Here is a 144,179-nt window from a genome sequence, read left to right on the forward strand (position 1 = left end):
AAAGAATTTACTATAGAATCTAGTGCAATAGACACAGTGTTCACCCCTCCTGAGCTGTGGCCTGGCTCTGGCCTTAAGTCTGCATTAAGACAGGCTGTCAAAGATAAGACAGGAAGTCAAAGAGACCCTGTTACAGGGCACCTCAGGTAAGGTTTTAATAGCAATCTGTGCCTGAATAAGAATCCTCCTGACGCCTAGTTTTTCCTCCTAGTACAATGAAATAATATCTTCATATTTCTTAAAAGACATTTCCATCCAGGAGAAAGAACAGTTCAGTGCATTAATTGATGCCAATTTCACATGGAACGATTTTATGAAAAGCACTTGGTTCTGATTTTCTAGGTATATAAGAATGACATAACTGCTGCTGTTTCACCAGGTAAAGAGTTGTCTACTTGTATAGTTATGACAGGAAGAAGAAAATGACCTTGGCTTCTATATAAGTGTAGGATGTATGTTATCAGTTACAGTTGGCATTCAGTTTGCCCTCCTATTTACAAATATATCCAATTGGTGCCACAGAAATAAAATATATGCCACTGCTTTAAACTAATGCAATGTTTGGTGGTGGGAAAACAGATGATGGGTAAAGTGAGATGGATTAGGAAGGTAACAGATGGATGATAAATTATAAGATAAATAGACTGAAAGGATGGATCTTTCCGCTTTTCATTTTTTTTCTTTCACAAATGTTCTCATATGTTTTTCTATAAAGCACAATAACATTCCTTGCAATATAATGTTGAGTATTTATATCTCTGCTCTGAACCAATTTTTCTTATACATTCCTCAGTCATGACACAGAGCAATATCTCAGTGGTGTCCCAAGGATTATCAGTCAATCACAAATATTCACTGAACACACACTGTGTGTGTTGAGAACCATACCATCCATTTTGAAGTGGTTCTGAGAAAGCAGGAAATCAGCTATAGCCCTTGATCTAAAGATAAAAAGGACAGATGAAGTAAAATACAATAGAGGACATAATTTGTGGGAATTTCCAAAGGCTTATTCCAGGTTTCTCTCCTCTCTTTCTCTCTCTCTCCTCACTTCATAGGGGTTTCATCGATTCACAGAGGCATTTTATTTCGTTCTTTACACAAACATGTGCTGAGTGTTCTTAATGAGTCATGTACTTGGTAAGGGGCCAAGAATTCAAAGAATAAGATCCTCTGTCCTCAAAGAGCTTGCAGTATAGTGGTGAAAATGAGCACACAGATGATATAGTAAGTGTCATTATAAAGGAAATACATTACAAGCATATGAGGCACAGAATAAAGGCATCCAACCCTGCCTTTTAGGGAGTAGAGAGCATTCTTGGAGGAGGTGATATTTGTGCAGTTTTAAAGTATGAAAAAGAATCAGACATGAATAGGAGAAAAGATATATTCCAAGCAGTTAGGACATCAGGAGCAAAGTCATAAAAAGAGAAATGGCATGACATGTGTTCAGTGTTGCTGAAGCAGAGTAGAGGCGAAGCCAGAGGCGTGGAGAGTCTGTAGGCAGAGCTTTGATCTCTGTGTTAAGAAACTTATCCTCTGGGCAACAGGAGCCACTCAAGAGTTTTAAACAAAGGAATGACAGGGTCGGATTTCTATTTTAGGTCTGTCTGATGGATTTGAAGGGAAAAGGCTGAAGTTGGGAAAACTGGTTTATAGACTGTTTCAGGGTCAGCTTGCAAGATGATGCGGGTGTCACCCAAGATAGCATTTGCAGATGGATAAGGGGACATAATTGAAAAATGTTTAAAGACAAAATTGGCAAGGCTTTGTATTACAGGCACACTTTGGAGATATTGCATGTTTGGTTCCAGACCACCACAATAAAGGGGATATTGCAATAGGGTGAGTTACACAAATTTTTTGGTTTTCCAGTACAAGTAAAAGTTATGTTTACACTATACTGTACTCTATGCAATAACATCATGTCTTTTAAAAGTCTTTAAGTCTTAAAAGTTTTAATTAAAAAATACTTTATTGTTTAAGAAAATGCTAACCATCATTTGAGCCTTCAGTGAATTTTTGCTGGTGGAGGATATTGCCTTGATGTTGATGGCTGCTGACTGATCAGGATGGTGGCTATTGAAGGTTGGGGTGGCTTGGAAATTTCTTAAAGTAAGACAACAATGAAGTTGGCTACATCGGCTGACTCTCCCTTTCAGGAATGAGTTCTCTGTTGATATTTTGACTTCTTCCCATGAATCATGAATGTTCTTAATGACATCTAGAATGCTGTATGTTTTCCAGAAGGTTTTCAATTTACCTTGTCCAGATCCATCAAAGGATTTACTATTTATGGAAGCTATAGCTTTATGAAATGTATTTCTTAGGTAATAAAACTTGAAAATCTAAATGACTGCTTGATCCATGGGCTGTAGAACAGATGTTGTGTTAGCGGGCATAAAAACAACATTAATCTCATTGTACATCTCCATCAGAGCTCTTGGGTGAGCAGATACATTACCGATGAGCAGTAATATTTTGAAAGGATTCTTTTCTTCTGAGCAGTAGGTCTCAACAGTGAGCTTAAAATATTCTGTAAATCATGTTGTAAACAGATGTGCTATCACCCAAGCTTTGTTGTTTCATTTATAGAGCACAGGCAGAGTAGATTGAGCATAATTCACAAAGGCCTTAAATTTTTCAGAATGGTAAATGAGCACTGGCTTTAACTTAAAGTCCACAGCTGCATTAGACCCTAACAAGAGAGGTAGCCTGTCCTTTGAAGCCTTGAAGCCAGGCATTGACTTCTCCTCTCTAGCTATGAAGTCCTATTTGGCATCTTCTTCCAATATAAGTCTGTTTCATCTACATTGAAAATCTGTTGTTTAGTGTAGCCACCTTCATTAATTGTCTTAGCTAGGTCTTCTGGATAAATTCTGGAAGCAACACCTTCTACATCAGCACTTACTACTTCACCTTGTACTTTTTTGCTATGGAGACAGCTTCTTTCCTTAAAATCCACACACCAATTTCTGGTACCTTCAAACTTTTCTTTGGCAGCTTCCTCACCACCCTAAGCCTGGAATTGAAGAGAGGTAGGATGGCTCTGGATTAGACTTTGGTTTAAGGGAATGTTGTGACGTATTTGCTCTTCTATCCAGACCACTAAAACTTTTCCATATCAGCAATTAGGCTGTTTCACTTTCTTATCATTTGTGTGCTCACTAGAGTAGCACTTTTAATTTTCTTCAAGAATGTTTTCTTTGCATTCTGTTTAACACAGGAGGCCTTGCATTCAGCCTGACTAGGCTTTTGAAATGCCTTCCTCACTAAGCTTATTATTTCTCGCTTTTGATTTAAAGTGAGAGACCTGCAACTCTACTTTCTACTTGAACATTTAGAGGCCTGTGTAGTGTTATTAATTGGCCTAACTTCAATATTGTTATGTCTCAGGGAATAGGGAGGCTGAGGAGAGAGAGAGACATGGAGAAAGGGCTGGTTGGTGGAACAGTCGGAACACACACAACATCTATCAGTTAAATTTGCCATCTTATATGGGCACGGTTCTTGGTGCCCCAAAACAATTACAATAGTAACATCAGCGATCACTGATCACCATAACAATATAATAATAACAAAAGTTCTAAAATCTTGTAAGAATTACCAAGATGTGACACAGAGACACAAAGTAAGAAATGCTGCTGGAAAAATGGTGCTGATAGACTTGCTGGATGCAGGGTTGCCACAAGCCTTCAGCTTGTAAAAAATGCAGTATCTCTAAAGGGCAATAAAGTGAAGTGCAATAAAACAAAGGTATGCCTATACTTAGATCTGGGATAAGGGAGAGAGCAGAGTTAAAGAAAACCTAAACTTCCTGATATGCTCCACAAAAGAGTCACAATATTTAAGGACCCAGGTATCTGCCCCAAGTGAATGTAATTTTCTTTGGTGAACAATTTAGAGGTAAGTGGATTTGCATGACTGTCATTTACCCATGTTTCCAACTTGTAAGACATTTCATTGACATGGAATCTGAGACACAGCAATTGAATATACCTGGTCCAAAGTTTCTTGTCTTTACCCTCATGTTCTGAAGAAGAACCTTGGCCAGTTGCCTTCTACCATGCACAGTCTCGGTGAGCCTCTGTGTCTGTTTCTCAAGAGTGTGTTATAGGTAAGAAGGCAGATGGTGCACAAGCAAATGTCAGAGTCCACTTGTATCCTCTGGATGGCAGGATGTTTCTTTCTCTGTCTCTTACCACTGCTGCCATCATTTATGCCACATCAAAAAGTGTACACAAAAAGGAAGGAAAAAGTGAATCTACTGCCAATAGAACAAAATACAACTCTTGGAGCCAGCTACTTCATTATGCTCCAGGATGTATGGCACCTGGCCCACTCACACCGTAGATATTTGAAGAAATAATAACTATGCATGAAATGTCAGAGCATCTTCTCCATCCACCCCAAAAGTTTCATTTTCTCAACTCAACAGGAGACAAGAATATAATGTTTTCTACAAATTTTGAGCTGGCTGTGGAGGGAGAATATTTCCCTCCGTGTGCTCTAGGTTATTCAGTGTATTGGCACTTCTTTGATATGCTTTTAGTAATATTAATGATACTAACAATATTAAATGCTTAGAAAATATACTTGCAAATTTTAAAATGATGAATTAAGGAAGAGTTCTTTCAAGAGGAAATGTCTGTAACCTTTAAAAAACATCATTAATGAAGTATAGACTAAAAGCCTGAGACAAAAAGCCATCACATATCCTTAATACAGAGAGATGACACAAATTGGGTCAAGTAATTAGACCTAAGTCAATAAAGCTGTAAGAAATGGTTACCTGAACACGGAGAGGAGCTTCAAAAACTCATTTAGGAAAACAGAAAATTCCCTTTAAGATACATTCTCAAAGTTAGTGCATAATTGGAAGTAATTCATAAAAGGAAAGTAAGGCTAGCAATGCAGAACTGAAACAACAACTGCTACAATGTTAAAACAGCAAAAGCCACAACCAAGAAACAGTTTCTATTATAGATTCACAGACAGAAATTTAAGTGGAAAATTACTGTGCTATCTTCCAAATTAAGTAAACATGGCTACTTGCATGGTGCTAAAACTCATCCCATGCACAGCCTGCCTCTTGCTGGTATCTTGATGATTGCTGAACTATTTATTGTAAACAAGTGTGACAGGAGGAGCATGTCAAGAGTGACATATTCATTTTATAGAGCTAACCCGAAAAACGTGCTACTAATGAAAATAACATAGCAAAGAGACAAATTCATTTCCCTGTTGATATGTTCATAAACTATTCACTGTATTTTGGTTTTCTATTCAGAATTGCCACATAAGCACATAACCCTTCTTAACTAGTCCTATCCCTCACCTTTACAGAACTCTGTCATAGTCACCTCCTTCAACCAACAGCCTTCCCTTATTATCCGAGTGTACTGTACAAATTCTAAAATTTTCTATGTGTGCCATGATGTGAAAAATTCAGGAGGAATTGTTTTAAGAAAGAGGCTTTATGTTTCGGGGTGTGTGTGTGTGTGTGTGTCTATATTTGACTTTAATATTTTGGTTTATCTCTTTGTTCCTAACTAGTGTTTTGGTCTTGTGCAGGCATGGCTTGCAAGAATGTTCTTTAGTCAGTCAGTGCCTAACAGCTGCCTCTGAGAGAGATACAGCAAGTTCCATACAATTTAATAGTATTCTGTCTAGAAGAATTTCATTATCTGGATCTCTAGTGGGTGAAAACATCAGGTGAAAACTTGATAGTCTTTATAGCTTCCAGTGATTCTATGTTTAGGAACTTAATCACAAATTTTTCTCACAACGAATGTACTCATTCATATCCCTCTTAGTTATTTGCCACAGGAACAAATATGGAGGTAGAATGAAGTGCTACATATGGTGATTAAAATACATTCCCCCTTTCCTCTGGAGTTCAGGTCTTACCTCTCCCATGTTGACCCTGTGGACAATTTGGGTTTATTGAGGTAACGTGAGGCCACTGAACTGAAAGCAGTATTTGCCAGGCAAAGTGCCTGTTGACGGTACTCTTAGCAGCCAAGATTGCAATTGATAGAGAAAACTACAAGTAACTTAAAGAAGAACACTCATGAGCATTTCCAGCCATAAAGTCATTTGAGGACATCAGTGTTGCTGAAGCCACAAAGTGGAATTTAACCTAGAACAGATCTCTTTCCTGATTAAAAGCCTCCAATATTTAGAATATAATACCAACTCAGCTTTGTCCTTCATGGCTGAGTATAATCTGAGCCCCCTCAAGTACCCATCTCACCTGCTTTTCCCACCCCTGGAACACTGCACTGTAGCCACATTGGCTTTCTTTTAACTATGTGCAAATATTCAAGCTCATTCTAACCCAAAACTCTTATACAAGTGTTCCTCTGCCTGGATGCTCATTCTCCAAGTATTTTTGTTTTCATTTTACTTATTATAATGTAAGATTACTTTGTCTATTTGTTTATTTCCCTGCTGTTTCCTTGCTTTTATGTGTGCATAAACATTGTCAATCTTCCCCTCACTAGAAAGTAAACTCCTTCTATCAGGAACCATGGTAGATAGTAAAAATGGCCACGATTACCTCTGTCACACCCATTCTCCTTTTCAATGTGACTTTGCAGAAGCTCCCATCAAGAAGCGGGGTCTATCTCTTCACCCCTCATATCCAAGCTCTTCTTGAGTCTGTAGAATAAAGATGAAATAAGGTTGTACATGTCCCAATTCTAGGCCTCAAAAGGCCTCGCACAATTCCATATACCTCTCAGACTCCTGCACAGTGGCCCAGTGAAGAAGTCCTTATGGGTCAGAGCTGGTTCATCTCATTTTTGCCAGCAAAGGCCATAGACATGTGAAATGCTCAACCAAAATCACAAATCTGTCTATCTCCTCTGCATGTAGCTGATCACAGATGCAAAAGGAAGCTCAGCCACGATCAGCCAAATCTGGCCCAGACCAGCAAAAATGTTCAGCTGATCTATAAACTTGTGATTGTAACCTATTAACAGTAAATAGCACTGAATGTTCAATCTGACATAGTATCCTCATCAACCACAGGACACAGAAGCCTAGAGCTAGCCTTGGAGCCCCCAGGAACATTCCAAGGCCCTAGTTTCCCATTTTGCTTTAGGATTATTCAGTATATTCTATTGCCTTCATCATGGATTTTCTCATTCTTCTCAGTCCATTAAGTTGATTATTCTACTCAATTGCTTGTTTGATTCCCACTTCCTTCTTCAATCCAAGATGCTGTGTTTTGGTTTCTTTGTGTTTGCATGTACAATAGCCTGGAAAACCTTCTGCCATACTCATAGGGCTAGTTTCAATTGCCAGGAATACCTCTCAAATGAGTACTTTATGCACATTGGCTCAAACTTCTCAAGGACCAGTTGTATGGTTTAACAGGCTCTGATAATACTTTATGGGACCCACATACTCCTTTCCAGGGAAAACATAAACCTATAATATCAACTTCTATTAAGTTGTAGATTTGAGTTTCTCTATTTTCTTCTAAATATTTTTCTTACTTTACACACTATGACCAGAATACTAGGAAATTATCATCTCATTCGAATCCCTTAACTTCAGTAGGACGGATTTTTAAGGGGAAAAGAAACATCTAATCTTTTTTCAACCAAAAAGTCTCCAGTGAACATAAAGGTCTATTTTCTTTGTGCATAAAGATTGATTCCATTTTTAGCTATTTATTCATTGATGCCTCGTTTAAGCAGGGATAATCACGTTTATTCTGTCTTATATTTTTAAATATGTTTAGGGTTCACAGGGTGTTGCTGATTGTATTATTCAAAGATGGCATGATGCTATTTCTCATCCTGTATATTCTTTTTACAAGATGAGCTTGCTGCTCCTTCATCAAAGATGGAGTCTCTAGCCCTTCCCCTTGAACCTGGGCAGAATTCTGTGGCTGTGACCAATAGAATGCATCAAAATTGACACTATGTGGCTTCCAAAGACAGGTATAGGATAAAACTGGAAAACATTAAAATGATATGAACCCAACAGATCAACAAAAGGAAGGGCAAAAGTTACAAAAACATCCTAAGATAGTGATTCCCACACTTTTGTGTGCACCATCAGAATCACCTGGATAGATTGGTTAAACCAATATCTGGGCTCTGCCTCCATAGTTTCTGATTCCATAAATCTGGGTCGGGGTCTGAAGCATTGCATTTCCAACAAGTTTTCAGAGGATGCTGGCTGCTGCTCCAGGAACCACACTTTGAGAAATACTAGTGAAAGGAAATACAAACTGAGACAACAGGACTCTGTTTGTAAAAAATTAAACTAAAAATGAAAAAAGTTCAATGCTATATGTCTTTAATAGTACATGAAACTCAGAAAAAAAAAAAAAAAACCAACACAGTAGTTAAGGAAATTTTGGAACCAGGCCCTTACTCCTTAAGCTTTCCTCAACAAACTCAGTAAATATAATTAATAATTGATTAATCACTTACAATGGATCGAATGTTTATGTCCCTCCAAAATTTATATGTTGAAATCCTAAACCCCAATGTGATGGTATTAGGTGGGGCCTTTGCCAGGTGATTAGGTCATGAGGGTGGAGCCTTCATGAATGAGATTAGTGCCCTTATAAAAGAGACCCTGGAATGTTCCCTCACCCCTTTCCCCATGTGAGGACATAGTGAGAAGATGGCCATCTATAAACCAGGCAGTGGCTCCTCATCAGACATCAAATCTGCTAGTACTTTGATCTTGAACTTTCCTGCCTCCAGAACTATGGAGAATAAATGTTTGTAGTTTAAGCCATCCAGTCTATGGCATTTTTGTATAGCAGCCCACATGGACCAATGCACCACTATAATATATTTTCACTTGGTCAAACACCTAAAAATAACTTTTAGATCATCAGTACTACAAAAGAATATAGAAATTCAGCAAAGTAGGACAGTTTCAGAGGCCTATACAGACATGAAAAAACCAAAACACTCTTTTACACTTACAGTATTCAAAAGACCCTAGATCTTTGAGCAACACCTCACACTAAAATACCTTGGCCTCTGTCCCTAAATTATAATTTGGGGGGATTGGCCATTTTTCTGAGCAAGTTAAAGAATTATTAACTCAAATCTGTGACTAATTCAGTTAAGGTTACCATGAAAGAGCTAGAATTAAGCCCAAATTATTCCTGCAACCACAATTACAAGCCAAAATAGCAGAGCACATTGTTGATGTACAGGAGTAGCCTTCCAAGTGTTTAATCAGGACAGTATGATTATGTGTTACCTAAAGCGTTACAAAGTCAAAAGAATATGTTCTATTTTATTGGCTCTTAAGAGGAAAAGTGTTGGGGGAGGGGTGAGACAATCACTACTGTCTGCTAATAAAATACAATATTTTTAAATCATCAAGCATTCTTTCATACTAGAAAGAATCCCATTACACAATTTTTCAGTTGTTATTTTACATATTTAATACTAACAAGAAAAAAATGTTAACAGTTTCTATCATTTTATAGGTTCACATTCCTTATATATGCTGGTTGTCAAAAATAGCTAGACTTTTTTTCTTCTTCCTATGAGAAAATGCTGAATCGAAACAAACATGATGAGTTGTATACGCAAAGCAATGTAGGAGCATTGATTTTGTTTGCCATTATTCTCAAACATCTAGATAAAAGTCCAAGTGCCAGTTGTCCTACACAGTGTCAATTACTCAAGGAACTGATAAGCAGATGACAAAAATCTTTCAACTGTTTTCCAAATATTTAATACTAGCAACAACTTTAAACCCAGCAATCAATACTTGTGCTATGATTTTACAAGTATAGAAGAAGGAAACATTGCTTGGATAAAAATTCAGATCTAAACATTATACTTTCTTAAGGGATTTTATTTTTTCTTGTCCAAAACATTGTTTTCTTGGCACTGACACACTAATTCTCTGAAATTTTAACAAATATTATTATTTTTATATTCAACAAGAATAGTTTGACCTCCCTATAAGTGCCAGATAACCTGGTAGGAAATGGGTACATACTAAAAAAATAAGATTGATGTTTTTTCTTGGGATTGACACGTATACACTGATGTGTATAAAATTGATGACTAATAAGAACTTGCTGTATAAAAAAAAAGATGTTTTTTCTCTCAATAGTCCATATTATCTAGTGGGATGTTAAACATGAACTTAAATCATTGTAATACATTTTGATGAGTGTTATTTTGGAGATAAGTATTGAAGAGTTGAGACACAAAGAAAGGTTAATAAATCACTGTGCTTAATTTGGTATAGAAACTCTTCACAGAAGCATGCAATTTAAATTTTTTGGTGTCCACCTAATAGAAAATATGGAGATGGGATTACAAGGAGAAATAATGTAACAGTCTGTATGGAATAGCCTGGGAAGTGTAGGGAGTTAAACAATAACGGACAGTAAAACATCCTTACTTTAGTGGCAAAAGATGAAGTTTAAGAGGCAAGCGTAACCATAACCATAACCATAACCGTAACAATAACTGTAACCATAACAGTGGATCATGGGGGACTCCAGTAACACCAGTAGCCAAAAGGAGTGGCATTATCCATTTAGCTTCAGATTAATTTGCTACCATTGCTCCACTGAAGTATAGGCTCCTGAAAGAACACTCTACTCATGGGAAATTGATTAATTTTCATGAAGGGGAAGGAGATATTTCCTGCATTGTCTATGTGCCTTGCATCACTAGAAAGGATGAGGTTCTTCCATGTAGCTAGCGATGAATTCATATGGAAGTTCTTCCTGGGGTCCCTGGCTGAGTTGGAGAATTAAAGCTGTGCAAGGCAAACCACCCACTTGAACAATTTAACCCTTGAGCCTGCGGCAATCCTTTTGAACAGAAGGCAGACACGGTCAAAGATTTCTTGAGTGCTATCAATATATAGAGGAAGAAACTGTTTGACTGCTCTATGAATTAGTACCAACATTTATTTAGATTAGATAAGACATTTACGGTACACTGAAAACAAAGTGATTAAAAACACATTTAGGCAAATCTCATTTGTGGCAGATAAGGCTCTCAGATTTGGCAGTTGTGTGATCTAAGCAGATATGGTTTTAATAATGAATTAAGGTTTAATTTATAGATTTTCCACACTGGATTGTTTAGAAACTAGTGCCTGTTTGGGAAAGATCCTGTTGCACTGAAATTAGTGTATAGGGCCTGGTATAAGGTTTAATGAATTTGGGTGTTTAGAATACATTTGTTCACTCAGTTCATTAGAAAGACAGCCTGAGGCATTAAAAATAAAACTATCACCATCTGAACAGCAACAGTTAGTATTTATCAAACTATATAGTCAAAACAGCCAGTTAGGGCCTATCAAATCTACAAAAGGAAACTGTGAGACTCTTAGCCCAATTTCAAGCACTGAACTATGAGACCCGAAGAGGTTAAACGGTTTGTCTAATGTCATACTTCTGGCATAAGCAAAGCCACAGCTTATACCAGGTTGCTGACTTTAAATCAAATACTTTTTTAGCCATACCATAGGGTCTTCGATACCATGGCTACTTATTTGCATAAAATGGAACTTTTTTTTTTCTCTGTCAAATGTAGACATCAGTCATCATCCCAGATTGAATATGAGCCTATCAGTTCCCTAAGCATTGTGGTTGGTTAGCATGTAAATCTTACAAAGTATCTGTCTGGCCTGTAACCTCCCCGTTTTTATTTCTGGGAATTTCCCTGACATTTCAAAGGGTTGGACCTCTTGTAGCCATGTTTGTACTACATGACCCAACCCTCCAGTTTACCAGCTGTAGACGGACATTGGAGCTAGACCGAGTTAGACCAATAAGATTCTCACTCTAGGATTTTAGCATTGTAACAGAGAGGTTCTCTGAGCTATTCACTTGAATTGAAGTAATGGAAACTCTGGGACTGCAGGGCAGCCAGAAGAACTGTAGGAAGAGTGTCAGCAGAAGACAGGAGTAAAGCTGACATGCAGAGAGCAGCAGAGGCAAAGACCAGGCAAAGATCAGAGAGACTGCCTTGCTTCCGCATCATTTTCCAGTTCCTGATGACTTTCTATCAATAGTTTCAAGGCTTAGCTATATTTTATACTTTTGCCTTCTGTAAACTACCTCTGAATCCTCACCATACACTCATACCAGGAAATAGCATCTCTTGTAACAGGTTCTAAGAGAAAGTGTGGTACTGGCTGAGCCACAACGGCTTAGCTATGAGGACTCCCTCTGAGCCAAGCCTGAAGTTAGCACTCTTGGGAAATATACTGAAAGAATATGAAAATGTGCTTGGTAATTCTCAGAGATTTTGAGTATACCAAACCAGAAAGAGATCAACTCTAATCCAGGCTTTTTATACTGAATGTGGAGAAGATTATGGCATATACATAGAGACAGCTGAGGTCTAGATCAAGAAATTTATGATAAGAAAATTCTATGCTTTGCCCCTGTAATCAGTAGAGATAGGTTAACTACTGTGACAAGCATCAAAATTCCTGAAGCTTAGCACAGTAAAGGATTATTTCTCACTCCAGCAAAAGCTCTCTTTAAGGCAGCAATTTTGGACAGATATCGTACAGGTAATATCTCAGGGACACAAACTCCATCCATCTGCGGCTCTACTATGCCCTAACTCTGATTCCACTGTTGAATTCTCTGTATCCAGGCAGTAGATGGGGGAAGAGAGAGAATCCAGAAGTTTGGAGCCTTGACAGTTAAAGCACTGCCTACTTCAGACTCCAAACAAGAGTTAAGACTGGAAAAAAAAATTGAGCCACAAAAGTCCCTTAATACTCAGCCCCACAAAAATGATCAGATTCAGACTGTAGCCATCCCACCTATTCTTTCAGAAGGCATTAAAGTGGACAGATACAAACTGAGATGGAGGCATGAGGGCAAAAAAGAATAGATGTAAATCAAGCTTGAGCATTATATGTAGGAAAGAATCTGGCTGGTGGTCACTGATACATGAAACCTACTACAAGCAAGGACATCAGCAGCCTAAGTTTACAAGGGAATTGTATTACCAAAAGCAAATTCCAGACTTAATACACCTTTGTTTGTATCAGGCTTAATATAAATTTGGGGTACTCAAATTTGCACCAGCAGGAAATGGGCTCAGAAAACCATGTAGCCACTAAGGAGAGAACAGTCTTCAGTGTAGATTTTAGATAATTTAAAAGAAAGCATCTTCAGAAGATGGAGCCTGAGGTCGCAGAGAACAACAAACAAGGCAGTTCCTCCAAAAGAGCAGAATCATGTTCTAATCAAGGAAATTTCCTTACTCTTTGGGTAAGATTTTATAACTTTTATGAACCAATTATTGCCATATCTCTACCATTCTTCCTATTTCTGCATAGGAGTTTTATTGCTATTATCTTCTGCTTGTTCACAATTATGTGGGGGAAAAGATGGAGGAGATAACATGTCTTTAGTCCTAGGTCACTGAGTGAAGATGCCTCACTTTAGTCTGATGGAGATTATGAGCAATACCTAGAAATACTGGACTTTGAGCACATATGGTGGCCAGATGGGACTCTGGGTTATCTCTATGTGTAGGCAAAAGAGTGAAACAGATATTTGGTCACCAAAAGAGAAGACTGTTGAAGTTGCAGAGAGTGGCTTGCTGTTGACCAAATTAAGGTGATTTTCCTCTAGGGCGCACAGCCAAATTTTCCTCCCTTGCAGTTAAGTGCAGTCATGTGACTGAGTTCTATTCAATTGGAAGAGGCCTTTCCAGTTCTGAACCTCCACAATACAAAACACTTAGAACCAACTCTCTCTCTCTTCCCACATCTACTAGTTGGAGGCACAATCCCACGAAGTCCTTGCAAGCAAATTTTTTAAGATGGCAGAATTAGGTTAACTTCTTGAATGACTGTCTTCTCCATTGGTAGCTAACTAGACTTGTGAGTTAGAAACTTCTGCTGTGTTAAACTGAGATTTGGGGGTTTATCTGTCAACTCCCAAAAGTATCTTTGCTAATAAATCACCCCCACACATACACACTGTAAAAAAGTTTAATGAGCTGATTGAAAGAAGGTAACTTCTTGGCCATTAGAATAGAAATAACAGAAAGGATCCAACTTTGAGACCATTACTAAGGTCCTCCAAGGACCCAGCTCCAATGGAATGAAAATAACCTAAATAAATAAAAACAAACAGAAAGTAAAAATAAAACAAAACACCTTCATCTCTAAAGATGGAATGTAAATAATCTCCACTATCTCCACATTTTTATTATCAATAATGCCCTAAGGTTAAGGTCACTGAGAAGGTGAATAATAGAGTAACAACCCAATTTGCTGCTAAGAAACTGAAGTTTTATACTACCCCGGTCCAAATCTGGCTTTTAATTCAAATCAGCAAGGATATTCCCAGAGTATGACTATTTAAGAATTCTTAAGAGGTATTATAGTAAACTAAAGGCTCACATATAAAACTGAAGTTGTTGTTATAGGATGTGTAGTATCAAAAAATACCAGCTATACAAAAGAGGCACCTTAGGGCAGTCGGTTATAGGCCCTCTGCAGGCCCTAGGACTGATTACAAAGATACAAAGAAGTGGCCTAGGAAGGCCACCTATCACCCCCAAAAGGTATCCTATCCCAGATCTTCCCAGTGGTTCCTAGATCCTACATGAGAAAAAGCCACTCAGAGGAGGAAAAAATAGTGTTCATATTTATGAACCAATTAATACACATTGCTACAATAAACATTTGGTCCTTTCATTTACTTTCCTATGTGTCTCTTTCAGGATGCTGTTTAACCTTTGGACACATGACTGCATGAGCTATTTTGGAGATGTTGGTTTTGCCCTCTGTGCTGATGGGATTTCTTTTTTTTTTAAATGACAGTTTTCTCTTCCACTCCTCTTCTCCCATAGGTTACAGGGAGTAGTAGTCTTTGAGCATTTCCTCTGCGCACTATAGCTGCCTAGCCCTGTGAGTTGTCACGCATTAGAAAATTGTGGAACGAGATACTCAAGAACATCTGTGAATATGTGGGAAGCATGAACATCATTCTTCTGTTGATTAGCCGAGGAATAACACGAGGGAGACACCTCAGACAATGTCTCCCACCCCATGACAACTTCCTTCCTATGGCATTTGACCCTTTCCACCCACAGAGGAGAGCAACGTCTCTAGCAGTCTGTCTATACAACATGACTATGAAGATACCCTGTTCTGGGCATAATTGATAGAACAGAAGTGGGCACATCACTGAAACTAAACCAGTGAAGTTATATTTCCTAGAATTTTGCAGTTTGAGATTCTAGGTCAGCCTGACAGTCTACTTAAATTGAGATCATGCAACAACAGCAGAAATGAGGTTAGCATCCTCTGCTAAGATCACAGAGGAGCAGGTAAAGCTAGACTTTGAAGAATGGAAAATGACAAAAACAGGCAGAGAGAATCAGAGGCAAGAGGCCATGAGACCCGGGAACAGTGAGGCTCAGTGTGAGTGCATCGACTCCCAGTGAGTCCTGCTGAAGACCAAACTGTCCTCCATGATCTTCAGTTTTGTAAAAGATAAGTCTGCATCTTCTCCACAAATGTGTTTCTGTTGTTGTTGTTCAGGTCAGCTAGCTCCTGCTGGTTTTGTTTCCTAATGCCCAAAGCACAGGGCAGTAGCTAGCCACTCCCTTTGAGTCCAGCCCCTTTGTGCAGTTAATTCCCTAACCTCAGCCTCACCCGGTTAACTTCGTCCATTTTACCCACTGTCAGTCTGTTGAGGTGTCAGCATTCCCCCGGCCAAGTCTTAATGATGATTATTGAAGGATTCCTGGTAGACACAGTAGACTGTTTTCGGGGGGGGGGGTTGTTTGTTTTCTTTTTTTAGTTTTGCTGACTGCCAAATTCCTTTCCCTTTGCTTTATTGAAGTCAGATTTCAATTATGTAAGAATTATCCTTTATATGTGTTTATAGCTGCTATTCTGCTACTAATTCTATTTATCCCATATCTATTTTACACTCGACATTACTTAAATAGGAGATATTTTATTCTGTCTGATGAGAAAACTTGTGATTTTTTAAATCATTTTCTTTTATGTATTGAACTCTCTGTGCTTAGTTCAGGTCTTACCATGTGGTTATTTGAGCTGACCTAGCCAGGGTCTCCTACACTGCTTTACACTGACTTCTGAGGCCTCCTCCAAGGCCAGGTTAAAGGTCACCTGAAAATACTTAGCTTCTAATGGATTAAACGTGCATCAAAGCTGATTTTGGGTTTTTTTTACATATTTTGCTTTGGGCCTTATACTGTTGTATACTTTCATAAAAGTCCATTCTCCATTTAATGGAGAAACACTAGATTTCACTGAGCGCTTCTGATCCCATGGCCTATATTATACCAACACCAGACTCTCTCCAAATAACTTATTTTACTAGACATTCAAAAAGTAATAAGTTAACACTGACAAGAAGACATTGCTTCTGCAGGTTGCCTCGGGATCTGCTATTCTAGAGTTGACTTAGATGGGACATCTCAACTGGGGCAACTTTGCTCACCTCTCTCATTCACTTCCTCGGACCAGCAAGTTAACTAGGGAATGTTCTCTTTGTGGTGTTAACAGAAACACAACAGAGCCACTCTGAATTCACTCAAGGCCTGGCACTGGCACCCTGTCACTTCTGCCTTATTTTGTTACCCAAAGTAAGTCACATAACTAAATGCAAAAGCCAATGGTCAGGGAATACACTTCACTTTCACATGAGAAACTAAAAAAAACACATGTCAAAAGGCCCAGATAGAGAGAAAGATAAAGAATCATGGACCATAAGGCAACCCACCACCACACCCCCAGCCAGCCTGTTATCACTATATTTGAAATAAGGAAATCGGACTTGATATTTTTAGGCCCTTTCTATCTCTAAAATTATGCTTCTGTGTAAACTTCTCAATATATTGCTTTACAATTCCAAATTATTTTTGTTACTCTACTAATCATAGGTATCTGTGCAGATTGAATTTCTAACATACTATAGATGCTTTAAGCTATGTAATACATTTATTGTTCTATTTCCAGGGAGGACTACAGTTAAATTACATAGAAAATCTGTTAACTACCATTCTTTAAACTTAAGAGATAAAAAGCAGATTCTGTATACCCTTGAATGTAATTCATATATCTTCAGACATTACCAGCCTGCAGAAATGAATGAGGTCACATCAGATTTTTTACCACATCACATTTTACTGGTTCTGTAATCCACCTGTCAATTGCTACAGCTCCAACCTCCAAACGCCACACAGCTACTGAATCATTTTTAGGAGTCCCCAGTCTGCACTGTACATGCTTATAAATAAGTCCACTTATATTCTCCAGCTCCAGAATATTTATTGATACTTTGTCCCTGCAAATACTCTTAAGGACAGCATCTTAAGTTTTCTTGGCATAAAATAAAGTGCACACATTTTAGGTGTACATGTCAATGAGTTTTGACAAATTTATACACCTGTGTAACCTTAACCATAATCTAGATATTGAGCATTTCCATCACCCCCAAAATGTTCCATGTACCCCTTTCCATCAATCCTTCTCCTTCTGCCCCCAGCCACAGGCAAACATTGACCAGCTTCCTTTCACTTTGGATTAAACTTGCCTATAGAGGTTCACATAAATGAAGTTTTACATCAGGCTTTGTATCTGATTTCTATAGCTCAGCAAGATTTCAGTGTGATTTATTCATATGGTTGCTTGTATCAGTGTGTTTATTCCTTTACACTGCTGAGTAGTATTCCACTGTCTATACATAGTCATCTGTTTATCCATCCAACTGCTGAAGAACATGTGAGATTTTTCCAGTCAACGGTATCATGAAAAATGCTGATATAACATTCTTGCCCTAGTTTTTACACAGGTACTTGTCATACCTCTTAATTTAATCATTATAGTATGTATGTAATGGTATTTTTTTGTGACTTTAATTTGCATTTTTCAGAAGGCTAATGATGTTGAGCAAATTTCCATGTGATTATTAGCCATTTGCTTATATTATGTCATGTATTTTCAAACTTTTGCCTGTTTTTAATTGGCTCAACTTATTATTGAGTAGTAAGACTTTTTACATATTCTGGACACAGATCCTTCATCAGACATATGCATTGAAAAGATTTCCCCCCTGTCACTTTATTAAATTTCTTCTGTGAGAAGTATTTTTTTTCCTGAGTACCTTTATCAGTTTATTTTTTTATGGTTTGTGCATTTATGTCCTTTCTGAAAAATTGGTGTCCATCTCAATAGATTTTATCTCCAATTGTTTACTGCTAGTAAATAAAAATTAATCTTTGTACATTAACCTATTGTTCTCTAATGTTGGTAAATTTCTTTATTAAATATAATAGTTTTGGTGTATATTTCTTAGCATTTTTAAAATAACAATTATGAAATCTACAAATAAAGACACCTTTGCTTCTTCCTGTCCAATCTGAATGTCTTAATTCTTTTTTTTTTTTTTTTGCGGTATGTGGGCCTCTCACTGTTGTGGCCTCTCCCGTTGCGGAGCACAGGCTCCGGACACGCAGGCTCAGCGGCCATGGCTCACGGGCGCAGCCGCTCCGCGGCATGTGGGATCTTCCCGGATCGAGGCACGAACCCGTGTCCCCTGCATCGGCAGGCGGACTCTCAACCACTGTGCCACCAGGGAAGCCCCTTTTAATTCCTTTTTACACATTATTGCTGAAATGTTGAATAAGAGTGATGACAGAGGAGAATCTTGCCGTGTGCCCAATTTTAGAGCAAAAACATTCAGTGTGATAACTAAGCATGGTGTCAGTGCTATATTTTTTTTGTAGAAGCTCTTTATCAGATTGAGGAAGTTCTCTTCTGTTCCTAATTTGGTGATAGTTGCCTCACAAATTTGTTGTTAAATTTTTGTTATATGTTCTTTCCTTCCTCTATTTAGACGATCATGTGGATTTTCTCCTTTATTCTGTTAATATGGTGAAATGTATTTCCAAATGTAAAACCAAATTTTACATTCCTGATATAAACATTACTTGGTTAATTACTTGATATATTAACCTTTATTTTTTTACCTGGATTTTATTTGTTAATATTTAAAAGTTTTTTTTAGATGATCATATGGTTTTTATTCTTCAATTTGTTAATATGGTATATCACATTGATTGATTTGCATATACTGAAGAATCCTTGCATCCCTGGGATAAATCCCACTTGATCTTGGTGTATGATCCTTCTAATGTGCTGTGCGATTCTGCTTGCTAGTATTTTGTTAAGGATTTTTGCATCTATATTCATAAGTGATTGGTCTGTAATTTTTTTTGTAGTATCTTTGTCTGGTTTTGGTATCAGGGTGATGGTGGTATCATAGAACAAGTTTGGGAGTGTTCCTTCCTCTGCAATTCTTTGGAAGAATTTGAGAAGGATGGGTGTTAGCTCTTCTCTAAATGTTTGATAGAATTCACCTGTGAAGCCATCTGGTCCTGGACTTTTGTTTGTTTGAAGATTTTTAATCACAGTTTCAATTTCATTACTTATGATTGGTCTGTTCATATTTTCTATTTCTTCCTGATTCAGTCTTGGAAGATTATACCTTTCTAAGAATTTGTCCATTTCTTCTAGGTTGTCCATTTTATTGGCATAGAGCTGCTTGTAGTAGTCTCGTAGGATACTTTGTATTTCTGTGGGGTCTGTTGTAAATTCTCCTTTTTCATTTCTAATTTTATTGATTTGAGTCCTCTCCCTCTTTTTCTTGATGAGTCAGGCTAAGGGTTTATCAATTTTGTTTACCTTCTCAAAAAACCAGTTTTGAGAAGTTTTATTGATCTTTGCTATTGTTTTCTTTGTTTCTATTTCATTTATTTCTGCTCTGATCTTTATGATTTCTTTCCTTCTACTAGCTTTGGGTTTGGTTTGTTCTTCTTTCTCTAGTTTCTTTAGGTGTAAGGTTGGATTGTTTGAAGTTTTTCTTGTTTCTTCACATAGGCTTGTATTGCTATAAACTTCCCTGTTAGAACTGCATCCCATAGGTTTTGGATCGTCGTGTTTTCATTGTCATTTGTCTCTAGGTATTTTTTGATTTCCTCTTTGATTTCTTCAGTGATCTCTTGGCTATTTAGTAACGTATTGTTTGGCCTCGATGTGTTTGTGTTTTTTCCATTTTTTCTGTGTAATTTTTTTCTAATCTCATAGCATTGTGGTCAGAAAAGATGCTTGATATGATTTCAGTTTTCTTAAATTTACTGAAGCTTGATTTGTGACCCAAGATGTGATCTATCCTGGAGAATGTTCCATGTGCACTTGAGAAGAAAGTGTAATCTGCTGTTTTTGGATGGAATGTCCTATAAATATCAATTATCTATCTGATCTATCATGTCATTTAAAGCTTGTGTTTCCTTAGTAATTTTCTGTTTGGATGATCTATTGGTGTAAGTGAGGTGTTAAAGTCCCCCACTATTGTTGTGTTACTGTCGATTTCCTCTTTTATACCTGTTAGCAGTTGCCTTATGTATTGAGGTGCTCCTATGTTATGAGCATATATATTTATAATTGTTATGTCTTCTTCTTGGATTGATCCCTTGATCATTATGTAGTGTCCTTCCTTGTCTCCTGTAACATTCTTTATTTTAAAGTCTATTTTATCTGATATGAGTATTACTACTCCAGCTTTCTTTTGATTTCCATTTGCATGGAATATCTTTTTCCATCCCCTCACTTTCAGTCTGTATGTATCCCTAGGTCTGAGGTGGGTCTCTTGTAGACAGCATATATACAGGTCTGTTTTAGTATCCATAAAGTGAGCCTGTGTCTTTTGGTTGGAGCATTTAATCCATTCAGGTTTAAGACAATTATTGATATGTATGTTCCTATTACCATTTTCTTAATTGTTTTGGGTTTGTTTTTGTAGGTCCTTTTTTTTCTCTTGTGTTTCCCATTTAGAGAAGTTCCTTTAGCATTTGTTGTAGCGCTGGGTTGGTGGTGTTGAATTCTCTTAGCTTTTGCTTGTCCGTAAAGCTTTTGATTTCTCCATCAAATCTGAATGAGATCTTTGCTGGGTAGAGTAATTTTGGTTGTAGGTTCTTCCCTTTCATCACTTTAAGTATGTCATGCCATTTCCTTCTGGCTTGTAGAGTTTCTGCTGAGAAATCAGCTGTTAACCTTATGGGAGTTCCCTTGTATGTTATTTGTTGTTTTTCCCTTGCTGCTTTCAATAATTTTTTTGTCTTTAATTTTTGCCAATTTGATTACTATGTGTCTTGGCACGTTTCTCCTTGGATTTATCCTGTATGGGACTCTCTGCGCTTCCTGGACTTGGGTGACTATTTCCTTTCCCATGTTAGGGAAGTTTTCGACTATAATCTCTTCAAATATTTTCTTGGGTACTTTCTCTCTCTCTTCTCCTTCTGGGACCCCTGTAATGCAAATGTTGTTGTGTTTAATGTTGTCCCAGAGGTCTCTTAGGCTGTTTTCATTCTTTTTTCTTTATTCTGTTCCACAGCAGTGAATTCCACCATTTAGTCTTCCAGGTCACTTATCTGTTTTTCTGCCTCAGTTATTCTGCTATTGATTCCTTCTAGTGTATTTTTCATTTCAGTTATTGTATTGTTCATCCCTGTTTGTTTGTTCTTTAATTCTTCTAGGTCTTTGTTAAACATTTCTTGCATCCTCTCGATCTTTGCCTCCACTCTTTTTCCGAGGTCCTGTATCATCTTCATTATCATTATTCTGAATTCTTTTTCTGGAAGGTTGCCTATCTCTACTTCATTTAATTTTTTTTCTAGGGTTTTATCTTGTTCCTTCATCTGGTACATAGCCCTCTGCCTTTTCATCTTGTCTATCTTTCTGTGAATGTGGTTTTTGTTCCACAGGCTTCAGGATGGTAGTTCTTCTTACTTCTGCTGTCTGCCCTGTGGTGGATGAGGCTATCTAAGAGGCTTGTGCAAGTTTCCTGATGGGAGGGACTGGTGGTGGGTAGAGCTGGCTGTTGCTCTGGTGGGCAGAGCTCAGTAAAACTTCAATTCACTTGTCTGCTGATGGATGGGGCTGGGTTCCCTCCCTGTTGGTTGTTTGGCCTGAGGCGACCCAACACTAGAGCCTACCCAGCTCTTTGGTGGGGCTAATGGTGGACTCTGGGAGGGCTCACACCAAGGAGTACTGCCCAGAATTTCTGCTGCTGTTGTCTTTGTCCTCTCGGTGAGACACAGCCACCCCCTGCCTCTGCAGGAGACCCTCCAACACTAGCAGGTAGGTCTGGTTCAGTCTCCTATAGGGTCACTGCTTCTTCCCCTGGGTCCCAATGTGCACACTACTTTGTGTGTGCCCTTCAAGAGTGGAGTCTCAATTTCCCTCAGTCCTGTCGAAGTCCTGCAATCAAATCCCACTAGCCATCAAAGTCTGATTCTCTAGGAATTCCTGCTCCCGTTGCTGGACCCTCAGGTTGGGAAGCCTGATGTGGAGCTCAGAACCTTCACTCGAGTGGGCGGACTTCTGTGGTATAAGTGTTCTCCAGTTTGTGAGTCCCCCACCCAGCAGTTATGGGATTTGATTTTATTGTGATTGTGCCACTCCTACCATCTCATTGTGGCTTCTCCTTTGTCTCTGGATGTGGGGTATCTTTTTTGGTGAGTTCCAGTGTCTCTATTTAAAAGTTTTTACACCAATTTTTTTGAGGGATTTTGGTGTATAGTTGTTTTTTATTATTAATTAATTAATTAAATAATAATTAATAATAATAATTATTATTATATATAATTATATATATATAATTATATAATTATTATATATATAATTATATAATTATATAATTATATATAATTATATATAATTATATAATTATATATATTATAATTATATATAATATATATATAATTATATTTAAATTATATATGTAATTTATATATATAAATATATATATTTATATATATATTTATATATATATAAATTTATATATATAAATTTATATATTTATAATATATAATAAATTTTTTATAAATTTATATAAATTTTATATATATAAAATTTATATATTATATATATATTTTTATATATATATTTATATATATAAATTTATATATATAAATTTATATATTTATAATATGTAATAAATTTTTATAAATTTTATATATATAAAATTTATATATTTTATATATATAAAATATATATATTTTATATATATATTTTTATATATATATTTATATATATAAATTTATATATATAAATTTATATATTTATAATATATAAATTTTTTATAAATTTATATAAATTTTATATATATAAATTTTATATATTTTATATATATATTTATATATATAAAATATATATGTTTAAATTATATATATATAATTTATATATATATTTAAATTTAAATTATATATAAAATATATAATATATATAATTATATATATAATTATATAATTATATATAATTATATATATTATAATTATATATAATTATAATAATTAATAATAAATTAATTAATTTATTATTAATATCTTTGGCAGATTTTCCGAGTAGTGTTGCCCTCATAAAATGATCTAAAAGAATTCCTTTCCTGCTCTATTTTCTAAAAGAGTTGGTAGAGTTAGTGTTATTATTTTTTCAATTGTTTGATAGAATTTACCAGCAAATGCATTGTAGCTCAGTGTTGCCTTTGTGGGAAGATTTCAGTTATTAATTCAAGGTCCTCAATAGATATAAAGCTATGTAAATTTTTTATTTCTTCTTGAGTCAATTTTGGTAATTTGTGTCTGTCAAAGAATTTGCTCATTTCATGAAGGTGGTACAAATTGCTAATATGAATTTGCTCATAGTATTTCCTTATTATCCTATAATGTTGAATCTGTGTTGATGTCCTTTCATCCATGATATTGGTGTCTTTCCTCTTTTCTCTTGATTAATCTAATTAGAAGTTCCTCAATTTTATCACTCTCTTCAAAGAACAAGCTTTTGTTTTCACTGAGTCTTTTCATTTTCTCTTTCACTGCTTTCTTATTATATCCCTACTTCTATTTAGTTTGAATTTAATTTGCCCTTTCTTTTCTTGTTTCATAAGGTGGAAACATAGATAATTGATTTTGGACCTTGCTTCTGTTAATTATAAATACTTAAAGCTGTAAAATTTCTCTTGGTGTCGTATTAGCCGCATCCTAAAATTTCAGATTTTTATATTTTTGCTTTTGTTCATTTCTAAATATTTTCTGATTTCCCTTGTGATTTCTTTTTTGACCCATTAGTTAGAGGTATGTTTGCTTGTTTTTTTTAATTTTCAGGTATTTGAATCTTTCCTAGATATCTTATTATGTCTATTCCTAATTTAATTATATCATTGGCAAAGAACATACTTTGTATGGGTTTAGTCCTTTAAGTTTATTGAGGCTTTTTAATAGCAGCATATAGTCTAGCTTTAAGAATGTGCACTTGAAATGAATGTGTATTCTGCAATTGCTAGGTGGAATGTTCTATATTGTCAATCAGGTCAAGTTGGTGACAATATTGTCCTAGTCTTCAATATCCTTACTAATTTTCTGACAGAAGACTGTTGTAGTCCAAATATAATTGTGGATTTAGCTATTTTTCCATTCAGTCTGTCAGTATTTGATTCATGCATTTTAAAGCTCTATTATTAATTATATATACATTTAGAATTACTAAGTCTAGTTAATAAATTGACCTTCTATCATTTGAAGTTCATCTCTTCATCCCTTGTTGTGAAGTTAATGTTTTTAAGATTATTGTTTACCTAGTATATATTGTTTCATCCCTCCAATTTTCATCTAGCTGTTTCTACATATATTAAGAGAGTTTCTTGAAGACAGTTCAGTTGGGATTTTTTCATCCAATTTAACAATCTCTGATTTTTAATGAAGTGTTTAGATTATTTATGTCTAATGAAAGTATTGGTATTGTTGGGTTTAAGTATAGATTATGCTATATGACACTTTTGCAGGATAGAAAATTCTAGGTTTACCAGTTGTTTTTATGTACTTTACATAAATTTTCCTTCCATTGTCTTCTCTCTTGCATAGTTTCTGATGAAAATTTATAGTCTTTTAATCTTTTTTCCACCATATATAGTGTGCATTTTTTTTCTCTAGCTACTATTATGAAATTCTATTTATCACTGGTTCTCTGAAATTTCATTATGAGGTGCCTTTTGTATTTTTCCTGCTTGGAGATTTTTGAACTTCTTAGATCTGTATTCATTCTTCATCCAATTTGAAATAAATTTGCCATTATTTCTTTAAATCTTTTTTCTGACACTCTCCCTTTGTGGAATTTTACAATATATATGTTAGGATACGTTACTGTCACACAATTCACTAAAGATCTGTTCATTACTTTTCAGAATGTTTTTCTAACTGCGCATAGTCTTTATTATTAGGATTTAAGTTTATTGATTTTCTTCTGAAGTTTCTAATCTTCTGCTAATACCATCAGTGACTATTTCATCTTAGATACTGGTATTTTCCTAGAAGTTTTCTTTTGTTCTTTTGTATATCTTCCATTTCTCACCTATCTTCATATTTTCTTTTATGTAGTTGAGCATATTTGTAATAACATATTGGTAATCCCATCACTTTTCACTTGTGGACATTTTTCTATACACTTATCTCTCTTCTGATTTTGTGTTAAAATGTCTCGCCTATCAGCCTATCTAGTAACTTTTGATTGAAAGCCAGACATTGTGAACTTTATGTTGTTGAATGTCTGGTCTTTGCTCACTACCTTGAAAGGGTGTTGCTTATTGTTCTGCTTATCAGTTATGTTTTTTAAAGTTAAGTTTGATCCTTTCAATATTTACTTTAACTCTTTTGGGGTACTTCTATAGTAGCTTATACTGTAGGAAATATTTAGCCACATTTCTAAGGAATAACTTTTTGGATGTCTAGTGAATGCCTTGAGTGATCAATGAGGACTTGCAACTCTGACTACTGGGAAATTAAACATCTTTCAATCCCATTGTGCAAGGTCTAGAAACAATTCAGCTCACAGCTCACTCATACTTCTTTGTCCAACCATATGGAGTTTCATCCTATACTTGGTCAATTTAATATTCAGAATAGAATCAATAGGGCACTTAGGCAGATTAATGGAGCACTTGTTCTGTGTAAATCCCTTATTTTCAAAATCTACTGCCACAACTTTCAACCACGGTCTAGTTGTGATCCTCTCCCTGCTCTAAGGTCTAGATCATGTCTCCAAGGAGAAAGCTGAGGTAACTGTAGGGATAACCTTGTTTCCTTACCCACTCTCAAGAATCACAGTATTGCACTGGATGTTTTCCAACATATGAAACCTGTTCATATATTTTTTTTCTTATTTTCTAGTTGTTTTTGATGCAAGGTTAAATATTATCCCTGTTGTTCCATTGTTTACCAAAAGCCAAAATTTTATCTGAGAAGTGGGTAAAGCAGTATAGATTGGAAACAGTTTTAAGGGGGACATTGTTGCTTATTAACACCAAGCATGGGAAACAGTAATAGTTTTGAAATTACTACAAAACAAAAGCCAATGGATTGTAATATTTTTTGCAAACCTGACTTATAATAATCAAATAACAATCTTACCAATAAGATCAATGTGGTTGAATAGAGAGATTTTAAGGAAAACTTTAAGAGCCTTTCTCTGATTCAAAATTGTATGCCAACAATTTGGAAAGGCAACCTTTAATGCAGATAGTTCTAGAGAAGCACAGAGATAATGATCCCCAAATAATCATTCACTGCTCAAAGTACTGTTCCAACATCTTACACAGGTGAGTTGCTGAACAAATGATATAAACTGTCAATATCCAGCTCTGTTCAAGTTTAAGAGAGGGAGTTAGGTAACAGGGAAGTGGGATGTATAACATTTCAAGGGAAAATGTCTCCTATTGTAAGACTAGTTAAACAAACAAAACAAATACAAAACTGTGCAACAATTAAAGGGTATTGTGGTATGGATTGTAGTTGTGTACTGGGTGTGGGGAAGGAAAATAAGAAGTTCATGAAGAAAGATATATTAAGATCATATTTTAAGAAATTTAATTCACTATTCCAGAAAACAAAAAAATTTTAATATAACTGATTCATGTTATCAAGGATATAAAAGAAGATGTAGACATTGAAACAAAATATTCAGAATGGGTTATTCAGTAAGGAAACAAGATGAAGCAGTTGCTGACTAATCAGATAGTTACTGCCTGAGCAAAGAAATTCAATGGATAATAATGCAATTGAAGACTTAACTTGGAAGGAATAGAAACTTTATAGAGAAGCAGAGAATATACATTATTTCAATGGGGAAGATATTCTGAGAAAAATCACAGAAGTAAAAATAAAAGAGCAGAATAATGAGGAAGAAGGGTTGAGGATATTGAGGGCAAACAAATATGAGTTAACATATAGGTATTTGATGTATCTAAAGAAGAGGTGTATACAAATGAAGCAAAACGCATTTTTAAATAAGAAGAAAACAGAAGAAATTAAGGAATCTACAGTTGAACAGGCCACCCTATCCCCACCCCCCCCAAAAAAAAGAGTTACAAAACAAGGTATACCTTAATGATGATATTCTTTAGCTTCAGGGGGCAAGAAGGAAACCTTACCTAATAGGGAAAAAAAGGAAGAGATTATCTACCAATCAGAGAAGAAATACGTGACTGGCCTGAACATTCTCAGCAACCTCAGATAACAAAGTTTTGATGGGAAAAGTCTTTGACAAAATTATATATTCAATCAGTCTGTTATTAATCATGATTGAAGGGATTAAACAGGCAGTCTTAAATATTCAGGGACTGTGGAATTGATAGATAGAAAGATAGATAGGCAGACAGACATTTCCTGGGGAGAAAAATGTTTAACCCAATCCTGGCAACCAACATATTCAAATAAAAAACTCACAAATGAAGAACTTAGAGCATGAACTGGCTAATAGGAATCAGAGAATAAATATAAGCAGACTTATCTTAAATTTTGGTAGTATTTATATTCCCAACAGCTGAACTATTGTAAAAGTTAAAAGAATGATATAAAGAAAGAATTTAAATTATAATAGTAATAAAACTGAATAATAGATTGGCACCAAAACCCAAGATTGTATTACCAAAAAAAAGAAAAAAGAAGTGGAGAATTTCATCATCTTTGGGGATAAAGAAATTCAGTGTCTGCTGTTTAATTTCAGAAGTTTACAAGTTAGGAAATACATTACGTATACATTTAACTTTATTATTTGAAGTCATAAAAGTAATAATTAGTTGAACTGAAAACATGCAGCCTACCTAACAAATTACTGGTAATGGTGGCTAGGGATTGGGTAACAGACGATATAGCAAAATTTAGAAAATACTGAAACCAACAAAGAAGTCTAGAGCAAACATAAACAAGATGGAAAACCACAAACTTATCTAAATATTATGACACTGATGTATTATGACAATAAGTGTAAATAGGATTGATTTCCATAACAGTAATTGATTTAACAACGATCTGAGATCCTTGTATGTGCCAGGCACTAGAAATAAGATAGACAATATAGACCCAATTTACACCTTTATTTAGTTTGCCAGATAACAGACGACTGGAGCAATAATGAAAGTCTTACGAGCACTATGAAAGAGAAATACAGAATGCTAAGAACTGTATAACAGAGAGAACTAAATTGGTCTCAGTAATCAGGGAAGGCTTCTGAAGAAGTGACATTTATCCTCGGACCTGCGAGTGAGTAGGATTACCTAGGCCAGATGAAGGGAGAGGGTTAGAGGGCATTCCAGACAGACAATAGAATGAATAAAAAATCACTCTCCAGAAAGAATATAGTGAGGTGAAAGAATGTTGAAAAGTAGAGTATGGGGCTTCCTGGTGGCGCAGTGGTTGAGAGTCCTCCTGCCGATGCAGGGGACACGGGTTCGTGCCCCAGTCCGGGAAGATCCCACATGCCGCAGAGCGGCTGGGCCCGTGAGCCACAACTACTGAACCTGCACGTCCGGAGCCTGTGCTCCGCAACAAGAGAGGCCACAACAGTGAGAGGTCCGCGTACCACACACACACACACAAAAAGTAGAGTATGTCCCAACATTGGCAAATGAGAAGGAAAGTTTCACATCACAGATCTGGCAGGGAGGGCAACGTTAAACTTTTGAATGTGAATTTATAAACAATGAGAAGACCTGAAAGTTCTCACACAGGAGTCGGGTCTAATCAAATTTGCTTTCCTACTGATTCTGGAGGCAGTGATGAGAATGAATTAGAGCAGTGTTTCTTAACCTCAGCACTACTGACATTTGGGGCCAGATAGTTCTTCGTTGTGGAGGAGCGTCCCGGGCACTGCAGAATGAGTAGCCGTATCCCTGACTTCCACCTACCAGATGCCATTAGCATCTGTTGGAGAGGATGTGGAGAAAAGGGAACCCTCCTAGACTGTTGGTGGGAATGTAAATTGGTGCAGCTACTGTGGAGAACAGTATGGAGCTTTCTCAAAAAACTTAAAATAGAATTACTATATGACCCAGGAATTCTACTCCTGGGTATATATCCAAAAAAATAAAAACACTAATTCAAAACGATACATATTCCTATTTAATAGATATTAATATACGTTTTACATTTCAGATGTTACATGCAATATGTATCAAATATATATATATATCTGTTAATTTTTTCTGGAAACCTAATGCCTAGCATATCTAATTAACGCTAATATTAATGGCTACATAGTAAGGAAATATCATTCAAACTAATTATCTTGTTGATATAGATGCCCTAGAAGTTTGGGTTGACTTTAGCCTTTTATATTTTTAGTTAATTTATCCAAATTAGGTTTAAATTTCCATCCTTTGATCTGTTTGACAATATGGATAGAAAATCTAATCCATTCATCTCTATGATGAACTGCAGAAATGCTCATTTTTCATGTTTTTTTTTAAAGAAAAGTAGAAAATAAGATTTACTTCTGATTCATGGCAGTCTACAGTGCTACAATACCCTGTTTCCAATTTTGCATAAGCTAAGTGGATTCCAGGAATCGGAAAGAAAAGAACTTGTATGTGAGCAACTCAAATACTTTCAAATTTTCTGCATTGTGAGCACAAGGATCTCCAGTTAGAAAAAACATCCTTATTTTTTTTCTTGACTTCCTTTATTTTCACACTAATTTAAGTAGAAAGTAAATATTTCTGACAAGTACTTGGTTGGCAAATACTTTGTAGATGTTTCCATTACATTTTCCTCCGAGGAGTAGACTGGCTGTTTCAGGTGTCCAGGGTCTGCTGCACTGACAACATAATTAATGAAAAGTCACTGAAGTGTGCAAAGGTCCAAAGAGGCCAAAACGCCAACAGTCCCCACCACCACAATTCAACATTTTTCCTGAGACGTCCCCAGTTCTAATTGTGATCTAATTCAGGTTGGCAACTGGTTGTTCTACTAATGGTACTTTCCTAGTAACAGACATTTTGTTTCCTCAGGTGATTGTCATTGCATCGTAGCAGCTTCTTGGAAGTACTTTGATGGTAACTAGAAAAATCATAACTCTTCTGAGATAACATTGAAGACATCTTCATTCCTTGGGCCTGCTCTAAATATGAATACAAACAATGTAAAAATGTGTTTTACTAGGTGGGTCCATTGGTCAAACCTCAGTCCAGATATATTTTCAACATGTCTATGACAAAATATTAAGCTTTAGGAATTGCCCAGAGAGTACTTGGGAGATGGCTTACTCTGCCAAATTTATACACATCTGAACTGAAATAAGGGCCAGGGCAACCTCTGTGACAGATTTACCTTTAACTGTTTGATGGAATATGTAAATTTTACCAACACTCTAATATCAGTAGATAAATGCAGACATGACAATCAAATAAAACCTTTTAAGAAATGATGGTCTCCAAATTCTCACAGAACCTTCAGATATACTCTAAAAGTCAAGTATTAATTCAGAAATATATCCAGTTATTCCAGTTTAATGGTGACTGTAGGGGAAAGGAAGGAAGGGAGGGAGGGAGGGAGGGAAAGGCTCTTAGCACATAAAAGTATTTTATTTATATTAACTTAATGAAAAGAGCAAAAGAAGGTGTTAAAATAAGTCAGAGACGTAAAGCATTCTTAGGCTAATGAAGAGGACATGGAAAATATAATATTGGCTTATGGTAAAGAGATGGAAAAATTTAGTTTTAAGAAATTAGGTTCTTCTTTAGGAGAAATAACATTAAATTTCCCCTTTAATCACTCAGATGACAAGATCGAATTTACTATAATCTCCTAAATAGGCATTCAGATATCATATGCAAAGGCAGTGTGCTATTTGATCTTATTTCCCCATCACCAAGCACAGGACCTGGCATATTCATTCACTGACTCAATAAATCTTTATTAAGTTACCATATGCAAAATGCTATGCTATGCACAGGCATGTAACACTGGAAACTCCTCCATAAAACTATATTCTGATGGGAAAGACAAACACTGAATTAGAGACTGACACATAAAAGACATTCAATAATGGGTAACTAGATGGATGGATGGACAGACGGATGGACAGATGGATGGATGGAATGCATACTAAAATAGATGACCTGAGAAGTTGCATGAGGCTCTGCAACCTTAGCCTTTAGTACAGTAGTGTCTGGTATACAGTTGATGATGAAGAAATTTTGTTCAATGTATAAATGATTTGCTAAATGACAACATGAAAGTTCTAAATTACTTCAAATACTTCCTCTATTGGCCTATTACGTTCTAAATGTCACAAACAAGTCTTCTATTAGTCTGATATAACTCTTCAAAATTTCACTATTAGGTCACCCATTTCTTTTTTTTTTTTAACATCTTTATTGGAGTATAATTGCTTTACAATGGTGTGTTAGTTTCTGCTTTTACAACAAAGTGAATCAGTTATACATATACATATGTTCCCATATCTCTTCCCTCTTGCATCTCCCTCTCTCCCACCCTCCCTATCCCACCCCTCTAGGTGGTCACAAACCACCTAGCTGATCTCCCTGTGCCATGTGGCTGCTTCCCACTAGCTATCCACCCTATGTTTGGTAGTGTATATATGTCCATGCCACTCTCTCACTTCGTCACAGCTTACATTTCCCCCTCCCCATATCCTCAAGTCCATGCTCTAGTAGGTCTGTATCTTTATTCCTGTCCTACCCCTAGGCTCTTCATGACACTTTTTTTTCATAGATTCCATATATATGTGTTAGCATACGGTATTTGTTTCTCTCTTTCTGACTTACTTCACTCTGTATGATAGACTCCAGGTCCATCCACCTCACTACAAATAACTCAATTTTGTTTCTTTTTATGGCTGAGTAATATTCCATTGTATATATGTGCCACATCTTCTTTATCCATTCATCTGTTGATGGACACTTAGGTTGCTTCCATGTCCTGGCTATTGTAAATAGAGCTGCAATGAACATTTTGGTACATGACTCTTTTTGAATTATGGTTTTCTCAGGGTATATGGCCAGTAGTGGGATTGCTGGGTTGCATGGTAGTTCTATTTTTAGTTTTTTAAGGAACCTCCATACTGTTCTCCATAGTGGTTGCATCAAATTACATTCCCACCAACAGTGCAAGAGGGTTCCCTTTTCTCCACTCTCTCTTCAGCATTTATTGTTTCTAGACTTTTTGATGATAGCCATTCTGACCAGTGTGAGATGATATCTCATTGTAGTTTTGATTTGCATTTCTCTAATGATTAATGATGTTGAGCATTCTTTCATGCATTTGTTGGCAATCTGTATATCTTCTTTGGAGAAATGTCTATTTAGATCTTCTGCCCATTTTTGGATTGGGTTGTTTGTTTTTTTTTGTTACTGAGCTGCATGAGCTGCTTGTAAAGTTTGGAGATTAATCCTTTGTCAGTTGCTTCATTTGCAAATATTTTCTCCCATTCTGAGGGTTGTCTTTTCATCTTGTTTATGGTTTCCTTTGCTGTGCAAAAGCTTTTAAGTTTCATTAGGTCCCATTTGTTTATTTTTGTTTTTATTTCCATTTCTGTAGGAGGTGGGTCAAAAAGGCTCTTGCTGTGATTTATTTCATGGAGTGTTTTGCCTATGTTTTCCTCTAAGAGTTTTGTAGTATCTGGCCTTACATTTAGGTCTTTAATCCATTTTGAGTTTATTTTTGTGTATGGAGGATCACCCATTTCTAAAGAATATGCCAGAGACAGTTCATTCTCCACTGCTAACTTATTAGGGCTAATCATAGTTAATGAATAATCATAGTTGGTCTCACAAATGAGATAGACATTTTCATAAAAGTAAGAATCTCATTACCAAGAAAATAAGAAAATGAATGTTGAAGGATTTGAGCAGTCAGGGGTGTAGGATGGTAATGGAAAAAGGTCTTTAGTTCAAAATTTACTTCTTGGATGGCCAACATGGTTAAAGAATTAGGATTTTTAAATTGTTATTAAATAATAACTGAACAAATTATCGATTCATTTCGATGATGTCATCCTAAGTGGAAAGTTTCAATAAATAAATAAATAAGATGTGGAAAGTACATGCACAAAACCACTTATTGCATACTCATTATTTTCCCATTACATTTATAGACCAAGCGACACAATATTATTAAAATCTGAGAAACCTAAGAAATTTACACACGGTCTACATACGTATAGGCAAAGTCTGAAATTACAGCCATACTCAATTGCTAATCACTTTATAAAAATTTTGATTGTCTTTAAGTCAATGTTAATTATTATTGGGAAAAACCAATTCAACTTCCTCCTACCTGCATTGACTTTGTTCTCTACATTTGGACTGTCTATAAGCCCAGTAAAAATGCATTAAAATTAGATTCTTATTATTATTTTCATTCAAACTGTTCATTTCCTAATTAGTACCAAAAAAGACCAAATAACACTGGGGACTTCTGTTGAAAATTCTGTCTTGAGGTCATAGCTTATCAACACTGGGGAAGATTATATCCATTTAGTTCTGAAATTGTTCTGCAGTCATATTCATAAGATCTAGAATGAACAAGTCAAAATTTTTTTATTTTCCACTTTCAGTATTATTGAAAATATCCAAAAGGCAAAGACTATTCTGACCAGTACCATTGTAGGAAAATTTGTGTTTGATGCAAGAACTGGAAGGGAAAAAGAAATGATTGGGTTTAAGGCTATAAATGTGTATGTCTGAGTCATATTCAAAAATATTTGTGAAATAAGTGAGACTACCTCTTAGTTGGAAATTTTTAAAGTAACACCCAAAAAGAATTTAACTGTATTAGACACTAAAACTATGACAACAAAATGGATGGTAGATTTAGTTGACCTCAATTTAGAAATTCAATTAAGTAATAAAAAACAATACAGTCATCCTTATTTGGCAATGTGTTGAAAAGTTGATTAATTTCTTTTCTTTTTTTTTTTTGCTTTGAACTTTTCAGCCAGTTGCTTTTGTTCCATGTGAGCCACAGCTTTAAATTCCAGAAACTAAAGAGCTTGTCAAACCGATAGTTAATATTTTAGAAGAAACCCAATTAATTGTTGTTTTTCCACACCCAAAGGGTGTACCAATTAAAAAATAAGACAAAAAGTTAGACAGAGTGAAGATTTTAAAAACCATCTGTATTACTGATAAAACTAACACTGATTAATGTGACTTTAAAAGGGGACTACAACTGCTCCCTCAAGGCTGCCCAGAGTGGGACAATTCACCCACCCACTCAGAGGCTGAACGAGGCAAAACTCCCTACATGGAGACTTTCTCTGTCAAACTTCATTCCAGGCAGAGGCCAGAAGGCCTGTTTTCTACAGGCAGGTTGACCCCGGAGAGAAGGGTGGGGAAAGGCTGAGGTTGGATCCCCAGTGCTTCTGCCAAAGTCAACAGTGAAGGAACTCTCTCCACCTCCTTGGGGAGAAATAAATGTTAGGATTCAAGGTTGAGAGTATTTAGACAAAAACATATCCTCCTACACAGAAACTGTCATGAAAGTTTCCCTTCCACCCAAAAGTATTATCAGGAAACTAAATTTCATAATGGAACTAAAAAACCCAAACCCTAGAGTTCAACACTGACACAGGACAAAAGCATCAAATGTTTAGAAAGAATTCACCTCTTTCCTAAAGAAAATCAATTATGGGAGCTCAGAAGCCAAGCAGTTTCTTAAATGACTAAACTTTCATTAAAATATTGTGTGCACACTCACTGATTAGTCCAGGTTTTAAAGTCATGTGCTTGTTAATATCTGATATGATAACCATATTTTCAGAGGCAATGGCCTGATGTTGAAATATCCTAAAACTTATGCCCCTACATATGCTTTTCTTTCCCTCCTAATCCTATACCCTATTCCTGCGTCTATAGTGCGGAAAAGAGGTTTACTGTAAGGTTAAAAACATTGACAGGTAATACTGCGATTTTGAGATTTGTGATTTATTTACAATTTTTTCCCTGCTGTATTTTCCCTTTTCCCCTCACCATACATATTTCATCTGCCTTCTTTCCTGTTCCAAACAGGGAGCCAGCTCAGAGGAAAGAAGGTATGTAAAAGAACTCAAAAAATGAGTAGCCTGCAACATTTTCGAAAAATTAGTAAGTTTGTTGAAAAAGAAAAGAAGCAGATTGAAAGTAGAGGCAGGTTGATTTGAAGAGCTCAGGGAGACATCCTTTAGCCATGTTTTCAACCCCTACACAAACTATGTATATCACTTTGTGCTGGGAAGGGAAGGAGGAAGGGGTCTATTGTGGTGGATCACCTGACTTGGTGCAGACACGACCCCAGGAAGAAATGTATTTCTGGGTCTCTGGCACAAAGCTGCAGACCTGAAGGTACTATTTGGTCAGGAATATTGGTTGTCTTAGGGTAACTTGTGGAAATGTATGACTTGGTGAACCTTCCCCAACAAATCTAACACTGCGAAGTCCCAGACCCTTACATAACCTTGAAAAAGAAGGGAAGCCCAAGATTAACTGAGATTAATTTCTGTGCCCTCTGGGTAGGATATTGGGCTTAATGTGGGAATCAACTGATCGATGGAAAATAGAGAAGTGTATTGTTCCTTGCTTGCCAAATTTGTAGCGTGACATTCATGCCCATAGAAAATTCTAAGTGCTCGTTTTTTATTATGATACCAGGTAATACTCAATTGGTAGAAATTTAGTTGAGAATTTATATGGGAAATCAACAAATTTTATTTATTTAACAAGATAATAGAGAGATCAGTATACAAAGAATCAGAAAAGTTGTGTTCAAGTCCTATCACCACTGTTGACAGTATTACTTTGAGTAAAACACACTTTCTTGTCTGTAATAATTCTTCAACAACTATCCTAATGGCTTGTTTTGAAGAAAAAGACCAGGGAATTTCTGAGTAGTTTGTAAATCATACTAGTTCCATGTATTATTGTAATGATTATGACTAGGAATATAAACAATATCATCAGATGATATTTAGGAATAATTGGAGGTAGATAAGAAAAGAGTAATTCTCACATTAGGAATATGTAATTTTACTGGAATTTAATTCAAGGTTGGCCTTTTCCCTTTAAAAATAAATTCAGCTATCACTGTATTTTTACAGCCAGGCATACATTTTATCCCATTCAGACAGAAAAAGACTGAGTATCAAATACTCTATAATAGAAAGGATAGACAATTAAACCTCTTGAATAAGGTCAATCAGTGATTACGGTTTGGAAAAAACAATATTCAGGGCAGGTGCCTTTTTGCTGTAATTTCTGAGCTTCAATTTCCAGTATTATCAATAGCAGCAGGGATGAGATAAACAAAGAGATTTGTGCAAGATGTTATGGGTACTGTGAGAAGAGGACTTAGCTCCACTGGATGGTCAAGGAAGACTTCAAAGAGGAGGGATACTTGATTGGTAGGTAGTCTTACAAGTGGACAAGAGGAAGGGTGAGGTGTTGTAAGCAGAAGAGACAGAATGTACAACATCTTAGGCAAGAGAGAACGTGGCACAGTAAAAAAAATTCTAATGCTGTGGAGTAGTAGATGTGGTGGAATGCTGGGAGCTGAGTCAAGAATGATGGTTGGGGATGAAAATGATGGCCTTTCTTTGACATATTCAAGAGTTTATAATTGATCCTGTAGGTAGTAGAATTCTGAAGCATCATTTTTAAGCAGAACTTATAATATTGATATAATAGAAGTTTTCTAAGACTGAGCAAATATGGTACCTAAAGCTTTTGAGACTCCTTCACTACCTTGTGCTCCTGCTTCAGTTCAACTATAGAATCCAGAAGAGCCAAACTTGGAACTTAGTTCTTACTCTGATAGAAACCCAAATATACCAAGGATGAGATAGTTCATTAGTCAATGTATGGATCCACTGTATTAAAGTTTTGACCTACACAAATCGCCTTGGTTTCCTTAATCATGGTTTTCAGTTTTTAGTGGATCTATAATTGATAATCCACACGTGTCATGCTCATTTTCAACTTCAATGCCTTCTGGGTCCTCCAAGACCTATCTGTTCTGACTCATTGCCTAATTCTGATATTTCATTCTCTTTCTGGTTCTGATTTGATTATTTTCTTCCCACAGATAGCTCATAAATTTATCACCTACTTAAATCTACTTTCTATATTTTGCTTTGGGCTTCTTATCTAAAGAACATTTCTTGAGTTTCAAACCTCTTATGTCCCCAGATCCTTGTATAGTGAGCAGTCTTATCAAGCTCTCTCTTCCCACGATGGAGAGTCAAATTTCCCCACTCTTTCAGTCATATAGGTGAAAAAAAGGAAAAGTCAACATTCAGGTCAAATATCATTAGCAAAACCAGCTTGGGTTTATGTTGACAACAGTAGAGTGCCTTGAACAAAAGAAATGCCAAAATATACTCTTTTTCTCACAGTTATAAGGAACCTTACAATCCTGAGTAGGCCAGCTATGTATGCAAGGTCATTCTATATCTCCTTCCACATTTTTATTTGACAGGAAGAATATGCATATCTCCTTCCCTAGACAGTCATGGAATTCTTGTTACCATTATCCAGTACCAACAAGTCTGCTGCCAAAAGAAGCATGGTGAGATGGGAGCTGCCTGTAGCAGCCTGGCTGTGTGACTGCCTTTGAACCTTGTCATCGCTTATTAATCATCATGTTCTGCTTGAAACACATTGGACTTTTACCAAGTCCCAGTAACCAGTATGAAATGAGGCAAAACACACCATCTTTTTTTTTTTTTAACTTACTTTTGTCTCATAGTATCAAAATCAATTCAAAAATAAGATAAAATAAAATAAGCTACAAGGATATATTGTACAACACAGGGAATATAGCCAATATTTTATAATAACTATAAATGGAGTATAACCTTTAAAAATTGTGAATCATTATACACCTGTAACTTTACATAATATTGTACATCAACTATACTTCTATTTTTAAAAAGACCATTGTTTTGACCTCAAAAACAAGAATATTGCTTTTTTCCTACAGGATAGAACTCAATTCAAGTTTTAGATTTTCCACTTAAAAATATGATATTCCTTCTTAAAGGAATGCTATACTTCTGTTAATAAAAGATGACATGTTTGCTCACAGAGAGCAATATTTTAGTGGAGTCGCTTTATGATTTAAAAGTAACAAAAGAGCAAAGGAAAATATCAAAAAGGAAAATTTACATATACTTTGATCTGGCAATCCAATTTCTAGAAAAATATACTACAGTTATACTTACAAATGTGCAAAATCACTTTACAAGTATATTTCTTGTAGCATTGTTTGCAACAGCAACAAAAAATAGTAATCTAAATCTTCATTAACAAGAGGTTGGTTAAATCTATTGTGTTGTATTTCGAAATGGAATAAAATGTAACTATTTAAAAGAATCAGGCAGCATTTTGTGTACTATTAAGAAAGACTGCCAAGGTATATTATTAAGGAGATCGATCCTCATTAGTCATTTTTCTGCATCTGCAGATTCACCTACTTGGTAAAATTTCTTTGTAACTTCAAAATCAATACTCGAACTTTGCATTCATTTGTGGATATGCACAGGGCAGCAAAAAATTTGAGTCCACCAGTGCACATGTCACTATCTGAAGTCAAAGGTGACTCTCTGCCTTCTTATTTCATTCTTATACTGTAAAGAAGTATTCTTCAGGGGCTCTGTTTAGTGCCTCATTTTTTATATTTTGGGGTGTTTTTTTGAGATTTTGCTGTTTAAAATGCCCCCAAGCATAGTGTCCAAAAGCCTTTTTTACTCAGCACAAAAAGGCTTTGATGTGCCTGATGGAGAAAAATATATGATGGAGAAAAAAATATGGCTACAGTAGAAACTCTGTGGAAGGCAACTAGGTGACTAGAGAATAGGTTTTTGCACTTTGGGGAATTTTATATCACTTGCATGTATTACTGAATCAAAAAAGAAATAATTTAAAAAAAAAAAAAAGCATTTTTTTCTCCCTGTTTACAGTGATTTGAAGAGTGGCTTCTGTCTTGTGGTCAGTACAAGAAGCAGATTACTTAAAGATTATAATTCCCAACATCTACCTCCGAATCTGTTTTACCCAGGAAGAAAAACTCCTGCCTGGGATAGACTGTCATCCTTGTTGCTGTCCATACTTAGTGCTGAAAAGGGTGACCAAATTACATGCTTTGTATATTTCACATAGAAGCAAAAGTACACTCTTCCAAAATTTCAGTTGGGAAATAGAAAGGGCAGAAGAGAGGATTAGAGTTTGCTTTTTTAGTGAGAACATGTGGTTCTTTATTACTGCAGTTTCACAAAAGAGTATCCTGTGCATAGTACTAACGTAAGCACTATCACTGAAAATAGTTTCAGGTGTCTTCATAGGAATTTAAAGTAAACCAAAACTTTGTTCAAGAAATACACACACACACACACACACACACACACACACACACACACACACACTCATGATACCACACTTATTTACTTATTTGCTCAGAAAGCTTTTGCTTGAGGTAGAAAAGAAGACAAGAAGTGACTAGGAGATGAAAATAAATATTTGGTACAACTTTGGAATCTCTAAATCTGTCTTCATAAATACAAGTCAGGGATAAGGGGACATGCCAATAGCATATATAAATATGGAGTAGGATCTATGGTAAGGTTTCTCTTTTCCTAGCTTTTTTAGGATATAACTGAAATCAGGGATGTTTGAGTGAAGAGAGAGTTTGTTATAGATAGTTGTAGGCAATTATAGTAATGAGAGCAGAGGTGATAGGAAGCAGTCTCACAGAACCTTTAGTACACTGGCAACTAAGGTCTTTAGACTAATTAGCACGTCTGCTACTGTATCAGTGTGAGTGTACAAGGATATAACATTGTGAAAACCACATATACTCATTTCTAATTTTGGTTTATCATGTGACCTTCCCCTGCCTGAAGTAATGTCAAAAACCTTTCTGTTAACCAGGAGGACCTAAAACAGAAAGTGAAAACATGATAAAGATATTTTTCCATTGATAATACCACCTTTGAACTGAAGCACATTAAATTTAGTAAGAGCTTTCCTGAAATGAACAGAGATGCAAATCAATTAAAGATAGGGACACTTTTCAAAAGAAAATATTTCTGAAGTGTTGGATGTTGTAGGTAGTGCCTGCCCTGTTTGGACATTTTTTTATTTGAACTTCCCAGTTACACACTTTGAACAGAGTGTAATAAAACCAATGTTTATTTGAGCATTTAAAAAATAAAGCTGCTCCCTCACTTCACAGCTTCCCCTCACCACCATCACCATCACACACACACACAGCACAAACACCCACACTTTTTTTTTTTTTTTGCGGTACACGGGCCTCTCACTGTTTTGGCCTCTCCCGTTGCGGAGCACAGGCTCTGGACGCGCAGGCTCAGCGGCCATGGCTCACGGGCCCAGCCACTCCACGGCATGTGGGATCTTCCCAGGCCGGGGCATGAACCCGTGTCCCCTGCATCGGCAGGCAGACTCTCAACCACTGTGCCACCAGGGAAGCCCACACACACATTTTTTAAATCGGATTTTACTCTTTGTTCCTCGTTCCTTACCTTGGCTTCCATTTTGTTTTCAGCCCCCTTTGGGTTTGTGAGGTTTTCTTGTTTGGTTCTTTTCTTTTGGGGGAGCTATCTGGGCTGGTTGAAAATATGTGTTTTACTGTCAGACCAGACAAGTACCTGCTTCAACATTTACTAGCTGTGTTATTTCTTTATTGCTACTGTAACAAATCACCACAAACTTTGTGGCTTGAAACAACACAATTTTCATCCACACTTCTTGAGGTCAGACCTCAAAATGTGCTCCATTGGGCTAACATGAAGGTGTCAGCAGGCCTGCATTTTTTCTGGATGCTCTAGGGAAGAATGAGTTCCCTTGCCTTTTTCAGTTTCTCAAAGCCACCCACATTCCTGGGCTCATGACCCTGCCTCTATTCTCAAAGCCAGCAGTGTAGCATCTTCAAACCTCTCTCTGACTTTGACCCTCCTACCCCCCTCTTTCACTTATAAGGACCCCTTTGATTAAATTGGGCCCACCTAGATCATCCAGAATAATATCACCATCTCAAAATTCTTAATCACATCTGCAAAGTCTCTCTTGACATATAAGGTAACATATCCACAGATTCTGGAGACTAGGACATGAACATCTTTGGGAGTGAAGTGAGGTCATTATTATGCCTACCACACTATCTGTCACTGGACAAGTTATTTGTTCCTTAAGCCTGTTTCCTCCTCTGCCAATTTAATATAATAGTAATGTTTTTCTCATTAGGTGCAGGTCCTGATTTGGGGAGATTAAAAGAAATCTAGTTTCAGATTTTCCACATTTTTTATTTGTCTTTGACAAACACTCTACTAAGAAAGGAATTTTGGAATCTAAATTTATTTTGAAAGTTTCTTTATACCAATGAAAAAATTAATGGCTATTGAATGTTTGGAATTTTAGTCCCTTTTCAGAGTATGACACTTCTCAAATGAATTTTGTTCATATTAAAGATCCACAGATCTGCTCTTATTGTACTGCGTCCCACCTCATCTCATCTCTGATCTCTGTCTCTGTCTCTCTGTCTCTTTGTCCCCTCCCTCCCAACTCCACACACACACACACACACGAGCACACAGACACACAGTGTGAAAGATGTGAACCATAGCATCTAATGACTTAAAGGTCATCCAGCCCCATCCTCCCACTGCTATTTGAACAATAAGCTTAACACATAGTGCCACAGTCACTGCTTGGTGGAATGGGAGGACCTTCAAGATGGTGGAGGAGTAAGACGTGGAGATCACCTTCCTACCCACAAATACAGCAAAAATACATCTACATGTGGAACAACTCCAACAGAACACCTACAGAGTGCTGGCAGAAGACCTCAGATTTCTGAAAAGGAAAGAAACTCCTCAGGTACCTGGCTGTGTGGCTGATAGGGTCTTGGTGCTCTGGCCGGGTATCAGGCCTGAGCTTCTGAGGTGGGAGAGCCGAGCTCAGGACACTGGACCACCAGAGACCTCCCAGCACCACGAAATATCAATCAGCAAGAGCTCTCCCAAAGATCTCTGTCTCAACGGTAAGACCCAGCTCCACTCAATGACCAGCAAGCTCCAGGGCTGGACACCCCATGCCAAACAATTAGGAAGAAAGGAACACAACCCCACCTATTAGCAGAGAGGCTGCCTAAAATCATAATAAGGTCAAAGACACCCCAAAACACAACACCAGACATGGTCCTACCCACCAGAAAGACAAGATACAGCCTCATCCACCAGAACAGAGGCACCATTCCCCTCCATCAGGAAAACTACACAAACCACTGAACGAACCTTACCCACTGGGGGCAAAAACAACCAAAAACAATGGGAACTATGAACATGCAGCCTATGAAAAGGAGACCTCAAATACAGTAAGTTGAGCAAAATGAGAAGACAGAGAAATATGCACCAGATGAAGGAGCAAGATAAAAACGTTCCAGACCAAACAAATGAAGAGGAAATAGGCAGTCTACCTGAAAAAGAATTCAGAGTAATAATAGTAAAGATGATGCAATATCTTGGAAATGGAATGGAGAAAATACAAGAAACGTTTAAAAAGGACCTAGAAGAACTAAAGAGCAAACAAACAATGATGAACAACACAGTGAATGAAATTAAAAATTCTCTAGAAGGAATTAATAGCAGCATAACAGAGGCAGAAGAACAGAAAAGTGACCGGGAAGATAAAATAGTGTAAATAACCACCACAGAAAAGAATAAACAAAAAAGAATGAAAAGAATTGAGGACAGTCTCAGAGACCTCTGGGATAACATTAAATGCACCAACATTCAAATTATAGGGGTCCCAGAAGAAGAAGAGAAAAAGAAAGGGACTGAGAAAATATTTGAAGAGATTATAGTTGAAAACTTCCCTAAAGTGGGAAAGGAAATAGTCAATCAAGTCCAGGAAGCACAGAGAGTCCCATACAGAATAAATCAAAGGAGAAACATGCCAAGACACATATTAATCAAACTATCAAAAATTAAATACAAAGGAAAAATATTAGAAGCAGCAAGGGAAAAACAACAAATAACATACAAGGGAATCTCCATAAGGTTAACAGCTGATCTTTCAGCAGAAGCTCTGAAAGCCATAAGGGAGTGGCAGGACATATTTAAAGTGATGAAAGGGAAAAACCTACAACCAAGATTACTCTGTCCAGCAAGGGTGTCGTTCAGATTCAACAGAGAAATTAAAACCTTTACAGACAAGCAAAATCTAAGAGAATTCAGCACCACAAAATCAGCTTTACAACAAATGCTAAAGGAACTTCTCTAGACGGGAAACACAAGAGAAGGAAAATCCGACAAAAACAAACCCAAAACAATAAAGAAAATGGTAATAGGAACATACATATCATTATTTACCTTAAATGTAAATGCTCCAACCGAAAGACATAGACTGGCTGAATGGATACAAAAACATGACCAATATATATGCTGTCTACAAGATACCCATTTCAGACCTAGGGAAACATACAGACTGAAATGAGAGGTTGGAAAAAGATATTCCATGCAAATGGAAATCAAAAGAAATATGGAGTAGCAATTCTCATATCAGACAAAATCAACTTTTAAAGACTATTACAAGAGACAAAGAAGGACATTACATAATGATCAGGGGATCGATCCAACAAGATAAAACAACTGTAAATATTTATGCACCCAACACAGGAGCACCTCAATACATAAGGCAAATGCTACCAACCATAAAAGGGGAAATCAACAGTAATAAAATCATAGTAGGGGACTTTAACACCCCACTTTCACCAATGGACAGATCACCCAAAATGAAAATAAATAAGGAAACACAAGTTTTAAATGATACATTAAACAAGATTGACTTAATTGATATTTATATCCAAAACTACAGAACACACTTTCTTCTCAAGTGCTCATGGAACATTCTGTAGGATAGGTCAAATCCACAAAACAAGCCTTGGTAAACTTAAGAAGATTAAATCATATAAGTATCTTTTGTGACCACAACACTATGACTACATATCAACTAGAGGAAAAATACTGTAAAAAATACAAACACATGGAGGCTAAACAATATGCTACTAATAACCAAGAGATCATAAAGAAATCAAAGAGGAAATCAAAAAATACCTAGAAGCAAATCACAATGAAAACACAATGACCCAAAACCTATGGGATGCAGCAAAAGCAGTTTTAAGAGGGAAGTTTATAGCAATAAAATCCTACCTCAGGAAATAAGAAACATCTCAAATAAACAACCTAACTTTACCCCTAAAGCAGTTAGAGAAAGAGGAACAAAAACACCCCAAAGTTAGCAGAAGGAAAGAAATCATAAAGATCAGAGCAGAAATAAATGACATACAAACAAAGAAAACAATAGCAAAGATCAATAAAACTAAAAGTTGGTTCTTTGAGAAGATAAACAAAATTGATAAACCATTAGTCAGACTCATCAAGAAAAAGAGGGAGAGGACTCAAATCAATAAAATTAGAAATGAAAAAGGAGAAGTAACAACTGACACTGCAGAAATAGAAAGGATCAGGAGAGATTACTACAAGCAACTCTATGCCAATAAAATGGACAACCTGAAAGAAATGGACACCTTCTTAGAAATCCACAACCTGCCGAGACTGAACCAGGAAGAAATAGAAAATATAAACAGACAAATCACAAGCACTGAAATTGAAACTGTAATTAAAAATCTTCCAACACAGCTTCCCTGATGGTGCAGTGGTTGAGAGTCTGCCTGCTGATGCAGGGGACATGGGTTAGTGCCCCGGTCCAGGAAGATCCCACATGCTGTGGAGTGGCTGGGCCCGTGAGCCATGGCCACTGAGCCTGCGCATCCAGAGCCTGTGCTCTGCTACGGGAGAGGCCACAACAGTGAGAGGCCCGTGTACTGCAAAAAAAAAAAAAAAAAAAAAAAGTCTTCCAACAAACAAAAGCCAGATGGCTTCACAGGCGACTTCTATCAAACATTTAGAGAAGAGCTAACACCTATCCTTCTCAAACTCTTCCAAAATATAGAAGAGAGAGGAACACTCCCAAACTCATTCTACGAGGCCAACATCACCCTGATACCAAAACCAGACAAAGGTGTCACACAAAAAGAAAATTACTGGCCAATATCACTGATGAACATAGATGCAAAAATCCTCAATAAAATACTAGCAAACAAAATCCAACAAATCATTAAAAGGATCATACAACATGATCAAGTGGGATTTATCACAGGAATGCAAGGATTCTTCAATATACTAAATCAATCAATGTGATACACCACATTAACAAACTGAAGGGTAAAAACCATATAATGTCAATAGATGCAGACAAAGCTTTCAACAAAATTGAACACCGATTTATGATAAAAACTCTCCAGAAAGTAGGCATAGAGGGAACTTACTTCAATATACTAAAGGCCATATATGACAAACCCACAGGCAACATTGTTCTCGATGGTGAAAAACTGAAACCGTTTCCACTAAAATCAGGAACAAGACAAGGCTGCCCACTCTCACCACTATCATTCAACATACTTTTGGAAGGTTTAGCCACAGCAATCAGAGAAGAAAGAGGAATGAAAGGAATCCAAATCGGAAAAGAAGTAAGACTGTCACTGTTTGCAGATGACATGATACTATACATAGAGAATCCTAAAGATGCTACCAGAAAACTACTAGAGCTAATCAATGAATTTGCTAAAGTAGCAGGATAGAAAATTAATGCATAGAAATCTCTTGCATTCCTATACACTAATGATGAAATATCTGCAAGAGAATTTAATGAAACACTCCCATTTACCATTGCAACAAAAAGAATAGAATACCTAGGAATAAACCTATCTAGGGAGACAAGAGACTTGTATGCAGAAAACTATAAGACATTGATGAAAGAAATTAAAGAGGATACAAACTGATGTAGAGATATACCATGTTCTTGGACTGGAAGAATCAACATTGTGAAAATGACTATATTACCTAAAGCAATCTAGAGATTCAATGCAATCCCTATCAAACTACTAATGGCATTTTTCACAGAACTAGAACAAAAAATTGCACAATTTGTATGGAAACACAAAAGACCCCGAAGAGCCAAAGCAATCTTGAGAAAGAAAAATGGAGCTGGAGGAATCAGGCTCCCTGACTTCAGACTATACTACAGAGTTACAGTAATCAAGACAGTATGGTACTGGCACAAAAACAGAAATATAGGTCATTGGAACAGGATAGAGAGCCCAGAAATAAACCCACACACATATGGTCACCTTATCTTTGCTAAAGGAGACAAAAATTTACAGTGAAGAGGGGCTTCCCTGGTGGCGCAGTGGTTAGGAGTCTGCCTGCCGATGCAGGGGACATGGGTTCATACCCCGGTCTGGGAGGATCCCACATGCCGCGGAGCAACTGGGCCCGTGAGCCATGGCCACTGAGCCTGCGCATCCGGAGCCTGTGCTCCGTGGCAGGAGAGGCCGCAGCAGTGAGTGGCCCGCGTACCGCAAAAAAATACATATATACAGTGGAGAAAAGACAGCTTCTTCAAAAGTGGTGCTGGGAAAACTGGACAGCTACATGTTAAAGAATGAAATTAGAACACTCTCTAACACCATACACAAAAATAAACTCAAAATGGATTTAAGACCTAAATGTAAGGCCAGACACTATAAAACTCTAGGAGGAAAACATAGGCAGAACACTCTATGGAATAAATCACAGCAAGATCCTTTTTGACCCACCTCCTACAGAAATGGAAATAAAAACAAAAATAAACAAATGGGACCTAATGAAACTTAAAAACTTTGGCACAGCAAAGGAAACCATAAACAAGATGAAAAGACAACCCTCAGAATGGGAGAAAATAATTGCAAATGAAGCAACTGACAAAGGATTAATCTCCAAACTTTACAAGCAGCTCATGCAGCTCAATATCTGAAAAACAAAACAACCCAATCCAAAAATGGGCAGGAGACCTAAACAGACATTTCTCCAAAGAAGATATTCAGATATCCAACAAACATGTGAAAGGATGTTCAACATCACTAATCATTAGAGAAATACAAATCAAAACTACAATGAGGTATCACCTCACATCGGTCAGAATGGCCATCATCAAAAAACCTACGAACAATAAATGCTGGAGAGTGGAGGAAAGGGAACCCTCTTGCACTGTTGGTGGGAATATAAATTGATACAGCCACTATGGAGAACAGTATGGAGGTTCCTTAAAAACCTAAAAATAGAACTACCATACGACCCAGCAATCTCACAACTGGGCATATACTTTGAGAAAACCATAATTCAAAAAGACTCATGTACCACAATATTCATTGCAGCACTATTTACAATAGCCAAGACGTGGAAACAACTAAGTGTCCATTGAGAGATGAATGGATAAAGAAGATGTGGCACATATATACAATGGAATATTACTCAGCCATAAAAAGAAATGAAATTGAGTTATTTGTAGTGAGGTGGATAGACCTAGAGTCTGTCATACAGAGTGAAGTAATTCAGAAAGAGAAAAACAAATACCATATGTTAACACATATATATGGAATCTAAAAAAAAAAAAAAAGCTTCTGAAGAACCTAGGGGCAGGACAGGAATAAAGATGCAGACATAGAGAATGGACTTGAGGACACAGGGAGGGGGAAGGGTAAGCTGGGATGCAGGGAGAGAGTGGCATGGACATATATACACTACCAAATGTAAAATAGATAACTTCCTAGTGGGAAGCAACCGCATAGTACAGGGAGATCAGCTCGGTGCCATGTGACCACCTAGAGAGGTGGGATATGGAGGTTGGGAGGGAGATGCAAAAGGGAGGGGATATGGGGCTATATCTGTACATATAGCTGATTCACTTTATTATACAGCAGAAACTAACACACTATTGTAAAGCAGTTATACTACAATAAAAATGTTAAAAAATAATTTTTAAAAAATAATTCTAAATGATGCTTGTGAGATTGTGCCATTCAGTAAGATAGACACATGGAGTAGAGTTACAGTATAAATACATGTTAAGGGGTATAGCCCAGGGGAGAAACAATCTTTAGGTTTAGACTAAGACAATCCCAAGAGCACTGCCATGATCAGTCAGAGTGCTGAGTGTGCAACTTCATGTCTCCAGAATGTAACCAACTGACTAATCACCCTGATTGAGAATCTGACAAAACTCCAGACTCCATGGAGCTGGGACTAAGCCAAATCATTCTAGGGGATATAAAAATAAGACTGAGGAAATTCTTATAATGTCTAGATAAGATGACCCAAGGAATAAAGCTTACAGGATGTCCACAAGACTTTCTGAACTTGTTTTCATAGATGAGCTTATCAAATGTAAACCCATCCTCTTCCTACATGTTCACTCTAGTAAATTTAAAACACACAGAGACAAGAATAGACAGGGACAAGACAAACAGTGGTTTTATTAGCCACAAGGCAAGTTCCAATCAAGGATGAGAGTTCATCAATCCAATTAGTTACCAAAAAATTCTCAAAGGAGACATACTTTCCTAGGGAGAAATATAAACTTACCATTTATGGCTCAATGTGAAATAACTGGAGCTCTGATCCAATTAAAGACTTGCCCCCCCCACCCCCATTCTAGCCAGGAGAGGCTCCAGGGTCTTATGCTGTAGCATTGAGAGGCATCTTAGTTGGACTAAGTGAACTTCATGACAGTTGAAATTTCCAAAATAACTAGTTTTAATAAAGTGAAAACTAAGGTTATTTAAACTCACTTCAGTAAGAGAGAAAGAACACCATCTTGACAAAGTTTTAAGGTGTCAGTAGGGGGATTTTAGAAGTGAGATATTTATAGGGTTTGGATTCTGGCCTCATTTGGTTTAAAGCAGGCTTTTCAAAGAAGGGAACTGATTGGGATCAAAGTTCAAGACATAGTAGCTCAGGATTGGTGGGGATAGTAAGGGAAGGGTCTTGAATTAAGTGTTGCAAAGTAGACTTTGTTTGATAAGCAACCTGTTTGAACAGATGAGAGCAACAGACAAACTGACTGATAAGAATTTCCTGAAGCATATAGCGAAGTTATTTATTAATTTGCAGTCTTATCTTTTCTGGGCTGAAACAAGCAACTACATCATGTTGACACAGATGCTCTTGGTTCTTAGTACTAACAGTTATGTCATATTGATGTAGGTGGTCAGAGTTCTCAGTCATGTCACCACTCACATTTTCCTACCCCTGACCCCTGCTTGCAGGTATGTGGGACCATATATCTTAATTTTGGACAATGGGATAAAGGTGGAAGTGATAAATGTAACTTTAGAGTTGTATTCTTAAGAAGAAAAAAATGCACACTCTTTCTTCCCATTCTCCCTTTCCAGTGCTTGGAAAGTGATAAAAGGATCCAAAGCAGTTATCATAAACCATAGGGAGAAAATTCAATGTTGAAGATAACAGAAGAACAAAATAATAGGACTCTAGGTTCCCATCATTCCCTAGGACCTCAGTCATGAACTGCTTATATTCAGACTGTTACAAAGAAATAGTCTTTTTTTTTTTTCTTGGATGCATTGGGTCTTCATTGCTGCACATGGGCTTTCTCTAGTTGTGGCGAGTGGGGGCTACTCTTCGTTGTGGGGCGCGGGCTTTTCATTGCGGTGGTTTCTCTTGTTGTGGAGCACAGGCTCTAGGTGTGCGGGCTTCAGTAGTTGTGGCACACGGGCTCAGTAGTTGTGGCTCACAGGCTCTAGAATGCAGGCTCAGTAGTTGTGGCACATGGGCTTAGTTGCTCCGCGGCATGTGGGATCTTCCCGGACCAGGGCTAGTCTATCTTATTTAAGCCACTTTTATTTTCAGATGTTTTTCAACAGTTCATCCAGTATCCTAACTAAGTATGCATCTCAAAATTAGTATGTCTACTTCTCTGGTTACTAGATTGTTTTTCTTTTTCACTTAAAAATCACACTCAATCCTTTAGCACATCTTATGCAATCCTTCAAACCTCATCTCCAAACCTTCCACTTCTCTCTCCCTCCATGCCCACCACTCTAATTCCAGCCACCAGCATCTCTTGCCTAGAGTACTGTAGTAGCCTCCCATTCAGTCCTGGGTTTCACACTTCATCCTTCTGCAATCCATACTCTATCTAAGTAAAGAATGGTCACTTTAAAACATGAAACAGGTCATGCCATTGCCCTGTACAAACCTTTCCTTTACACCTAAAATAAAATCCAAACTCTCTCCCACGGCATACAAACTGCAGTATGGTCTAACCTTTGCCCACCTCCACAGTGTCAACTCTCATTCCTCTCTTCTCCACTCACTGTGCTCCAGTCACACTAGCCTTCTTTGAATTCCTTGATAATCCAAAGGGATTCCCTCTTCAGTTGGCCCTCTGCACCTGATCTTTCCTCTACCTAGATTGTGCCTCCCTCTGATCTTTATGATGTCTGACTTCTTTTTTTTTTTTTTTTTTTTTTGATGTCTGACTTCTTATCATTCAGCTCTCATTTCAGATGTTGCCTTGCACTCAGCCCTTTCCTGAGCACCCAATCTATTATTATGTTCCCTTCCCCTTCTTTAACTCTCTACTACATTACCTGTATTGCTTTCTTCCTAGCACAGCACTTTCTGAAATAATCTTATGTTTTGGTCTGTTCATTTCTTATTTATTGTCAGTCTTTCCTACTAAAATTAAGCTCCATGAAAGCAGGGACTCGTGTGCCTTGCTCATCATTACAATCTCAATGCTCACAACAGCACCTGGAACACAGCACACACTTAGAAACTTGCGTGAAGGAATGAAGGAAACCGAAGAATGTTTGCTAATTGCTCTCCAAAGTGTCTAGAACATAACTGAAGATAACTAAATCATAGGTCATGTGCCGTTGTTGAGTTGTTGATGAGTTGAATTCTCCCCTGACTCTTAGCTCTACAGTCCTAGTTTAGTATTGTCCACGTCCTGAGGGGAGAGAGCCCTCCATACTCCATGAGCCTGAGACCCTCTGAATCTCATCAGCAGAGCTTCCTTTTCTTCTCTCACCCACACCAAAACCACAAGGGAGGGATACAATGCCAACTCATTTGGGAGTAGTGTGTCACAAAATACTTGATTGCATTTCATGCACTAACAATGACCACAAATATCTAAACCAGCAACTTCATAGCCCTACCTAATTTGAATCGTTTCCTAGTTTGTAACAAAATTTTTGTGTGATTCACATTACTTCCTCTAAAGAGCTTAAGGGACAAAAGTTTATAGACCGCTGAGCTGGAAGTGTCACAAAGCATTGTGTGTTTCCTGAGTCAGAAAGATGTGAATTAAAACTACTGTGTTACTGGCAGTAGAGCCAATTGCTATTTATGTTATGCCAGGGACCTTTATTTGTCTCTATTTCAAGGATTTAACTGTTAAGAGAGAGAGCTATTGACCAATTAGAAAAGAAATGAGAAAAAGGATTAACAAGGTAGAGTGTCCAAAGTAGCAAGAAAACATGATACTACAGAAAGAGTATGGCCTCCAATCATCACCTCTGCTCTTTCTAAGCTGGCTTTCCTCAGACAAGCTGCTTAATCTCTCTAAATTTCTCCTCTGCATCTATGACCAAGAAACTGTCACACAATCTGTACCTAATATGTGTTCCAAAATAATGTATAGTTCCCTAGTAGATCACCCCAATCATAGCCTTCCTGACCTTTTGCAAGTTTCACACTTTAAATCAGTTGCTATGTACAAAGTCCCTGGAACAGCCTAGAGTAATGTTAATAAATAGTGGTATGTTATATTATCTTCAACAGGTATTTCTCAATTCTACCTCCCCCTTTTTAATTGCCTTATCTCTTTTTAATTCATTTAAAATTATTTTGGTCCCTTATTTATATATCATCTAGACAAATCTGGCTTAACCTCTTTTATATGGATAAAATATAATAAAGTTGTTGGGTTATGAAACACTAGAACCATGAAAATCCAGACTATGTTCCTTGGATTATCTGGACTTGAGGTTAATTACAGTCTTTTTACACATACACACACACACACACACACACACACACACACACACACACACACACATATTTTATTAGTTTTGTTTCTTTGGAAAACCGTGACTAATAAAAATACACACCAAACATGTACCACTGGATTTCTTGGAGCCAACAATACAGGTATTTGATACAAGTCAAAGATTGAATAAAGCACAGTTACTCAGAAGCCATTTTCTTCATTCTGAAAGGAAATGCTAGCCTATTGAGTATGATTTCCTGAAATGATACTTTTGCTGAGGCAGTTTCGACTGGGGCTCTTTCAATTCAGAGAAACAATTTCTCAGACTACCTTACTGTTAGATCTACATTGACCAGTATTCAATCTACAGTCATTACACACTGATACCTACTATGTGCCTGGCCCTTTTCACAACCCTGCAAGAAACATATTGTTATACTCATTTTAGAAGAAATTGCCCAGGTAGGCCCTTTATCCAAAGAGATGCCTCAATCAACATTGAAAGGTAAAGAATATCAGTATGATAAACTACTAATTAACCACTTAATCAGTAAGCATTCATTGGACATGTTATGTGCATTGAATACATTCCATGTTGCATTATGAAGGTCTAAGACAGGTCAGCAGAGACATATTTTGGAAAGATTTTCTAAAAGCCAAAAAGATGTCTCGTCAACTCTCAAATGTTCAGGAAAGAAACAGTTCATCAGAGCTCCCCCTTCCCTAATCATTTAAGTTATAATTATTTTCCAAGCTCCTGCTTCACCAAAGACCTCCATTCTCTTATATCCAGCTGCCTAGTCGAAATCTCCACTTGACTGCATAACACATTAAATCTCAGAATTAACTTGTCCCTGGTTTCCTTCCTTTCATTACACACCAATTCCAACTGATCAACCACTGCTCCAAGGTTGTATCCTGAACCAGACGACAACTAAGTATTGCTCCTGGTAGAATCTTGAGCCAAGGCACCATCATCATTCACCAGGACTGCCGTTAGAGCCTCCTAATTTGTCTTCTTGCTTCTATTCTCATTCCCCTTCCCCAGAAGCCAGAATGATCTTTCAAAGTTTAAATTAGGTTCTGTTAACCCTGTCCCCACTTACAATACTCTGCACTAGTAATAAAAATCTAAACTCCTTCTCATAGCCTATAAAATTTTACATAATTTAACCCTTGTTTTCCTTTTTGTTATCACCTTTTATCACACCCCAACTTGTTGACTGTACTTCAACCACACTGGCTTTATTTATATCCCTGTATATGCTATTCTCTTTCCTGATTCACTTGTTTTCATCTCTCTAGAAGACTCTTTGCTATCTATCATCCCATTCTATCACCATTCAGTACCACCTAAAATGCCAATTCCTCAGATAGGCCTCCTGTAGATGCAAAAATCCTCAACAAAATATTAGCAAATCAAATCCAATGATACCATTATTAAGTAGGACTTATCCCAGGGATGCAAGGATTTTTCAGTATCCACAAATCAATCAATGTGATACACCACATTAACAAATTGAAGAATAAAAATCATATGATCATCTCAATAAATACAGAAAAAGCTTTCAATAAAATTCAACATCCATTTATGATAACAACTCTCCAGAAAGCAGGCATAGAGGAAAAATACCTCAACATAATAAAGGCCATATATGACAAACCCACAGCCAACACTGTTCTCGATGGTGAAAAACTGAAACCATTTCCACTAAGATCAGGAACAAGACAAGGCTGCCCACTCTCACCACTATCATTCAACATAGTTTTGGAAGTTTTAGCCACAGCAATCAGAGAAGAAAAAGGAATAAAAGGAATCCAAATCGGAAAAGAAGAAGTAAAGCTGTCACTATTTGCAGATGACATGATACTATACATAGAGAATCCTAAAGATGTTACCAGAAAACTACTAGAGCTAATCAATGAATGTGGTAAAGTAGCAGGATACAAAATTAATGTATAGAAATCGTTTGCGTTTCTATACACTAGTAATGCAATATCAGGTAGAGAAATTAAGGAAACAATCCTATATGCCATCTCATCAAAAAGAATAAAATACCTATGAACAAGACTATCTAAGGAGGCAAAAGACCTGTACTCTGAAAACTATAAGACACTGATGAAAGGAACTGCAGATGACACAGACAGATGGAAAGATATACCATGTTCTTGGATTGGAAGAATCAATATTGTTAAAATGACCATACTACCCAAGGAAATCTACATGTTCAATGCAATCTATATCAAAATATCAGTGGCATTTTTCACAGAACTAGAACAAATAGTTTTAAAATTTGTATGGAAACACAAAATACCCTGAATAGCCAAAACAATACTGAGCAAGAAAAACGGAGCTGGAGGAATCATGCTCCCTAACTTCAGACTATAATTACAAAATCTAAACCCAAGAACAGAACTAAAATTTTGTCTTAGTCAGCTTGGGCTGCCAAACAAAAGACCATTTACTGTGTGACTTAAACCACTGACATTTATTTCTTACAGCTCTGGAGGCTGGGAAGTCCAAGATCAAGGTGTCTGCAGAATTGATATCTGATAAGAGCGCTCCTTCTTACAGAAGGCTTTCTTCCTTCTGCGTCCTCACAAGGTAGGGGAAAGGGACACTAATCCCGTCATGCGCCCCTACCCTCATGACCACATCTAAAACTTATTACCTCCCAAAGGCCTCACCTCCTAACACCATCACTTTAGGGATTCCAACTTCAACATATGAATTCTGGGAGGGGATGCAAACAAAAGTCCATAACAAATGGCTTTGCCAAAAAGAGGAGAGAGAAGTAAATATGCATGTTAATGTCTAACTGTATTTTTAAAAGGGCAAAGTAACTGCAAAATATAAAATGAAATAAGACATCTTACTTTATATCACTCAAAATCATGTAAATAAGTACTGCTAAAATAATAGCGTTTAGATTAATCCCTGGAGTAAATGAATCATTGCAACATTGATCAAAGAACAAATACAAAGCTACCTTTTGGCATTATAAGATTAATGAATAAAAGTAGTATTCCTTAGATCATATTTTAATTGGGTAATCACAGAATTAGAATACTTTCAGAAAGATTGAACAAATTTTATATAGATGTCTTGAATTAATGGAAGTTTAAAGTTGTATTTTTTTTAACTTTTAAAATACTCTTTTTAAAAACTTTAAAAATACTCTATTTCTAAACTGAATATGTAGTTAAAGGATCTGGATAACAGCAAAACAGCAAGGTAAAAGTTAAAACTTTCAATAACTCTGGCATTTACTGTCAAAAATCCTCCAGGGTATTTTGGGAGAAACAAATGCATAAATAGCTCAAAAGCGTACATTTTCTCATGCATGTAAAGCAGCTAAATATTTCCTTCTTCAGAAAGGGTTATGGTTTTTGTTTATGTTTTTGTTTTATTGGAAAATGTTTGAGCTCCTATGTAAATATCATTAATTGTGCAATAATAATTGTTTTCTGATACTACCTTTAATCTTTTCCTCCTAAATCATCTATAAAATTACACTTCTACAGAACAGTACAGTTTCTAAAGGCTGTTTCATAAGAAAAAAATAGTTTCAGTGTTAAAAAGGATAAAGAATTGTACAATTTTTCATTATTACAAAATTCAAAGAAACACAAGAGAGAAAAAAATGAAACCCAGAGCCTGTTAAAAAAACTCTCTTCTTTGATCCTATGCTAACACCCACGGTTTGTCCTACCCTATAGTTTTTATATCAGTTATGAAAATCTAAATTGTTCAACCAACCCTAGATATGTGTACATTTTTTTCTGTACAATCTGTAAACATGATTTGCAAGAAGTGTCAAAGAGAAGGAGAGATTAAGAAACTTCACTCAAGGCTATAGGAGATAATAGTGAGAGCCAGGAACTGACACTAAGCAAAGCTGAACTCTAAGCCAGTCATTCTATTGCCTTCCAATAGCCATGGATTAACTGGCATGAAGAATAAAAGATTAGGTCAAGGGAAACAGAATTACTGGAAAATGTAAAGGAAGTGAGGAGATAGAGATTATTTCATTGCCAAAAAGACTTAGCACCCTAACACTAAATCTGGTAGTAAAAGAGAAGCCTATTGAGTAGAAAAAATCCTATTTTCCATTGTGATACTTCAGCTATGATGAAAGAAGCTACCTAAACATAAAAATCATGTTTTAAAACAGGTATTTTCTTAATACAATGTGAAGGTGGCAAAAGCAATAAATTGTGGGTTGTACCATCAATGAGCATAAACTCTAGTATGGAAGGCAAAATGTAAGTGACTATAAAAGGGTCTTAATAAAAAACATCAAGGAAGCAAGAAGATCAGGTAAGATAACTGGGTCAAGATGATAATATTCATTTGTTTAAACATATTATTGTTTATTATTATTAAAACAAACATAATATATACTTATATCATAATGATGTGGTTATAAATTGATAGTTTATAATATATTTTAAATTAAATTATATATTGATATAATAAATATAACATATAATAAAATAATACTATTATTTTATGATGAGAATAGAAGAATCCACCTTATTCTACTAAAATGAAAGAAGTCATTTTACTTAAGAGAATAAAAATCATTAAATTAGGTGTAATTTTTAACATATCAGTAATAATGATTTAGGATCCAAACTTCATTGTATTTCAGAATTATATTATACAAGGCAATATAATTAGACCAAAATTATTACATAGTCAGAGATTTCTTATTCCTGCATACTATTTTTAAAATCACAATAGCATTGCATTGCTCGTACATGTAGATACCTTTTAGAGAATACTTAATATACTGTGTTCTTTATATATAAACATATGCTAATGTCATCCATATAGGAGTATCAGATTTTCATGTTCATAGAAACATAGTTTGTAGTTTTTCTGTGCTTTTGTTTTTATCTTTCCATTCCTCTGAGAATAATAGTGGTCTTTTGCAAACCAGAATTAGCACCACTTCCAATATTTATGGTTTTCTCCAAAAGACAAAGGGTATATGACTCAGTACAGATAGGAGGTTAGCACTAAATGAAACTGCTGCACTTGTTCTCTGTGCTTTTTCTAATAATAATTGTGCCACCCCATTCTTCCCCGCCTAGAATTTTTAAGTAGATTTAGTGGGTGTTTTTGTACGGCATGTAAAATATAATCATTTATATTTTACCTTTAGAATCTAATTTCTCCTTCAACTAATAGTCTTTAGAGTGGATCATTCAAGATTTTCCCCCTTAGCTCCTGTACTCCTGTTTAAATCATTATTTAACACTTCTTAGAGTTCTTTATCTGATCATCATTTCTCAAAATCCTTGAGCATGACAGCCTCCTATAATACCCACTAAAAAGCCATATACCTAGTTTCTGTAAAGGGACTAGACATGGTATTATTCTCCTATAAATTGTCAGTCTCATCTCCCAGGCTTGTAGAGAGCACACACAATGATGCCATTCATTTACCAAGCCCACATTTATTAGAGCGCACTACTTAACATTATTCAGGAGGTGAGGCTCTCCTGTCAAAAGACCGAAGTGTCAAATGAAGTCTGCACATTCAGGAGATTTAAAGCAAAGACAGCTTTGGTCCAATAGGTATCCCTTTGTACTTAGAAACCTAACCCCAGATGTGTTAATCTGTAAAGCTGTAGAAGAGGTGTGATGGGGTTTCATAGATCAACCCAGTGAACATGTGGCAGACACATGGATATACTAGATCATATCGCTTTGCAACATATCCACTCCTCAGAGAAATGATTTAAGGACAGCAATATCCTGAGGACTAGCCACTTAGCAATCATTTATTGAGTGCCTACTACAGTCTTCATCACAAATCAGGCAGAAATTGTCTTTGCAGCACATATTACTTTGAGGTCACTATTTTTTCTTCATACCTAGGGCTTGATCTGAGGAATAAAGAATACCCATGTGGGTCTCCGCCCATATTTAGTTTCACGTGAAACAACTTTGAGAAGGGCTCATGTGCAATTGTTTAAAGCTGACAATAAAATGGAAGGAGTGAACTCAGTAGTTCCACTCTGCTCTGTCTTGAGCCAAACTCCTTTCAAGATTTTTTTCTGTGTAACTACTGTTTTTCTGTGTAACTACTGTCTTGGAAAGATAATTCTCTAAAATTCAGACTGTTATTAAAGTTATTTAAGCAGACATGATTGGTTTTGTGTGTGTTACTAAAAGTTAGGAAAACTTAGCAATTAGAAGAGAAGGAAAAGGTCAAGGATTCTGTTAACAGGTTGTTGTTTTTTTTAAAGGATAAAGTTTAAATACATTTTTTGCCATTAACACCCTACTTCAAAAATTAAACCCAACCACAACTACCCCAAAAAAGAAAAGAAGTGTATTGTTCTGAGTACTTGATATATAACAACTTCTATACTTTATGCCAATTTTGGAAAGAAGTGAAAAAATACACGTAAAACGAGATTTTAACCTAGTTGGAGTTGATGAGACAGAGAGGTACACAGAGACTACAGGAAGAGAGGCTTTGGATTTTTCTAAATTATCTCATCTTTTGCTTTGACCTGCACTGTCTTTTCACACCTAGAAATCTCCTGAAAGTAAATACACTATCTTACAGTATTCTGCATATGGTGAAAGATAGGTGGAAAAGTGCCTTTTGAACCCCTAGAATAAGCATTAAGGGAGAATAGTTGTGCAACTTCCACATATACCCTTTGCTGATGACATCATTAGATCGTCCTACCTATTGTTTAGCCAAGGCTGACCTCTGATCAAGAAACAGAGTTAGGAGAGAGGAAGAGGATAGGAGGAATAGGGGGGAGGGGAGGGGCAAAGACAATGAATTATAATTAAAGAGAAGGAAAACATGTATTTCTTAGCCTGGCTTTCAATGCCACTAAACAGCAAAACCACAGAATATAATTCCAATTTTGTTTGTTTCTTTCTTTCTTTAGTCCACCGCTCTAGTCAAAGAAGTCCTCAATGTGCACACTGCATTTTCTCACATCTCCTCTTGTATCCAGTCATTTCTTTTCCTGGAATGCTTTTCTTCGCTCCCATATCAAAAGTGACCTTTTTCCAAGGTGCAATTTAGATCCCATGTTCATGAAACAGTTCCAGGTGGGGCCCCCTCCACATATTCTCTACCTTGTAGTTCAGTTCATTTGTTTTCAGGTATTACTCTTTAAATCTGGTCTTAGCACATCAGATTTCAGAGGAATATGACGGTAGCTTGAACTCCAAAGGGTTTATCTCAACAGATAAATGAAATCTGGTGGTAGGCAGTGCAGAGGATGTAGAGCAGGGATCAGTAAACTACTGCTCTTTCTATGGGAATACAGTCCTAGCCATTCATGTACATATTGTCTGTGGCTCCTTTTCACTGCAATAGCAGAGACGAGTGGTTGCAAACCTTTACAGAAAATGTTTGCCCACCCTCAGTTTAGATACTCCATTTCGTATTTGACATCACTGAGGATCCAAGCGTCCTCTACAATGTACTCCAATGTCCTCGGTAACAAACTTTTATCCCCATGGCTCGCCCAAAAAAGCAACCTGGGCACATTTAGGTAAGGATATCTCCATGAATAAGAATTGCACAGTTTTTTCCTCCCAGCTGGATTATAACTTGCCTGAGGATAAGAACCATACTTTATATTTACTTATATTCTTTATACTTTGCATTTAGAAAAGTGAGAAATAGTTTTATTAGGTCTACAAACAAATCAGAAGAACAAACTCAGGGACACTTTTGATACTCTGTCTTCTTTTCTCAGAAATAAATTGCCGATATTATTTTTTTTACATGTTCCTTTGTTATCCAAAATCTACAAATTCCACTTGGAAATAAAAAGGAACAGTGCTCTTCTAGCATGTCAAATAAAATGTAATCATGTCTTCTTGTCCTTCCTTCAGCATCATTATCATCATCATTATTATTATTTTAAATAAAACCAAGGATATTTCAAATGCCATTTTATTCTCCCTGCTCTGTATTTTTCTAGTGTTCTTTTCTCTACATACAAAAAAGGTATTCCAGTGATTTCAAGAAAAGCTAGTTTTACATGATGGGTTCAGGGTTGGGGTGGGGGAGGGGTAAGAGGCATTAGATCCTAGTTGAAACAAACTATGTGTTTAATTATTTCACAGTTATCTCATAGACTGTAGTAAGATTAAAAAGTTGAAGCTGGTATAGAATTTGATTAATATGTGACCTCTTTCCCTTTTTTTTTTAAAGTGAAGAAAGGGGCACTCTCTGTGAGGTTAGCGGGGGCCAGGTGGGCCCACAGGTCCACATGGTATGGGCAGCCCACCAGCCCTTGCTTTCCATGCACCCAACTCCAAGTCTGCACCCCTCGCCCTGGCCTTATTTCACTTTTTAAGGACAGGATACTCATAAGGCTATAATGAATCTGACTAGGTTAATTATTTTTTAAGTTTTTGGTTTGGCTTTGCTTGGACGTTTGTTTGTTTTTAAAAATAAGAATATTCACATGGAAGCAACCCGAGTGTCCATCAACAGACAATTAGATAGAGAAGATGTGATATATATATATATACACAATGGAATATTAGCCACAAAAAAGAATGAAATACTGCCACTTACAGCAACATGGATGGATCTAGAGAATATTATGCTTAGTGAAGTAAGTCAAAGACAAATATTATATGATTTCTCCTGTATGTAGAATCTAAAAAATAATACAAATGAATGTATTTGCAAAACAGAAACAGACTCACAGATATAGAAAACAAACTTGTGGTTACCAAAGGGGAAAGGGGATGGGGGAAGGACAGGTTAAGCGTATGGGATTAACAGATACAAACTAATATATATAAAATAGATAGGCAACAAGGATATACTGTGTAGCACAGGGAATTATAGGCATTATCTTATATAACTTGTAATGGAGTATAACCTGCAAAAACACTGAAACACTATGCTGTACCTGAAACTAACATAATAATATAAATCAACTATACTTCAATTAAAAAGAATACATTAATGTGTAAAAAGTTTTTCAGTTGAATAACTGTTCTCACTGTGGTTGTGCTATGTGTAACATGTAAATTACACAACGATTGTTTTGGTTTGTCCATTTGTGGAAAGAATTAGGCTCAATAAAATGTAAAATATACATTAAAAAAAGAATATTCATAGAAAAGAACCACTGCAGAAATGGACTCATGTTTCTTCATCAGTTATGTGTAATGACAACCATCAGAGAATCTTAGGTAGAGACTTCTGAACTTTTTAATTTCAAAACTGTAACAATATCTGACTAAGAGATATAATATTATATATCTGTTTCTAACTAGGTAGTACATTTGATATTTCGTTCATATTGTTCTTATTCTTTGCGGGAAAAAACAAACAGCATAACTTCGTTAGTTATCACAGGCTCTACAAGGTTATTAGGAAAGGCAAGAATATACAACTTCTGTAAAAACCAGTTTATCAGCATATACCGTGTGTTTTGATTTTGGAAAGGCGTTCACACTCCTTTGATATGAATTATATGGTGGAAATACTAACTTAAACAGGTATTACAAGTGCGAAAACAAAAGTGTTCTCCATCCTACATCATGTCTCTGCTTCACTCTGATAACTGGTGACAATGGCCTTGCCTTGAGGATGTCATTTAGTTTACTTTGATCCTTACAATGCACACGAAATACTTTCATCATTGACAATGATTTGTTATGCATTTGACTTTTTGATGAAGTAGAGGGATAAATCCCTCCTTGTTCTACTAGCATGATGGCACAGGTTTTCAAATTACATGTTTGTTTTCTAGTACAATACAAGTGACACCAGAGAAGGCAATTTATTCTAAAACCATAGTATAAACGCCTATATTTTCAAGGAACTGATGTAATCAAGTTGATAAACCATGAACCAGGCTTATTTAAATGAGTTGTCTTTTGGCATATGGAGAGAAGTATTTTCTGTTATGGAGATCAAACAAGCTGTTAGTGAATCACAGAAGACAAATATAGAAAATTGCCTTGAGAAACCACATTTCAGGAGAATCCGTTGCCCATAGCCATGATAAAAGAACAACTGGAATAATCAGAAAGAAATGTGTCTTAGTAATAGGTTCTAAATATTGTTCTAAACAAATTAAATATTAATCATGCCAATAGCATAAATGTTTGAATAACTGAAGTATTTTTAGTACTGCCAAAGCCCTACAATATTAAAACTGTGTTTCTAGGAGTAATGGTGGATTAGATTCTCTCACTGCTCCCATCATTGAAAAATAACTGAAAGTGCTGAATAAAATATTTTTCTAATCGTTTAAAACACATTAATGAACTGACAAAAGCACTGAGGAACACAAAGAGGTTAAAAAGAAAGTAGAAGCTGTATCTCAGAGAATTAAGCAGAGCACTGAGTCTCACGAATGGAGAGAAAGATTTTGTTGACCAAGAGAAATTCAGCTTTAGTTTTCATAGGCTTTAGGAAATGGATACCTAAAGAAAAGCCCAAGCAACATCCAAGGTAGAGAGGCTACTAGAAAACTTCCAGATAGCCCTGGGAACTCAAAGTTCTTCACCTTTGATTTAAAGGTGAATTAGAAATAATCCTGGACCCCAAATGTCTACTATGGACGATTTTCAGAAAACTGGCGAAGCAAAAACTTAGTGGTGAGTTTGAGGTGGTATCTGCTGGGAATTTATAACCATAAGTGTGTCTTCCCTCAGTTTACAACCAGTTCAAAAAGCTTCAAGTTAAGAGTTTGATTGAAAGAGGTCATGGATTGGAAATGCCTCAGACCTCTGGAAGGAACAAATGTAAATCATTACTGGAGGAAAAACTTCCATATAAATTCTTAATATTCAACACAAAAAAGTTTTCAGTAAATAGGAAGATTCAGTCAAAAAAACAAACACACAAGGAAACAAAACATCATGAGGGACAACAATAGCAGTCCTTCAAAAGACATGAGGTGTTGGGATTGTCAGATATAAAATACCATGTAATTGTACTTTACACAATTTAAAGAAATAATATAATTTAAAAGTCTAAAGCCAAAATATAATAGAATGACAAAGGAACAAAAGGCAAAAAATTAATTACCAAATATATTTGAAATGTAAACAAATAGTTCTAGAAATAAAAAAAAAGACATTAAAAAGTCAATGAATGAGATTAATAGACTAGAATAGTTGAAGACAGAAATAGTAAATTCCCATTAAATCCAAAGGGCAGCACAGAAATACAAAGATGTAGTTATAAAAAAACAGTGTTTGAAAGATGCAGACCAAGTGACAGTTCAACTTATATTCCATTGCAGCTGCATAAAGGGAAAAAGAAAATAGTGCAGAAGCAATTTTAAGAGTAATGATAGAAATTTTGACAAAAGTTGAAGAGCACCAATACAGATTCAAGAAGGCCAATGTATTACAAACAGGATAAATAAGAAGAAATCCATACCACAGTGGCAGTAGAGAACACAGACAAAAAGAGAAAATCATAAAATAGCCAAACAGAAAAACACAGATTGCTTAAAAGGAGGGGTATTTAGAATGACAGCTAACTTACTGACAGCAACAGGAAGAATACAGTGAAATAACATCATCAGTGTACTGAAAGAAAACATCCAACAACTTAAAATTAGATAGTTTGCAAAAAATATTATGAAGGCTATACTTCAGGAAGAGGGAAAGTGACCCAATATAAAATGTTTAAGTCATGAAAAGGAATGACAATTTTAAAATGGTAAATATGTAAGACTAAACAAAAAAATAACTCTTTACAACATTGATAATTACAACTTGATGATTTTTTTTAAATACAAGAGATAGGGCTTCCCTGGTGGCGCAGTGGTTGAGAGTCCGCCTGCTGATGCAGGGGACATGGGTTTGTGCCCTGGTCCAGGAGGATCCCACATGCCGCAGAGCGGCTGGGCCCGTGATCCATGGCCGCTGGGCCTGTGCATCCAGAGCCTGTGCTCTGCAACAGGAGAGGCCACAACAGTGAGAGGCCCGTGTACCGCAAAAAAAAAAAAAAAAAAAAAAAAAGGTAGATTAACGTATGAGACAAAAAATAGTACATAAATCCAGAGGATTCATGACAAGGAAAAAGTTTTTTAGTTGTTGTATCATTTGTGAGGCTTATGGTACTGATTAGCTTTAGATTCTGATCAATTAAAAAATCAATAATAGCAAGAGTAAAAGAATGTCAATTTTCTTACAATTCCATAAAGGTTAAAACGAGCCAAGATCCCAGCATTTTAGAATAATTTGAAGGGAGTTACTAAAAAGACAATTAAAAGGGGATGAGTATAATGCAGGGGAACCTAAAGGGAGAGTTCAGTATATTGGGCTCCTACCACCTCCAGACCCAATGGGATGAGGGAAGAATCCTCAAGGAGAAAAGCCTATGGAGATGGCTTCCTTGAGAGGAACTGTAAACATGAATAAGGTGACAAAATCAACCTGAGATGACCACACAAAGTAATAAATACCCTGAATCCTTCTGCTATCTATCATCATTGCACTGCCAGTGTTTGTTGTTAACTGAATCCAACCAGGAAATAGATGGCAAAGAAATATATTGATGTAGTTCTTACATGTCAGTCTCCTGAGGCAGAGACTATGATGGAGAAGGCAAGACAATGGATGTTGAGAGTAAATAGGAATAAGCTTCACTGCTGCTTTTTTTTTTTTTTGTGGCAGCAGACAATAGGAAGAACAGATAGTTAAAATGTGGTGGATGCACACCATGAAATTCTAGGCAACAATTAGAAGGCAGACAAGACACACAGTGACTAAAAACACAAATTTTAAAGTGAAAAAAAAAAAAGTAAAGAAGATGGAGAGATCTAACACAAAAACATTTATCTAAATGAAAACTACATGCATAACAGCAAAGGAAACCATAAACAAGATGAAAAGACAACCCTCAGAATGGGAGAAAATATTTGCAAATGAAGTAACTGACAAAGGATTAATCTCCAAAATATACAAGCAGCTCATGCAGCTCAATATCAAAACAACAAACAACCCAAACAACCCCCAAATGGGCAGAAGACCTAAATAGATATTTCTCCAAAGAAGATATACAGACTGCCAGCAAACACATGAAAGGATGCTCAACATCTCTAATCATTAGAGAAATGCAAGTCAAAACTACAGTGAGGTATCACCTCACACCAGTCAGAATGGCCATCATCAAAAAATCTAAAAACAATAAATGCTGGAGAGGGTGTGGAGAAAAGGGAACCTTCTTGCACTGGTGGTGGAAATGTAAACTGATATAGCCACTATGGAGGACAGTATGGAGGTTCCTTAAAAAACTAAAAATACAACTACCATACGACCCAGCAATCCCACTACTGGGCATATACCCTGAGAAAACCATAATTCACAAAGTCATGTACTGCAATATTCATTGCAGCTCTATTTACAACAGCCAGGACATGGAAGCAACCTAAGTGTCCATCGACAGGTGAATGGATAAAGAAGATGTGGCACATATATAAAATGGAATATTTCTCAGCCATAAAGAGAAACAAAATTGAGTTATTTGTAGTGAGGTGGATGGACCTAGAGACTGTCATGCAGAGTGAAGTAAGTCAGACAGAGAAAAACAAATACCGTATGCTAACACATACATATGGAATCTAAAAAAAACAAAGGTTCTGAAGAACCCAGGGGCAGGACAGGAATAAAGACACAGACGTAGAGAATGGACTTGAGGACACGGGGAGGGGGAAGGGTAAGCTGAGACGAAGTGAGAGAGTGGCATGGACATATATACACTACCATATATATACACTACCAAATGTAAAAAATAGGTAGCTAATGGGAAGCAGCCTCATAGCACAGGGAGATCAGCTCAGTGCTTTGTGACCACCTAGAGGGGTGGGATAGGGAGGGTGGGAGGGAGACGCAAGAGAGAGGGGATATGGGGATCTATGTATACATATAGCTGATTCACTTTGTGATACAGCAGAAACTAACACAACATTGTAAAGCAATTATACTCCAATAAATATGTTAAAAAAATACATGCATACAGAAACCATCCACATTTTGTAAAACCACGTAAAATCAAAAAAATTCATGAGGTAAATTATGAGGAAAAATAAGGAAAAAGGAATATATACAAAAATATGTACATAGTACAAGAGAGGATTTTGCACACAACCACTGGTAATAATGATAATGTGCCATGAACTGAGGAATATAATTAATTCAGTGAGAAAACATACTTGATAAATCCAAAAGAAAACAAGAGGAAAACATTATGTTGGAAATAAATCTATCTTTGATTCCAACAATTATAAGATTACATAAAATATTATTAACTCTAAGAGAGGGATACTGATAATGAGAAAAATTTCAATTCTCCAGAAAAATGTAAAGATTCGGGCTTCCCTGGTAGCGCAGTGGTTGAGAGTCCGCCTGCCGATGCAGGGGACGCGGGTTTGTGCCCCGGTCCGGGAAGATCCCACATGACGCTCAGTGGCTGGGCCCGTGAGCCATGGCCACTGAGCCTGCGCATCCGGAGCCTGTGCTCCACAACGGGAGAAGCCACAACAGTGAGAGGCCCGCGTACCGCAAAAAAAAAAAAAAAAAAAAGTAAAGTTTCTGACAGAGTATAGACTAATAACTTCTGAGCATACAAAGTAAAAATTAATAAAACAAGAGAAACTGACAAATTCGTAATTGTACTGGTAGATTCTGACACATGTAATTATTGATCAAGCAAACATAATAAATCATTAGTCATATGGAAGAGGTAAACAGAAACATTTATAGATGATCAACACACACAGATATAACAATGCACCCTAAAATTTCAGAACACATATTAGATTCAAGCTTACATAAAGGATTATTTCTCATTCTGGTAATAATGGTTGTCTTATTATAGACCAACCCTGACAAAATATAAAAACTATCAGTCCAAAGACATTTAAGACACAGTAACGCAATGAAGATTTAATGGACAAATATCTTGGAGGAAGTGAAAAACAGCCCACTTCAGCTTCATTCATTCCCACTTTTATTCTCAACATGTTTGCTGATTTGCTAAAAGCACAACTTTCAGCAATCTTAAGGGGCTATGGAGCCAACAATTAGTGTAACTGATCCTTCCATAGAGGAAAAATCCCTAATAAACGCCTCATGCTTTCAGCTGGAACTAATGAAAGGCTACATGCTAGGAATAGAATTGAACCAGAAATAGAGCAGATCTCGTAAGACTGAGGCTCAGCCTCTAATTATATCCCTTCTAGGGGACAAGAAAACATCCAGAGAATCGTATTACCACTAAAACTTTTCTTACACCATGTTCAGCATCACTAAAAAATTACCCAAAATACTAGGTCACAAGACCATATGATCAAGCAAGATGAGAAACATGGTAGAAAAACACTTGGAGGTCACCCAGATGTTGGAGTTATCACAAACAAAATATATTGATTTTGTCTAGTAAACAAAATAATAATTTGGAAAGTGTCATTTGATAACTGAAAACTATAAAAAAAAGAATCAAATATGTATTCTTAAATGAATACATATAAAGTTGAAATAAAGTTTAAGGAACGTAGGAGGCAGGATTAAGACGTCAGAGTACGGAGACTCTGAGCTCATCTCCCCCAGTGGAACACAGCAAAACTACAACGAGATATAGAACAACTCAACTGATCTGAAGACTAACAGAACAGCCCTTCTACAACCAAGACTATCAAGATAGAACAATACACAGTATAGTAGGAAGGGAGGAGAAGCAATCTAGTTAGGACCCACACGTCTAGCAGGAGACCCAGAAGAGGAGGGGGGATTATAGGCTCAGGAATCATCTCTAAAGAGCAAGGGGTTCAAGTCCCACATTAGGCATGCCAGCCTCGGGGTCCAGCACAAGGAAGAAAAACCCCATTAGCTGGTTTGAAAACAGAGTGGGGCTTACCAGAGAGCTGTGAGAAACTGAGACTCCACTCTTGAATAGTGCATGGATGAACTTCCCAGCTCCCTGCCCCAGCACAGAGGCAGCAGATTGAAAACTGTCTGGTGCTCTGGCCAGCCTGCCAGGACTGCCACTGCACACCACACGCAGCCGGGACCAAGCTCCTGCCCCAGCCCCTCCTCTCTGGCACCATCACCATCGCATGCGCACACACGAGAGGAAAAGTGGAACAAGCTCAGAAGTGCAGCTGTAACCCATCAGGCCCCAAACAAGCCTCAAACCAAGGCAGAAACAACCATCCCCATCACACATGTGCATGCACTGGGACAAGAAGAGCCAGCTCAAAAGTGCAGCCCAAGGGGCTTCCCTGGTGACGCAGTGGTAGAGAGTCCGCCTGCCGATGCAGGGGACACGGGTTCGGGAAGATCCCACATGCCGCAGAGCGGTTGGACCCGTGAGCCATGGCCGCTGAGCCTGCGCATCCGGAGCCTGTGCTCCGCAACGGGAGAGGCCAAACAGTGAGAGGCCCGCGTACCGCAAAAAAATAAAATAAAATAAAAATAAAAAGATATATGTGTTATCATATATACATAACATTCATCAAGGTGCAGATTTAAAAATTATGAACATATATATCATACTCAATAGCATCAAAATATGATGCCCTCAGAAATATATCTAATAAAAGATGTGTATGGCATTTATAAAGAAACTTATAAAGCATTACTATAAGGCATTAGAGAATTAAATAATCTAGAAAATGTACTATAATCATGGATTGGATGACAATATTATAAAGGTGGCACTTTTCCCCAAATTAATCTATACAGTCAAAGTTATTTCCAATCAAGACATTTCAAATCAAAATCACAACTTTGGAGGAAACAGAATGAATGTCACAAGCTAATTTTATAATGTATATCAAAGAACAGAAAACTATAAACAGACATTCTGAAGAATTAGAGAAAGGTGAGAAGATTTGATTCACAAGGCAACAAAATGAGACCTTTAAATAATAGCATTTTTGTATTAGTGCAAAGATGGACACATTTGACCATGAAGATCCCCAAAATAAGACACATGTCTATGGCAGAGCAGGTATTACAGATACCTGGGAAAAGAAAGAGACAATTTGATAAAAGATACTTGCACATTTGGGTAGCCATGTGTGGAATAAATATGAAATTAGACCGCTACCTGACACCATCCACAAATACTGTTTTCAGGTAAATTAAAGCAAATGTAAAAGGCAAAATTTTGAAAGACGGTAAAATCTATTCATCAGTTCAAGGAAGGGAGGGTTTTCTCAATCCAGGCACAAAAATAGACAGCAAAAGAGAAATAATGAGAAATTTGATGACTAAAGAATTTCTCTTCATCAAGACATCATATAATAAAAAGAAGAACCACAAACTAGGAGTATTTGTGGCATATTAGTACTCAGATATATAAAAACATCTACACACAAATAAAGAAAAAATAATGTAATAAGAAGAGCACTTAATACTCACCACCCCAAGTGTTGTAAAGGATGAAAAACAACTAGAACAATTTATTTAGTGTTGGTGGGAGAACATATTCTTGAACGAAAAAATAAGCAAATTGCGAACAAACATAAATTCATGTATATGAAATCCAAAAACTTAGAAAATGAAGCCAAACATCATTTAGGGAAATAAACATATGTAGTAAAACTATAAAGAAAACCAAAGTATAAGGTAATGATTAAGGCATAGGCCAGGTAGTGATTACCTCTGATGGATACACTGGGGAATTCAAAGATAACGGTTATGCTCTTTTTTGTTAAACTTCGTTCAATATCTCATAATTCTTGATATCTGACATCTGTCTTATAAATAATCCTTTGTAACTATTCAAATTGTAAGCACAATTTTCAAGAAGAGTTTAGGTGTTCTCCTAGACCGACTCTAAGTGGCCACAATAGTTTGCCAATAATTTCCCAGAAATGGTACACTGGCTCCACAGCCTAGACAGAATCTTTCACAATATTTGGAACTTAGCAACTTCTGGCAACCAAAGCCTTTCTTTTTTAAATACAGGTTTTCATTAGTTATCTATTTTATACATATTAGTGATACATGTCAATCCCAACCTCCCAATTCATCCCACCACCACCATCCACCCCCCCACCCCGCTTTCCCCCCTTGGTGTCCATACATTTGTTCTCTACACCAAAGCCCTTTTGTAAACTTATGCAGTGTATTATTGGCAGAAGTTTATAACGGCTAATCAAGAGGAAATCCTTCCAATGGGTCTCGGAATGTCCAATAATTAGTCATGAATTATTACGGTTTTAAAGAAATGTATTCACAAAGGAAGACAAGCCTCTCAGCATGGAGTAAATTCTAACAGGGCGCCCACGAACCCAAACCCATGGGATATTATAGCCCTGCCTTACGGAGATGGATATGTGAATTGAATTTTATGAACTAAAGGTGGCTTCCTTTTAGCTAGCTTCTTAACAATGATCATAACTTAATTTTTCAATATTAAAACTCAGATGAGAAGCAATACTTTCTATATTAAAGTCAGTGCACTAGAAGCTGGCTGAAGGCTTCCAGTGGAGGGCAGGCAGAAGGAGTTCCTGACAAAGTGATATGACTTCACACCTCTCCTGACCCCCCAAATATATTCTTTATAGCCTGCTGCTACCTCAAATTCTCCTCTCATGTTTAATATCTCTAGAAAGGTGACAATCATCCCTTAGAGAAAGAAGTTTATAACGTCCTTTCCTGAGAGAAATAAATCACAGAGTGAGTCAAATGATGACAAGAAAGAGGAAGGACTCAAGTCCAAAGTCATCTGGCTTCATAACTAAGGGCAGCAGAGAAACATACGGCATTTAAGTGGTGAAACATACAGAAGGGAGAGACAGGCGAAGAGAAGTTTATTCCAGCTTGCAAGGCAAATTTCACCTATTTTATCACATTCCAACATTTCATAAAAATTCTTATAAACTCTACATTCACTGAGCTGAAAAGAGTGCAGTAGTGCAGAGGGAGAAGCAAACTATGTTTACCTTCAACAAAAATGTATGAGCTAACTGCTAACAACCAGGATTTTGATTGAGTGGTAAAGGAAGTGAGTTGTATTTTCTTAAATATTGTTTATTTACTTGACCTACAAAGGAAGGTTTTGGTTTTTATTTTTTTCTTTTAGGTCTACGTGTTTCTATGTAAAGCTCAACCTGTAAAAATTTATCTGGAAACCAAGAAAGAAAATCAGCCCATCTGAATATGTAATTGCCCCCCTTTAACATGTTATCTCTTTCTTCATAATTGATGTAGGTAAAAGATGAAATAAACAGTATGAAACTGACTTTAAACTCTACTGCTAATCCAGACACTATAAGGCCTCTGTCTATATGGCAGTCCCATGTGACGACTGAGCACTTCACACATGGCTGCTATGACTGAGGAACTAAATTTTAAAATTAAATTTAAATTTGAAAACTAACACTGAATTTCATTGTTGGAAAAAAGTTTGAAGTATGCTTAGAATAATTCGAGTATGTGAATCTGCTTTTTCGACTTTAAATTTGATGTCATATACAAGTTAAGTATTTCTCATGAAAATTTAGCATCCAAGGTGAGATGTACTTTAAGTACACACTGGATTTCATAAATTTTGTACAAAAAAAGCATGAAATAAATCATTACCAATTTTTAAATTGAATACATGTTGAAATGATGGTATTTTTGATCAAGTAAAATATATATATTACTAAAATTAATTCCACTGATTACTTGTTACCTTTTGTAATGTGGCTCCAGGAAAAATGTGTCATGTGTGCCCCCTGCTATGTTTCTCTTGGACAGTACGGCTGCGAAGGACAAATTTGGTAGTGTAGAATACATAGAATACATTTAACCCTGGGCTCCTTCAGTTTATACTTATGTGAACAATTCACTTAACCTTTCTGAACTTTATTTTTTATGTAAATCAAGGTAATAATGTTGAGCAAACAAGCCTGTTATAAGGCTTAAATACAATACCTTATGTAAAGGCCTTTAGAAAACCCCAAAGTACTGGGCAGATGCCACTTATTTTCAGATATTTTATTTTTAGTCAAGTGTACATTTGAATTGCAATACTAAATGAAGGTTAAGAGTTAGTCGACCTTCTATTTAATCACTGGGAAAAGCAAGGTTGGCCCTAAGCTGTAAAACTCTATGCCAAGAAGTTTCCAAAATACCAAGAACCTATTTTATAGCAAAGTGCTGATTTTTAAGGTAGAAAAAATCAGGTTCTTTAATATTTGGGCCACCCTAGTGGTTGCCTTTAACACGTTAAAGCTATTGCCTGCAATCCACTTTAGTAAATTTGTTTTATTGGTGAGTTGAACAGAAAAACAGCAGAATAGAGTATAAGGCATTGAGGACTTCCGGTAGGTGCCAAAGTGAATCAGGTCCTGTTTTCTTCGCAGAACAGGCACAGGAGAGGAACTATATGTACAATAAACAAAACTAAATAGTAGTTTCATTCATCTTATTTAACAGATCAATCTCCACTGGAAGAGTGGGCTGGTTAAATATTGGTGTAGAATGGAAAAATTTGAGAAAAAGGCACAAGGCTATTCTAAATATTAAGACAGAGGTGACTCTGAAAATAACCTCTGAGCAGCCTGCATTTCCAGAAAGCCTCACTTTAAAGGTGATGTGGAAATAGCTAGCTCTCTTGCATACTGTAATCAATTTACATAAGTCATGTTCTCTCTGTTAATCAATGACATGTCAATAAATTGATTTAAGTGGCCCCATTTTGCGTTGAAAAACCTTGGTCAACAATGACAACAACAACAAGGGCCTGAGTGAAGGACTGTATTTCCAGCAGCTTCCTTACCAAATGCATTCTACTGCCAATCCGTGAGCTTTGTCCAAAGTCTAGTGTAGACCGAAATTATTTACTAAAGAAAAGGAACTTGCCCTACTTGGCTTACATTATATCTTATTATGTGTACTCCTTCTTTCTAAGAATGGTTAACTCTTTTCTTATCAAATGGAAAATTCACAGCCGAAGCTCTTCGAGAGTGATGACCTTAACTATTTTATCATATTTTTGAATGATTCTGAGGTTACAGTAGATTTGAGTTACAAGATTTCAGCTAAAAACTCCCTCGCTCTTTCGGTAATATTGGAAACGTAATTCTTGACCACTCACTTCTAGTTTCCTAGAACACCATAAACCCCTTGGACAGCCAGAGGCTAACCCGCTATAATTCTCTTCTCTGCCCTTTTTGCTAAGCACTGACGTTTGTGCCTTACCTAGTTTCCTGTCTAGTGAGATTATTCATGTGGTTTCTATGTTAAGCATAGGTGGAAACCCTGTGACTTTTGATTGCTGACTCTTTCTTTGGAAGCAAGTCACAATGTAAGGAAAAGGAAAACATGTCACAAAATTAGTACAATAAATAAAATGGTTCACTTTTTAAAGTTATCATTTAGGAAGAGAAATATAAAATTTCCAGAAAAAGCTTTAAGCATTTTGTTTTCATTTTTAACAGTAGTGCTAATAGTGAACATTTATTGGACATCACGTCAAGTGCCAAAGATGAGTTATCTTTGATTCTCACAACCATCTTAGAACATAGGTACTACTATTGTATAGACTTCAAGGGCTCTCTGCAACCTAAAGAGATTAAAATCTCACACGATAGCTGTGTGGGAGAATCCATTCTTCAGTCATTCAGGCACCCAGGATGATAGAGGTTCCATCTTTACCCGTTCTCCAAAAACGCTAGTCTTGGGGAAGGGAACACAGTGATTCTGCACTGGTTTTTTAAGCTTCCATCTTGAAATGATACACAGTTCTACTCACATTTCATTAGCTAACACAAATTACATGGCCACATCCAACTTCAAAAGGAGAGACAAAATGAAATTCTCCCTTGTGCCCAGAATAAGAACTGGAACCACTGTAAACAGCATTAGTGACCACCACACATATTAAAGATATGCTACCTAAGTGATTTTGTTCTAGTCTAGGCGTTATATGAACACAATTTAATATTTTATACCTTATGTTTCACCTGTAACCACATGCCAATTCCTGTAATTTACTTATTGACATATGCTATACTTTCAATGTAGAGATAAAATTTCCCTAAGAAAATGTCTATAACTTGGAATACAATAATAAACACTTATGTTGAAAATCCCTCTTTATTTTTCTCATTGTATAGTTGAAACAGAGACTTGGAGATGCTTATAATAACCCATATTACCCCACTTTTCTCCCTGAATATCCTTTCCAAATAGATTATCCTGCATCATAAATAGCCTTCAAGCTGGTATTCTTATGCTTCACCTACATCGTAAACATAATTTTAAAAATTAAGAATTTCAGTCCCTCTCCTTAGTTTCTTTACTCCCTGTTTCCATACATAAGCAACTAGCTTCTTTTCTTTTATCTCTTCTTTTCTTTCTTTGGAGTTGTGTGCCACCTAGGAATTGTTGCATAAGGGATGTAGAAATTCCTATGAGTGATATTTAGGTGTGGTCCTGACGTGACCTTGACATATTAATTCACATAAAGAGCTTTAAACCTTTATATTTTCTAGTAAATTTTTATTCACTTGTTTAATAATTTCCTGTACTATAGTTGTAAAAATATTTCACATCCTACAGTGTTTGGTTGGCATTGTGGAATCCTTCTCTCCACATTCTTCCCATGATAACACCATAAAATATTTTAAGTGTCCTCTGTGATATTTTATTCATTTTATTGAAACCTGAGAGAATATGAACATAACATATGGGCAATGACTAGAATGGTTAGAGAATAAATAATTCAGAAAATAAATATTAAAATCCAGTAAGGTTAAACTTTGTTCTTTTGTGTGGTGAAACACTAAAAACAGCTTGAATTATTTTGTACGGTGTCTGGCTGCAATAAAAAAAAAAAATGCTCTAAAGGAAAAAGAAATATGAAAAAACAACCAAAATAAACTCTTTTAAATTTTGTTTCTTCCAGTTTTCTTAGCATTTTATTCTGATTTCATGATAATTATCTTATTCTTTTGATTAAAAAAAATGATTTCATTAGTCAACAAATTTTGATTGTTTCCCTGTTATAAGCTACATATAGATCATTTCTACTAGAAATGATTTAAAAGGTGATGTGATCATCACCACATTTTAAGGATAAAGCTCTTTATTTAATTACATTTTAAAAAGCAACAAATGATTTCATCACTAGTCTAAAAACATGATGAAAACAACTTGTGAAAAACTTATGTTGACGTCCTATATCTAAACTGGAAAGTTGTTCCAGAATATAAAACACTGATTTTTCTTTTAGTAGTCTTCTTTGTCATCAGAAGTGATGTCAATGTAAGTAATATAATTTTATTTTAGTACTTTATTAGTAATTTTATGAGTATAATTAACTGTGCCTGATTAAAATCTATTTGGCCTGGCACTAAATTTCAAGAAACCCTCTAAGCATATAAGTAGATATATATAAAAGAACTGAATTTTAATATTTGTGTTATTTAGATTATATTCTAAAATGTATCTTGGTGTATATTAACATATAAATTTAAAATAATAAGATGATCTACATTAATCCAAAGCTACAATAATTATTATATTTCCCTTCACATTTATCAATTTTTCTTTTTCCCCCCTCAACTGAAAAGTCTGGGAACAATAATAACCCTCTAGAGAATTTTTTTTTAACATCTTTATTGCAGTATAATTGCTTTACAGTAGTGTGTTAGTTTGTCCTGTATAACAGAGTGAATCAGCTATATGTATATATATCCCCATATACCCCACCCTATTGCATCCCCCTCCCACCCTCCCTATCCCACCCCTCTAGGTGGTCACAAAGCACCGAGCCGGTCTCCCTGTGCTATGTGGCTGCTTCCCATTAGCTATTTTACATTTGACAGTGTATATATGTCCATGCCACTCTCTCACTTCATCCCAGCTTACCCTTCCCCCTACCTGTGTCCTCAAGTCCATTCTCTACACCTGCGTCTTTATTCCTGTCCTGTCCCTGGTTCTTCAGAACCATGTTTTTTTTAGATTCCATATATATGTATTAGCATACGGTACTTGTTTTTCTCTGACTTACTTCACTTGTATGACAGACTCTAGGTCCATCCACCTCACTACAAATAACTCAATTTCATTTTTTTTATGGCTGAGTAATATTCCATTGTACATAAGTGCCACATCTTCTTTATCCATTCATCTGTCGATGGACACTTAGGTTGCTTCCATGTCCTGGCTATTGTAAATAGTGTTGCAAAGAACATTGCAGTGCATGACTCTTTTTGAATTATGGTTTTCTCAGCATAAATGCCCAGTAGTGGGATTGCTGGGTCATATGGTAGTTCTATTTTTAGTTTTTTAAGGAACCCCCATAATGTTCTCCATAGTGGCTGTATCACTTTACATTCCCACAACCAGTGCAACAGGGTTCCCTTTTCTCCACACCCTCTCCAGCATTTATTTTTTGTAGATGTTTTGATGATGGCCATTCTGACTGGTGTGAGGTGATACCTTGTGGTAATTTTGATTTGCATTTCTCTAATGATTAGTGATGTTGAGTATCCTTTCATGTGTTTGCTAGCAATCTATACACCTTCTTTGTAGAAATGTCTACTTAGGTCTTCGGCCCATTTCTGGATTGGGTTCTTTGTTTTTTCGATATTGAGCTGCAAGAGCTGCTTGTGTATTTGAGAGATTAATCCGTTGTCAGTTGCTTCATTTGCAAATCTTTTGTCCCATTCTGAGGGTTGTCTTTTTGTCTTGTTTATAGTTTCCTTGGCTGTGAAAAAGCTTTTAACTTTCATTAGGTCCCATTTGTTTATTTTTGATTTTATTTCCATTTCTCTAGGAGGTGGGTCAAAAAGGATCTTGCGGTGATTTATGTCATGGAGTGTTCTGCCTATGTTTTCCACTAAGAGTATTATAGTGTCTGGCTTTACATTTAGGTTTTTAATCCATTTGGAGTTTATTTTTTTATATGGTGGTATGGAGTGTTCTAATTTCATTCTTTTACATGTAGCTGTCCAGTTTTCCCAGCACCACTTATTGACGAGGCTGTCTTTTCTCCATTGTATATTCTTGGCTCCTTTATCAAAGATAAGGTGACCATATGTGTGTGGGTTTATCTCTGGGCTTTCTCTCCTGTTCCATGGATCTATATTTCTGTTTCTGTGCTGGTGCCACACTGTCTTGATTACTGTAGCTTTGTAGTATAGTCTGAAGTCCTGGAGCCTGATTCCTCCAGCTCCGTTTTTCTTTCTCAAGATTGCTTTGGCTATTCAGGGTCTTTTGTGTTTCCATATAAATTGTGAAATTTTTTGTTCTAGTTCTGTGAATAATGCCATTGGTAGATTGATAGGGATTGCATTGAATCTGTAGATTGCTTTGGGTAGTATAGTCATTTTCACAATATTGATTCTTCCAATCCAAGAACATGGTGTATCTCTCCAAGTGTTTGCATCATCTTTAATTTCTTTCATCAGTGTCGTATAGTTTTCTGCATACAGGTCTTTTGTCTCCATAGGTAGGTTTATTCCTAGGTATTTTATTCTTTTTGTTGCAATGGTAAATGGGAGTGTTTCCTTAATTTCTCTGTCAGATTTTTCATCATCACTGTATAGGAATGCAAGAGACTTCTGTGCATTAATTTTGTATCCTGCTACTTAACCAAATTCATTGATTAGCTCTAGTGGTTTTCTGGTAGCATCTTTAGGATTCCCTATGTATAGTATCATATCATCTGGAAACAGTCACAGTTTTACTTCTTCTTTTCTGATTTGCATTCCTTTTATTTCTTTTTCCTTTCTGATTGCTGTGGGTAAACCTTCCAAAACTATGTTGAATAATAATGGTGAGTGTGGGCAACTTTGTCTTGTTCCTGATCTTAGTGGAAATGGTTTCAGTTGTTCACCATTGAGAACGATGTTAGCTGTAGGTTTGTCATATATGGCCTTTATTATGTTGAGGTAAGTTCTCTCTATGCCTACTTTCTGGAGAGCTTTTATCATAAATGGGTGTTGAATTTTGTCAAAAGCTTTTTCTGCATCTATTGAGATGATCATATGGTTTTTCTCCTTCAGTTTGTTAATATGGTTTTTCAATCACATTGACTGATTTGCGTATACTGAAGAATCCTTGCATTCCTGGGATAAACCCCACTTGATCATGGTGTATGATCCTTTTAATGTGCTGTTGGATTCTGTTTACTAGTATTTTGTTGAGTATTTTTGCATCTATGCTCATCAGTGATATTGGCCTGTAGTTTTCTTTTTTTGTGGCATCTTTGTCTGGTTTAGGTATCAGGGTGATGGTGGCCTTGTAGAATGAGTTTGGGAGTGTTCCTCCCTCTGCTATATTTTGGAAGAGTTTGAGAAGGATAGGTGTTAGCTCTTCTCTAAATGTTTGATAGAATTCACCTGTGAAGCCATTTGGTCCTGGGCTTTTGTTTGTTGGAAGATTTGTCCATTTCTTCCAGGTTGTCCATTTGATTGGCATACAGTTGCTTGTAGTAATCTCTTATGAGCCTTTGTATTTCTTCAGTGTCAGTTGTTACTTCTTTTTCATTTTTGATTCTATTGATTTGAGTCTTCCCAGTTTTTTTCCTGATGAGTCTGGCTAATGGTTTATCAATTTTGTTTATCGTCTCAAAGAACCAGGTGTTAGTTTTATTGATGTTTGTTATCGATTCCATCATTTCTTTTTCATTTATTTCTGATCTGATCTTTATGATTTCTTTCCTTCTGATAACTTTGGGGTTTTTTTTTGTTCTTCTTTCTCTAATTGCTTTAGGTGTAAATTTAGGTTGTTTATTTGAGATGTTTCTTCTTTCTTGAGGTAGGATTGTATTGCTATATACTTCTCTCTTAGAACTCCTTTGCTGTGTCCCTTAAGTTTTGGGTCATTGTGTTTCATTCTCATTTGTTTCTAGGTATTTTTTGATTTCCTTTTTGATTTCTTCAGTGATCTCTTGGTTATTTAGTAGCATATTGTTTAGCCTCCATGTGCTTGTATTTTTTACTTTTTTTTCCTGTAAGTGATATCTAGTCTTATAACGCTGTGGTCAGAAAAGATACTTGATACAATTTCAATTTTCTTATATTTACCAAGGCTTGATTTGTGACCCAAGATAAGACCTATCCTGGAGAATGTTCCATGAGCACTTGAGAAGAAAGTGTATTCTGTTTTTTTGGATGGAATGTCCTATAAATATCAACTAGATCCATCTTGTTAAATGTGTCATTTAATGCTTGTGTTTCCTTATTTATTTGTATTTTGGATGATCTGTCCATTGGTGAAAATGGTGCATCAAAGTCCCCTACTATTATTGTGTTACTGTCTATTTCCCCTTTTATGGCTGGTAACATTTGCCTTATGTATTGAGGTGCTCCTATGTTGGGTGCATAAATATTTAAAATTGTTGTATCTTCTTCTTGGATTGATCCCTTGATCATTATGTAGTGTCCTTCTTTTTCTCTTGTAATAGTCTTTATTTTAAAGTCTATTTTATCTGATATGAGAAATTGCTACTCCAGATTTCTTTTGATTTCCGTTTGCAAGAAGTATCTTGTTTCATCTCCTCACTTTCAGTCTGTATGTGTCCCTAGGTCTGAAGCAGGTCTCTTGTAGACAGCATATATATGGGTCTTGTTTTTTGTGCCCATTCAGCGAGCCTTTGTCTTTTGGTTGGAGCATTTAATCCATTTACATTTAAGGTAATTATCGATATGTACGTTACTATTACCATTTTCTTAACTGTTGTGGATTTGTTTTTGTAGGTCTTTTCCTTCTCTTGTGTTTCTTGCCTAGAGAAATTCCTTTAGCATTTGTTGTAAAGCTGGTTTGGTGGTGCTGAATTCTCTTCACTTTTGCTTTCCTGTAAAGGTTTTAATTTCTCCATCGAATCTGAATGGGATCCTTGCTGGGTAGAGTCATCTTGGTTGTAGGTTTTTCCCCTTCATCACTTTAAATGTGTGCTGCCACTCCCTTCTGGCTTTCCGAGCTTCTGCTGAAAGATCAGCTGTTAACCTTATGGGGATTCTCTTTTATTTTATTTGTCATTTTTCCCTTGCTGCTTTTAATAGTTTTTCCTTGTATTTAATTTTTGATAGTTTGATTAATATGTATCTTGGCATGTTTCTCCTTGGATTTATCCTGTATGGGACTCTGCACTTCCTGGATTTGGGTGGCTATTTCCTTTCCCATATTAGGGAATTTTTCAACTATAATCTCTTCAAATATTTTCTCAGTCCCTGTCTTTTTCTCTTCTTCTTCTGAGACCCCTATAATTCGAATGTTGGTGCATTTAATGTTGTCCCAGAGGTCTCTGAGACTGTTCTCAATTCTTTTCATTCTTTTCTCTTTATTCTGCTCTGTGTAGTTATTTCCACTGTTTTATCTTCCAGGCAGGTCACTTTTTTCTTCTGCCTCAGTTATTCTGCTACTGATTTATTCTAGAGAATTTTTAATTTCATTTATTGTGTTGTTCATCATTGTTTGTTTGTGCTTTAGTTCTCCTAGTTCCTCGTTAAACATTTCTTGTATTTTCTCCTTTCTATTTCCAAGATTTTGGATCATCTTTACTATCATTACTCTGAATTCTTTTTCAGGTAGACTGCTTATTTGCTCTTCATTTGTTTGGTATGGTGGGGTTTTGCCTTGCTCTTTCATCTGCTGTGTATTTCTGTGTCTTCTCATTTTGCTTAACTTACTTGTTTGGGGTCTCCTTTTCACAGGCTTCAGGTTCGTAATTCCCATTGTTTTTGGTGTCTGACCCCAGTGGCTCAGGTTGGTTCAGTGGGTTGTGTAGGCTTCCTGATGGAGGGGACTGGTGCCTGTATTCTGGTGGATGAGGCTGGATCTTGTCTTTCTGGTGGGCAGGACCACATCTCGTGGTGTGTTTTGGGGTTTCTGTGAACTTATGATTTTAGGCAGCTTCTTTGCTAATGGGTGGAGTTGTGTTCCTGTCTTGCTAGTTGTTTGGCATGGGGTGTCCAGCCCTGGAGCTTGCTGATCATTGAGTGGAGCTGGGTCTTAACGTTGAGACAGAGATTTCTGGTGAGCTCTCATCAATTGATATTATGAGGGGCTGGGAGGTTTCTGGTGGACCAATATCCTAAACTCAGCTCTCTCACCTCATACGCTTAGGCCTGACACCCAACCAGAGCACTAAGACCCTGTCAGCCCCACAGCTCAGAAGAAAAGGAAGAAAAGAAAAAAAAAAAAAGAAGAAACAAAAAATAAATAAAAGTTATTTAAATAAAAACTTTAAAAATATTCAAATAAAAGTATTTCTTTTAAAAAAGAAGAGAGCAACCAAACCAATAAACAAATCTACCAATGATAACAAGCGATAAACACTATACTTAAAAAAAAAACAGACAAACAGAACCCTAGGACAAATGATAAAAGCAAACCTATATAGACAAAATCACACAGAGAAGCATAGGCATACACACTAACAAAAAGGGAAAAAGGAAAAAAATATAAATATTTTAAAAAAAGGAAGAGAGAAATCAAATCAATAAACAAATCTGCCAATGATAATAAGCTCTAAATACTAAACGAAGACAAATGTAAAACTAGACACTAATTAGACACATAAAGCAAACCCCGAGTCTATAGATTGCTCCCAATGTCCACCACCTCAGTTTTGGGATGATTCGTTGTCTCTTCACAGATGCAGGGTAAATCAAGGTTATTGTGGAGATTTAATCCACTGCTCCTGAGGCTCACGGAGAAATTTCCCTTTCTCTTGTTTTTTCACACAGTTCCTTGTTTCAGCTTTGGGTTTGGTCTTGGCTCTGCTTGTAGGTCACCCTCTGGCGTCTGTTCCCCACCCAGACAGGAGGGAGTTAAAGGAAGAGCTGATTTGGGGGCTCTGGCTCACTCAGGCCAGGCCTACTCAGGTAGGGGTTCGGAATGCAGGAAGAGCTTGTGGCAGCAGAGCCTGGCATGACGTTGCAGCAGCCTGAGGCGTGCCATGCGTTCTCCTGGGGAAGTTGTCCCTGGATCACACGACCCTGGCAGTGGTGGGCTGCACAGGCTCCCAGGAGGGGAGGTGTGGATAGTGACCTGTGCTTGCACACACGCTTCTTGGTGGCTGCACTACAGCCTTAGCATTTCATGCCCATCTCTGGTGTCCGCACTGATAGCCATGGCTCGCACCCTTCTCTGGAGCTCATTTGGGCAGTGTTCTGAATCCCCTCTCCTCATGCACCCCAAAACTATGATCTCTTAACTCTTAGGCAGGTCCAGACTTTTCACTGGACTCCCTCCTGGCTAGCTGTGGTGCACTAGCCCCCTTCAGGCTGTGTTCACACAGCCAGCCCCAGTCCTCTCCTTGGGACCTGACCTCCGAAGCCCAAGCCTCAGCTCCCAGCCCCCGCCCGCCCCGGCAGGTGAGCAGCCAAGCCTCTCGGGCTGGTGAGTGCCGGTCGGCACCGATCCTCTGTGCAGGAATCTATCCGCTTTGCCCTCCGCACCTCTGTGGCTGCGCTCTCCTCCGCGGTTCCGAAGCTTCCCCCCTGCCCACCCCCCCATCTCTACCAGTGAAGGGGCTCCTAGTGTGTGGAAACCTTTCCTCCTTCACAGCTGCCTCCCAGAAGTGCAGGTCCTGTCCCTATTATTTTGTCTCTGCTTTTTCTTTTTTCTTTTGCCCTACCCAGGTACGTGGAGAGTTTCTTGCCTTTTGGGAAGTATGAGGTCTTCTGCCAGCATTCAGTAGGTGTTTTGTAGGAGCTGTTCCCCATGTAGATGTATTTTTGATGTATTTGTGAGGAGGAAGGTGATCTCCACGTCTTACTCCTCCATCATCTTGAAGGTCCTCCCCTTTCAAGATTTTTTTGTGTGATTTAGAGAGTTTCCATGACATTTCATTAAGGCACCTGAGTAAAAATGACTAAAGTGGCAAGTTCTACACAAAGGCAACAAATCATTTTGGGGCTGAAACATATAGCAGTATCTTAAAAAATAAGAACTGAATATATCCAACAAAACATTTCCCTCAAAGCGTTTCTTTTAATATGTTCCATTCTGTTCTATTTTATGAAATGTTTTTCAAAAGAATAACCACTGTTATCATATAACAGTATCCATTCATTACTATGTGGCAGGCAATAATCTGACAGCTAGACTTACATTATCTCATTCAGACTTTATGTCAAGCCTGAAAGGTGGGTATTTTTACAAAATTTAAAATATGATCAAACTAGGTTACGACAAATAAAGAAACTTGCCCATGCTTAAACTTACCAAGGCTTCAAGTAATTGTATTATTCTATTTACTATGTGTATATGAACCAAGCAGAATCTTTTCCATATAGCTTTGTGCAATCTTTGAAACCTAATCAATTTAAATTTTTTCTCCCTAAATTAACTAGGTTTCTTTTTCCAAAATACACTTGTCCATGTCTTCGTCCAGTGATTGCATCATTTACAAGGTTGATTACAGGAAGATCATAAGGGTTTGAGGAAATATTCTTAGCAACATTGCAGATGGAGCCACACATTTACCTTTTCCAGAACTGAACATGATTCTACTTTTGTCATCCAGGATTTCCAGCATTTACTAGTTGTTCAAAAATGTCCTTCAAATGCTTAGTAAATTTCCCAGAATTCATGTTAGTTCCCATATGAACTATCAGAGTCATGGAAGCCTCAGTATACCCTAAGGGTGTTAGTGGTTACTGGCTTGAGAGTGAACTTGCAAGATGCCATCAGGCAAATGGTTATTTCTCTCCATGACTTTGGATCAGAATCCTAGAACCCTCGGAAAAACAATGCTAACCTCTGTCCTAAAGAATGCTAACCTCTGTGCTAAAGAATGCTAAAATGAAAAAGTAATATACTTTTGGCACTTGAATAATTCTTTCTGAGAGTTTGACCAGGTAAATCATAGAGGGAAAGCTGTAATATATTTCACAGGCAAACTTTAGTATAATCAGGAGATGGGCTTTGTACTCTTTCTTAAGTATACTTATATCATTATAAAGGAAGTTCAAAATTATATTCAAAGATTTAGATTTAAATAATTACTAGGGGACAAGTGAAAGAAAATGTTAATATTTTTCAAATAACAAATATATTGTCATTATGGTACATTCCTTTTGTCCAGCATTCTTGAATATCCTTAAGTAGATAAATGATAGATACAGAGATACTTAGATACATAGACACGTACATGGGCAAATTATTTTTTGGCTTTTGACAACTGAGATATATATATATAACTCTGATAAATTCAGGAAATCTTTTAAAGCTCTAATTTATAGTTCTGAAATAAATTGATAAGATCAACTGGAGCTTCCTAGGGTACCAAAAAATATTCTAGCTCATTCAATTCAGCATGGTTAATTAAGTTAGCTATGTGAACAAAATCCATGTCTCATATTAAACCCCATATCTATATTTAGGGAACTTGAAATAAGACACTCCTCTGGAAGCTTAACAAAAATAAAAACAACACCTTGCTCTCTGCAGGAAAATAGGTGGAGGCCAGTCCTTTAACAGGTTTCACAGAAGTCAATAAATAACTAGAATATCTGCTGTAAATATATGTTTGAATATAAAATAGTTTGGCAGGTAAGAATGTTACTTTATTTAGGATAACCTTAGTTTCTAAAAGCCCTGAGAGGTGACAGGTAGGAAGGCAGATAGACAGAAAGACAGACAGACAGAGAGGAAATGATTTGTTAAAATTCCCAGAAGAACTCATTAAAAGTAATTTTCAAGGTATAGGGATAAAGGGGATGCAAAATTTAATTTGTAACATTGACAGACTAATATTAGTTAATATCTTCTTGACTTATCAGACTATTTGGTGTTAAAATTCCTGGAAGAAAAGACACAAGACTCCCCTGGAACTGATCTCTACCTTAAAACATGGGAAGTCCAAGAGATCCAACTGAAACTAGCTTCACCAAAAAATATAGTAGAGGTGGGAATGAGTCAGTAAACTCGGATAGTAAGAGAATAAGCATGAAGTTGGGGCTTTCTAAGGGAAATGCATATTGATTTACTTCTTTTTCTAAATTCTCAAAATCAGATTTTATAGAATAGTATGATAAGAAATAGGAAAATCTCAGCTACGGTTTAACAATGGTTTTCTATGATCCCGAGCTTTCCTAGGTATAATATCTAGTTGCACTGATATCACATCCCCACTGTAACTCTATTAATTGGGTATTATTGTGTCCATTTTAGTGTTTAAAAGAAATTCTCAGTTTTCCATATACAAGTGTATTTCAAACTTGTAGGCATATAAGAACTAACAATAACTTGATAAAAATCCAGATTCCAGGCCCCTTCTCTGCTGAAGTCTAATTCAGTAGGTCTGGGATGGAGATTGAAAATCTGCATTTTAAATACATATCTACAAAGATATTTTTTTTTAGAGGCAGCCAATTTGGGGAACACTGCTTTCCACTTAGATTCTCTATGAAAGAAATGAGCAGATCTTGAGTTTAAGAGAGAGTCAAGATAAATTGTGAGAAATATATGCATATTTGTCTGTTTTAGAAGACAATTTTATCATCTTATAAGTGAATGAAAAAAAATCACACTTTTTGTTTAATTGTACATGAATATAGGACAAAGGCACTTTTAGACTTGTGTTAACATGGCAACTGTGGCAATGTAGAGATGATCGATGTATTCATTAAAAATAACTCATGACTAGCTAACATAAGCACAGTATTATATGAAGCCAAGATAAGCATTCAACTTAGCAACAGGTTGAATGAGGGGACAGAAAAGGTTTACAAGAAATGGTTGCTCCCTTCTAGGGACTTAAAACAATTTAAGGGAGCAAATATACATACACATGAAAATTATTAGGTAAAAGTAAACTTCTTGCACAGAATATTAATTTTATGACTAGATAATCTACTTAATGAAGAAATTTCACAAACAATATGCATTCATCTCTAATGTAGGCAGAAGCTGTGGTGGAAGGGCCTCCTAGAAAAGTGAAGTTGACTTAGAGCCTTGAAACACAGGCAGGTATGTATGTTGGAGGGGAAGAAGGAGATCATACAGGACTGCAAAAAGAGCATGGTGCCGAGGCCTGGTGAGGGGACCAACATGAGTTGAATGTGTGCTTAACTAGGATAAAAATTCTTAATAGCTTTTTTTTTTTTTTTTTTTTTGGCGGTACGCGGGCCTCTCACTGTTGTGGCCTCTCCCGTTGCGCAGCACAGGCTCCGCACGCACAGGCTCAGCGGCCATGGCTCACGGGCCCAGCCGCTCCGCGGCATATGGGATCTTCCCGGACCGGGGCACAAACCCGTGTCCCTGGCATCAGCAGGTGGACTCTCAACCACTGCGCCACCCTTCTTAATAGCTTTTATCTTAACTTGAGAGATTTCTGGAAGAACTCTACAGGGTTTCCTTGCCATTGCACATCATCTTAAACTGCATACTCATTCATTCATTTTAAAAATTTGAGCAGTGGCCCTTGTATAGATAAAGTTTTAATATTATAAATCATTCCATGCCAGCTATTATAAAGCACTATTATCTTCTTTAAATTATGTGTCTAGTCATATTTACTTCTTCTCCCACAAAGACAGTTGGGTGATAATTTTTTAAACAAAATTATTTTAAAAACGAAAACATTTTTGTCTTCTCACTATAGCTTATCCAATATGCACTAAGTCCCCTACATACAAATGAGTTCCGTTCCAAGACCACATTTGTAAGTCCAACAAAGTTAGCCTAGGTACCCAACTAACAAAATCGGCTACATAGTACTGTACTATAAGAGTTTTATAATTATTTTCACACAAATAATAAGTGCATAAAAAACAAACACAAAAAATAAAACATTTTTAATCTTACCATACCTTGAAAAGTACAGTTGTATAGTACAACAGCTGGCATACAGGGGCTGGCATGTACCTTTGCATCTTTGAAAGTTCACAATTTGAAGGTTCGTATGTAGGGGACTTACTGTATTATGCTTTCAGAGTCATAACTAAAGCTCAATAGACTGCAAGACACCAGCCCCCAAAATCCAGAAGTGCAGAAAAATGTCACTTTCTTTACACTGCTCCTTTTATTTTAAAAAATAAGGTAATTTTAATTGCTAACGGAGACGTATTTAGCAGATAAATGCTTTCAGTGATCTGACTCAGACTTATGGCTTCATGTTGTCTCCTTCACTGAGGCTGGATGACGGCTGAAGGAAAAAAACTTCTTGTTAGCCTCATGAAGTTGAATAGGCTCTTCAATCAGGTTTTCTTTTATTCATAACACTTATCTCTAGTTTGATTCCAAATGGTTTTATTTCTTGTTTTAAACTCGTGTACTTGAAAATTATTAGTTTCAGTTGCACTACAAATTTAGGCAAGGGCTGATGGCATCTGCACGTAATGGATACCCTCTCAGAGTTCAGCAGTATGTACCCCTAACAGAGATAAACAGGAAATGTTTTATCAGTGGCATTTCTATCAGACCTAAGAGGATAAGCGTATATAATAGTTATTATCTAATAGGCACTTTTCCTTTACAGAAAAAAAAAAGTCACTAGAAATAGTAAATGATCTTTTTCATCGCTTACCACCTTCTGAGCACTTGTTTTTATTACCCCTTTACACTACCATTACAAGCACAAGTACAATGCCAGTGATGAAATAATCTTTTCTCATAGCTCCTCCATACACTATTCCTCACATTGCACTTCATAACTGTGGTCAATAGAATTTACTCAAGAGCCACACGACAACTGAGAGAAGAGAGACCTTTTTATGGTATCAGATAATGCAAGTCAGCCCTCTGGTTCCCTGTATCATGTCCCCAGTTCCAACTCTGATTTCAGCCTCAGCTGGGATGGACAGCGCTGTGTAAGTTCCCACTGATGGTCACTCTTCTCAAGCAGGCTCCACATATCTTTCTACGTTCTGCCCAGAACATGCTTCAACACTATGAGGTCCACTTGCCCCTCATACAAACACAACCCAAAAGTACTGGGTTAATACTCCAGTGGCAACTCTAAACTATTGCAGGACAGGAGCCAGTGGGTAAAGGCTCCTGCCTCCTGCCCTTGAGGTTGGCAATTTAGGAAGTTCAGGTAGACATTCTGTCTACTTCTCAGGACAACTTGATGGAATCAAGAGAATGTTGTACAAGCAAAAGCAGCTACCTCAGTTATACACTTGCATGCTAACTTCATTACATCCCTTCATGACCTTCTCCTGTACCCCCGCCTCCTAGATCACCTCTTGTATGAGGTACTTGCATCCAGGTCCTTGTCTCAAGATTCACTTTCAAGGAAACACACAACTAAGACACTTAACTTTGTTTACTACCTGTTCTTGCTTTAGAGGAAGGACCCATAAAATTTTTCTCTAAAGGGACAGATCGTCAATGTTTGTAGTACATATAGTCTTTGTTGCTGCTGCTCACTTCTGCCATTTTAGAGTGAAAAATAGCCATTGGCAATACACAATGAATGGGCCTGACTGCATTTCAATAAAACTTTATTTATAAAAACTGGTGGTGGGCCTGATTTGGCCTATGACGCATGGATCACTGCCCCGTGAATCTCCTAAATTCTTGTAATTCATTAGGATATGCTTAGATCTCCCTGAGCTTCAGTATCCTAATGATAATAAATGGTGACATTCATAATTGCCTTTTATTAAAATTATTATGTACAAGGCACTATTCCTAGCAAGTGTTTTACACACATTATCATGTTTTATTCCCAACATTTTTATTTCATGTGTGAAGAAACTGAATCTCAAAAAACTGTGTCAGTCATTCATACTATTTGGAGTTGCAATTCTCTGCCTTCTAAATACATGATTGGGTTGCAGCTCCTGGGCCTCTTTCTAGTAAAGTGAGGCCATCTAATTATTTTCAGGCAATGCGTTATGAGATTTAATTGATGCCAAATGATCCTCCAGAGCTCTTTTCTCTTCGTGACAACTATTGACAAGTTCCAGATATTAAGTCTCAGCTTGAGGATGACCTGATGCAACAAACACCCAAAGAGGGAGAAATACAGCTGAAATTTTGGAAGTTATCTGTTACCATTTCATATCTTAGCCATCTTGTCTAAAACAGAAACTAAGTAACTTGAGAATGACAATAGATAGTAAGTGGCATAAACAAAATTTGAATATAGGTCTTCAGACTCCAAGACTTGATTTCTTTCTGTTATACCTCCCTCACTATGTATATGTCTGTTCCTGCACATTAAAAAAAAAAAAAAATGTTAAGGCAACTCCTTCCTGCAGTGGAAACCACTGTAATGAGTCAAAGACCTTCTTTCTTAGCTGAGTTCAAAATGCAAGAAAAGAGGAAAATGTGGAAAAGAATGAGCAAAAACAAACACTGATTCCAGGAAAAAATGTCAGGTATATGAAATTTATATTCAGGGTCCTGCCATCTCTTTCTTACTCTGACCCACAGTTCTTATAGACAAAACGTTCTGGGACATCTGTCCAATCATGGAGATTTACTTTTCTGAGCTAACTATTCCCCATTTCTCTCCAGTGAGCATGGGGACTCCCTACTCTGTGACCAGACTATTTAGAATTGACCATGGATGGACCCCGATCCAAGATGGGACAATCAGCTGGTCTTCCCAGGGAAACTGGAATCTGGGCTGACCCACTGAAGTCAATCTTTCCATTGCACTGAGCCCATGACCTTACAATTCTGAGACTGTGAAGTAGCAGCCCTCATCATGCCATCTGAACTAAGGTCTTCAGAGAGAGAAACATAAGCAGAAATGCAGAAAGGAGCTGAGAGACAGATACACAGAGAGTCTTCACAGCATCTGAGGTCTTTGTTCCAGGTCTAGCTGCCCTCCTGACACTGAGGCTAATGAGATTTTCCTCAAGTCTGGTAATAAATTCTTTCAGTTTGCTTAAACCACATTAATTTTTTTATTATTATTTGCAATCAGAGTCCTAAAAAATACAACTCCCAGCCTACGAGCACTTTTCCACAACTGCTCAAAAATTTAATGTTAACGAATGCATTATATCTTCTAGTAAAAATAATCGATCTTAATGACTTCCTCAAAAAGACTGATGAAATATTTCAGTTTTAATTATCTTATAGGAGAATCATTAAAAATAAATAAATATTTGATTGCAGAATCTGAGTATAAGTTGAGATATTTTAATCAATTACCTTTCCAATACTCTTCAAATTATCCTCACACCATTTCTCACACCACACTAGTGCTAACACAGTACATGTTTCCCAACTCCAGGATCAGAAAATAAGTACTTCTTAATGCAAATAGGAAAACTGAGTAAAAGTTTAAATTTTACTATCACAATTTATCTCCTTTTAACTAGAAAAACAGGAAGAGAATAACTAATTCAGTGTTTTGGTTTTCAAAATATGGTCAGTCCTCTTGGATCAATCTTTCCAAAAATACATTTTAAAACACAAAGTATTCTTGCCAAAATAAAGATAAATTATTCAAACTAAACAAATATCTCATTTTTTTCTCACAAAAGAAGGAATGTTATTTTATATGGTAATGTCAGTAGCAAGTAACATGATTCTATAAATGTATAGACTAGCTCACTTTTCATCATTTCCTATATAAATAGAAAAAAAATGTTTAGTTTTAAAAAAGAAAGAGATAAACAGCTATTTCAGAAATAAATCATTTAATCCTTTGATTAAATCATAAACATAAAATAAATATAATATGTGGGCTGCATCAAAATTTCCTGAAATTCAGGAGGCTAAACTAAATTAATATTATTTGTTGCCTCAGGAGTTGCAACTGGCTGCCTTGGGAAATATATATATATATATATACAGCTATATATCTTCTGGACTGTAATATAAAACAAAATTTGAGAAAATAAGACATTGTTTACTGCCTGAATATTTACAGAGTGGGGAATTTTAGCATCAATAACATTTTCAGAAATGCTGATGTTCATTTGGGCTTAGTCTATTCTATAATAACTGCAATTAGAGGCTAATTATAATTTTATATTATCTCATCCTATACTGAACTAAATAATATTGTTTTTATTCTTCTTATTCTTTTATGCCTTTTAATCTTATTTTTAAATTTATTCCATATAACATTTAGAAATATATTTTTGAACAGAGATTTTTCTACACAGCTTTTACTCAAATAATAAATATTTTCATAACATTGCATATTCTAAAAATTTGTAAGTGATCTGTTTTCATTCAAATATTGGAATATTTACAATAAGGCAGACCTTGATTGCTTAATGTTTAATTTTCAGCAAAACTTAATTTCACATTAGTACAGATAAGTTTTTAAATGACCTTACACTATAGAACCAGAATTTCTAAAATATCAATTCATTTTTATAATCACACTTTGGAGAAGACTGTGGAAACATTAAGCTGCTCACATAAGATTTTCAAGAAGTAACTACAAATGAAAAGTAAAATTAGCAGTGCCATCTGGCTGGCTAATTTATTTAAAATATGATAACTGTAAATCCAGGTAAACCTACAACCAAGATTACTCAGCAAGGATCTCATTCACATTCAACAGAGAAATTAAAACCTTCACAGACAAGCAAAAGCTAAGAGAATTCAGCACCACCAAACCAGCTCTACAACAAATGCTAAAGGAACTTCTCTAAGTGGGAAACACGAGAAAAAAAACGACCTACAAAAACAAACCCAAAACAATTAAGAAAATGGTAATAGGAACATACAGATCGATAATTACCTTAAACCTGAATGGATTAAATGCTCCATAGGCTCACTTTATGGATACAAAAACAAGACCTGTATATATGCTGTCTACAAGAGACCCACTTCAGACCTAGGGACAAATACAGACTGAAAGTGAGGGGACAGATCATGATATTCCATGCAAATGGAAATAAAAGAAAGCTAGAGTAGCAATTTTCATATCAGACAAAATAGACTTTAAAATAAAGACTCTTACAAGAGAAAAAGAAGGACACTACATAATGATCAAGGGATCAATCCAAGAAGAAGACATAACAATTGTAAATATTTACTCACCCAACATAGGAGCACCTCAATACATAAGGCAAATGCTAACAGCCATAAAACGGGATATCAACAGTACACAATAATATTAGGGGCTTAAACACCCCAGTTTCACCAAGGGACAGATCATCCAAAATGAAAATAAATAAAGAAACACAAGCTTTAAATGACACATTAAACGAGATGGACTTCATATTTATAGGACATTCCATCCAAAAACAGCAGATTACACTTCCTTCTCGAATGCTCATGGAACATTCTCCAGGATAGATCATATCTTGGGTCACAAATCAAGCCTCAGTAAATTTAAGAAAATTGAAAACGTATCAAGTATCTTATCTGACCACAACACTATGAGACTAGATGACAATTACAGGGAAAACTCTGTAAAAAATACAAACACATGGAGGCTAAACAATACACTACTAAATAATCAAGAGATCAGTGAAAAAATCAGAGGAAATCAAAAATACCTAGAAGCAAATGACAATGAAAACACAACGACCGAAAACCTATGGGATGCAACAAAATCAGTTCTAAGAGGGAAGTTTTTAGCAATACAATCCTACCTCAAGAAAGAAGAAAAATCTTAAATAAACAACCTAAATTTACACCTAAAATAATCAGAGAAAGAAGAACAAAAAAACCCCAAAGTTATCAGAAGGAGAGAAATCATAAAGATCAGATCAGAAATAAATGAAAAAGAAATGATGGAAACAATAGCAAACATCAATAAAACTAACACCTGGTTCCCTGAGAAGATACACAAAATTGGTAAACCATAAGTCAGACTCATCAAGAAGAAAAGAGGGAAGACTCAAATCAATAGAATTAGAAATGAAAAAGGAGAAGTAACAACTAACACTGGAGAAATACCAAGGATCATGAGAGATTACTACAAGGAACTATATGCCAATAAATTGGACAACCTGGAAGAAATGGACAAATTCTTGGAAAAGCACAACCTTCTGAGACTGAAGCAGGAAGAAACAGAAAACATAAAAAGACCAATCACATACACTGAAATTGAAACTGTGATTAAAAATCCTACAACAAACAAAAGCCCAGGACCAGACGGCTTCACAGGCGAATTCTATCAAACATTTAGAGAAGAGCTAACACCTATCCTTTTCAAACTCTTCCAAAATATAGCAGAGGGAGGATCACTCCCAAACTCATTCTACGAGGCCACCATCACCCTGATACCAAAACCAGACAAAGATGCCACAAAAAAAAAGAAAACTACAGGCCAATATCACTGATGAACATAGATGCAAAATTCTTCAACAAAATACTAGCAAACAGAATCCAACAGCACATTAAAAGGATCATACACCATGATCAAGTGGGGTTTATCCCAGGAATGCAAAGATTCTTCAGCATACGCAAATCAGTCAGTGTGATAAACCATATTAACAAACTGAAGGAGAAAAACCATATGATCATCTCAATAGATGCAGAAGAAGCTTTTGACAAAATTCAACACCCATTTATGATAAAAGCTCTCCAGAAAGTAGGCATAGAGAGAACTTACCTCAACATAATAAAGGCCATATATGACAAACCCAGAGCCAACATCATTCTCAATGGTGAAGAACTGAAACCATTTCCACTAAGATCAGAACAAGACAAAGTTGCCCACACTCACCACTAGTATTCAACATAGTTTTGGAAGGTTTAGCCACAGTAAACAGAAAAGGAAAAGAAATAAAAGGAATCCAAATCAGAAAAGAAAAAGTAAAACTGTGACTGTTTTGAGATGATATGATATTATACATAGAGAATCCTAAAGATGCTACCAGAAAACCACTAGAGCTAATCAATGAATTTGGTAAAGTAGCAGGATACAAAATTAATGCACAGAAATCTCTTACATTCCTATACACTAATGATGAAATATCTTCAAGAGAAATTAAGGAAACATTCCCATTTACCATTGCAATGAAAAGAATAAAATACCTAGGAATAAACCTACCTATGGAGACAAAAGACCTGTATGCAGAAAACTATACAACACTGATGAAAGAAATTAAAGATGATACCAACACATGGAGAGATATACCATGTTCTTGGATTGGAAGAATCAACATTGTGAAAATGACTATACTACCCAAAGCAATCTACAGATTCAATGCAATCCCTATCAAACTACCAATGGCATTTTTCACAGAACTAGAACAAAAAATTTCACAATTTATATGGAAATACAAAAGACCCTGAATAGCCAAAGCAATCTTGAGAAAGAAAAACAGAGCTGGAGGAATCAGGCTCCAGGACTTCAGACTATACTACAAAGCTACAGTCATCAAGACAGTATGATACCAGCACAAAAAGAGAAATACAGATCAATGGAACAGGAGAGAAAGCCCAGAGATAAACCCACACACATATGGTCACCTTATCTTTGATAAAGGAGCCAAGAATATACAATGGAGAAAAGACAGCCTCGTCAATAAGTGGTGCTGGGAAAACTGGATGGCTACATGTAAAAGAATGAAATTAGAACACTCCCTAACACCATACACAAAAATAGACTCCAAATGGATTAAAGACCGAAATGTAAGGCCAGACACTATAAAACTCTTAGAGGAAAACATAGGCAGAACACTCCATGACATAAATCACAGCAAGATCCTTTTTCACCCACCTCCTAGAGAAATGGAAATAAAAACAAACAAATGGGGCCTAATGAAACAAAAGTTTTTGCACAGCAAAGGGAACCATAAACAAGACCAAAAGACAGCCCTCAGAATGGGAGAAAATATTTGCAAATGAAGCAACTAACAAAGGATTAATCTCCAAAATTTACAAGCAGCTCATGCAGCTCAATATCCAAAAAAACAAACAACCCAATCCAAAAATGGGCAGAAGACCTAAATAGACATTTCTCCAAAGAAGATATACAGATTGCCAACAAACACATGAAAGGATGTTCAACATCACTAATCATTAGAGAAATGCAAATCAAAACCACAATGAGGTATCACCTCACACCAGTCAGAATGCCATCAACAAAATATCTACAAACAATAAATGCTGGAGAGGGTGTGGAGAAAAGGAAACCCTCTTGCACTGTTAGTGGGAATGTCAATTGGTACAGCCACTATGGAGAACAGTATGGAAGTTCCTTTAAAAAGTAAAAATAGACTACCATATGACCCAGCAATCCCACTACTGGGCATATACCCTGAGAAAACAGTAATTCAAAAAGCTTCATGTACCACTATGTTCATTGCAGCTCTATTTACAATAGCCAGGACATGGAAGCAACCTAAGTGTCCATCGACAGATGAATGGATAAAGAAGATTTAGCACGTAATACAATGGAATATTACACAGCTATAAAAAGAAACAAAATTGAGTTATCTGTAGTGAGGTGGATGGACCTAGAGACTGTCACAGAGAGTGAAGTAAGTCAGAAAGAGAAAAACAAATACCATATGCTAACACATATATATAGAGTCTAAGAGAAAAAATAACAAAGCTCATGAAGAACCTAGGGGCAAGACGGGAATAAAGACACAGACCTACTAGAGAATAGACTTGAGGACACGGGGAGGGGGAAGGGTAAGCTGGGACGAAGTAAGAGAGTGGCATGGACATATATACACTACCAAATGTAAAATAGATAGCTAGTGGGAAGCAGCTGCATAGCACAGGGAGATCAGCTTGGTGCTTTGTGACCACCTGGAGGTGTGGGATAGGGAGGGTGGGAGGGAGATGCAAGAGGGAGGGGATATGGGGATATATGTATATTTATAGCTGATTCACTTTGTTGTAAAAGCAGAAACTAACACACCATTGTAAAGCAGTTATACTCCAATAAAGATGTTAAAATAAAATAAATTAAATTAAAAAATTAAAAAAACCAGGTAGCCGGTCATAATTATAATTTTTCTCAGTGAAATCTGCAATTGATCTCTCTGCATTTAGAGAATTCAGCATTTTTGCCCAGTCTTATAAGGTTTTAAAAAAGGTAGCCAAACTAGACAAAGTGCAATTACTATTCCTTAATAAGTCAGTGTGTAAGACACAAGTACAGTGATAAGTCTTACCATTTCAAGGAGAAAAGGGAATAATTCCTTTTTCACTCTCAACATCCAGAAGAGTGGTCCCATTAATTCAAGGTCTCTTACCCTCCAAAGGAAATCATCTAAAATTTTATGCGGCCATTTAAATGATTGCTGGAAAATTTATATGGTAGTCATGGGAACAAGAGTTCAAGGCAACACTGATCATTTTAATAGTGTGCAAGTGATCCATCCAATTTGTAAATACCTTGGACCACTCACCCAGGTCATGAGTGATCCTAAAAGGCATTTATGCGGAATTAATGAAATAAAATATAAGCTAATTCATAGCTAGAATCCCCTCAAGTTTTTTACTTAGCTGGGTTTATTGTAAATTATCTGAGCTTTTGAAAGAGCAAAAAGCACCTTTACAGGGTTATTGCGTACATTTTTGAAAAGGTGTGTTTTCTCTTTCATGATTCAGAACTAATTCATTTGTCCTTTTTTCTTTTTTTTTTTTTTTTTTGCAGTACGTGGGCCTCTCACTGTTGGGGGCTCTCTCGTTGCGGAGCACAGGCTCCGGACACGCAGGCTCAGCGGCCATGGCTCACGGGCTCAGCCGCTCCGCAGCATGTGGGATCTTCCCGGACTGGGGCACGAACCTGTGTCCCCTGCACTGGCAGGCGGACTCTCAACCACTGCACCACACAGGGAAGCCCCTCCTTTGTTCTTTTAACATTCTGAGTATTCTCCCTGAATCACAGTTCCCTACAAAATACATTTCTCTGGTTTCATCAACATTTTTCTGCATATAACTAGGATACAAATGTGGTGCTCCTATATATCTTGACAGCTCCCATCTTAGAGATTAATTGTGGCAAGCACAGACAGATGGGGCAAACCTCACACCTGAACCAGATCCTCTGACTCCCAACCCAGGCCCACGAATGAAGCAGGTGATACGAGAACTGACCAAGTTTGGAACACTGGAAAGAGACCCATCCTCTAGACAAGACACCTTGATGATATCTGGCAATAAATACTATGAACAGTGATATAGTTCAGGAAAGCAATTTGAGTAAAGGGTAATTGTACATGCGGCATGTTCCGGAATTCCTGAAAAGAGTAACGGAGGGAAAGAGCTAAGCATCTTCAGAATCCAAGGCACACAAGCAGAAGGAATCAAGTCTGAGAGCAAGTAGCTGGACCTCGGCTTCAACGTTGGGGTTCAGGGACTCATCTCTGAAGGGAGATGAGGAAGGCTCCGGTCATAGAGGGATCAGAGGATCAGATAGATTACACAAAGGCAGCAAGTGTCAAGGGAACAAAGTAGAACACTAGATACAAGAATGAGAAACTTAGTCATTGTATGGAAGAATTGATTGGTTATTTACATTTCATTTATGATAACTACAGTAAAAATCTAGGAAGAACATCACATCAAGTAATTTTCCTTTGGCACCAAGGCGTTCTGAGCCTGAGGCTGCAGGTATAATAGCCACACCCTGGGAAAGAAGGCTACAGGTGGACGAGGAGGCAGTGCTGGATGCTACCATGGAAAGGTCTCCTTGTGGCCACTTTACCTTTTACCCCCATTAAAACCCAAGCCTAATGCCTTACAAGTACCATTAAGATCACACCTACCGTTCTGGTTTACAGAAAAGATGAAATGGGTATGTGTTATTAAAGCTCCTCACCCAAAGCAAAGCCAGAATAATGCTGACACCACTCTATTTTTACGGTTGTCATCCGGATTTTCCAGATCTCTCCCACACCTACAGCCCTAAAATCTGATTTCTAGGTATATCCTATTATACTCAGTTTGTATCCCAACCAATCCAGTATCACTTTCAGCTGGGAAGTAACTATATCTATTTCTTTAAAAAATATATAAGCATGCTTACGGAACAAACATTTATATCTTTTTGAGCTGTATCAAGGCACAAAGACCTAGAATCCAGTATGCTTTCCTTCTCTACAACTCTCATCACAATCTGACCAGGGGAAGGCTGAGTAGGGGAGCGGCCTTGTGACGCAGAATGCTCATTTCCCATGTTACAATTCTTGCTCATCCCCTTCCTGGAAAGGGCTGACCATTGCAGAAGCATCCCAGCAACCTTCTGATCTGTGTGGTCAAGTGAGGTAGTAGTTATGGATTTAGCAGCACTGAGCCGTTTGGATGGAATAGTTAGCAGAAGATGTCACCTCCTGGGGTTTGCAGCAAGAACTTCTGGGAATCCACTGGAGGCCCAGCTTGATGTTGGCTGCCAAGGGCAACTCTATGTCTTAAAGACATAATTTCTATATGGTTGTATTGAGTGGGGCAGAGGTATCTCTTCTTAACATCAGAAATTTCAAGCGCTAATTTAGGAGCTTACTCCCTGATCTTAGCTAAATTGCAGATTCCCAGAAATCTCTGTTTATATCTGCAGCTCAGAGAATCCCCCCACCCTTCCACTCCAATCCAAAGCCGTGTCAATTCCGATTACAAAAAAGCCTACATGTTTAAGGAAAAGAAAAATGGAAGTGTGGCTTCTCTTCCCTTTGTTTCTTTCTCAACATTTCCCTGTGGTACTTAAAAAACAACAACAAGAACAAAAACCCAGCCACAATATTTTCCACGAATTCCGGTCAAGATATGCCGTCTATTTCTGTTTGACTTGCTCGTGTGACTCATGATGGTTTCCGAGGCCTTAACAGATGTGATTCAGCAGAGGAATTAATCCTCTGCTTACATCTTGCTGGCTCTTTCTTTGCTGCTGGGAACTCCTTTGTCACCGTGTCAACTGGCCAGGCTGACCCCCTGCAGAATGACATACCATGTGAGGAAAGGCTCTGCTGTATCAGCTATGGGCATAGACATAGGAGTGATGCTTCTAACATGATCCAGCCTTAACCAAGCTGGCCCAGATCAAAACCGCCCAGCTGACCCACAGAATTGCTGGCAAAAAATGTTGCTGTTTTAAGCCCCTAGTGTTTGAGGTGTTTTGTTATGCAACAAAAGCAAGCTGAACTATTCCTTAGCTCCCAGAGTATAGAGCTTCTAAATAAAAGTGTTTAATGAGTTAATTAAGTGAATAAGAGCAGCACGGTTAATATTTTATCATTTTCTCAGGAAGAAAATGTAGGATTAATTTTGCCGTAATAAATAAAACAGGTCACAGGTTACGTAGCACATATCTGCCTGAGAATATAGTATTTGCATATGTATATTCAACAGTAACTATTTCTCACGTTTATTAGTATTGCTAGTTACACAGTGACAAATAGGGGGAGGGGCTACTTGTTTCTTCAAATTACTCCTCTTGGGAAATATTACCTAAGAAGATACATTTTCCTTGAAATAGGAAAAAGCATTCACTTTAACTGGATTTTGCTCCTGTTTCCACAGACACAATCGCATGGGTTATGTCGTGGGCAACTGTAAATTTGTGCTGGAACAGATTTAATTGTGTTTTTCTTTAATAACATGGGCCAGTGGCTCAGAGAAGACACATGGTTCTCTCCGCCCAAGGAAGAGGAAGAATCAAAGTAGCCTGGACAGTGTGTCAGTAGTCAGTTCTGCAGCTGGATTTTATTGTTCAAAATTAGAACCTAGGGTCAGTGTTCAAGGGATGGGAACTGTATTCATTATGCTTCTTTTCACTCATACCAGGCATTCTGACCACACCTACTGACTTACTGCCATGAAATTGTGTGAGCTTGGCACGCCCAACTACTTGACTCTCTAAGATGCTATAAAAACTTACCAGACACATGGTAATAGGCTCACTTCCCTTTATATTATTCAACAGAAATGGACCATAATTAGAAAATTGAGACATTTGGGTTTTATTTTTTCTAGAACAGTGATTTATTTAGTAACCCTAATTTGAAGACATTCACTTTCAAAATGGTGAGGAAATTGTAAAAACAAAAAAACAAAACAAAAAAAACACACACACAGAAATTTCTGGAAGCATCTACATCAATAATGAAAGTGTCCCTTTCTAGTTTATGACTGAAAATCAAGTAATGATCAACAGTGGTATCGATTTCTTCCTACACAATCTTCTTTTGAATTACTAATTAAAGAACCATTTAAACTGATAAGGTCCACAAATATTATGAACTTAAATTTTCAAGGAGAAAATATGGGTGATAGTTCTTTAAAAAGTTTTAAGTTGGTGACAAATTGATGTCACTTCAAGCAAAAATATTACTTAAAAACAAGTCAATAAGGATCAACTTATATGAATGGGAAATTTTTAAAGTTGAACATATTTGTATATATAAGCATATATGCAATGTCTATTTCTGATATCTTTTGGCATCACTACTCATTTTCAGAGTGAGTGATTTCTTTTGGTGGGGGAGAGAGGAGTTGCTTTATTTTGTTTGCTTTTTAAGTTATTTCTCTTGAGAAATACTTCCAAGATAAGCTTTTTTTCCCCTAGAAATAGGGAAAAACACCTAACGAAATGTTGCTTCTGTTTCCAAAGACCCAAAAGCCAAATGACATTTAAGGCGAAGACAAAGACTTTTCAAAAGTCCACGCAAATCTTCACTATGAACTGTAAATGTTCTATCCCACAATTTAGAGAAATCAATTAGGACTTTTGAATTCATTTTCTTTTCCGTCTTGCCTTAATCTTTTTTTTTTTTTTTTTTTTGCGGTACGCGGGCCTCTCACTCTTGTGGCCTCTCCCATTGTGGAGCACAGGCTCCGGACGCGCAGGCTCACCGGCCATGGCTCACGGGCCCAGCCACTCCATGGCATGTGGGATCTTCCCGGACCTGGGCACGAACCCGTGTCCCCTGCATTAGCAGGCAAACTCTGAACCACTGCGCCACCAGGGAAGCCCTTACCTTTTTTAAATTGACGTATAGTTGATTTACAACATTATATTAGTTTTAGTTGTACAACATAGTGATCCAACATTCATAAAGTTTACAAACTAATCATCACAATGAGTCCAGTAACCATTTGCCACCATACAAAATTATTACAGTATTGACTGTATTCTTTTTGCTGTATGTTATATGCCATGACTTATTTTATAACTGGAAGTTTGTATCTCTTAATCCCCTTCACCTCTTTCTCCCCTCTGGCAACCACCAGTTTTCTCTCTGTATATATAAGTCTACTACTGATTTGTTTTGTTTATTCATTTGTTTTAAAGAACTGCATATTAGGTAATACTACTGAATTATTTTTAATTTTCTCTGGTGCAGTTATAGTGTTGTGGTCACATAGAAGAATATACCATTTCTTAGAACATACATGCCAAAATATTTAGGGGTGAAATGTTAAGATAGTTGCAACTTACTTTCAAATAGTTTAGCAAAACTAACACTGTGTGAGCCAGAGAAAAAGAGACAAAGAGAAAGCAAATGTAGAAAAATGTTAATTGGTGATTCTAAGTGATGGCTATATGCATATGTACACTATTCATTGTACTAACTTTCCAGTTTTTATATAGGTTTGAAGTATTTCAAAATAAAACTGTTGGAAAAACAAGAGAGTAGAGAAGTTGAATCGGGAGCCAACAAGCATAAACAATATATATTTGTGAAATTTTTCTATGAGATAGGAAAGAATTAGGACAGTAAATGGGAGAGATGGGAATCACTAAATTTTTTGACTTAAAAGTTAAAGAGAATCATTCAGGATATTTACACATAGACCTTTAATCTATGTGTAGAAATCATGCAATAATTTCTACCTCTGTTGTAACCTTTGCTTTATCGTGTCCCCATAACTTTTTTCCTTTTATTTAAAAATATCCCACTACAATAATCAAGACAGTGTGGTACTGGCAAAAGAATAGATAAATAGATCAATGTACACAATAAAGAGCCCAGAAATAGACCCACATAAAGATAATCAACTGGTTTTTGACAAAGGAGCAAGGGTGATACAGTGAAACAAATATAACCTTTTCCACACATTGTGTTGAAACAATCAGACATCCACATTCCAAAAGCTAAAAGTAGACACAGACCTTAGACCCTTCACAAAAATTAACTCAAACTGGCTCATAGACCTAAATGTAAAACACAAAACTATAAAACTCAAAGACGATAACATAGGAGAAAATCTAGATGACCTTGGATATGGTGATGACTTTTTAGATACAACATCGAACGTACAGTTCATGAAAGAAATAATTGATAAGCTGAACATTAAAATTAAAAATTTCTGCTCTGTGAAATACAGTGTCAAGGGAATGAAAAGACAGGCCACAGACTGGCAGAGAATATTTGCAAACACATATCTGATAAAGGATTGTTATCCAAAATACACAAAAATCTGAATAGACACCTTACCAAAGATAATATACAGAAGGCAAATAAGCATATGAAAGCATGCTCCACATCATATGTCATCAGGGAATGCAAATTAAAACTATAAGATACCACTATATACCTATAAGAATGGCCAAAATCCAGAACAGTGACAACACCAAAAGCTGACAAAGATGTGGACCAGAAGAAACTCTCGTTCATTGCTAGTGGGAATGCAAAATGGTAGAGCCAAAATTACTCTTACCATATGATACAGCAATCACATTCCTTGGCATTTACCTAAAGGAGTTGAAAACTTAAATCCATAACGAAACCTACACACAGATTTTATAGCAGCTTTTTCATAATTGCCAAAACTTGGATGCAACCAAGATGTCATTCAGTAGGTGACTGGATAGATGAACTGTGGTACGACCAAACCATGGAATATTATTCAGTGCCAGAAAGAAGTGAGCTATCGAACCATGAAAAGACATGGAGGGAACTTAGTGAACATTACGAAGTGAAATAAGCCAGTAACAAAAGGCTACACACTGTATGACTGCAACTATATGACATTCTGGAAACAGCAAAACTACGGAGACAGTAAAAAGATCAGTGGTTACCAGGGGTTAGTGGGGAAGGAGGAATGAATAGGTGGAACACAAAGGATTTTTAGGGCAGTGAAACTATTCTGTTACAGTAATGGTGAATACATGTCATTATATACTCGTCAAAACCCATAGCATGTATAACACCAAGAATGAACTCTAAGGTAAAGTATGGACTTCAGGTGGTAATGATGCGTCAGTGTAGTTTCATCCATTGCAACAAATGTACTCCTCTGGTGCTGGATGTTCACAGTGGGAGCGGATGTGAGTTTGTGGAAGGTAGGGCGGTATATGGGAACTCCCTCTGTACTTTGTGCTCAAGTTGACTGTGAAGTTAAAACTGTTCTAAGAAATAAAGTCCATTTAAAAGGGAAAAATAAATCCAAAATTAGGGCAAGTATTAGTTTGAGGAATGAAATAAGAACTAGTTTTAATAACCAGCAGAATTCACTGAACGCCACATGCATTATTTTAATAAAAGATTTAATGCATTTTCATGAATCTTGCTGTATCTCTATGTATCTCTTAACCCTTTTATCAAGAAATCTTAATTTTTACTAAAATATGATTTTATTTGTTTGTTTATAAGTATTTTCAGTTTACGAATTGAGATACTGTTAAAACCATATTGAAAATCTTTGATATCTTTTAATTTGTCTAAATTTCTAAGACTCGGATCCTTGCTGTAGTCATCTTATTGAACCTCTTCATTATTGGCTAAAAGAACAAATAAACACATTCTCAATATTCACCAACACAATAAGCATATTAATGCTTTTTTAATGAGACAGATATTTAGCATATAACCTTGTGCTTGTAGGAGCGGTAAACAGATTTGAGAAAAAATGCATGAGACCAAATTACATGAATTTGTATGTAAACATTTGAGCACACAGAAATTTACTATGCACAGAATTTATGAAATTTATGAATCAGAAACCTGATTCGTAGATTCATGAATGATGATGCAATCATGCTGAATAATGAATCCTATCAAGGTCACAATCATGATAAAGGCAGCCTTCTGGTAACCTTTGGTACCTCCATTTCCTTAGCTAAATTTATTTTGTCTATTCTTAATGATAGGCAACCCTACACTTGAACGATTCCCATCAGAAAACCTACGGAGTCAATTGCTGCTCCAGATAAGGACAGACTAGCCATTTATTTCCTGAGATTCTCTAATTCTCACCTTGTTATCAGCTCAGATCATGAGAAAGAGGTATGCATTTAGTACATTACATTAATTCTTCCCACGTAGAAATGTCTTCTCAGAAATACAATTGAATACCGAACCTTGCCTTTTACCTGGAGAGTATATGAAATGGTGAAGGACATGGCTTCATTTATTGTTGTTTATACATGATGAGTTTATTATGAACTTCCATCTCACTTATAATACATGTGATATATTTTTCTGAGTTCAGAACTAAGACATATCGGCTATTTCTAGTGATTTGGCATCATTTATCAAATGAGAATTATTCAGTTCAACACTTTGTCTTTTCACTCTGGCCGCTAGGAAGCTGTGATGTTTTCTCATTTTTTTCTTCATTAGCTTTCTCCACTTCCCAACTCTTATCATTCTGTCTTTGTTTTCATTTTATAAAAATTCACTTCATCGCTCCAATATTACAAAACACTTCACATATTCTATGAGAATAAACCCTAGGCATGTTTATTGAGCAATTTACATGGTAATCTACGGCATTGAGAACACACAGGCAAAAAGCCAGATGAAATATGTTGAAGGTGACTCTTGGAGATTCACAGCAATTCAGCATCCAAGCAACAATGGTCATAAAATGAAATCTGAACTATAATAGAAATAGGTACAGGGTGCAGTGGGAATATAGAAGGAAAAATGCCTGTGGTTTGATAGAAGCGAATGAGAAGACCTCACAAAAATGTAAACTCTTAACCTGGGTCTAGAAGGATGGGAAGGCATTTACAAGCAATTATGTTTGTAATGTATAGTGAGACATGAATCCCAGGGCACAAAAGCAGGACATATGAGACAACATCCTTTTGCTATAACAAAAGGTATCCCATTAAACCCTAGTCCTGTCATTTAATCTAAGTAATTTGGTCTCTCACCTATGAGTTCATAAAATCTTCACCTGATCTGGGGAGTTCAAGGGAAAAAAAATGGCTCTGATTCATTTCATAGTCTTTTAAATTTAATGTCTTTTGCCCGGATGTGGGTTTTTGAAACTCAAAAGTCAGATATTTGATTCTTTTCATTCTCTTTGTAGTTTTGCTGTGTTGTTCCTTGTCAGAGGTAATAACAGCAAGATACAACACTGCAAGAAAGGGGGAAGCCAGGTACTAGAGTACCCAGGACGGGGTACCATATAAAATATCATCCCCTACCTGAAAGGAATATCAGTGGTGAAAGGAATCTTAGACATTCTCTAAGTCAGTTCTTTCACTCTCGTTTTATGGAATAAAAATTTGATGTGAAAAAAGGCAGAGTGGTGGTCCCAGGATCACCCCAGTCGTTGGAATGGTGGACTGCACTCAGTCCCTCAGCGATATTCAAGGTCCCTTCAGTACATTCCTTTAATTTGGGAGAATTGCCAGGGGAGTTTGTTAAAATGTATCGATTCTACTATTAGAGATTCCAGTATAGAGAGGGAAGCCAGAAACCTACATTTTAAGCAAACATCGCAGGTGGTACTAATGCCAAGGACCCATCTTCCAAAAACACTGCCTTAGAGGCTGAACTCCATCAAGACAGAGGCCTTTTTTTCATAATCCTTTTTAGCCCCAGTGCCTACAGAGCACGTAATGTTTAAGAACTATCTGGTGTTGAATGGAGAAGTAAACCGTATTTCTAAAAATACATACCACCTTTAAACCTCGCTGTTTGTTTCTATCAAAAGTACTGCCAAATTTGTTCTTTACTGGAATATTTTGAATTGTTACCTTTGCCTTGTAATGTTTCTGCATTTCATTATAGATCATGCTTTTCAATTCAATATCCAGATTAAGCTTTTTCAACACAAAACCACGGCAACCTCAACAAAATCCCAGGAAGCAAGAATTCAAGCAGTGAAAGGGTATGCTTTGTTTAAGTTGTCAGTATTCACCCTCTGAATATGTAAGACGTAATTCCAAACCAAAACCCAACTTACTTTTTTGGTATTTTGTGATTTATTGTAGCATTATCTTCATTTAGGAGAAAATATAAGAGGGTTTCTCCCCCATTAAATATGTAACTATTAGGTAAAGAGACTAGATTTCTCTATATTTTGTAAACAAAATATTCTAGAAATCAGCAACTTTCTAAATAAATGAAGGTAAGTGAGGATAATGATATGACATAGGAAAAATACATTCATTGGCTTCTTCTGAGAACTATTCTATTCTATAAGTTATGATATTTTAAAACCACATCTGGGAGAAATCACCATTCATAAATAGCTCATTAGGGAAGAAGTCTACATGCAAATATCCTGAGATCAGAATTTTTTCAACATTGTCACATAGTTCACAGAATAAGTAATTAGTATATCTTCATTTTGTAAAGGCTTAGAGACAGCCTCATAATAATTGGCCTGTGGGCTTCCCTAGTGGCGCAGGTGGTTAAGAATCCGCCTGCCAATGCAGGGGACTCGGGTTAGAGCCCTGGTCTGGGAAGATCCCACATGCCACGGAACAACTACGCCTGTGCGCCACAACTACTGAGCCTGTGCTCTGGAGCCCATGAGCCACAACTACTGAGACCACGTACTGCAACTACTGAAGCCTGCGTGCCTAGGGCCTGTGCTCCACAACAAGAGAAGCCACAGCAATGAGAAGCCCGCGCACCACAACGAAGAGTAGCCCCTGCTCTCCACAACTAGAGAAAGCCTGCACGCAGCAATGAAGACCCAACCCAGCCAAAACTAAATAAAATAAATAAATTTTAAAATATATATATTTAATAAAATAAATTTAAAAAAAAGAATAATCGGCCCCTAAAATGTTATCTCCTAAATAGCCACGTTCTGTATCTCACACCACATGGCCCCTCCCTGCCTTCCAACTTTAATTCACATAATCTGGTTATCTGGTTCTGTAAGAATTACAAAAGTCCATTTCACTGGGGTAATTGCAGGTGAGTGATATCCAAGACCGAGAAAATGTAGATTATTAGATTTAGCAAAATGTTATAGCATGATTCATATTTGTTGATTGTGAAAATGCTTTGGGGAGATTGAATTAGCAGCAAGAAGACCTTTTAGGAGGCTCAGAGAAAAGAATCTCAGGAGTATAATTTTGGAATGAATTAAGTTATTTGTGGATCTAAATGAGCATGTCTGAAAATTAATATAACAAAATAAAAGTTGTACATAAGAGCAGAAAGTCAGCATTAAGCCAGATTGGTTTCGACATTTGACAAGCAATTATTAGAGTGAAAGTAATCATGAAAATTCAGATGACTATGTTTCTTGTGATTAATTTTGGCTGGAGTTTAACACAATTATCTGGATATTCAAACAAAGGCAAAAATGATAATTTTCTCAAACATTTTTTTCTGTATTGTTTGGATAATTTTCCTATATTACTAAACTTTCTTCAGATAGTTCAAAATTTTGGTTTAGGAGTAATTGTTTTTTAAAAAACTTCCACCTTTTCTTTTCTCATAAAGCATCCTTCATGGCCAGAGCCCAGAACATAATACAAAAATCATAATTTTTAAAAGTGTTCTACTTCAAGGGTACATCTTCATTTCAATTGGTAATACGTCTTACACAATGGAACGGTTCTCAAATTATTTAAAGTGAATTACAGGGTGGCAGAATTGGTACAGAGGGAGAGGCCTTTGGAACAGGCATGAATTACAATTGAAAGCTTCATTGCTTCAGTCGTAATTGGCCCTGGTATTTGGGACCATCCAGCTTAGATGAAAGATACCTTACTACAGACTTTGGCAGTGACTACACTGTACCAGAAGGTACTAGTAAGTGATTAGGCTTAACCATCTAGCTGCTTGGTCACCCACTCAGCAATGCTCCCCAGCACCTTGCATGATGGACCCCGAGCCCCCTCCCTTTCATGGATGGAAGCACAAATGCCATTTTGGACATTGAACAAAGCCACTAGGATAGGAAATTACCTTGTTCTTCCACTACACACTGTAGCATTCTTTGTAGTAAAACAACATAAGGAAAAACAACTGAAGAAAGGGAAAACATCTACATTGAGTTAATATGCTCCAAATGAGAAGTAGCATATTATTTACTGAAAGGACATAATGAAATATGTTAGTCCATAAGAACCACTATATAAATTGACAGGTATTTAAAGATAAGTAATGGCAGGGGGACATTCTTAATCTCAGCAGACAACATTGAGGGGGGTTCTTTCTCCTTCATAGAACTACAAAAAGGTGATTTGTGATGTTTCGCTCAACTCCTTCCCCATGAATATTATCTCTGTTAGATGAATCTTCTCTAAGACATGTATCGCCCTTTTACACTGACTGCATGTGTGAGTATGCATAAAATGCCACATTTCCAATTAGGATGTGTATATTCAGGAAGAAAGACATGTCAGGGCTGTCAGGCTAAAAGCTCTACAGCTCAGGGGAATTTTCCATATCATTCTGTGGGCTTGTCCAGATTACAAGACTTGTCTCTTAGTTTTCTTCATCCTCTCTTTTCTTACCTTTGATTCCATCATTCTCTCTCTCAAGCTAGATGTTGTATTTTTCAGATGCCCCTAGAAATAATGTGAATTGGTGATCTCTCTTACTAAAATTTCAGTAATGCTTTGTTTGATCCCAGTAAGATACACACCCTGTTGTTTCCAATGTGGATTAGCTGCCAACAATGGGCCTTACCTCTCATGCAAAAAAGTGTGCTGTTAACAGGCTACTGAACAAGATTGCTTTCTGTGGAAGGAACTCCAGGGGGGGAAATTTGTACTGAAGGCTAGCACTTTATGATGTCTTCTTGGAAATTCTTAAATATTCTGCAAGTGAAAATGTCACGACATCACTGTTATATATTAGTGGTACCTTGTTTTAGCTGAATGACACCTAACAGGATAATAATGTGAAAGTTTCAGAAAGACATTATAAATTTTTGAAATATAAAGATGGTGTTAGGGAATATACAGTATTTTTTTCTGTAAATTTCAGATCCTTATATTGGTAACAATGAGAGAAAAGGTAATAGGACAAATGGGGAGATGTTGGTATTGAATTTGAATGTCAGGTAGCAACATAACTTATTTGAGTATACTGCTTTCTAAAAGTCATGAAAATATTCAAATGCATGACTCAGAGTTCCACTAGGTTCAACTTACTAGTACTGTATTAAATTATAAGGTCTAAGGTAAGAGGCCAGGGGTATTGGTTTTGTAAGCTATGTGGCTGAGACAGAGAATTTGTGTGCTGTTTTTTGAAAGCCTTGATGATTCAAGCACCATTACAGACACCTCCAAATTCATCTGAAAGTACCATTCACATCTTTATTACCCCGAGAGAGCTAGATAAGATCACAGAACCGAAAGAGACACAGTAGATGATCCAGTCCATTTTTCCTGCTATTTGCAGAATAATTACCATATTTTTTCAGGCTGAACAATCAATAATGCCATTCTAATGCTTTCCATTTCGTTCTCTACAATATTGGTTTTAAAGTCCTCATCTTGCTGTTAAAAGTTCCTTTTCTCTAGTTTTCTAATCGGCCCAAGTTGATCTTTATAAAAGCAAAGAGGCAATAACTAGCTAAATGACAAAGCACATTTGCTCTCCTTCAAAGCCTATTACAGACAGCAGCTCAGCCCTGTGCACTTAGTCCTGATGATTTCAGGGGAGAAGGGGTTTTATTATTCACAGGGGAAAAACCCTAGGAACATGAACATGAAGGGCATTTTCTCTAGGCATGTTTATTCAACGTAAATGTGGGCTTACATTTAAGACTGCCTATTTTGTGTATCTGGTAAGTTTTGACACTACCATTTTAATGCCATAGCTGTTAACGCTTAAAGGCTTTAGTTTTACTAAAAGTGTAATGAAACAAGATTTGTTAACTCAGACATAGTATGTTTAGTTTTGTTTTGTTTTGTTGTATAATAGATTCTTGCTTTGTAAGATATGGAGGCTTTGATTGACAGAAGTACAGAAAAGATTAAATGACTTCTCTGGGATAACATCAAAATTTAGTGGCTCAGTTCAAATCAGAAACCCAGATCACAACCCTTTGCTCTAAGCTCCAGGCCATGTAGCCTCCTAAATTCTTAAAAAACAATATTTTGTGCGTTGAATGAGGGATAGTGCAATTTACCCTTGCTGTCAGTTAATGTCATTGCTTTTTTGTTTATTACAGAAAGATGTACAGCCACAGATTGAAGTTGGCCTTAAAAAGTTTTTTAATGCAGCATTATGTCCTAAAATAAAATTTAATGCTTACAGTCAGGATGTATATAGATTTTAAAATTCTCACCACACTGAGATGAAGGAACTACTTCTGCAAAATCAACAGGGAAAGTTCCAATGATTCCATGTCCCCAGAAATAATATCCAAGGATGTTATTCTAAGCCATTTTGAATGAACAATCAGCATTACTCACGTTTTATAAAAGAAACAGATGAAAACTGATCATTTCCCTCAAGGAACTTATAGTCACCTTGAGAGGATGGAAGAAGACACAGTAAATAAAAACAACCAGTGCAAGACCAGATATGACTAAGTACTAAATTCTGTTTTATAGATTGGCAATACATTCAGAAGAGATGAACAGTCAATCCTGGCTGTTAGAATAATTTGGAATATTTTCTTGAAGAAGTTCACATTTAAATGAGATATCAATGGTTGGATACACAGGTAGAGGGAGAGAGGAGAGCTGTTCTAGGTGGGGCACGGGGAAGTAAACATGGGATGCTTCTGAGGTAGTAAAATGTATTTACAACACAATGACTAAAATGAAGCTTACATGGTCATTTGGTCATCAATTCAGCAAATATTTATGCAGATCCTACTATTCTAGATACTGGGGATATAATAGTAAGAAACAAAAATAAATACATAAAAAAAGGAAGATAAACTTCTGTATCATTTACAGTCCCAGCAGGAAACGCATAGCTTATCTAAAGAGGGTGAGAGGGAAGGGTATAATCTAAAGACTCTTTACAAAGGTGTGAGCAGGTGTTAAGGAAATCAGCAAAGGATAATGCAATACCCCAAATCTAGCAGTGATGGGAAGTAGTTAATATCCCTAGGTTTGAAGCGAAAATGGGGAGCAGTTATCAGACCCCAGGAGAAGACACGGGAAAAGGGCTGTCTGACAAGAGGGTGGCCTTCAGTAAAGGGTCACTATCAGCTTGCAGTGACAGCTGGGAGTCAATCTGGTGAATACATAACCCATCTCCTGCATCTCAATTTCTTCCTACTGGCTCCCAACTAGAAGGCAAAGGAGCCACTCAGTGCAGTCAGAATAGGGCCACGCAGGGCCACAGAGCATGGTGAAGAAGAGCAGAGAGAGATCTGAAGGGGCAAAAATATTCAGCATAGTCTCAGTCAGGGGTCTACCAGCAAAACAGAATCAGTAGGATATACACACACACCGAGAGATTTACATAGAAAGGTATAATTTATATATAAAGTATATTTAATTTAAATATATAAATTTCTATGAATATAAAATATATTAAAATATATGCAGTGTATAGGTATATTATATATATATTTATTTATTTATAATAAGATTTATTTCAAGGAATTGGTTTTGCACAATCGAGGGGGCTGGCAAGTCCAAAATCTACTGAGCAGACTGGAAACTCTCCAGGAGAAGCTGAAACTGAAGTCCACAGGTTGAATTTCTTCTTCCTTAGGAAAACCTCAGTTTTGCTCTTAGGACCGTCAACTGATTGGACGAGGCCCACCCGGGTTATGGAGGATCGTCTCTTCATGAAGTCAACCAATTATAGATGTTAACCATATCTACATAATACCTTCATTGCCATACCTCAGTTCCTGTTGAATTGAATAACTGGGTACTATAGCTCAGCCAAGCTGACGCACAAAACCAGTCATCACAGGCCCTATTCTTCTGAAGCTTCTATTTTAGTAGAGGGAGACAGAAGAATTTCTTTACTCTTTTAAATATACCTTCTAGGTGGTGATAACTGCTAAGAAGAAGAATAAAGCAGAATATACCAGCAAAGTGTAATGAGAAGTGCTATGTTTTAGATAGGGTGTTCCTCGAAATATTTAAGCAGCTGGTCTTTGCCCTGAGGTCCAAATCAAGTCAGGAAGTGGGGCCTATGGATACTGGGGGATATTATTCCAGGCAGAGGCCCAGAGAAGCGTTCAAGCTTGAGCTGTTTGACCTGTTCAAGGGTTAGTAAGCTGAGGTAGCAAAAAAAAAAGAGTGGGAGGAGAAAAGATTAGATGGTAGCCTGGGGTCAGATTAGGAAGGGCCTTATAAACGAGATAAGAATTTTGGATTGTATTTTAAGTGAAATAGTTAAATCACTTGGAACTAAAAAGTAATATAACGTGATTCTATTTGGGTTGCTTTTTAATTGTTTTTGTTGTTGTGGTTGTTTTCTTATTGTTTTTAAAGAACTGCTTTAGCCTTTGGGTGGAGAAAAGACGGCAGGCATCAGGGCTTGGAAGGGGAAATAGATGGGATGGTGAAGCTGTGGCCTCCATCCAGATGGGATGAGAGTTGTGGCCGTGGAGACTGTAATATAATTTGAAGGTCGTGTCAACGTGATTTGCTCTGTAGGTGTGGCACATAGAAGAGAGAGAGATGTCAGGAGGCCTTGATGTTTGGCCTGAGCAACTGAATAAGTATAATAGAATTATTCTGAGATGTGAAAAAGAAATGACTTATTCAGATAAGATGGAAAAGCCTAGGAAGGGACAGGTTTGGGGTTGGGAGGGTGAGGAATCAGGTATTGTAGTTTGGAAATGTCCAAGTGGTTATTGATCACCCAGTTGGGGATGGTGAGTAGGCTGTCAGTGCCTGAGATGCAGAAGAGAAGTTAGGACTGTAGAAGTCAACTTGGTGGTTACCCACATAAAGCTATTGGGGAGAATAGGAAAGAACGATCCACAGCTATAATGGGGTAGCTTATGATAAAGGAACAGTGGGCGCTAACAGAGAGAGAGAGAGAGAGGGAGAGAGAGAGAAGCGTAGACTCTGGGGATTCCTCCATTAGCAGCTTACTCATTTGCCTCACTTACTACTCTGTGAGCTCCTTCAGAGAAGAAGCCATGCCTTAATCATTCTGGACGCTTAACACATAATTAAGTAGGCAACACACGATGGCCTCTTGGTAACTATGGATTGAACGAATGAAGAATGAGTTAAGGGACTGGAGGCCACCGAGTGTTAAGAGCAGAGGCCTGGCATGATCCAGGCTTTCCCTCCAGCCTCAGGAAACTACGCAAAACAACAGACTTCACCACAGATTGCTTGACAGTTGCTCCGCTGACATAAGCATGTAGTGGAAGAAGCAAGGTCCTTGGAGGTTGACAGCTTTGAGCTGCAGCCCCAGCTCTGTTACTTATTCGCCATGTGACCTTGGCAACGTCCCAAGCTCTCAGAAGTTCAGCTGTCTCAATAAAATGTACGAGCATTGGAGCACAGTGCTTGGCACATGGTAAGTGTTTAGTAAAATTTAATCTTGCTTATTTCTTCAGGAGCTCATTAAAAAGACCTGGAACTTCATCATTTGTGAATTTTAAATAACATGTATTTTATGGGCTACAGAGCCCATGAAACTAGTCACAGCTCTACATCATGCAGGTTTTGCTTTGCTATTTAAGCAAGTCGAACTCATTTAAATCTGCTCGTCTAATTAATGTCATTCCAGTGATTCTCAGAGTTCTTGTTACTTTTTCCTCGTTGGAGGCCCCATTCGCATATTCACATAACATTTATTGAGAGCTGACTATATGCTGAATAGAGTTCAAGGCGTTATGGATACAATGGGACTCAAGTCCCATCTCAGATTCAACTTGTCTTATCAGTAGCTGAGCCTCCAGTTTACAAATTATATTTATCAGTGGTTACAACAGAACCACTGATTTGCTGGTTAATTTTAGGAAATTATTTTCTACTTCGTTCATCTTTACAAATAAAAGAGAACAACTATCCCCTTATCACAGAAAGTTTTAAAAACTGTATGGCAACCCCTGACCAATAGAAAATAAAGTTATATGTTGCTACCCTTCAGATGAGATGTAAACATAGAAAGATACAACAGTTGTCCTCAAGGAGCCATCAGTCTTGTAAAAAAGATTGGACAGGAATAGACTCCATGAGAGAACATGTAATACATGTGAGAATTAGAATACATAGACTAGGCATTGAGTAAATGAACGAACAAGTGAGAAAACAATAAATGGTATAATCATTTACAGGTACACATGATTTATTTCAGCTGAAGTTAACATGGATTGCCCTATAGAGGAGGTAAGACTTTAGCTGGAACTTCAAGAAAAATTAAACTTTTATAACTTATGATTGAGAAACAACATTTAAACAATAAAGCTGGAAGCCATAGTAAGTAATGTGGCTAGTAAACAGGGAATAACTCAGGAAATAGTAGGAGATAAGACAGGCCAAGGTAAAAATACGGATTGTATTTAATAGGTAATATTAATAAGTATCGCTTAGAATACTTTCTTTGTAATTAACAGAAAGCTCAAGTTTAAAAAACACTAAGGAAATTATTAGCGCTCCTACCTGGAGGTCCGGCTGTAGTGTAGACTCTGGTGATGATTAACTCTGTGACTCCATCTTGGACCCCTGCTATTCTCCTGGCTCTGCCCTCCTCTCTGCACTGGCTTTATCCTCAGCTTGGTAGTTAAATCACTACCACTGTTCAGGCTTCACATCCATGGATGACAGCGTCCAGGGGAAAGGAAATGGTCTTTTCAGTACTGCACTCTTCTTAAGGAGTCGGGAAGCAGCTCCCAGTTGCTTCCAGAGAACTCAAACGCACATCTCATTTGCCAAATTAATTCACCTGCTTTATCCAGAACTAATCCTCGTCATCAGATCGATGCCCTTATTGGCTCAGACCTGGAACCCTGACCAATCCCTAGCAAGGAGGACGGGACTGTTGTGATTGAGTTAAGACACCTGGGGCTGCACGTGGGGTAGAAGTCAGTCACCCAACCACTCAGTAGCCACACAGGGGGTGGGGGCAGGGATGGGGGTGGGAGTGAAACATATTGAGGAGGAGACTTCAATATTCATCCACTACAGGGAATTATTGAGATATTTTATACATAGGAGTCACATGAACAGATAATTCTACTGAATATTTATTTGATGATGATAAATAAAATAAGAACTCTCTACTCCTGAATATATCTCCAGAGTAACCCCTTAGGTGAATATCTTTATTATCTAAGTATTGCTTATAAATAAATAATTTAAAAAAATAAAACATTGTGAGAAAAACGGGCAAAGAAACTAAAAAATGAATACATAGTATAAATACAATGTTCTATTTATTTACAGGAAAAATGTATACTCTACCTTACTAATATTCTAAAACTGTGAATGAAAACATACAAGAGTATATGTTTTTCCCTTTAAATTAGATTTTTTCTTTTTAATAATGCCTATTGCTATTGAGGATTTCTGGTGGTTGAAGATTAAAGTTGTGTAATCCTTCTAGAAGGCAATTTAGCATTATGTTTTAGGATCCTTAACGATGTAATTACACTTACAGGTGTGTGTCTTAAGGAAATAATTAAGAATGAAACTAGAGTTTGTATATAAGGACTCTCAGAGCAGTGTTCTGTATAATAGCTAAAACCTGAAACGACCATTAACAGCCAACAACAGGGAAAGGCTGAATAAGGAATAGTTCACACAACGGAAAACTATGCAGCATGAAAAATAATTTTGATAATAGAGGAAAATGTTGAATATAACAGTGTTTTTTAAAGCACTGGGATCTCAAATATATACTTTTTTAAGTTAGACTATGTTTTGAAGGGGAGAGAGATTTTTAAAAGAATAATCCTTTAAAAAGTCTTACTACATTCTAACCTACTCTAAGTTCCTGCCTAGAGAAAAGATGTCTTTCAACTTGCTGAGCATAAGTGAGTGATCTTTGAATACAATCACAATAGTAACTTTTCTACTGTCTTTTCCCTAACCTTCTAAAATGCACTCTTAAAATGCAAAACATAATAAAATAAAATGCAAGCAAAACCTCACTTGGATTATAAAACGGCAATATTATTAACTCAGAAATATTGAGTCTACCATGAGCCTGTCATTGTTCCCAGTGTGGAATATTCAAGTATTAACAAATTTATTAAAATAAGTTTGCTCATTTTGATGCTGGGCTCACGGTCCTTGAATCATGAGAGTGGCTATTTAAAATACTTTATAAGGGCATACTCTGGTTTCTCTTCAGATCGTATAAAATACTTTATAAGGGCTTCTCTGGTGGCGCAATGGTTGAGAGTCCGCTTGCCGATGAAGTGAGACACGGGTTCGTGCCCCGGTCCGCGAAGATCCCACATGCCGCGGAGCGGCTGGGCCCGTGAGCCATGGCCGCTGCGCCTGCACGTCCGGAGCCTGTGCTCCGCAACGGGAGAGGCCACAGCAGTGAGAGGCCGGCGTACCGGAAAAAAAAATAAAATAAAATACTTTACGATGTTGGTTATTGAAGGAGGGTGATAGCTACATGGGAATTGATTACATTATTCTAATTTGGGGTATATTTTGAAATTTTCACGATAAAAATTGAAAAATAAAATAATTTACTTGGAACCAGTGCAAGCATGTGTAGTCCACAGTGGTTTTCTAAAACTTAAATTCTAAATCTTTCTCAATTATGTGTACACTTTCCAGTTAACAGAGTTTGAAAATATAATCTTTTATTTAAGTACCAGTAAATAATATGTTTGCATAAGCATAAATTGTGTGCACACCTTAAGCATTATTTAATATATTGCAGATGCTATTTTATAGTCAGACTTTGTATTAGAAGGGGCCTTGTTTGGGCATTGGAAAAAAATTGGTATATAAAAGTTTACATTAACAGATTCATCTTTAATCATCTGACATTTTATTTTAGGATCAAAATTTTATTTTGATAAGCAAACTCATTCTACTAGGCACTTCCTTGTATGATTTTATTATTAAATCTATCTGCAAGTTGACAAGCTGTTTGATCTTCCACATTTAATACAATTTAATTACATAAAATAATACAATATTTTAGAGTTATATAAACCTTAGAAGTAATCTAAACTATGAAATAATTAAGGATAAGACGAGCAACTTATCATTACTGCCCTAATTATGGGCATTCAATTAAAAATGTCGCACTGACTAGATTTAGTCTACTTTCCACATAGGGAAGGGCTCTTCCCCATACGCTCTTGACTGATGGTTCTATTAGTCTTGCTACAAGCCCTTCCAATGACAAGGAATTTATTAAATACCCCTGATTTCTATAGCAAAGTACCTCAAGCTGGGTGGCTTAAAATAACAGAAACGTATTATCTTACAGATCTGGAGGCCAGAAGTGCAAAATCAAGGTGTCAGCAGGGCCAGACTCCCTCTGAAACTTGGAGGGGAGAATTCTGCCTCACCTCTTCCAGCTTCTGGTGGTTGTTGGCAACCCTTGGCATGCCTTGGCTCACAGCTGCAGCACTTTAATCTCTACCCCTATCATCACATGGCCTTCTCCCTGTGTGTCTCTGTCTTCCTATGACATTCTTCTCCTGTGTTTCTGTGTCTTTACATGGTATTCTGAGTCTGCCCAAATTTGCTTCTTCTGATAAAGACACCCATCATATCAGATTAGGGTCCACCCTAACAACCCCATCTTAACTTGATGACATCTGCAAAGATCTTATTTCCAAATAAAGTTACATTCACATGTACTGGGATTTAGGACCTTGCATATCTTTGGAAGAATATAACTCAAGCCATGGCACCTCCACATAGGATAATGAGACACAGACAACTGTAGGAACTGGACAGTGATCTTTGGTGGATCCCTTAAATTCTCTGGGATGAGGTTTTTCTCATTTTACACCTACCAAGCGCTGATCAAGTGCTACGCACATGTTCAGAGCACTGAAGAATAACTCCTTGAGTTCTCACAAAGACCTTGCTCCTAGTAATTTCAGCCCCATATGAAAGGCCTTCAAATATTTGACGATGGCTATTATATTCCTACTAAGTCCTTTCTTCTTCAAGATAAACACTATCAGTTCCTTCAAACATCTTTTATGTTGAATCATTTCTGATCTATCAATCTGAATAATCCTGAGTTAACTGTGCAGAAAATTAGAATTATGATTATCTACATTACCTGCCTTCTAATTAAAACTTAAATACATGTATACACATATGGATATATATATATTTGGAATATATATACTTAGAAGATATATATGTATATATATTTGGACAATGACTCTTGCTTATCCAGAATTCACATACTTTGTAGCAGGAATTGAATAAATTTATTTTCATAAGTTCCACACCAGTAGAGCTGGAGTTAATAAGGTTTTACAACACATACTGATAATACTATTATACTTTGAATACTAGGCAATTCTGAATATTTTAAAGCATTCATAATAACTATTACTTCCTCGTTTATGAACTGGTAAAAAGTTCAAGTAAAATGGGCTTGAAGGGCCCTGGTGATTATTTTCATAGAACACTGCAATGCCCCTTTTTAGATCCATCTCTTTTCACAAGAAATTTCTCAGAGGATTTAGTCAAACATGAAACTTTTTTGCTCTATTTGTAAGTAAGGTATTTTTATTTCAAAATGAAATCTAATATGCTGCTATTTCAGATCTTAAAAATAGCTCAGAAGGCTCTTAGATCTTCATTTTGATCCACATATGTGTGTCTGCAATTGGATTAGATAAATTGGAAATTCATGAAAATTAGGTAGAGTTAAACTATTTCATGCTCTGGTTTCTTATTAAGAAGTAATATAATTTTATCACAGGTGCATGGTGTCCTGGTGCTAGGCTAAAGCTGAAGCCAAGTTCAGGCTTGTATCAAAAATTAAACTTTGACTTTGAGCCAAGATTCTGGTTTTCAACTAAGATGCTTTACATCTATGGCAGCTTTGTACTTCATGGACTAATTGCCATGATTATTGATGCAGAATCCTCCATGGTTCCTTTTGGTCTGGTAGACTTGCATATTGAAACTTGAAGCTTTGACATATTTAATAGTACAAGTGACTGACTTTGCAGAAATTTCCTCGCTTAAATCCTGACAGCCTTGTCCCCCTGAAGTAAGGATACCCTTCCTTTATCCCCATTTCTCCACCCACACTTCCGGCTGCTTACCACTAGCATTGCCCAGATTTTCAGTTGCTAGCATCTGGTAAATCCAATTCTTACTGGCCCAGAATGTACTAATTATATCCTACAGCTGATTAGAAAGCAGCCTCTTTGCTAAAGAACAGTTTATTTAGCTTGTCAATGAATAAGACTTGGTTTGAATTTTGATTTAAAAATCAAAGGGAAATGGAAAAGTGTGAGAAGCAGGAAAATATATTCTTCATAAAGCAGGAAGTTCTGTTAATTAAATTGAAAAAAATAAATATAGATTTTGTATAAGACTGGAAAGAGGGGCTTTAGGCTAAAACACTAAAACTGGAGGAATTAAAATGTGTGTCTGCATTTCGATAACCTGACTTAAAAAGTCTAGAAATACGTTATTTTAAAATCTCAGCATACTTGTAGGAGATTTGTCAATGACCTAATTTGAAAACAAGTCAGACTCTAGAGAGAAATGGGGAAGGTTATGTTTTATTGATGAATGTTTCATGAATAACATGCATGATTCAATATTTACGCTTTGGTTAAATGCTTTTGAATAGTCAAATTTCTGTAATCTGTATTTTTGTTCATTGTTTACACAGGATTTATTAAGGAAAAGATACAACTCCTCATATTAACAGAGCTTTACAATGAATTTAGAGGTGACATCATTTTAGGCAGGTGTTAAGCATTGAAATATATAAATAATAGCCTGATCCGTTCACTTTTTTCCCCTTTATTTTCATAATCAAATCTGATCACCACAAGCAACAAAGAAAGACATTTCCATGCAATTTTCAAAACTGTTCCCAATTTACCATGACTAATTAAAATGTGATCTCCATAACACTTTAGGTCAGTGGTTCTCCAGTCTGGCTGCACTTTAGAATGATCTAGAGAAGCTTTTTAAAAATGTATAATATTGTCCCCACCTGCTTGCCACTCCCCACACACTAATTTATTCAGAATCTCTGGGCATGGGACCCAGGAGCTATACTTCTATTATTAAGTCTCCCAGGTGATTCAAATATGTATGTAGGACTGAGAATAATCTTTCTTTGGGGAAGTTGGTCATGAAAGATTGGGAAGCCATAAGAAAATTTGGTGAATTAAGAACCAGGTAAAAACAGAAAATCGATTAATGAAAAGAATTAGTTTCAGAGACGTGGAGGGTCTTGGAGATACTTCCTTTATCCTGTACTGCAGAATTCTGTAAGGGGCACATGGATCCCTCTGGAAAGCTGATGAAAAGCTATGGACCTCTCCACAGAAAAGCAGATACATCCAGAACACATGACACTGGCATGGAAGGTGTTATATTTGGAGGAAAACCAGAATCCCAAGACAAAAATCCCTGAACCAGAGCAAAGAAAGACATGTTTTCAAAGATGAAGGGCTAAAATCAAGAAATGAAGCCCAATTATTGTATGCACTGGGCCATGCAGGCAGAGATTACAGTGACACATAAAGGTCTGTGAGATAGAAAAACTTTCCCAAACGACATAAACTTGTCTCATTTTAAGAGAATATACATACGAGCTTCTATCTTTGCTGAACCTAACATGCTCTCCTCCGGGTTGCCACACCCTACAGCCAAAGTGAAGATTCACGCATTGCTTATTCTAGTGTAGCTTTCTGCACCATTCTCCAAAAAGTTTTACACATTTCCTCTATTCCCTTTCCTTTGAATAATATTAGACTGATGCTGCTAAAGTGGACTCCCAAATTTTAAAGTCCTTCAGGTTTCAACCTTGCTATACTCAAGGGTATACTAACTGTCTACTTCACGGTCTTTTTTATAATTTGAATTTTCTTTCATTCTTTCTCTCTAGAATTTCCATTCAATGCACGCTGATTTTCTTTGAGCCATTCTTAGACGATCTCATTCAAATCAAGCTCTTTAAATTTTCTCAATCCACCTTTTTATATTAACGACACTAAAAGTGTAACTGGGGTGTTAAAATCAGTTCTGAGGCTACTCTAACTATAATCACTCAGCCTAATAAATCCTAGATTTGTCTGTGCTTTCTATAACATAAAATTATTAAGCCATTGGGTAGCCCGAATCAAAGGATTCCTTAGAAGTTATAACATTTTGAATCCACTGGTCTGTATAAGTAGACCAAGCTATAGCAATACTTCATAAAAGTTAAGAATATTTCAAGATTCCTATTCAAGCTGTTTTTGGGGTCTTTCCATTCAAGCCATCATCTTGATACTGTTATTAATAGACAGGTAGCAGATGAGATTCACATCAGTGGCACACTGAACAGCATGGCATGTGAACACGGGCAAGGATGAAGAACGATTAAAAGACTAGAAAAGTAAAATCCACGAGATAACAGTACATGTCTGTATAACAATATATCTACACAGAAATGCACTGCAGGGGATCAGTGAAAAAAGTTTTCCATCAAACAATAGAACATCTAAAGAATACTGAAGGTCTGGCCCACAGAGCACAGTGTTTCTATTTCTGTTGTACTTGTATGTGGCATGTTGGATTGGATTATTAAAATATCTGTGTCACTCCACATCATGAAAAACTTCATTTAAATTACAACTAAAATCTTGCTCCTCTGGTAACTAGATTTAATCTTATTGTAGCCATTAATACTGACTAGTCCCCTTAGCTGAGTTCTGATTAAGGACACTTACATAAATTTATATCGGTCTTACTTAAAATTAGGCCACTTACATTGTAACTGATATATATTTATATATTTATAACATAAATATTATAATTTACTTTACTCTCCTTAAAGGCTATCCACTTCAACTTCTTAAATGAATACATTTCTTTGTTTAGATATAGTTTATAATTCTACACAGTTTCATATAAAGAAAATGAGTGGAAATCCACTGGAAAAAAGCTATAAAGCTTGTATCATCCCAAAGTTATCCCTAAGGAGCAGAAAAACAATTATATGTCTACAATTTTGCAAGCAGTGAATGTTCATTAAATATTTAAAGGAAGGCAGTAGAACTCAGAATCCCTCTCGCCAGTATATCCAGAGTAGTTCAAAAGAGACTTTTATGCCTTCAATAAAATTTACCAAGAATTTCTGGAAGACAACTTTATCCAAAACACCATATATCTTTTATTATCAATTTTTTCTTTGCTATTTATAATCATCTAAACAGTTATATGATATCAAAATGTGAAAGACATGTAGCTCAGCAATTTGTCACTTCTCGTACTATGCTTACAATAAACAGAATTTACCAAATTTACTATGCTTACAGTAAACAGAATTTACCAGAAATCGAAGCTCAAAATTTAAGACTCTTTAGTTTCAGCAGATCACATTTTGATCTTTCTGAGCCACTGTGCTACATGGTACACATGAGTCACCACTTTTGCAAGAAACAGCCCGCAGTAGGAGTTGAGAGCTCAGCTAACAGACTGTAATTACATTATTCAGTGATCTGCAGTGTATGCCTCAAGCAACAGCTCAACACACCATTCATGGCTGTGAAGGCTGGAAAACAATGAGCAAAAATCAAAGCAGAGAAACAGAAAATCAAAAGTGAAAGCTAGTGTTTGTCAACAGGGTTCAGGTTAGAAATAAAGTTGCAGAATCCAAGATCACAGTCGAAGTCAAATTTTGGTAGTATCAAGAATCCAGCAAAAAATTACATGTGGAAACCATTTGGGGTTGAGGATATTTGCAGGAATTTTAAACTACTGTCACCTAAGCCAAGAGCAGAGCCATTTTAACTAGTGGCAGCTCGTCTCCCAATTTCAAGCTTGAAACCTTAAAATATAAATAACGCTAAAATGGGCAATTTAACAGAAGTAATCAATATTTGATTTTTACAAGGAGAACCATACCCCACCACCCAACAACTAGATTTCTGAATACTGCCAGGTAAGTATTGTTACCGGAAAGTTATTCATCATCTTTTAAAAATTATATGTATATATTTATACACACACACATATACATGTATATATATATATACACATGTGTCTGTTCACAATATTAACCAAAAGAAATCCTCGTCTACTTAACTCAACCAGCAGCCTAGTAGAACTAATCATGTATATCAGTGCGGATTTCAAACATGAGCAAAAGAACAACCTTTGTTTGCAGCATAAACGAAACTCTGCCTGGTTGGAACACCGCCATACCACTAAGTGATCTATTGATAACTTGTGGCTCAAAATACTGCCATCATCAGATTCCTTCCTTTGGTAGTACTATACACATTTTGATGTTAAGATAACATGTACACTTCATATGCAAGATATAATGAAAGCAGAAATTGCTCCCTTGATTTAACCAGTAGTTATTTATGAATGTTGAGCCATGCAAAATTGTGGTTATTTGCAGATCCTCATTAATAACACCTCAGACTATTTCTGCAAAGGCAAATGCACTATGACATTCAATATTTTTTCTTCACAACGGTTTGAATTCCCTCTGAATAGAAATAGAATATAGGTAATTGTACCCGTGGTTCAAATAGCAACACAGTTTATTTTAGGATTGTTGTGAGAGCCAATGGGTTCTTTGTCAGCTTCAGTGTTTGAACAAATAAAATTGCTTCTCTTCCCACAATGTAAAATGCCAGAAGGGTGTTCCTTTTCTCAAGGAGGTTGTGCAAAAAACAGTTCTATGGTTAAAAATCCCTTAAGTGTTTCAGACCCTGCCAATGAAATTTAGTTGCTCTAACAGAAAAATAAAATCTGTAAAACCTAACAAGCAAGGATAGACAACACTGGAAAAGTATAGCCTCAGTAACAGTTTAGACAGAAAGAAGCAGCACAAAACTAAAAGCTTCCCTTTTGTAATATTAGTTTTAATTTAGGTTACACATGAAGCATTTGGAGGTATTCATCAAATAACTGCTTAGTCAAAGTATTTGAAGGATTATAGACAAGTCTATAAATGAGATAAAGATTCCCAGCAGCACCTTGTCCCCACCTCCCAACACTCATGCTCCTTCATCCTGTCCAATCTCTGGGGCCCAATTCCATCCTTATCTGCCTAATGTCTCCCAATAGATCTCATCACATATGTCTCTGTCTCTGAACACGCCATTTCTCCAAGTCTTTACTTGTCTGTCTTCTTCATGAAAATATACATGTCCTGAACTCTGTTCCCACAGAACACATCAGTGATATTCAACCTCCAGCATCTTTCATTTATGCACTCTGTTAAAGAAGCTGTGCTTAAGGGACTTCCCTAGCGGTACAGTGGTTAAGACACTGCGCTTCCACTGCAGAGGGTACAGGTTCGATCCCTGGTTGGGGAACTAAGATCCCTCCTGCTGTGCGGTGTGGCCAAAATATAGGAAAAAAAAGAAACTGTGATTAAGATGAAAACTTTCCTTATTCTGAGAAAGATAATTATGAACTTAGACTATATAGACTATGTGTTTATTCATTAATGTAGACATTCTTCTAAGGCTTAACAGCCATCATGAAACTGTAGTCTTGAGAGAACTGTCTCTTATTCACCTGTGAACAGTGCCTATTACCAGCATATGGGAGTCATTCAGTAAATATTGCTTGAACTTAACTGAATTACCTCCAATTTAGTCCTAAATTTTGTTTTTGTTTTTTGGGTTTTTTTGCGGTAAGCGGGCCTCTCACCGTTGCAGCCTCTCCTGCTGTGGAGCACAGGCTCCGGACACGCAGGCTCAGCGGCCATGGCTCACGGGCCCAGACGCTCCGCAGCATGCGGGATCCTCCCGGACCGGGGCACGAACCCGCGTCCCCTGCATCGGCAGGTGGACTCTCAACCACTGCGCCACCAGGGAAGCCCAAAATTTTGTATTGTTGATAAAGAAACTTTGCCCTTGGTAATGGCTAATACGTCCGAAAGAGTAAAATTTTAACGTTTACTGGATGGTTTGTAAGAGTCATTAACCATCAAGATACCAATGAATAGTTCCCTGCACACCCACTAAAGAGCACATGACTCAGTTACCCTCCATGAGGGATACCTCACATTGTATCCATCACAGCATGTAATACTCCAACATCTGTTCATATAACTTTAATTTTAAGGGCTCATACTTTATTTATTTATTTATTTTTTTTTTTTTTCTTACAGACTCTCTCTAATCCACTCACTTTTTATTTACTTATTTTTTGGTGGTGGGGGAAAGAATGTTATTTATTTATTTATTTATTTATACAGCAGGTTCTTATTAGTCATCAATTTTATATACATCAGTGTATACATGTCAATCCCAATCTCCCAATTCATCCCACGACCACCCCCACCCCCCTGCCGCTTTCCCCACCTTGGTGTCCATACGTTTGTTCTCTACATCTGTGTCTCAATTTCTGCCCTGAAAACTGGTTCATCTGTACCATTTTCCTAGGTTCCACATATATGCGTTAATATACGATATTTTTCTCTTTCTGACTTACTTCACTCTGTATGACAGTCTCTAGATCCATCCATGTCTCAATAAATGACCCAATTTTGCTCCTTTTTATGGCTGAGTAATATTCCATTGTATATATGTACCACAACTCCTTTATCCATTCGTCTGTGGATGGGCATTTAGGTTGCTTCCATGACGTGGCTATTGTAAATAGTGCTGCAATGAACATTGGGGTGCATGTGTCTTTTTGAATTGTGGTTTTCTCTGGCTATATGCTCAGTAGTGGGATTGCTGGGTCATATGGTAATTCTATTTTTAGTTTTTTAAGGAACCTCCATACTGTTCTCCATAGTGGCTGTATCAGTTTATTTTCCCACCAACAGTGCATCATTAGTGTATAGGAATGTAAGAGATTTCTGTGCATTAATTTTGTGTCCTGCAACTTTACCAAATTCATTGATTAGCTCTAGTAGTTTTCTGGTGGCATTTTTAGGATTCTCTATGTATAGTATCATGTCATCTGAAAACAGTGACAGCTTTACTTCTTCTTTACCAATTTGTATTCCTTTTATTTCTTTTACTTCTCTGATTGCCGAGGCTAGGAATTCCAAAACTATGTTGAATAATGGTGAGAGTGGACATCCTTGTCCTGTTCCTGTTCTTAGAGGAAATGCTTTCAGTTTTTCACCATTGAGAATGATGTTTGCTGTGGGTTTGCTATATATGGCCTTTATTATGTTGAGGTGGGTTCCCTCTATGCCCACTTTCTGGAGAGCTTTTATCATAAATGGGTGTTGAATTTTGTCAAAAGCTTTTTCTGCATCTATTGAGATGATCATATGGTTTTTATTCTTCTATTTGTTAATATGGTGTATCACATTGATTGATTTGTGTATATTGAAGAATCCTTGCATCCCTGGGATAAATCCCATTTGATCATGGTGTATGGTCCTTTTAATGTGTTGTTGGATTCTGTTTGCTAGTATTTTCTTGAGGATTTTTGCATCTATATTCATCAGTGATATTGGTCTGTAATTTTCTTATTTTATAGTATCTTTGTCTGGTTTTGGTATCAGGGTGACGGTGGCCTCATAGAATGAGTTTGGGAGTGTTCCTTCCGCTGCAATTTTTTGGAAGAGTTTGAAAAGGATGGGTGTTAGCTCTTCTCTAAATGTTTGATAGAATTCACCTGTGAAGCTATCTGGTCCTGGACTTTTGTTTGTTGGAAGATTTTTAATCACAGTTTCAATTTCATTACTTGTGATTGGTCTATTCATATTTTCTATTTCTTCCTGGTTCAGTCTTGGAAGGTTATACCTTTCTAAGAATTTGTCCATTTTTTCCAGGTTGTCCATTTTATTGGCATAGAGTTGCTTGTAGTAGTCTCTTAGGATGCTTTGTATTTCTGCAGTGTCTGTTGTAACTTCTCCTTTTTCATTTCTAATTTTATTGATTTGAGTCCTCTCCCTCTTTTTCTTGATGAGTCTGACTAATGGTTTATCAATTTTGTTTATCTTCTCAAAAACCAGCTTTCAGCTTTATTGATCTTTGCTATTGTTTTCTTTGTTTCTATGTCATTTATTTCTGCTCTGATCTTTATGATTTCTTTCCTTCTGCTAACTTTGGATTTTGTTTGTTCTTCTTTCTCTAGTTCCTTTAGGTGTAAGGTTAGATTATTTATTTGAGATTTTTCTTGTTTCTTGAGGTAGGCTTGTATAGCTATAAACTTCCCTCTTAGAACTGCTTTTGCTGCATCCCATAGGTTTTGGATTGTTGTGTATTCATTGTCATTTGTCTCTAGGTATATCTTGATTTCCTCTTTGATTTCTTCAATGATCTCTTGGTTATTTAGTAAAATAGTGTTTAGCCTCCATGTGTTTGTATTTTTTCCTTTTGTTCCCCTGTAATTCATTTCTAATCTCATAGCATTGTGGTCAGAAAAGATGCTTGATACGATTTCAATTTTCTTAAATTTACTGAGGCTTGATTTGTGACCCAAGATATGATCTATCCTGGAGAATGTTATGTGCGCACTTGAGAAGAAAGTGTAATCTGCTATTTTTGGATGGAATTTCCTATAAATATCAATTAAATCTATATGGTCTATTGTGTCATTTAAAGCCTCTGTTTCCTTATTTATTTTCATTTTGGATGATCTGTCCATTGCTGTAAGTGAGGTGTTAAAGTCTCCCACTATTATTGTGTTACTGTCAATTTCCTCTTTTACAGCTGTTAGCAGTTGCCTTATGTATCGAGGTGCTCCTATGTTGGGTGCATATATATTTATAATTGTTATATCTTCTTCTTGGATTGATCTCTTGAACATTAAGTAGTGTCCTTCCTTGTCTCTTGTTAACATTCTTTAAAGTCTATTTTATCTGATAAGAGTATTGCTACTCCAGCTTTCTTTTGATTTCCATTTGCATGGAATATCTTTTTCTATCCCCTCATTTTCAGTCTGTATTTGTCCCTAGGTCTGAAGTGGGTCTCTTGTAGACAGCATATATATGGGTCTTGTTTTTGTATCCATTCAGCAAGACTGTGTCTTTTGGTTGGAACATTTAATCCATTCACATTTAAGGTAATTATCGATATGTATGTTCCTATTACCATTTTCTTAATTCTTTTGGGTTTGTTTTTGTAGTTCCTTGTCTTCTCTTGTGTTTCCCACTTAGAGAAGTTCCTTTAGCATTTGTTGTAGAGCTGGTTTGGTGGTGCTGAATTCTCTTAGCTTTTGCTTGTCTGTAAAGGTTCTGTCAAATCTGAATGAGATCCTTGCTGGGTAGAGTAGTCTTGGTTGTAGGTTCTTCCCTTTCATCACTTTAAATATATCATGCCACTCCCTTCTGGCTTTGTAGAGTTTCTGCTGAGAAATCAGCTGTTAACCTTATGGGAGTTCCCTTGTATGTTATTTGTCATTTTTCCCTTGCTGCTTTCAATAATTTTTCTTTGTATTTCATTTTTGCCAATTTCATTACTATGTGTCTCAGCATGTTTCTCCTTGGGTTTATCCTGTATGGGACTCGCTGTGCTTCCTGGACTTGGGTGGCTATTTCCTTTCCCATGTTAGGGAAGTTTTTGACTATAATCTCTTCAAATATTTTCTTGGGTCCTTCCTCTCTCTCTTCTCCTTCTGGGACCCCTGTAATGCAAATGTTGTTGCGTTTAATGTTGTCCCAGAGGTCTCTTAGGCTGTCTTCATTTCTTTTCATTCTTTTTTCTTTATTCTGTTCCACAGCAGTGAATTCCACCATTCTGTCTTCCAGGTCACTTATCCGTTCTTCTGCCTCAGTTATTCTGCTATTGATTTCTTCTAGTGTAGTTTTCATTTCAGTTATTGTATTGTTCACCTCTGTTTGTTTGTTCTTTAATTCTTCTAGGTCTTTGTTAAACGTATCTTGCATCTTCTTGATCTTTGCCTCCATTGTTTTTCTGAGGTCCTGGATCATCTTCACTACCATTATTCTGAATTCTTTTCTGGAAGGTTGCCTATCTCCACTTCATTCAGTTGTTTCTCTGGGGTTTTATCTTGTTCCTTCATCTGGTACATAGCCCTCTGCCTTTTCATCTTGTCTACTTTCTGTGAATGTGGTTTTTGTTTCACAGGCTGCAGGATTGTAGTTCTTCTTGCTTCTGCTGTCTGTCCTCTGGGGGCTTATACTTTAAAATGTCATTTGTTCTCTTTGTCCAGTTGCTTAATACATACAGCACATAAGAGCATGCAAATAGCAGACTTTGATTCCAGTCACACTGTGAAATGTCTCCTTACCTAGAAGCTCACCCCTCCATTGCCAAAAGTTAATTATGTATATGCCAATATACTACACAACTTATACTCTAAGTCAGATACTGAGCACACACACACATGCACTCTGGAGAAACAGGACCAACTATATGTGTGTGTGTGTGTGTGTGTGTGTATGTATGTGTGTATATATATATATATATATATACACACACATATATATATGGGATCAACATAATCTAATCTAAAATACCTTCACAGAAACATCTATAAGAATATTTAACCAAATATCTGGATACTGTAGCCTAGCCAAGTTGACAGATAAAATTATCACAAACTCAAAGCATTTGGGTTCTCCTATACTGCATTTAAAGATGAAGAAACTTAATTTTGTTCATATAACGAAGTACTTAATCAGTCCTCCTGTAAAGCTGACCCAAATCTCCCTGGTAATCATTAATTGATAAGGAGATGAGCAAAGAGACAATATATGTCTTTGGTTGCATATCATCATTTTGATGGAAATACCTTTAAATGCAAACACATGAAATGTGTAGAATTAAGTTGCTAGCATAAAGGTGGTCATACTTTATGATACATACTAGAAGAATCTGCTCTTCTCATAATATTTGTTTCTTAACTAGCTGCAATAAAACTTCTTTATTACAGAGACCATAAAGCATTTTCACCTCCTAAATTCACTTCTTAAAGTAGCCATTAATTGTCTACAATGTACCCATTTGTAATGCTATTAATAGCAATTATGATGCTAACTGTAGCTAGCAAGAGGGTAAGATGCAATGAAAATGTAATCCTAAAGACCTTATATACTGTAATCTTCTCAGTGATGGTAGCATTCTCTGCTCTATATACACAGTCAGAAAATATAAAGCTTTGTCCTTCCAGTTACACAGTCAGAAAATATAAAGCTTTGTCCTTCCAGTTTAATTAGCAAAACATGTTTTCTCTGATGATACAAAATCTAGGTAGGAAAGATGTGTAAGGTGATTCTCACCACCCTCAGCCATTTTCTTAGAATGTACTTCTGATCATGTCAAGTAATTGTTCAAAAAATCTTTGATAGAATTCTCAGTCAGCAAACTATACCAGATCCAGCCTCTGGCCTGTTTCTGTACAGCTTGAGAACTAAAAATGGGTTTTACATATTTAAAGTGTTGTTGGAAAAAAAAAAAAAAAAAGGAAAGAAGATATGTGACAGAGAACATTTTTGACCACAGAACCTAAAATATTTCCTGTCTAGCCTTTTACAGAACAAGTTAATAAGTTTGCCAACCCCTGGTTTAGAAGATGAAGTACAGAACCCATAACATGATGTTTAAGGCCTTCCACACTCTGAAGGCCAATTGATAGACTAATCATCCCTCAAGTGTTCACCATCTTGGCGTGTCCTTCTTTTCCCCTCCTGTCATCCAAATTCAGCTGTCCATCAAGATGATGCTCAAGTTCATCTTCTCTATGAAGCATTATCTTGCTGATCAATTCCATAGTAATCTCCCTCTCCTTGGAACTTGGGCGGACATCAGTATTTGCTTTACTCACTGATGATCATGATTCTTTTTATGCACACATTTTAATCTAAACTTATCTTCCCCAAAAGAGTGTAAGACCCTGACAGTGTCATGCAGATGTTTAATAACAGTATTGCAAATTTTAAGGACTTTCTATGTCCTGCAAGTCTGATTTTTTTCGTCAATAGTTAATCACCATCATTTATGAGCAATTACTATTGCCAAATGTTGCCAAACATACACATACATTTTCTTCAATTTAGTCCTTACAAAATGTTTGGTGATAAGAATAATTCTCTTATTTTTACACAGAGACTAATATTAAACAGAATGAAAGAGTATGCAGTACACAAGAGAGCACAAAAGCCAGAGCGGAGAGGGAAAGATAGATTGAGAGACAAAGACAGAGAGTACATTCCCACAGTTTATATAATACAAATGTTTATATAATGGAATTGGAGTGAGGAAACTTTATGAAGATTTGGTTGGCAGTTAACATTTAAATCATTCAGTCAACCAAAATGGAAGTAATTCATGAGTTCTAGGTTCTGTGAGGAAGATAAATTTGATAGAGGTCCTTCATGACATTGGATTTAAATGATATATTGGATCTGAAACCAAAAATATAGGCAGTAAAAGTATAAAGAGATAAATCAGACTCCATCAAAATTAAAAACTTCTATGCATCAAAGGATACCATCAACAGAGTGAAAAGGCAAGCTATGGAATGGGAGAAAATATTTGCAAATTATATATCTGATAAGGGGTTACTATGCAGAATATGTAAAGAATTTCCACAACTAAACCACAGAAAGAAACAAATCGATTTTAAAATGGGCAAGAGACTTGAAGAGACAATTCTCCAAAAAAGATATACAAATGACCGACAAGCACAAAAGAAGGTTGCTCAAATCATTAGTTGTTCAAATCATCACACATCATTAAGGAAATGCAAATCAAAACCACAATGAGATACCACTCATTGATGGCTACTGTCAAAACAAAACAAAACAAAACAGAAAATAACAAGTGTGGGCAAGGATGTGGTGAAACTGGAATCCTTGCACACTGTTGGTAGGAATGTAAAGTGGTGCAGCCTCTATGGAAAGCGGTATGATGGTTCCTTAACAAATTAAAAATAGAACTACCATATGATATAGCAATTCTACTTCTGGGTATATGCCCCAAAATAAATGAAAGCAGCATCTCAAAGAGATTTGTGTACACCACTGTTTATATCAGCATTTTTCACAACAGTTGAGAGATGGAAGCAACCCAAGTGTCCATCAACAGATGAATGGATAAACAAAATGTGGTCTATCCATACAATGGAATATAATGCAGCCATAAAGAGGAAGGAAATTCTGACATATTCTACAACATGGATGAATCTTGAGGATATTATGCTAAGTGAAATAATCTAGTCACAGAAGGACAAATATGGTATGATCCCCCTTATGTGAGGTATCTGAAGTAGTCAAATTCATAGAGAGAGAAAGTAGGATGGTGGTGGCAGGGGCTGGGTGAAGGGAGAGGGGGAGTTCTTTATTGGGTGTAGAGTTTCATTGTTGCCAGGTGAAAAGCACCAGGAGATTGATTGCACAAGAGTCAATAGTACAATGTGAATGTACTTAGCAGTACTGAACTGTACACTTAAAATGATTCAGATGACAAATTTTATGTTCTGTATATTTAACCACAATTAAAAAATTTTTAATAAAACAGATTTCATAGAGGTCTTCTATTCTTGTCCTGAAGGAATATTCACCACATTAACAAAACTTAAAGTGACTGTGAGATGACAAAATCACAATTACAACATAAACCCAAGATTCCTAAAACGGACCCTGGGCCTAGGCACCTGAAAGATATTAGAATCTACTTGGTTTTCACACCTGTGGAAATGCAGTAAGAATCATGTATTCTCCAGTAAGGTACAAAATTGCAGCTTTAAAAAAGTCTTCTATACTTTCTCTGGTAAACAGTGACTTTGCTCTTACATGAATGTATTAATACCATCTCATGATTTAATTAATTCACCTCATTTTTTAAAAATCTCTTGCCTTTTACAATATAATAGAGAAACTATGTAGAAATCCAAATTTTTGTTACTGTTTAAGAAATTAACCTGGTGCACGAATAGAAAGTAAACAGTAGATGGCATTTGTCATTTTCCTCCCAGGTGACTTGACAACTGGGACTTGAGCTGCTGCTGGACGTCATTAGTCATTAGGTGTTTCAAATAATTTCACATCTTTAGTTAATTCAAATTTCCATGCCACAAAATAATCAGATTACCAAATCCGTGTTCTGTGCAAAACACAAAGGCTTACTGAGATTCTGTAAGGGCTTCGTTTCTACTTAAAAGAAACTTTTAGAAAGTTGAAGAGATAGTTCTGCACATGAAAAGTTAAATAGCAACATAGGACTGAAAATATAAAGAAAATCAGGAAAGGGAGGTCTTAAGGAAGTGCGTGTTTAACTGCAAATACAAAGATAACTAATAAAGGGCTGTGGTTTTTGCAGAGGCCTCGGAAAGATCTGCAAAGACTTACAGGGAAGGATATATCCGAGCAGCAGTTCTCAGTTGAGGACAGTTGTCCCCCCCTGGAAATGCTAAGCAAGACAGGCTTGGAAATATTTTTGGCTGCCACAGCTGGGAGGGGGAAGGATATGGGTGTCTCGTGGATAGATGCCAGGGATGCTGCTAAACATCCTACAATTCACAGGACCATTCCCCACAAAAAAGAATGATCTGGTCCAAAATGTCAATAGTGCTAAGGTTGAGAAACCCTGGACTAAAGCTAAGCCGTTTTCATAAAAAAGATTTTACTAAAGTGCTGAAGGATGGAAGAGAAAAGATATGACGGAGGGAAGTAAAGAATCATAAATACAAAGGGCTAAAGGGCTAAAACATTAAGGGGTGCTAAGTGGATGAATTTAACTTGAGTGAAGGGCTTTATATACGAGTGGCCAGTCTTGAAATACAGGCTAGAAAGAGCATGAGACTTGGAGCTCAAGCTATTACTAGATGTGAGACTTTGAACACTTATTTGTCTCCTCTGAGCCTGATTTTTCTTATCTATAAAATGAAGATAATATTTACCTCATATTTTTGACAAGGTCAAACCAGATAACTTAAAATGCTTCCCATGTTGGCAGGACAAAGGAGACAATCAATAGGAGACAGGGAAAGGTCCATCCCTTCAATTATCTACATCCCAGGGATTATTGAGGTTCAATTTTCAATTACTGATTGAAATGACTGATTTTCAATTACTTACCACAATCAACCAAAAGCTGATTAGTTAAGCTTTTATTACCGGCTTCCATCCTTTCCCTCATTTATTCAACAACTAGGTCTTCAGTTATCCTTCTTTTCAGGCAGTGCTCCCTTTCCTTAAGAGAGCCTTCAATCACTTAGAGAAAAACAGATTCATTTTTAAAAAATGAAAGGAAGTCTTACAAAGCCTCTGAATGAATAATGTACAGATGACTCCAAACTTGTAACTTAATTGTTTCCTCAACAAGGATCATAAAGGGATCTTAAGAGTCTCCTGTGATGGTACTTGCAATTCACCCTGAACTCTGACGTTATTGATACATCAATGTTCTCTCTTAACATGACCAAATTCTCCTTGTGTAAGTTGAAAACATTTTCTTTCACTGTTTCACCATGTTTGTTCTTAAATACATACAGACTTTCCCACATACAGACTGCCTTTGTTAAAATCATTGCCTGATTCAATGGTATATAGACTGTCTCCCATTAACTAAGCAAGCATACGACTTTTTATAAATAACCTTGACTGGGACTGGTGTCCATGTGGAGTCCTGAAGTTGCAGTTAAACAAGTGTCGGTCGTCACTTCTAGTACAGGCTGTAGCCTTGAATATGGAAAGATAGGATGGCAGAGGGAACACGCGATATCGTGAACCCTGGTTGCCTAAAACAGCTCTGTGAGGGCACAGAGTAGAAGATAGTCAACGCTGGCTGAAACAAGTAGGAAATGATGTCATTTGGAGTGTTTGAAATGTGAATTGAAAGATAATTAGGTGCTCACACAACAGACAAATTAGGGGTGAGTATTCTAAGCAGAAGCAACAGCTTAAAGATTAAAGATGTACAGGAGGAAGACAGGCTCAAAGAGGTGGAATGCCAGGGGCGGTTCCCCACGGCTGGATCATGCAGGAGCAGGAGGGGAGAAGCTAGAGAGGCACAGCAGCCTGATTACAAAAGGCCAGGTAGACCATACAGATGAGTTTGGCATTTTGTAGGGTTATGTGGAGTTATTAAATAATTTTACAAAAGAAAGCAATATCATCATATTTGTGGTTTTAGAAAGCCCCTCTGGCTGCAATGTTCAAGGTGGATTAGAAAAGACAAGACCAAAGATAAATGTGGCAAATGTCAGTAGAGAAATTTCTTGACTTCCATACTTAATCTTGTGACCATTGTCTTGGAACAAATTAGGTTATAAAAATGGGGTCCCCTGTATACAACATCACCTGGTGGGAGGCAACATTTCTTGCTTAGTGTATTATTAAGGGTTCTTGAGACAAAAGGAACCAATAGGATAGATACATGATATAGATAGATAGATAGATAGATAGATAATAGATATGATAGATATAGATAGATGATAGATATAGATGACAGACAGATGATAGATAGAGATGATTGATAGATAGATAGATATAGATGATAGATAGATGATAGATAGATATAAATGATAGATAGATAGATAGATAGATTCATTTTTAGAAATTTATTTTGATAAATTATTCTAAGATATTAGCTCATATGATTGAGGCTGGCAAATCCAAAATCTGTAGGGTAGGCCAACAGGCTGGAGACCCAGAGAAGAGATAGTCCTGCAGTTCAAGTCAAAGGCCTTCAGCCTAAAGATCCAGGAAAGAGCAACATTGCAGTTCAGGTCTAAAGGCTACCAGGACAGAGACATAGGAAAGAGCCCATGTTGCAGGTCAAAGGAAGTAGTAGGAATGGAGAAGAAGTGACTGGAACTAGATATGGGCTTGTTTGGCCGGATATTTCTGAAAGCTAAATTCAGAGCACTGTGGCTCAGGGATCACAGATAGGAATTTAAAAGGGTGAAGACCCAGATACTCACAGTCACAAACCTTAACACTCTCTCTCCTCGTTTTTTTTGACAGCAAAGATAGTCTGGCAGTTTTGGATGACTTAACTAAATGGGATCTATCTGGTTACCAGTAAAAGGGAAATCTTCATTATTCTTTGTACCTAGTAATGTGATCACAGGTAAATGACCCTGTTCACTAAGACAATTTGTTTTCATTTAAATAGATGCTTATTTAAAGCCTGAGTTATTGCTGTTCTCCCAGGGCCTAATTCTCTGCCTGCACATCATGGGTCTTTCTTAAGTAAGTTACTTATGGAATCCTTTGCAATCATTGGATTTAATTAACTTTTTGGAAGGCCAATCTTAACATATACAGTACTGTGGATAGTCTACATTCAAGGTTCTTCATTAAGGAATGGGTATAAACAAAATAATGCATAGAGACCAGCAAATCTTTCAAATTATTTTTTGAGATTGCTATCCCAGCAAGAATGATAAATAAATCATTATCCCAGTATCCCAGCAAGAATGATAAGAAACTAACAAATATAGGGACAATAGAAAGAGAAAAAATGGGACCCATGGAAAAGACATTGCAAAGCACAGATAGAATCTGGTGACTTGACACACAGGGATGGACGATTACCATTTCAAAACCAGGAAAGTAACATAAGAGGTGGGTTAAGTATCCTGGGAGGAAATGGTGAGTTCTAATTTATAAGTGCTAAACTGGTATTTCCAAAATGTTATCCAAGAGGGAAAGTTCATGTTATAAAGTAGAAGCAGCCTAAGATCAAGAACTAGAATTTGAAATAAAAGATTTTTTTAAAATTGAGATTAATATGGAAGAAAGCCATGGATTTGGAAAATCTCTGAAAGATGAGCCAGTAGAGAAAGAAATAATTCTGAACATGAAAATAATCTGTCATACCTTTAGGAATAGAGAGCCGCGAACTAGATACTGAAGGAGCGGTTAAGAAAGAGAGTAAGGGACCAAATGTGGTCGAGAGAAGAAAATCTCACTTGACCTTAGATATGCGTCCCTTAACACACCCAAAATCCCTCGCTATCACCCCGTTTCTCCTGTTATGTACAGCAATATTTTTAGAATATGAACATTTTGCTATATGTCCCTAGTACCTGATATCCACTTGAACTTCTACCCATTACATAGGAGCCATATCGCAACTACCCCCCTGAAACTGTCCTCTAAAATCTCAGGGTGCCTCATGGTCACAATCTAATTGACTTCCACATTTTTCTTTTCTTACTTTATTTCTCTGCATTCTTTGGCACTACAGACTACACCTTTATTTAAAAATATTTCTTCTCTTGGTTTATTAAAACCAATAATTTCTGGATTTCTAAACTTTGTGGGGAGAGGGTCTTCTCAGTCTCCATCTTGGTCTTTCTTTTCTTTACCTCTAAATATATTCTCCAAGTTTCTTTCAACTCTCTTCTCTTCTCACATTTTAAGTGATCCCTAGGTAATTTCTCCTATATAAATCAATTCAGTCCATAGACTATGAGGACCCCCAAATCTCTTTTTTTTTTTACTCACATCTTTCTTAAGATCTCTGAACAATAATATTTGATTGTCCACTTGATATGTCCAATTGGTGGGCCCATAAGCATCTATAAGTTAACATTCTTCAAACTTAATCGAAGTCCTTCCCCAAATCTGCCATTCCCCTATTATTTCCAATCTTAAATGCCTTCCTTCCATCCAGTGGTCTAAGCTAGAAACCTGGGAATCATTTTAGGTTTATCTATCTCCCAAATACCTTAACAAAGCATACACCTGGGCATGAATTTTTGACCATCTAAATATCTCTTTTATTTACCCCTTTTTTTCCATTTCAACTGCCATTACCCTACTTCAACATAATTATCTCTTACCTAGGATACTGCAATGAGTTCCTAACTGATCAGTGTACTTCTTATCCCACCTTATATCTCTTTATCAATCTGCTTCTCCATGTTCTTTCTCCAACATGCCCACTTCAGATACATCCACCATACTGAAATTTCAAAAAGGTTTCATGTCATAGCACTCACATACTTGGAATATTCTCCCCATAACCTACTGAAAAAAATCTGTACAATTTCCAACATAAACAAATTCTTGCATGACTCGGCTTCTGCCTAACTCAAATAATCTTACCTCTCAACCTCTAGATCCCTATATCCAGACAGAATTCCCCTGAAATTCTCAGCTAAGCTTCCATTAAAAAGCCCTTCCTTTGCATAGAACATCTTCTCCTCATGTCACAACTCTCTTTTGTGACTGGTGAACTTCTGTCACCATTCCCTTTTCAGTTCAAAGGTTACTTTCTTCTAGTACCTACTGTATGCCAAGGACTGTGCTCAATGCCAGGAATATAAAGATATATAAGACAGTGTACTCCACATGGCAAATATCCAATAAATATGTACTTAACGAAAGTATAAGACAGAAACTAAAATAAGTTCAAAAAATGATTATGAAATGCAATGTAACACATAGCAGAGGAATATGGCTGGTTCTTCCCTTGAGGAGTCAGGGCATCAGGAAAGGTTGTCTAGGAGAGATGATCACCTTAGAATTCATGCTTACCAGGTAAACAGAATTGGAAGAATAATTCCATCACAGAAGAGTAGCCTGAACCACAAAAGAGCATGGCATGCAAGAGGAAATTGCAAATGTTTCCACTTGACTGGTGCACAGAAAGTCACATGGAGAGGTGAGATGAATAGAAAGGAGGAGAGGGAACATCAGATGATGATGCTGAGAAAGATGGTTGCCCAAAATCATGGAAGGATTTATATGCATGCATCCAATTACTAAGACAGTGGGAAAACTAAATGGAAATGGTTTTAAAAGAAGGATGGGGTATGAAAGACAAACAAGGAGATTAGGGATAACAGTCACAGATGATTGATGGGGCCCTGTAAACAGAAGATGAGCATGTGAATTCATCAGAAAAGATATGGTGCAGAGTTAAAACAGATACGTAAGCTATTAAAGAAGCAAACACGAATGAACTTAGAATAGATTTTACGTGGTTTGGAGTGAGGAAGAGGGAAAGGGTGCATATTGATTCCTGCTTTTCTGATTCAGGTGATTTGGTGAATGTTACCATGACAATTCAACCCTTTCTTCAGAAATAAAAAGTTTTAAATTTTACTAGTGTCATTGTTTTCTTTTTTTAATTAACCACTGTTAATAAAGATGAGCATATTTGAACATATCATTATCTTGACTAGCAAACCTAAACATTTTTTTTAACATCTTTATTGGAGTATAATTGCTTTACACTGTTGTGTTAGTTTCTGCTGTATCACAAAGGGAATCAGCTAAATGTATACATATATCCCCATATCCCCTCCTTCTTGCGTCTCCCTCCCACCCTCCTTATCCTATCCCTCTAGGTGGTCACAAAGCACCGAGCTGGTCTCCCTGTGCTATGCGGCTGCTTCCCACTAGCTATCTATTTTACATTTGGTAGTGTATATATGTCCATGCCACTCTCTCACTTCATCCCAGCTTATCCTTCCCCCTCCCCGTGTCCTCAAGTTCATTCTCTATGGTTGCGTCTTTATTCCTGTCCTGCCCCTAGCTTCATCAGAACCATTTTTTTTTAAGATACCATATGTATGTGTCAGCATATGGTATTTGTTTTTCTCTTTCTGACTTACTTCACTCTGTATGACAGACTAGGTCCATCCAGCTCTCTACAAATAACTCAATTTAATTTTATTTCTTTTTATGGCCGAGTAATATTCCTTTGCATATATGTGCCACATCTTCTTTATCCATTCATCTGCCGATGGAACTTAAAGCCTAGACATTTCAACACAAAACAGCCTTAGTTAATATTTATCAGTTGTAGTATTTTACTAGTTTTTCTCCTTGCTACTAGCAAACACCAGAGGTGTATTATTTTTTGCCTTCAATCTTGAGTCTCCAAGGATTGTATTACCGTATTCTACTTTTTTGTTTTCAAAAACAATAAAGTAAAACTACTTTCACTTCTAAAAAAAAAATGAATGTTTACAATCTGTATTGATTAAATGTCTTTAAATAGCAACTCACTTTTGCTACATATCCCACCGACAAGAAAATCAGTGATTTTAATGGTCATGATAAAAAGCCACACACTACCCCTTTCTTCAGTGTTGTTTTAATTGCAGCCCAACTTGTTCTTTTTCCTTTTCAGTTAACAATGCCAAAAACATATGTGGTGAGTTACCAGCCAAAATAATTGAAATGTGGGATTCTTGGCTACAGATAGGGCAACACTAAACCTTGGGAGCTAACAAGAGGTGTTGATGATTCCTTAACAAAACATAAAACTGTGAGGTGGACAGCTAAGCATCCAGGAAGAGCCAATTACTGCGACTCGTTCCACAAGTTTGCCTTTGGCTGGAAAGAACTGCAGTCAGCAGCCCCACCATTGGCCGCCATTCCCAGGAAAATTGATGCTTCCATATCAGCATGTATGGGCTATTTACACAGAGGCGGAAGAGACCAGTGGATTATAAAGCTCCTCTACTTGTCCTCACAATATTAATCTAGAGGGAAATGAGGTGAGATCTCTTCTGCAGAAAGTTCTACAATCTTCCATATTAAGGACAGACATCTTATGCTTGAACGGTGGGTTTGTTTAAAGAATTTCACACACATTGGCAGCATAAGTTGTATATTTATAAGTACACATAAATGACAAGATGGCTTGCCCAGAACCCGGTTTCCCAATTCCAGCCCCTGTTCAGTAACCAAAATTAGCATTTCTACACAAGCACTCTAAATTTCGTTAGAATTGGAGCTTATTAACACATCCCCAGTTTAATAGCTTTTGACATAAAAGGGAACTGCCTTTCAATCACTTCTATTCCCATGCAAAACAATATTTATAAACTGTTAACATTTCATGTCATGTGTTCAAAAAAAGAGATCCCAATCCAGTTGCTGTCAGCCAACAGTACAGAAGGTAAAATGGAAGACCCTCAGATTGCTATATTTCATGCCATGTCTGCTACTTCACAGCACAAAGCAAAAAGAGAAAGTTGATGATTATTTAATATGGCCAGAGACAAATCATGCAAATCAGATGAAACAACAACCCTGCATATTATTTCATAGTTCAAATATGTAAATTTCCTTCATACACCTTATTAATTTTCTGTTTCTCCCTTTAGCTTATGATCTGTAGATTTCACCTATTATAGATATTTTCCATTGCAACTATATTTTTCTTTATACATTAATTAAACACTTAATGAGTGCCCACTATCTTTCAGACACTGAATATTACTTGAAACAGGGTTAACCAGTATTTTGAGATCATTGTAAAGCACAAGTTTAGTAGTGATTACCAAAGAACTCAAATATGCAAGTAATTTAATTCCTACTAATGTTATTTTAATCTACTGAAGGATGGCATGCCCAAATATGACTCATGTTCTGTTAATAGAATATATTAAGAATATCCCTGAAAGTTATGTGTCTGTCACAAGTTATCTCCATGGATGAATATTAAAACTGAATGAAAGGGCTTCCCTGGTGGCGCAGTGGTTGAGAGTCCGCCTGCTGATGCAGGGGACACGGGTCCGTGCCCCGGTCTGGGAAGATCTCACATGCCGCGGAGCGGCTGGGCCCGTGAGCCATGGCCGCTGAGCCTGCGTGTCCGGAGCCTGTGCTCCGCAACGGGAGAGGCCACAACAGTGAGAGGCCCGCGTAGCGCAAAAAAAAAAAAAAAAAACTGAATGAAATTCTTGGGACAAACATCGAAATGAAAAGTGAGAAGTCTTGTCAACCATCTGGAACTTTCCTACACGACGCCAAACATCCAGATACTTGTTAAAATCTCGATGAGCATTAGCTGTCATTTAGTTACAGCTTGAGCTATTTTTTTTTTCAACATTCAGATGGTTCTAGTAAATGTTAATTTCTAGACTGTTATGTATGTCTAAGATGGCGTCTCATCAGCAACATTAGGCTTTTCATTTTAGTTTTGATACTTTGAATAAAACCATATGATTTACGAGTTTTGTAGTAACACAATAGGCAAGTGCCAATCCACTTGTAAGAAAACCACTTCAGCTGAAATTGTCATGTCTGATCTGAAGACTGGGTTTAATTTTTATAGAAATATAAGTGCAAAAGTATAGACTCTCCTTTTTATCTTGCTGATAAAACAGAAAAAAAATGTTTAACGTGTCATGTTTATGACCAACCCTTGATAAGCTTGATGTAACAGAGTTCTGTCATTAAGACATACATCCCTTTGTCACTTCCCCCCATTGAAAACAATTTGAATGAATTTTTCAACAAATGTAGACACAATGTTGAGCTTATAAAGTTCTTTAAAAATCACAAGTTGCCCTTAGTGCCACCCATAAAGTTTCTAACAGTTGATCTAATCCGTATTTGCTATTCATTGTCCTTCCCTCCCCAGGTGCCAGGTATATTGAAGACTCGCTAGTAAAGAAGATCAGTGATAAATTTCTTTCTCAAATAGAATATATTCTATGCTTTCAATGTGTTTCTTGCATTATTTAAGCAAGCTATTTTTTCTAACTAAATATTTTATTTTTTTAATATGTATAGTTTTTTAAATCATTTAACAAAATAGAGATATTTATTATCATATACTTTCAAAATTAGTATTGCCTGCTGCCTTAAAACAAAACATATGACTCTAAGCAGAAGTAAATGGGTTTGAATAGTTTTATTCATGAAATTTTATATGTGTAGAAAAATACATACACCAGAAAAATCTTAAGAATGCTTTGCTGATATTGATAAATCTAGAGTTGCTTTTAATGTATATAATATCCCTTTGAATTTGATATAATTAATACTGGCATTAATTAAATGGCATACGAGTTAATAAATTTAACCAACGTAAGTGTAGTTTTGAAACTGATACCCTTTTGCTTCAGAGTTTCAAAGTGAAATCATTTCTTCTAAAAAAGATGAACCAACTTGGTCAACATGGATGTTAAAATTACAGGGAAATTTTCTTGATACTCAATTCAGTTAGAAAGCTTTTAAGTAGTTTTGGAACAAGTTAGGTATGTGGATCTACTTTTCAAGAGCAAAGCTTTTCAAGTCTAAATACAGATCAGGTATTGTAGATGAAAATTTAGTGGCCGAACTGAGATGAACAAAATGATCTATGTTCCACTTAGCATTTTTGAGTGTTATTGAAAACTTTATATACATGCAAAATCATACACACATGAGTACATTGACTTGATGAGTACATCAAGTCCATTGCTAATTCCACTTTTTAGCCTAAACATTAAAAGAGCTCACAGATGCTTTCAAATCTGCAATGATTGCAAGAAAATTCTCAGATGTGGATTGGGCATTGGCATAAACTTAGCTAGTTGGCATCAGCATTAGTAACAGGTGGCATAGTAGGCAATGAAATTGCAAAGGCAGAACAGTTTGCATTTCCTGTGTCATCTCAATTTTTCTTTTAGTAAGTATAATTTTGGTAATTAGGAGCGAGTTTGTTTTTTCAATGGAATCCCCAAAACCCAAGAATATTTATTCATTATTGTTAATGTTTAAGTTTGTATAGAAGGTTTTTAACCTATCATTTGAGAAATAGTAATGGTGCCTTTACATATCCTATGACAGTATACAATTTTTTCACATACATCATTGTATTTTTCCCCACTACAAGGCATGGATCTGACAAGCTCAAAGAATAAAACCCAATTATATTAACAACTTCTATCAACTAACTTCCTCATTACTGTGTGCTTGATTTTAAAAAGTGTTACACCATTTTCACAATGTCCCATCTATTGAAGTTGTATTAATCCAAATAATTACAGTTGCCAACATTTAGAAAGTATCTTCTATATGATGTAAATTTTTGTAATTTTCTTTGGGCAATAATATTTCTATTTGGATTATGACTTACAATGTGTTTTAGATTTATTGCTTATAGTTTATGTTTGTATTCAAATTAGAAACACAAGTAGAAAGTTCTTCAGTATTATGTAAGTATGATTAGAAATAATGCTAATTATTCATAAAAATGTAAATGTTCCTTTAAATTTAATAGTAAAGA

Source organism: Delphinus delphis, chromosome 18 (assembly GCF_949987515.2).
Source record: "Delphinus delphis chromosome 18, mDelDel1.2, whole genome shotgun sequence".
NCBI classification, from domain to species: domain Eukaryota; kingdom Metazoa; phylum Chordata; class Mammalia; order Artiodactyla; family Delphinidae; genus Delphinus; species Delphinus delphis.